This window comes from Panthera leo, chromosome A2 (assembly GCF_018350215.1).
Source record: "Panthera leo isolate Ple1 chromosome A2, P.leo_Ple1_pat1.1, whole genome shotgun sequence".
NCBI lineage: Eukaryota > Metazoa > Chordata > Mammalia > Carnivora > Felidae > Panthera > Panthera leo.
Window position 1 is genome coordinate 26,034,215 of NC_056680.1, and position 117,334 is coordinate 26,151,548.

General features: G+C 42.2%; 4 protein-coding genes across 17 annotated transcripts; 3 read left to right on the forward strand and 1 right to left on the reverse strand.

Moving 5' to 3' along the window:
- Positions 1 to 7,055: 7,055 nt before the first annotated feature.
- On the forward strand, positions 7,056 to 15,431 carry RPP14 (ribonuclease P/MRP subunit p14). Of its 7 annotated transcripts, none has more exons than XM_042929796.1 (6): positions 7,056 to 7,183; positions 10,580 to 10,677; positions 10,770 to 10,854; positions 14,181 to 14,257; positions 14,812 to 14,890; positions 15,347 to 15,431. In XM_042929796.1, exons 2-6 carry the CDS (start codon positions 10,580 to 10,582, stop codon positions 15,401 to 15,403), a joined length of 396 nt encoding a protein of 131 aa, XP_042785730.1. In that variant the 5' UTR covers positions 7,056 to 7,183; the 3' UTR covers positions 15,404 to 15,431. The 7 variants fall into 7 exon arrangements, with proteins under 7 accessions (XP_042785730.1, XP_042785733.1, XP_042785732.1 ...); XM_042929799.1 differs by lacking the exon at positions 7,056 to 7,183 and adding an exon at positions 7,191 to 7,339; XM_042929798.1 differs by lacking the exon at positions 7,056 to 7,183 and adding an exon at positions 7,347 to 7,491.
- Positions 15,432 to 15,522: 91 nt separating this feature from the next.
- Positions 15,523 to 17,036, forward strand: HTD2 (hydroxyacyl-thioester dehydratase type 2). Its single transcript, XM_042929793.1, has one exon. The coding sequence runs from the start codon at positions 15,524 to 15,526 to the stop codon at positions 16,028 to 16,030; it is 507 nt and encodes a 168-aa protein (XP_042785727.1). The 5' UTR covers position 15,523; the 3' UTR covers positions 16,031 to 17,036.
- A 5,936-nt stretch (positions 17,037 to 22,972) lies between these two features.
- PXK (PX domain containing serine/threonine kinase like) lies at positions 22,973 to 98,491 on the forward strand. 8 transcript variants are annotated; one of them, XM_042929808.1, is made up of 19 exons: positions 25,182 to 25,385; positions 49,819 to 49,869; positions 51,768 to 51,815; positions 60,178 to 60,364; positions 67,558 to 67,635; positions 68,167 to 68,240; positions 68,801 to 68,875; positions 71,837 to 71,941; positions 72,498 to 72,599; positions 74,062 to 74,223; positions 74,659 to 74,776; positions 76,035 to 76,113; positions 78,747 to 78,795; positions 84,054 to 84,131; positions 84,665 to 84,751; positions 85,202 to 85,271; positions 87,921 to 87,983; positions 96,424 to 96,460; positions 97,715 to 98,491. In XM_042929808.1, the coding sequence occupies exons 1-19, from the start codon at positions 25,284 to 25,286 to the stop codon at positions 97,893 to 97,895; spliced, it is 1,746 nt and encodes a 581-aa protein (XP_042785742.1). In that variant the 5' UTR covers positions 25,182 to 25,283; the 3' UTR covers positions 97,896 to 98,491. The 8 variants fall into 8 exon arrangements, with proteins under 8 accessions (XP_042785741.1, XP_042785742.1, XP_042785743.1 ...); XM_042929809.1 differs by having other exon boundaries at positions 87,924 to 87,983; XM_042929807.1 differs by lacking the exons at positions 25,182 to 25,385; positions 96,424 to 96,460 and adding an exon at positions 22,973 to 22,990.
- Positions 98,492 to 99,462: 971 nt separating this feature from the next.
- On the reverse strand, positions 99,463 to 105,472 carry PDHB (pyruvate dehydrogenase E1 subunit beta). Its single transcript, XM_042929810.1, has 10 exons — positions 105,364 to 105,472; positions 105,231 to 105,284; positions 103,676 to 103,783; positions 103,276 to 103,338; positions 103,137 to 103,172; positions 102,709 to 102,994; positions 101,780 to 101,890; positions 101,349 to 101,440; positions 100,306 to 100,447; positions 99,463 to 100,005 (listed from the first exon to the last, which is right to left on the reverse strand). Exons 1-10 carry the CDS (start codon positions 105,403 to 105,405, stop codon positions 99,860 to 99,862), a joined length of 1,080 nt encoding a protein of 359 aa, XP_042785744.1. The 5' UTR covers positions 105,406 to 105,472; the 3' UTR covers positions 99,463 to 99,859.
- Between the last annotated feature and the right edge of the window lie 11,862 nt (positions 105,473 to 117,334).

Consider the following 117,334-nt stretch of genomic DNA (forward strand, 5'->3'; position numbering starts at 1 on the left):
GCCCCAGGCCTGGAGTAAAGTACTGCAGATGGGAAACGCTATTGGTGCAGGAATTGTTATGCCCTGGGTGGATGGCAGCTAAGGATCACATCCAGAATTGCTTCAGTGGGGTCATCCGGGCAGAGACGTGTACTGTCCATCCCACCAAGAGGATGGTGGGCAGGGTCTGCAGCGGGATGCAGCTCCCACCTCCCTCTCTGTCACTGGGAAGCATCCACTGGGAGTGCTGAGCGGAGCATATGAAAGAGTCATTTGGACAAACCTAAAAAGTGGGTTTTCACGGTTCTCCTCTGGGCCTGCAGTTCTGGCCCCACCATGTTAGGAGGCCTCAAAAGCAGAAAAGCACAGCTCCCCTTTGCACCCGACGTTTTGCCTTTGCGATTATGAAGAACTTGCTGGTTGCCCCCCAAGCCACAGCCCACTGGGCATTGTGGTGGGTGCCTTTAATGAGAGTTTTGGAAAGAAGAAAAGGGTTACTCATCACAGCCTTGCCTGAAAGACTGCCAGAAGCTTCTGAAATGACGACGGAAAGCCCCAGGAATCACAAGCAGGCTCTACATCCCACTGTCTGGCGTGGGTCCCTCGGGGCTGGATCCTGCTGGGCAGGCATCGAGGAAGCTGAGGGAGAGGCCATGGTTAGGACTCAATTTTCCATCAGTCTGGCTTCTTGTACAGCACAGAGGCAGCGTCAGGAGAGACTGATGCAAGAAACACATCAGTTTGATGGTGCTGCCCATCGTCTGCCTTCCATATGAACCCCAGTGAGTATTCCCCATCCCAGAGAACCTTATCTGTTGCGTTGTCCAAAGGAAGTTCCCAGAAAGTACAGGGAGATTATAAGGTAGGTCAGGCCAGCTGGAAGACTGCACCAGGTGCTCTCCCAAGTATTTTCCATGAATCACTTTATCAAGCTTTCACACACCCCTAAAAGGTACTTATAACTTGTGCCCATTGTATAGCCAGGAAACTGAGGCACTAAGAGGTGAAGAATCTTGCCCGAGGCCACACAGATAACAAGTATAGAGAAGCCTCTTGGTTTATGATTGAAGGTGACTATGCTTTCACTGGTTCAGGCAGGATCTCTGGCCCAACTTCCAGTAGAGCCTGGGGCCCTGTTGGCTCACCTGAACTAAGACAGTGTGTGACAGCTTCAGCCACAGATCACTGAGGCCACACCTGGGGCTCCTGCTGAGGAAGATGACCCAGTTGTTCACTCAGCAAATAGTTAAGTATATCCCATTGCCCAGCCTCCTGCCAGGCAGCAAACAAGCTTACTTACATTGCGGCATCAAAGGGTGCCTCAAGGGACAGCCTGCTCATCTCCTCCCTGTCTCTTTTAGAACCAGGACTGGTGTCATGCCCTCCCTGGAAGGACTCACTCCCTCTTGCTGACCCCCCCTTCCCTCTGCCATACTGGAAATGTTCATCAGTGTTGTTTGCCCAAAGCAGTTTTCTGGACGGGAGAAGTCCCCTCTGATTGTTTGTTGTCCCTTGGGGTCAGGCTTGGAAAGCAGGTGATTGATGTAGCTCTGCTCCTAGCTGCCACTCCAGAGGCAGCCCGGAGGCTCTGCCTGGGACCAGTTCAGGCTCCCTTTGAAAGGTAAGGTCAACTCCCTGGACTTCATACCAGCCAGGGCTTTTGCACTCTCTTCAGAGAATTTTTAGGTTTTAATTAAACATAAATACTGACTTAAGGTTCCTCATTTAACTTTCCAAGCCCTGGATATTGATCTCTGGACAATTCATCGGTTGATTAATTAACATTGTTCTGAGATGATGGATATAAATTTTAACATCCACATATACCAGCTTTCCGCTTTGGGGACTTCCTGTCTTAGATCGAGAAATGTTTTATTAAAAGTGGCAATTCACTGGGTCTATTCCAAAAATGTTTGCTGAAATACTCTTCGGCCAGGTTTGGTAGTTTTGTTTTGTTTTGTTTTTTTAACTCTTTGTCTCTGTCTCTCCTCCTATCCTCCCCCACCTCCCACCCCCATGTGTTTCATCACTTTATTTGTCTCATATCTGTCTGTCTGTCTCTTTCACACATGCAGGCAGGCACAAAGAGATACACTCTCCCCTGACAGTTGGGAGCCTGACTCTTCTGATCTCTCATCTTGTATATCTTCCAGCATCACTCCTTTAACCATACAGACTGGGCTTTCTCACCAGTGGCTTCTCTCCTCACTCCCATCCACCCCAAAGTTGGATGATGTTCATACAAACCCTCCATCCTGGAAAGAAGGCGAAAAAGTAGAGAGGAGGTGGGAGTGGTCACAGATGGGGCAGCAGAGATGTCCTCAAATTACCTGCTGAGGTCAGAGCCAGAGGGTGATGGTGCAGGGCTGCTGTTCTGTACCCCCAGCTCCCCTGGGGCTCTGGGGCCCAGCGTTGCTGCTCTCTGGACTGGAGGTCACCAGGATGTGGGCCTGGGGTTGCCTATGATGGAATCAGGGTCTTGTGTGACCGTCGTTAGCCCAGTCAGGGAGAGGATATCAGATGACTCCTTTCAGCAGCAGGAAGGCTCCCCTCCCTTGGCTCCTGGAGGAACCTTTCCTTCATTGCTTGTTGGATATTTGGTCTCTATACCCTCCAGGCAATGACTAGGAACTTTAGGGCACACCTAGGGTATTTCCACCCTCCAGCAGGGGATGGGAGAAGAAAGAAGGATTCTTAGTGGCAGAAAGTGGCAGCTATAGATGTAAGTATAGGTCTACAATCCCTTACCAAACCTCAAAGAGCCAGATGTGATTCCAAATTGAGAAATTTTCCCATTTTAGAAAGGTATTATGGTGTGTATACCACAGATTATGTAATATCCCCAGTGGGGTCTGGGACTGCTTTACAGGATCAAATGCATTGACATTTCTGCTGTGCAGTGTATGAATATCCGCACTAAATGGGACAAAAGCTATAAAAAACTTCACCTCTGTTCAGATTAAGCGTTGGGTGCCACATGAAGAAAGATTTGGTTTCCATGCTTTTCTTGGATTTCAGAATTGTGGATAAGGAATGGTAGGTCTCCATTCCCTGCTTCCTCTCTCCTGCCTTGGGGTAGAGGTTGGAGGGGTAGGAACTGGGGGATAAGAAGGGGCATCTTGAGGAAGAGTCTGTTCTTCCAAGGTGGGAAGAGAGGCATAAACACAGGTGTGGTCCATGGCTCCCTCTTGTGACTATAAGGGGCAGTCCTGACTTTCATTTGACAATTAGAAAATTATTTAATTTTATAAGCAATTATAAAATTGTTTGACAATTGTTAAATTATAAGAATAATGACCTGTCACTTTAAAACAAGTTTAAAAATGAGTGTTTAAAAAATATTCTTATACACACATATGTATAACCAGAAAAGACCCTACAGCTGGTTTATTGATGGTTTGTTTGGCTTTTACATAAATGGGTCCTGTTGGACATTACGGTTGCCACCCCGCACCCCCTGCTTGCTCTTTTCACTTACCTCTATGTTTTGGGACTCCTGTAGGTCAGAACCCACAGATCCCCCTGGTTCCTGGAATGGGGATGCAGAGCCCTCTAAGGAAAGGGGGGTACAGAGAGGGTGTACTTTGTAGGAACACAATGAATCTCTCAGAGAGGATCTCTGAATTTTAAGAAAGCCTCTTGGGCCCCTCCAGAAACAGGCTGCTTAATTACAAGGTGGTTGTCCTCTCCCCACATTCTCTCTTCCTAAGGTCCTAGAGCCTTTTATTAGGGATTTCTAAGGTCACTTGTAAGGAAAGCTTCCTCTATCATTTAAATACATTTCAGAAATTCTGGGTGAGACAAAGTTAAATAATCTGGCCCTTGCTCCAGCCCCAACACAAGTAGGAGACTGACTGGGAAGGAGCAAAAACATCCTCAGAGAGCAGCCAAGATTAGGGCCGAGGCGGGGACCGTCCTGCCACTCCCCTGGATGATGGGGGTGGTTTGGACTTAACAGTCTGGGCAGGAGCTTCTGGCCTTTTGTACCCTTGACTGGTGAGCTGCCCCCAGAGTCCCTGCCTGCAGCGTGTGCTGCCGATGTCCTTCCCAGATCCCCTGTACTGACTGCTGCCCCCACCCCCCACCTGCTGGGAGTACTGGCTGCTGAGGAAACACACCTGCCCTTCTCCCAGAGAAGCGCCCTCAGATGGCAGGAGGCTCCTTCGAGGTTGTGCCCCATCCTCTTCCTCTCACCTCCTGGGGTTGCCAGACAAAATACAGGATACCCAGCTAAATTTAATTTCAGGCAAACAACGAATACTTTCTTAGCACAAGGATATCCTACTCATTGTTTATCTGAAACTCAAATTTAACTGGGCAACTATTTTTCTTTGCTAAATCTGGCAACCCTACAGCTGGCAGTCAGTGACCGGGGAGGAGTGTGATGAAGCCTTGGCCGCCTTGCCTCCAAGGCTGGAAGCTTGCTGGTGTCACTTGTGCTCCAGGGCTCCGTGTGGGATCAGCCTGAGGTTGGGCTGCATCTGAACCCATGGCTTTGTTTAGCTTCTTCCCCGGCCCCATCCTGCTTTCCTCCCCCACTCGCAGGTTTCCCATGAGAGCTGCCCCCAATAAATTACTTCCACAAAGATTCCTATCTCATGCTCGGCCTCTGGGGACTCAAAAACATGCCCGCTTTTCATATTTCCTGTTTGGAGATGATGCTCAGGGTTGCCTCAAAGAGCAACATCTAGCCGTGTCATCCCATGGGTTCTGGGGCTTCTCATCACCGTAGGCAAATGGCTTATTCTACTTTTTTTTTTTTTTTTAATCTGTGAAGGCAATAATAATAGTGACATTGCAGGGTAGATAGGATAATGTAAGCAAGCAATCTGGTACTTGGCAGGTCTCCCTAAATGGAAACAACAGCTGTCATTCCATAGCCTTTAGCTTCTAGTCATTTTCACTTCCTTTGTCCTACATTTTCCTTTCCTTTCTTTCTTTTTCTTTTTTTAATTTATTTTTGAGAGAGAGTGTGAGTGGGGGAGGAACAGAGAGAGAGGGAGAGAGAGACTCCCAAGCAGATTTTGCGCAGATCCCAATGCGGGTTTGAACTCACAAAACTGTGAAATGACCTGAGTGAAACCGAGTCAGACGCTTAATGGACTGAGCCACCCAGGCACCCCACTTTGTCCTACCTTCTTCATCTGCTGACATGAGTGGATATGATTCCCATGAGGCTGATGGAGATTTGTGGCTATGATCCTACTTGGGCCTCTCTCTTGACTTCTCTTCCTAAAGTTATGAAAGTTTTAGTAAAAGCCACTCTTGGCAGCAGTTTACAAGGCAGGAAGGGGAGCAGAAGAACACAGCAGAAGAGGGGAAGTATGGACTCAGCTCTTTCTCAGCTGCCATCACTTCCAGGAACATAAAATACTCTCAGATCCCCAACAACTTTGCTCTGACGTGTCAGAAACAGAGTGTCCAGAATGGCCATCTTGAGCCAACTGACGCCACCAGTGCAATGCTAGGCAACTTTTATAAAGACCGAGACAGGCTTGTGTGTTATGATTAGGAGTGATGTTCAGATATATTGTTACAAAGGGAAAGCCCCCCTACTGTATCTCTGGAAGGACACTTCAGAAACTCATACCAGGGGCACCTGGGTGGCTCGGTCGGTTAAGGCCAACTCTTGATTTCAGTTCAGGTCATGATCTTGTGGTTCATGAGTTCGAGCCCCGAATCAGGATCTGCACTGACAGTACAGACCCTGCTTGGGATTCTCTCTGCCCCCCCCCCCCAATCTTGTGCACGGGCACTCTCTCTCTCTCTCTCAAAATAAATAAACTTTATAAGAGAAAGAAAAAGAAAGAAAGAAAGAAAGAAAGAAAGAAAGAAAGAAAGAGAAAAAGAAAGAAAGAAAGAAAGAAAGAAAGAAAGAAAGGAAAGAAAGAAAGAAAGAAAGAAAGAGAAAAAGAAAAAGAAAACACCACTGGCTGTGGGGTCTGTGTTGATTTCCTCTATCTCTCCCCCCATCTGGAACAAGTTCTATCTCCTCTGAGGGGAGAAGGAAGGGAAGCAGAAGCTGCAGGACTGCAGAACATGACAATAGCCAAAGACTGAAGTTTCGGGAAATAGCAGACAGTGGAATTTTTAGAAAAGACATTAAGAGAGAAGGTCTCAACTGACTCAGGCTCAGTTTTGGCTGTGCAGGGCAACCCTTTGCCCCCAAAGGAAGTAGAATTAGCACACCCATCTATGAATTACTGCATTCACTAAACATACATTGAGTGTCAGGCAGGGGAATGCTGTGGTGAGCCAACACAAACAATACCATCCCCATCCTCATGGGGCTCATACTCAAGTTATGGCAGCCCCAGCCCCTCTCCCCCACGCACTCCTGACTCATAACACACAACTGGTGGTGGCACGGTGCAGTATGGAGAGCACCATCTGGAGTCAGACCGTCTGCTCACTAGTTATAAACATGTGATCTTGGGCAAGTAACAGCCTCTTTTGCCGCAGTCTCTACCCCTTTAAAATGGGGATGATCATAATAATAGCTACTTTGGGATTGTGTGAGAGTTCCCCGAAATAACATCTGAAAAGTTTTTTTTCATAGCACCTGGCCCAAAGAAAATACTTGATAATTATCATCTATTATTATTATTATTAATTATTAAATATAAACACTATTTGTTTTACGGGTACGGGGCCAAAAGTACTTGCTGGGCTCAGCAAGTACTTATTGAATAAATGCACAGATGAAACCTGGCTTAAATTTGAAGACAGGACCATCTGGACCAACTCAGATAGATACACTACTGTATGCTGGGAGCCACAAGGGACATTGAGAGCGTCCTTGGAGTGCTTGACAGATGCTCAGCAGAAGAGCTGCTATATATAAAGTTGAATGAATGAACGCATGCATAAATGAATGACTATGAAGCGAGCTCCCGGACCGAATAAACACATCCGGAGTCCCAACCCCATTCAGACATTCGCTCATAGAGCATTCTCTGGAGTGAGCACCAGGGGGCACTGAGCTCGGCCAGTCTCAGCTACCGATCACGATTTATCCCTAGGTTCTTAGGAGAACTCCGCGCGGTGACGTCATATCCGCGCCTAGACGTCACGCTTCCGGAGGGCGAAACAGGAGCCAAACGTAAACATCCCCGGAGTTTCCCGGGCCCAGGGTGTGGCCTCTGCGGGGGAGCTCCGAGCTTTGGCAGAGTCTTGCAAGGAACGGGATTCAGGAAGGCGCCAGGTTAGTCCGACCGAGAGCAGAAAAGTGGAAGACCATAGCAGAGCGGTTGTTCGCCGGGATCGGACTCAGTCGGCCACGCTGTTGACGCTAGGACGTGTGCGCCAGGCGCGCGTGCGCAAGACGGGAGTTGCGGCGGGCGGCGCATGGCACTCTGAAGTACCTATCTGCTGGGGTTTGGGACACTGTGCGGCTGGGGAGGTTCCGCCGCGCACCTCCCTGGGGGTTTGTGCTGCGGGGTCTCGGTAGGGGATGGTGGCTGCGAGGAGCGAGCGGGACCATGTGTGCAGAGCGCATGCGCCCGGCGCCAGGTGGGCGTTAAATAAGTGGCGGATGGTGGTCGAAGAAAGTTGAAAACAACCGAAGTGCCCAACAGTGCATGATTGAGCTTTTTTTTTTTTTCTTTAATGACTGATTTGGCCCCAGCCTTAAGTATTTAATGTGTACTGTGTGTGATGCAGTTTTTGATTCTTGAGAAACAGTATTGAACAAGATATTCCTGTTTCTTGCAGAGTGTACGTTATGTTGGGGTGGAGGAGGGAAGTACAAGCAGAGAATAAATGAGTTACGTAGTTGTGTTAGAGGCGTAGTAAGTTCTATGAGAAAAAACTAGAGCAGGAGCCTGGAGGGGTTGCCGTATTAGATAACCACCAGACCAAAGCGAGGGGGGAGAGTTGATCAAAGCCATGAAGGAAGCAAGGGAGCGAGCCACCTGGCTACCTGGAAAAAGAGTATTCCCAGCCTGCGTTAAAGCTAGGAGCCAGGCGCAGAGGCGGGAGAGAAATGGTGTATGAGAAAGAGCTAGGAGGCCTCTGGTGGAAGGGGTTGAGTAGGGGAGTATGGTAGGACATGAGATCAGAGCGGTTGGAGGAGGCAGGAGTACAAATCAGGTAAGGCCTTGCAGGACCGGTAGGTCCTTTAGCTTTACTCTGAGTAAAATGGGAACCGTTGCAAGGTTTTGAGCAGAGAAATGGCCGCGGCTTGAATAGCTTTTAATTGACTCATCCTGGCTCTGTAGAAACTAGATTGGGAGGTGCTGGGGCGAAGCAGGTGGAAGTAGGGACATCTGTTACTAGTAGGTCATTTGATGAGCATCCTTGCAGCCATTACAAAGTCTGGCTTCAAAGATTATGATAGCAATGGCTGTGGAAGTGCTTTCATGGTGCTGAGCCTGATGGATATGCCAGGCTGTATGAAGGGCTACCTGACATCCTCTCCTTTAATATCAGGATAATCTGCAGAAGGCAATACTGTCACTGACCCTGAAGCTCAGGCTATGTGGAGGTGACTGCTCAGTAAACACTTGTTCCTTAAGTCTTTTTTGGTAAAATATATATCACATAAAATTTATCACTTTTAAGTGTATGTTAACATTGCTGTGCAACCATTATCACGGTCCATTTCCAGAATACTCCTTAAGTCTTCATTGTTCTTGACAGCCTGAGCCCCAGGCCCCAATCTCATTCCCCTACCTCAGGCAGCCAACTCTATCAAGGCTGATAGTAACTCTTAAAAAACACCTATCATGTGTGAGACAACGAATGAAGTGATTCTTCCTGTTCTTCTAGTCAGGGAAGATTCTAATGATTGGGAAAGAATCATCAGGTAGTTATTTCTGCAGTGTTGAAACAGAAGATAGCCTTGAACATATAGGCCTAAGACATCACCATTCAGTAAGTGTTTATTGAATACATACTCGGCGCCAGACACAGTAACTATTAAGTGGGTGGTTGGATATAGCTCCTTGACCTTGACTTGTCATTTTCTCTGGGGATATCATCTAGGAGTAGTAGGAACTAAGCCTGATGCATAGGTTTTTGTAAATGCTGGTTTAGAGCTTTATGACCTTTGCTAAATCCCTTTCCTTGGTTGGACCTCAGTTTCCTGGTTCCTTTAGTGGAGAACCAGATATTAAACAGTATTAAGAGGTTGCATAACAAGGGAATCTAACTTAGAACAGGGTGTCAAGGAAGGCCTCCTTGAGGTGAAACTCCGAGAAGAGGAGGTAACCTGTAAGCTAAAATTCAAAGAATGAGTAGGGGCTATGCAGAGGGAGAGTGAGGTGGGAGTGGAGCCAAGGACAGGGATTCTCCACAGGGGGATCAGCATGTTCTGTGTTCTTGAAAGATCCAAATCTGTTAGGAATGACATCGAGGTCCATTCCAGGAGTTCCTCTTAAACCCCTTGCTGTTTAAGCTTGGTCTTTTGTGGGTTTGCGAAATAGCCCTGTGCAGACATGGCTTCCAGACAGACAACAGGCAAACCCAGCATGTGATGGGACAGCAGAACTACCACCCCTCATTCTCCTGCTCATGTACTGTGTGGACTGAGAGTAAACAAGAAGAGGGCCTTCAGATCCTAGATTTTATTCCTGTATGCAATTTTTTTTTTTTTTTAAGAGATATACTAGGGGTGCCTGGAAGGCCCAGTTGGTTAAGCGCCTGACTTCAACTTGGGTCATGATTGCACAGCTCATGAGTTAGAGCTCCGTGTCAGGCTTTATGTTGATAGCTCAGAGCCTAAAGCCTGCTTTGGATTCTGTCTCTCTGCCCCTCCCTTGCTTGCTCTTTCTCTCTCTCTGTCTCTCAAAAATAAAAGAGAGACATCCTACTAGAGTGGTCTTGAGAGGACTCAGGAGCCATTGGAATCTGTGTGCCCTTGGGCAAGTGTTCCCTCTCTTTGCTAAGCCTCAATGTCCTCTTCCCAAAAATGGGAGTGATAATAGCTTTTACCCCGTGGGATCATTTTGAAGACTTATGACCTAAAGTATGTGAAGCGTTTAGCATAGAGCTAGGTACTAAGTGATGATAAACGTTCATTGGGATTATGTCATTAGAATTTAAGAGTACAATGGTCTGGCATATATAAAATCTGGAAACTTTGTGTCTGTCTGGGTAACTTTGGTTTGACCAGAATTAGATTAGTTACTCTACTAGGAGTTCTTTTATCTTATTTTTTTTTTTTTAAGTTTATTTATTTATTTTCGAGAGAGAGAGAGAGAGAGCGAGCAAGTGTGAGCACAAGCAGGGGAGGGGCAGATAGAGAGGGAGACATACAGTCCGAAGCAGGCTCCAGGCTCTGAGCTGTCAGCACAGAGCCCGACATGGGACTCAAACTTGTGAACTCTGAGATCATGCCCTGAGCTAAGTCAGATGCTGAACTGACTGAGCCACTGAGGCACCCCACTATACTAGGAGTTCTTTTAAAAATCAAATGAGTCAGATACCTGGCTGGCTCAGTTGGTAAAGTATGTGACTCTTGATCTTGGGATTGTGAGTTCAAACCCCACATTGGGTGTAGAGCTTACTTAAAAAAATAAAGATGGGTCAGATTGTCATTAAAAAAGTGAAAAATAGCTTGTACCTTGCTAACTTCTAGCTCTCTTGACTTGATTTCTAGATGTGGTCAGTGTTGGAAAAGATGCCAGCTCCAGCCACTACATATGAAAGAATAGTTTACAAAAATCCCTCTGAGCACCACTATATGAAAGTGTGTCTGTAAGTTCAGTTTCCTAAGTTCTACTTTTGATTACTTTTTTATGAGTCTGAATAGTATGAAATACATTTTTTCCTTTTTAATGTTATTACAGAGAATTTCAAGACCATGGGGTTGGACTGAATGTTGCACAGTTCAAACAGCTGCTTATTTCAGCCTTGAAGGACCTGTTTGGGGAGGTATGAATCACTTAGTAGATTGAACACTCCTTAGATCTTTGTAAGAGATACTAAAATGGTGCTTTTCCAAATACTTTTTTAGAACTGTAACCATATTTGAAATTGCAGAAGTGGACTTTCAGAAATATACTTTGGGTAGGTTTGTTCTAATATGCCTTCTGTTTGATGAGGAACTTGTTAGGACAAATGTTTGTTTTAGGCCAATACTACTCATGGTATGGTCCAGATCTGCAACCTGCAGATAGTTTTTTTGCCCATTGTGAAGATTTGTGGCTCGCAGCAGAATCAGCACACCACTTCCTTTACTGAGAAAGTCTCCTTATGTGAAAAATTGAGCTGAAACCATCAGAGGAGCATGTGATTCTTAATCGTGGGGTTGTGAATTCGAGCTCCACATTGGTGTAGAGATTACTAAAAAAAAATAAAAGAACAGCTGAACTAAACAATGTGCTTAGCAATCTTGTTGATTTACATTGTGATACAGCCTCTTATTTTATCACAGACCAGCACATTGAGTAGTCCTCTTTTAGCATTCTCTTGAAAATAGTAGAATTTTGAGAGAGAACAAAGGCAAATGACTCAGAAAATTACTTTCTGATTCATATGTTTTATCAAACCCATCTGGTAAGCATCTCATTAAAATTAAAAACATATACTCCACAAAAGACTCAGTTAAGGGATGAAAAGACATATTACAGACTGGGGGAACTATTTGCAACCTGCATATCTAGAATATGAAAAGAACTCTCAAAACTCAATAGTGAGAAACCAAACATTGCAATTAGAAAATGAGCAGGGGCACTTGGGTGGCTCAGTTGGTTAAGGGTCCGACTTGATTTTGGCTCAGATTGTGATCTCATGGTTTGTGGGTTCGAGCTCTGTGTCGGGTTCCATGCTGACAGTGTGGCGCCTGCTTGGGATTCTTTCTCCCTCTCTCTCTGCCCCTCCCCCCCGGTCAGGCACATGCTCGCTTGCTCTCAAAATAAATAACAAAAAGAAAATGAGCAAAAGACATGAATAGACATTTCACTAAAAAAGATGTACCATTGGCAAAGAAGCACATGAATGAAAAGTTCAGCATTGTTCGCCATTAGGGAAATGCAAATTAAAAACAGGGGCACCTGGGTGGCTCAGTCGATTGAGCATCCGACTCTTGATTTTGTCTCAGGTCATGATGCCAGGGTCGTGGGATCTAGCCTCTGTCAGGCCCTGCACTGAGTATAGAGCCTACTTAGGATTCTCTTTCTTTTTCCCTCTGCCCCTCTCCCCTGCTTGCTCTCTCTCTCTCTCAAATTAAAAAAATATTTTAAAAAATATACGATGAGTGGGGTGCCTGGGTGGCTCAGTCGGTTGAGCACCCGACTTCGGCTCAGGTCATGATCTCACAGTCTGTGAGTTCGAGCCCTGCGTCAGGCTCTGTGCTGACAGCTCAGAGCCTGGAGCCTGCTTTGGATTCTGTGTCTCCCTCTCTGCCTCTCCCCCATTCATGCTCTGTCTCTCTCTCTGTCAAAAATAAATAAACATTAAAAAAATTTTTAAAAAAATACACGATGAAATATCACTACACACCTGGCAGAACAACTGAAATTTTATAGATAGTGATAACATTAAATGCTGGCAAGGATGCAGAGAAACTGGATCACTCATGCATTGCTAGCGGGAATGTAAAACGGCACGGCCACTTTGGAACACCATTTGTAAAAGAAAAAATTAAACATGCAGCTACTGTACTACCCAGCAGTTACACACCTGGGCATTTGTCCCAGAGAAGTAAAAACTTACTAGTGTTTGCACAGAACTCGTATGTGAGTGCTTATAGCAGCTTTGTTTGTAAGAGCCCAAAAGCAGAAGTTAGCCAGATGTCCTTCAGTGGGTGAGTAGTTAAATGTTCATACCATGGAATATACTCGATAATAAAAAGAAACACACTATAGATATATGCAGTAGTGTAACTGAATCTCCAGAGAATTATGTTAAGTGAAAAGCTAGTTCCAAAAAGTAACAGTCAGGTGATCCCATGTATGTAATGCTCCTGAAATAACAGTTATATAATCTGGAGAAAGATTAGTGGTTAGGGGTTGGGGGGAGGAGTGGCTGTGACTAAAAAGAGGTAGAAGGAGCAAGCCCTGTGGTGATGGTATAATTCTTTATCTTGATTGTGCTGGTGGTTGCATGAAACTACTTATGTGGTAAAATTGCGTAGAAGTACACACATAAACACGCACACACACAAATACACAAAAATGAGTGCGTATGTCACTGGTAAAATCTGAATAAACTGGTCGATACTAGATTTTTGGTTTTGATATTGTACTACTGGGGGAGGCTTTGAAGGGTGCGTAGAACCTTCCTGTAAATTTCTTTGCAACCTCCTGTGACTTTAATTTTTCAAAATAAAAAGTTCAAGGAAAAACTATTCCTTCTATATGGCAGATATAATACCTGGTTCCTGAGGATGTAGCCATGAACAGACAGGGCATCTGCCTCATCGATGAATAGTCTTGATTATTTTAGTAGAAAACTCTGTTGAACAGTTACTGGCAAGAATGATGAATATTATGCGAGGAAGTATGTGGTTCCTATATGTGAAAGAGCATACCAAGCAATGGAGCTTAAGCTTGAGAATCAGGGATGAGACCTTTTATTTTTATTTTTTTATTTTTTATTTTTTTTAAATTTTTTTTTAACGTTTATTTATTTTTGAGACAGAGAGAGACAGCGCGTGAACAGGGGAGGGGCAGAGAGAGAGGGAGACAGAGAATCCGAAACAGGCTCCAGGCTCTGAGCTGTCAGCACAGAGCCCGACGCGGGGCTCGAACTCACAGACAGTGAGATCATGACCTGAGCCGAAGTCAGACACTTAACCGACCGAGCCACCCAGGCGCCCCGAGACCTTTTATTAAGTAGGCTTCGTGCCCAATGTGGGGCTTGAACTCATGACCCTGAAATTGAAAGTCTCATGCTCCACCAACTGACCCAGCTCCCAGGGATAGGACAGTTTAAACAAAGACTTGAAAGGTGAAGAGTCACTAGCAGTATGAAGAGGTACAAGAAGAACATTCCAGACAGGGAATTGTAAAGAAGCAGGACCGGTACTACACCACTACTAAATACTGTTTTTTTGGAGGAGAAAAGCAGTTGACAGGATTAGTTATTAGACTTTAAGAATGGTGATGACAGGGGCACCTGGCTGGCTCAGTTGGAGGAGCATGCGACTCCTGATCTCAGGGTTATGAGTTCAGACCCCACACTGGGCATAGAGATTACTTAAAAGAATAAAGATTAATGATGACAGTAGTCTCCTAATAGTATTATTCCATACCTAGGTTGATGCAGCCTTACCCTTGGACATCCTGACCTACGAAGAAAAGACCTTGTCAGCCATCTTGAGGATATGTAGCAGGTACAACAGATGGTGGCATATTTGTGGTATAACAGAGCAGAGAGATGAGTGGAGAAATATAGCAAAAATGCTCTCCTCTCAGTATGAGAAGAGTTTTGTCATTGTGAACCCTGAGCAGCTTTTAGAAGTTTAAACTGGGAAGGATATGAACATTCATCCACCGAGCTTACACTATACAGAGGAAAACTCATGATTTGCTTACAATTGTAGTGTTTCCCAATTGATGGTCATGGTTGCAAACTCAGAGATGTGTATTTTAGAAACATTCCCGGGGCTCCTGGCTGGCTCAGTCTGAGGAGCATGCGACTCTTGATCTAGGGGTCATAAGTTCGAGCCCCACATTGGGTGTAAAGATTACTTAAATAAAAATTTTTTAAAAAATTCCTAATTGAGGTTCATTGTATTCTCTGCCTATAACATATTGTGCTTTTACTTTTGAAGTTTTCTCATTTAAATTAGGTTTTCTGGACCTAATTTAACTGCCTGGACCGTCATGAAGGTACTAGGGAGATGTCACCGCGACAAATCTTTATGCATTCTTGATCTTTCCACAGTGGTCTTGTAAAATTGTGGAGCTCTTTGACTCTGTTGGGATCCTATAAAGGCAAGAAATGTGCTTTCAGAGTGATTCAGGTAAAGCCCATTCCTTCACATATTCCAAACCAGGTTGAGTAGGGATGAAACTGCTTTTTAATACATGTTCCATTTTTGTGCCTGCATAAATCTAGTATGGCTGACACTATTCAGCTGGGAGTGGTGGGGAGGGATAAGGACTTTGTTGCTTCTGGAAGTGTGAGACAGAGCACTTAGATTTTAGATTTTATGGGAGATGTTTGGGGATGAAACTTAGAGCTCTTGTGGAAAAGTCTTAACTTTTCATTTATTGCTTAATGCCTAGTGCCTTAAATATTGGAACACTGTTTCTGAACTTACTATCACTTATTTATCTAAGGCCACCTCTAAGGATGCTCTTTAGAATGCTGCTGCATCAGCTTTGCTTACCCCATGAAATTAGGCATGTTTCCACATGCCCCGTGTTTCATTGCAGTCTTTTCCCAATATTTCCTTAACTTTTTCTTTCTCTTACAGGTTTCTCCATTTCTTCTTGCCTTATCTGGTAACAGTAGGGAGCTAGTGTTGGATTGAATAGTCTTCAATGTCAGAAACATTCCTCTGCTCTCAAAAGGTACTTTTTGATGCCAGAATCACATCTGAAGACTGAAGCAGTCGAAAAGCTCCGATTGCTGGACTTTGACAGTGCTGAAGATGTTCCCAGTAACTTGCAGCTATCGTCTTCGGTGGGGTGGGCTTCAGAGGAGAATCTGCCTGAGCCGGCAAGTGCCAAGTAGGTGGCACATTGAGCAGATGCATGTCCGAGTTGGAGACCATGCTGAACTCACCAGGGCCTTCACACAGAGGGACGTGGCCGCCTTCTCAGAATTAACGGGGGATGTCAATCCTTTGCATTTAAATGAAGAGTTTGCAAAACACACCAAGTTTGGAAAGACAATTGTACATGGAGTTTTGATCAATGGGCTTATTTCAGCTCTCCTGGGAACTAAAATGCCAGGGCCAGGCTGTGTTTTACTTTCACAGGAAATTAGCTTTCCAGCCCCTTTATATGTTGGAGAAGTTGTTTTAGCTTCCGCAGAAGTGAGAAAGCTAAAGCGGTTCATTGCTGTTATTGCAGTGTCGTGTTTTGTAATAGAAAGTAAAAAGACTGTTATGGAAGGCTTGGTTAAAGTTATGGTCCCAGAAACTCCCAAATCCTGAAACGTGTGTAAAGATGCATGTTCAGGTGCTAGTGGTACTGTTCGTGAGGAGCCTCTGAGGAAAATAGGTTTTGCTGCTCTTCACTGAAGGATGGCTTATAGACCCAGAAGCCTGAGTTGGGGAAGGGGAGCAGGGAGAGGGGTGTGCAAAAGTCCTCTGTCCAATCCAGTTTTATGCTTCACGCAGACTTGAGTATATTCATCATCTGTCTAGGTTTTTAAAATTGAAAAATTATTGGGAAGGTTATTTAGCTGAAGGTTCTACTTTTAGGATTTCACATCTAGTTAGATATACATTTGGATAACACAAACCTGCCTGTGTCTGTGGAGAGTAAATTCCTCACTTAATTTATAACTAGCATTTAATTATTGAGGACAACAACAGAAGTCAGGTCATCTTTGAACACCTACCTTCTACCAGTCAGCATTCTTAGATCCTGTTGAGTAGTTTCCAGGTCAGAGTTTATTGTATTTGTTCCCGTTTATACCACGATGGCACCTTGTTCCATCATCAGTGGCATTTGTCTTCCAGATGGTTTTCCTGTTATTGGAGAACGGCTTATGCACACACTTGGACTCATTTATGTAAACTCTGTCAATCTCATGTATAAAACGAGGATAAGGACACCTACCACACAGGATTGTTGGAGATGATAGATGCAAATCTCTAAGTACCAGGTCTAGCCTGTAAAGTAGCCACTGTTGTCATCCATTTTCCCCTGTCACTGAGGTTACAGATTCTCCTCAGTTTAAAGCAAACTGGCCCACAACTAAACAGATGACAAGCTAATTTTTCAGGATGTCAATCAGTTTAAACCTGGACTAGTTTGAATGCAAAATTTGTTTTGATAATCCAGATTATTTTCTCCCTCCCTTGAAAATACTGTGGATTCTCCCCTTTATAAATAATACATGCTTATTGTAAACATATTGTAAGAAATAAAATGTATAAGGAACACTGGAGGCCAAATTCTTAAAAGAGTTGAGGGGTAGTGAAAATTAAACAGTATCAAAAAAAAAAAATTGAGGGGTACTAAAGAGGAAATGCGCTTAATGTGTTAGTACTGAGTGATCATCCCCAATGCAGCCGACATAACATAATCTGTAGTACAGCATCCATTTCTGCTCTGTAGCTTTATAGAGCGGTTCTACAGCTAGATGCTTTGATCAGGAAGATGAGATCAAGTGTAATTGGAGGGATCAACTCACTTTTCCTGGCAAAAGGTTTTCTCCTGGTGGATCAGTAACTAGATTTTGTTTTTACATCAAAGGTAGAAGTTAAGCAGATTACTGGAAAAAGTCATTCTGGGCACTAGAGGGCAGTGATGTGTATAAATAATATTTTTAAACTGTTAGGTGTTGTACCGTACACTAGTTGGTGATGGGTGAGATGAAAATACTAAAATCAATGTGAGAAGCAATGATGCCATTCCCATGGGCTTCAGAATAGACAACATGTGCAGGCTCAGGTGCACCTGAAGAAGACTCATTTATAAGGTGAAAGACTACACAAGCTGAAGTTTTGATACAGCATTGAAAAACAAAATGGAAATTCTGAAAGCTAGAACAATCCTGAAATTTGTATGGAACCACAAAAGACCCGGAATGTTGAAAGCCAAAGTAATGTTGAAAAAGAAAACCAAAGTGGGAGGCATCATGATTTCAGACATTAGCCTCTACTACAAAGCTGTAATCATCAAGACAGTATGGTATTGGCACAAAAACAGACACACAGACCAATGGAATAGAATAGAGGACCCAGAATTGGACCCACAAATATATGGCCAACTAGTCTTTGGCAAAGCAAGAAAGAGTATCCAAGGGAAAAAAGACTGTCTCTTTAGCAAATGGTGCTGGGAGAGCTGGACAGCAACATGCAGAATAATGAAACTAGACCACTTTCTTACACCATACACAAAAATAAACTCAAAATGGATGAAAGACCTAAATGTGAGACAGGAAACCATCAAAATCCTAGAGGAGAAACAGGCAAACTCTTTGACTCTAGCTGCAGTAATTTCTTGCTCGACATATCCAAAAGCAAGGGAATTAAAAGCAAAAACAAACTATTGGGCCCTCATTAAGATAAAAAGCTTCTGCACTGCGAAGGAAACAATCAACTAAAAGGCAACCAACAGAATGGGAAAAGACATTTGCAAATGGCATATTGGATAAAGGGTTAGTATCCAAAATATATAAAGAACTTCCCAAACTCAACACCCAAAAAACAAATAATCCAGTTAAGAAATGGGCAGAAGACATGAATAGACACTTTTCTAAAGAAGACATCCAGATGGCCAACAGACACATGAAAAGATGCTCAACATCACTCATCACAGGGAAATACAAATCAAAACTACATGGAGATACCACCTCACACCAGTCACAGTGGCTAAAATGAACAACTCAGGAAACCACAGATGCTGCTGAGGATGTGGAGAAATGGGAACCCTCCTGCACTGTTGGTGGGAATGCAGACTGGTACAGCCCTCTGGAAAACAGTGTGAAGGTTCCTCAAAAAATTAAAAATAGAACTGCCCTACGACTCCACAATAACACTACCAGGAATTTATCCAGAGAGTACAAGAGTGCTGATTCATAGGAGCACATGTACCCCAATGTTTATAGCAGTGCTTTCAACAATAGCCAAATTATGGAAAGAGCCTAAATGTCCATCAACTGATGAATGGTTAAAGATGTGGTTTATATATACAATGGAATACTATTTGGCAATGAGAAAGAATAAAATCGTGCCATTTGCAGCAATGTGGATGGAACTGGAGGGTATTATGCTAAGTGTGATAGCTAAGTGTAATAAAAAGAGAAAGACATATCAAATGTTTTCACTCATATGTGGAATTTGAGAAACTTAACAGAAGACCATGGAGGAAGGGAAGGGGGGAAAATAGTTACAGAGGAGGAGGGAGGCAAACCACAAGAGACTTAAATACAGAGAACAGAGTTGATGGGGGAGGGCGGGGGAGAGAGGAAAATGGGTGGTGGGCATTGAGGAGGGCACTTGTTGGAATGAGCACCCGGTGTTGTATGTAAGGGATGAATCACGGGAATCTACCCCCAAAACCAAGAGCACAGTGTATATACTGTATGTTAGCTAACTTTACAATAAATTATATTAAAAACAACATTATCAATACAAAAAAACATATATATATATCATATATATATATATATATATATATGATATATATATGATATATATATATATATATGAACTTGAACAAAATACAGACTCAAAGCCAAGACTGCATCTTCCTGTAGAACTCACTCTCTGGGACTAGCAGCAGTCTTGAAGTATAGGTCCAGAAATGGAGCGTGATGTGATCATTAATACTAGTAACTACCATTTTTTCACTATTTTATTTTTTTACCTTTTTACTGTTTTTCACCAATTTTCTTTTTTCTTTTTTTTAATTTAAGATTTTATTTTATTTTTTTAAGTTTACTTATTTTGAGAGAGACAACACAAGTGGGGGAGGGACAGAGAAAGACAGGGAGAGAGAGAATCCCAAGCAGGCTTAATGCTATCAGCCGACGCAGAGCTCGAACTCAGGAAACCGCGAAATCATGACCTGAGCCCAAACCAAGTTGAACTGAGCCACCAAGGTGCCCCTTAGATTTTATTTTTAAGTGATCTCTACACCCAATGTGGGGCTCAGATTTATAGTCCTGAGAATAAAGAGTTGCATGCTCTGTCGACTGAGCCAGCCAGGCACCCCAAGGAGCCAATTTTCTACATTAACTCTAATCCTTGAAAACTTTGTGAATTAAAGTTAATGTCCCATTTTAAAGGCAAGGAAACAAGACTGATGCTCTGTGACTTGCCCAAGGCTGTACAGCTAGCATGCAGTGGAGCTGGGATGCAAATAGGAACCTGCCTGGCTCCAAAGCATTTCTTTCTTCCATCTCCCTGTGGGTCTTATAATCCCATTACTGGGGCACTGTCAGTTTCTATAATAGTATCTTGTTATGTGGCATAAAGTGTTTGGAACCACCATTGTTTAGAATTCTTTTTATATTCAAAATGTGCTAGATCTCATTCCCTGCTATAGTTGTAGCATTATTCTAAACACTGTTACTTGGTGGCTTCCACCCATAACCATCACCTACCGTTTTTCTCAGTTGACACTCAGTGATTGTCTTTAGAGCAGAATTACTGAAATCATTATTCTAAAGGTGAAAAGTTAAGTGTAGGCCAAGTATGGTGGGGGAAGGGGAATGTACCAGATCTGACTGGTAACTGATTTATACTGTGTAATTCAAAAGTACCTTCTCAATATGAGCACTTTGCCTTTCTTTCTTTTCTTTTTCTCTTTTTTCTTTTCCTTCCTTCCTTCCTTCCTTCCTTCCTTCCTTCCTTCCTTCCTTCCTTCCTTCCTTCCTTTGTGCTTGCTGGGTCCCATAGTCTTCTTTGATCTCCGTAAATCAATAAAAAGTTGGAATTGAGAAGGAGGTGAGAAGGGACTACTACTCTGTAAGTGATGACTTACTGTTTTTACTCAGAGATTTTCTCAAACCACTCATGGTTTGTAAAAGCTAGCTATAAGAGAAACTGGCTGGTTGTCTTTTTCATGTTGAGCCCTGGAGGAGATGCCAGAAAGAATGAGTCTTCTAATAAAAGCATGGGTTACCCTCATATTAGGAAATTCTCTCTTGGATAATTGAGAGGTGGCCTTGCTTGTACTAGGTCACAAGTGGAAGGAAGTACAAAAGTACTAAGATAGGCCAAATTGTACTAGCACTTTCCACATAGGGGCATTGTAAGACTGCAATTTATGTAATGTTTGATTGCTACAGAAAGATATACCCATCTTAAGCAATTTCAGCCTAATGTACTGGAAAATTGCTTAACAGATTTTTATATTCTATTAGAAACATTTCCATATTGGTGAGATGCCACTCATTTCTTTTTCTGAGCAGCAAATCTTGAGTAGCAACGGGAAGAAAGCCTCACCACAGCCACCATTCATCTTGTAGACCTGACCTGTGTATTCATCTAGAAGAAGAAATTGCTAAATGCACACTGGTACCTCTTAGGTAACCACAGGTTTTCATTTTGTGCTGAATTATTAGTCATTTTTCTTTTATGTTCTTAGAGTATGATTCACAGACCCAATTTACTCCCAAAGAAAATTGCTATTAAATTGTATCTACTAAGTTTTTATATTAAAACTTACTCTACCAAGGGTTGACTGTCACTCTGAGCAGCTGTAGCACTCTGAATGCCTCATGTGTTGGCATAATTTATTAACCAGCTCTATCTGAGCAGAATGGGAGTGCTGTGAAATTACTCTTGGGCTGCACTCCCGTATCTCCAGGGTCCCAGATGTTTCACTTTCTTTGTTCTTGGCTTGCCTTCATTTGGATTACAAACACAGCAGACACAAGAATTCTCAACATCTTCAGAGAAATTTTGGGTTGGGGCAAAATCAACTAGAAGAAACCATTTAAGTTCAAAATCATAAGAAAACCCAAAACTAATGTTGACACTATGTAAATAGAACAGGATTAATAGGAGGCACCACAAACAGGCAATTTCTAGGCCACAATCAATTTCCAGGGTGGCTTTTAGCTGTAACAGTTCATATGACCTTCTAAACCCTGGGCAAAATTCCTCCATGATGTGATGGAAAATATCAACACGTAAGGGAAAGAAAAATGATCCTATGTGAGTTTGATCAAATTTTGTTGTTTTTTATACAGGTCATCAATATTCAAAGAAATGCAATAATTTTGAGTTGGGAGGCAATGCTGCTTAAGAAGCACTGAGTTTTTCATAAGCTTCTATGATTTGATTGTAGAGCAGTTGCCAGGTCTAGAAGCATCCTCAGTAAAGCATCCTCATTATCTTCTGGCCAAACGTCAAGTTGCCAAACAACCTGTAGGCCATCTAAACATCTGGCAACATACAGAAATATAAATCTTTTTCTTTCCCTGCTAGCCTGAGTAGTTGTGCATGGGGCAAAAACCAAGGTACCACAGAAGTCACTAGCTTTACCTGGCCCGAGACCAGAAGCAAAGCTGATTTGATTTAGATCAGCCCTGGCCTGGGAAAGGTTTCCCTACATTCAGCCTGAGCCACTCCAAAAGCTGTCACAGGGTTTGGGGCCTGGTTTCCAGACAATAGGGACCTACTTATGTCTAGGATCCTCAGGGGATCACTGACAAGGTACTGATATGGGCAGATGAAAATGAAATTATAAAGCTCACCCTAGTATTTATTCTGAGGGGCTTACTTCAGGCAAGAATTTCCAGAGAAAGGGAAAGTCTGACTGAGAGTCTCTGGCTTCATTCCATCAAATATCTGATTTCTTGTTTCAGTTTCCTTTTCCTAGTGAGGAAAACTTAGACAAAGTTGTTATTTTACAACCTCTGCAATTCAGCTGAATATTATTTTTTTCATGATCATACAAGTAAAATACCTTCATTAGAGACATTTTGATGTTAGTTATATATATAGAGAGAGAGAGATATACAAGTTATATATATAATATATAGAGAGATATATACAAGTAAAATACCTTCATTAGAGACATTTTGAAAAAAAACAGAAAAGCATAAAATGGAAGGCATCATGATCCCACTTCCCTAGAGCCCTCAGTTCACATTTTATTCACTTGTTATTTTTCTATATAAGCATTTTTTAAAATTGGGATCATACAAAAAATACATATTTTTTTCACTTACTATCGCATCAAGATCACTTCCCAACATCATTAAAAGCTTTTGATAATCTGATTTTTAATCATTGCAAAATATTCTATTTATGATTGTACCATGATTTGTCCAATTCCTTATTGTTAGGTATTTATCCTTTCTTGATATTTATTTTCACTGATCTCTTGATTATTTCCTTAGGATACCCTCTTAAAGGTGTAATTACTGAGTGAGAACATTTTCAAAGCCCTGATATGTATTGTCAAATTCTAGCCCCTTCTGCCAGGTAAGGTACCTATTACATGGTAAGTACTCCATAAATTATTGTTGAATGGATAAATGCCTTTCAGAAAGGTCGGACCGATTTATACTCCCACCAGCATTATTTGAGAAGAGTCTTGTCTTAGTTGGTCCACATCATGACAGGAATAATGATTAAAGCAGAATTTTGGTTTCTGTGATTCTGGCAATGAAATAATCCATTTACCTTAAAAAAAAAAAAGTGGAACTAAAAAGTTGACTCATCCCTAAATCATATCTGGTTGCCTTTTAATAGACTGCTGCTTTTAAACACGCTGAGACAAAAATGGAATGCAGGAAGAATTCTGATTATATTAGGACCGAATCATGAAGTTCTTTTTTTCCTTTTCACATGTTCAGTCTGTCGTGGCTACTTGCCCAACAATCTCTATAAGCTCAAGATTTGGAGAGGGTATTCTTTAGATACTGTGGAGGCCTTTGCTGTCATGTCCCATTGTGGTGGTGGTATGGTGGTGGTGGGGTTACCAAGAACTTTTAAGTTCTTGTCTGAAATACAGAAATGTAGGGGAGGCAAATTTAAGAGTTAGAAACTCCCCATTCTGTGAACTGTAGGGGAAGGAAGTTAACTAATATCGTTGAGCAAAATGTGCCAAGCCCCATCCTGTCTTACTGCATTCCACATCCCAACCTTTCCATACAGGTATTATTATCTCCATTTTGCAGATAGGGAGCTGAGGCTCAGAGAGGTTGGGTAACTTATTCAAGGTCACACAGCTGGTGAATACCAGAGCCCTGGAGATCCTGGTCATCTGGTTCCATGTCTGTTTCCACTGTCTGGGGATGCAGCCCTGGGAAAGAGCAGTGTGGGTGGGATTTCCGGGTGGGGGAAGTGGGGGGAGGGAGGGGGAGTGCCAGAATTGTGGTCTAGGGTTCAGAAAGACTGTGGAGACTAATTTGGAGCTGAGAAGTTGATCTCAAAGTTCTCTGGCTCTGGGTTTGAGGTTCTTGGAGCCAGTACAGTGGCACTGAAAACCCCAAGTCTACAGAATCTTGGTTGAGGGTTCTCAGGGTTGAAGGCTGCTACAAAGCCAAAATGCAGCCAAGTAAATTTGAAGAGCTAATAGGCATTATTAAGTGATTCATGAATCATGCAGCATCTCATCTAGTAAGTAGAAAGAGGCTCTCAGGAATTGTACAAAATGGATGGTTTTTATAGGAAGGATGGTGGGGCAGGAAGGTTATTAGCAAATGAAAGGATTATTTCAGTAAGGTGACTTTCCCTTAGAGGAAGAGCAGGGGGTCTTATGCAAATTACCTTATCTTCCTTTGGGGGGATGGATTAGGTCTGTGTGACAGATTACTTCACTGGTGCTGGCCAGAAAATTCCTGACTGACCGGGTTAAAACTACATTTCTGGGGGAGGTTGAAACTGCAGTTAGGTTGGGGGGTTAGCCCTGGGTTTGGGGATGTGGTTTAGCATAAGTGACTCCATTAGGGGCCTATGGTTTTCTTTTTGATAAGGCTTTGTGGCTGGGGACAAAGGTGGAGGTTGGAGTCCCGGACAGAGGCCCAGTTTTTAGGATCCCCAGTTCAAAGAGCTCAGGTCTGAGGGTCCTGGAGTCCAAAGGCTCCAACTGTGGGGTCCAATTCTGAGGACCCAGCTCTTAGGTTCTTGGGTCTGAAAAGCTAGGATAGGTTCAGTGAAACCTGGATTTTCTGGGTTTCTGGATCTGCAGGGCTCCGACTGAGGGGCTCACCCTGAAGGCCCCTTTTCTGGATCCTAGGATCCTTGAGCCCGGGAGGCCTGGGTGGGAGAGGTACAGCTCTAAAGATCTCAAGTCTGGCATTCCCAGCTTCTGAGGCCCTAAAGTGAGAAGCCCAACACTGCCAGGCATGGTTTGGCAATCTTTGGCCTGAGGGTTCCTGGATCGCAGGGCTCAGGACGCGGTGTCTTCGGATCTGAGGATCTCCGGAGGTGATGGCTTAGGGGTGGAATGTCCCGGGTCTGAGGCCGGTGCTAAGGATACTGGGTCCGCGAGCGGATGCGCAGAGCTTGAAAAACAGGGGTCGAAGGCAGAGGTGACTGTGGTAGGTTGGCGCTAGGACCCCGCGGGAGGCGGTGGCGAGAAGGGCGGCCGGTGTTGACAGCGGCGGCGGGGAGGCCGGCGCTAGGACCCCGCGGGCGCGGCGGGTGGCGGCGGCGCGTGGGGCGGCGCGTGTTGACAGCGGCGGCGGCGGCGGAGCCGGGCGGGCGGCGGGAGTCGGCGCCTCTGGTTCCTGCCCCTGGTGTCGAGGTGGTGGCGGACGAGCGTCCCGGGATGGCCTTCATGGAGAAGCCGCCGGCCGGCAAGGTGCTGCTGGACGACACGGTGCCGCTGACAGCAGCCATCGAGGCGAGCCAGAGCCTGCAGTCCCACACGGTGCGCGGCCCGCCGGTTGGGCGGGCGGCGCGGGGCGGCCCCGGGCCGCGAGAGGGTTTCGGGCGCGGGCCGGACAGGGTCTCCCGGGCGGGGACCGGGGCCAGGGGTTGGCGGCCCAGGCCAGGAGGGCAGTGGCGTGGCGGCGGTTCTGGGTCAGGGGCCCCGGGGCCCAGGTGAACTCTGAGGTCTGCTGGGGTCTCGGGTGGGAGATCGGAGCCCCCTGGGCCAAGCTGGACGAGGGGCTCGGCGGTGCCGCTCCGAGTTGTAGATGTTGGATTACCGGGCCCACCTTGGACTGGCGGAGTAAAGGGGTCACTCGGGACCCTCTTCCACTTCTGCCCGCCGCCAGCCTTCTCCTTGGGGCCGCTGAGTTTCTCTGGCTTCAGCTGGGGATCTGAGTGGTGAGGATGAGGATGTATGTGCCTGACCAAATGGAAGTATGACTTTAGAGCCTACTTGTTGGGGTGGCAGAATATAAGTGGTTGGCGTCTGCAGCCCCAGTTTCTAGGCAGCTACTTGGCCTAAGCACCGGGAAATGGTGAGGGAGGCAGTCTGGGGTCCTGCTGAGGCAGGTGTACGAGTGTGCTGCTTCTCTCCTGTAACCTGCTCTTTAGTGGGCAGTGGTAGCATTCGTTTTAGTTTAAAATCCACTGGAGTGGCATAAAGGAGTAATAGGTCCTCATAGTAAACACTATTTCTGTTACATATACTGTCTTTTATAGGTCTTTAAAACCAGGGTTGTTTTCATTCGCCTGTACCTTTTTTTTGAAAAGCATACTGCATTATAATTTACAAGCAATAAACCTAGGAACCAGCAAGAAAACGAGCTGCTAGCCAGTGGAACTTTGGGGAATAATGGGGAGAGAGAGATTCCTTAAATTGTAATGTTTTGTCAGGTCACCAAATCAGATTCTGGCTCAGAGGCTTGTTTGTTTACCATTGCAGTGTGTTTGGGGTTCATCATCTGGAGGCTAAAGCCCCACAATAGCCTTCTGTTTCTCTTTTTGTTCAAGCTGTTCTGGTGACTTCAAAGAGATCTTTTATTCTGTTGTATTAAAGTGGGACTTTTTGAACCTCAGTTTCCTCTTCCGACAGCCATGCTTTGTAGGGTTTGGATTGTTCAAAGTGTTTATTTCCAGTTAGTGAAATGGTTGTATTTTTTAAAAGTGCGTTTTATTTTGTTGTGCATATCTTTAATCCTGTTTTACAGACTTGTGAGAAGGCACTGTATATGGCAGAATTTGTACCCTCTGTAATCTATGCTGAAGGGAGTATAGGTTAAGGGTCGAAATTTAGGGCAAGTAGTCAAGAATAAATTATGCTATTAAATTAGGTTTTTCACTTGACTCTTGGCAAGTAAATCTTATAAACTTTCAGGGAGTAGGGTTAGTGTTTTATGTTTATTTTGTGCTGAAAGTAAAGAGATGCTTATATAAATGCTCACAGATCACTTCTTCCAGGAAGCATTCCATGAAGGCCACTGCCCCAAGCCCTGTGCTCCCCTCCACCTTACCCTAGATCAGTTTATTCTGTAATTACTTTTTTAGTTTTCCTCTTCTCCAGGTTATGAGAGGAGGGATACTTGCTTATTTTTGGGTCCCAGTCCCCGGTATCTGATAGGATTTCGTATGTGTTTGTTGAATGAATAAATAAATGAATTGCAACATTACTTTGCCTCTTTTTTGTTTGTGTAAAATGGTAGTGGTGAAAATTGGAACAACATGGCATCTAAGGTGCTAAGTTAAGGGGTCAGTGCTTCAGCAAGGTGAAAGATGTAATAGGATTCCATTTTTATTGCAGAACTTTTCTTTAAGAAATAAAATAATTTAGAGAATGGGAGTTCCTATAATGATGACTGAACACAAAAGACAATGACTCACAGGAGACCCATAGAGGCAGATGTGGTGGAGTAAAAAAAACTGTTAACATTGTCTTGCGTAATTTTTGACTGTTCTGTGTTCTTGTCCTTTTAGCTGTAGAATTGCAGACTGAGAAATGTTGCATCAGCCCTGAACTTTATTGAGAAAATCATATGCTGATGCAGATTTTCTGGATTATTAGCTCATTATGAGTAAGACCCTTTAAAGCAGGAACTGTTGGAAATTATGTTGGAAAGTAGTTGTTAATGGTGGTATATGAGAGAAAAGAGCATTGTTTTCTATTGGGAAAGTTGAAGGTGGCTTTCCTGCTTGTTAGCTGAAGGGAGATGGTGTCCCAGAAGCCAGAGGGCTATCCTCTCTTTGAAATGCTGAATATCTAGGAAGTAGCTCCTTGGCTGTAGGATAGAAACACACAGAGAGTATATAGTAGATGGCCTTTGAGTTGGAAGAGGCAAGACCTTAATATGGTTTTGGGCAGATACTAGTTGGTCTGTGACACTGGTTGGGCAAGTCAGAAAAGTAAACTTTTTGATGTTTAGTTTATTGTTCTAAAGGGGGTAATAAATGCCTGTTCTGCCTGCCTTCCAAGGTTATTACAAAGATCAAATGAAATAGTCTTTATGAAGTATTTGTGCATTTCTTTTCTTCTGTCTACTCCTTGGCAAAATAATATCCAAAGGATTAAACACATTAAAATGTTATTATTGTAAATCAGCTAATTTCTGTCCATAGTTCCTTTCATTTATCAAGGTTGTTTAACTTTGGGAAACAGAATTTATAGCAGAAAATTTTAGGTTGCGTATGATTTAAAATTTATGGACTTGGGAGGGGAAAATTCTGTGGATTAGAAAATAGAGATGCCAGGATGAAAGGAACACAAGGTCACCACCAGAAAGTCATATTGGGATGAGAAATTGGCAGAAAGGGCACCACAGACTGGTAGATGATTCTGTTCCTGACTGTGGTTTGAATGATTTTATCTTCACTTTTATGGAGCACAATGAATTTGGCTTCAGGAAATAGACCAGGCCTCTGCTGCAAGGAAATGAAACTTACATAAAATCAGAAGGGATTGTACTTAGGGAGGATGCTTTCCGCCTGGGATGGGAGGAAAGGGAAGGATTTTCCAAACAAAAGGAATTTGAATAAAAAGCCACACAGGTGAATTATGGGAAAGTTTGCAGGGACTAAGAGAAGACAAGGGAAATGTAGAAGTTCTTGGCTATGGGAAAGGGAAAACTTTTAAAATAAATGGACTGAAAAACTGCTTACCTAGCTGAAATAGAAACCAGAGGAACCCGACAGTTTTGGAGAGGGTTGTTATCAAATATGCTGGTCAATATGCTGTAGTGTGATAGTGCGTCATCTCAGTTTTCTCCTTTTAAAATACTCTCTGTGAGGTTCATCTGAATCAGGGCCCATTTCCTCCGCAGTTGGTGCACTTTGTTCTTCAGAAACAAAAGATAATTTTAGTGATATTTGAGGCATAACAACATTTTAAAAAACCTGTGGGAAAGATAATATTACATGTTGAGCTCTTTACTGAGAATCTTTACTCTCCTTGACCCTTTGACTTTTGGAAACTATTCCTGAAGAGTTTATTTATTCAACAGTACTCATTAATACAACAAAAATGTGCTGAGTGCCTACTGCGTGCCAGGCACATGCTGGAGATCTGGTGTTCAGCTAGACAGCTCCTCCTTTCACGGAGCTTTTGTTCTATAGGATTCTGAGGTCTTCCGTTTTCCAAGGTATAGACAAGTCAGAGTCTTTACCTGTCATAACACAGATGGTTTTGAAGTTCCTTTTGTGACTTGCATTACTGAGCCTCAGCTTTTTAAGCAGTGACCTATTTTATAGTCTTTTAAACTCTATTCATACATCATCAGAATACCTATTCAAATGCGATGTCAAATTAGCAGACCTCATTGCTTTCTGAGCTTGACATTTTAAGGCAATCCAGTGCTCAGTATCAGGATCTATCTGGGCTTCGTTTTGGAATACTATTTGGATGTTTCTTTACAATTCCAAGTTATACTGAATACTTAAAAAAAAATTCCTTGAAGATACTCGCAGAGGTAAATGCAGACTACATGGTAGTTAACTTGCAGCACTTTTTCATATTATAATAAGATAATAAGAGTTATTTTCTTGGAATCTAATCACTTGTCTTCTACTTGGTTATATATTTTTCACCACTTGTCTTTGAAACTTGTGATAGATGCAGTTGCAGAAGTCTGAGTTGGAACCTTTTAGATAATGGTAATTAGTTAATTTAGAGATTGTAAGTAAACTGTTCCTATTGAAGAAGTCAATTTTTTGCAGCGTGATTTAGGGGTTGGTAATACTTAATCCCCATTTATCATCTCTTTTGAGAATTATCCCCCTAGCAAGATTTCTTGTAGTAGGAATACAAATAAGAAGCCAGCTATAGTTATTTGGAAGAAACATAGGATTCTGGAGCTGAAATTTATTTTATGAGAAAAGAGCTTATGTGTTTTGTTCCCTAGGGGATTATTGTAACTATCCACCCCTGTGTACACAGCTTCCATATGAATTGTGATCTTAAGATTGTTCAAAATAAAGAGGCCTCTGGGTAGCTCAGTCGGTTAAGCGTCCAACTTCGGCTCAGGTCATGATCCTGTGGTTTTGGGTTCTAGCCCCATGTTGGGTTCTGTGCTGACCAGCTCAGAGCCAGGAGCCTGCTTCTGATTCTGTGTCTCCCTCTCTCTCTGCCCCTCCCCACTCAGGCTCTGTCTCTCTCTCTTTCTCAAAGATAAATAATAAAAACATTTAAAAAAGAGTTCAAAATATAGATTTTTTTGTTTTCTTTTTTCTAAGTTTATTTTTACTTATTTTGAGAAAGATACAGAGAGCAAGCAGGGGAGGGGCAGAGAGAGAAGGAGACAATTCCAAGCAGGCTCCATGCTGTCAGCGCAGAGCCTGATGCAGGGCTCAAACTCATGAAACCATGAGATCATGGCTTAAGCCAAGACCAAGATTTTGACGCTCAACCGACTAAGCCACCCAGGTGCTCCAAAATATAGATTGTTGATTGATGATCTAAATGGGTTCATTTGGGCCAACTAAAACAAACCTGTTTTCTACTGCAAGCAGGTAGTGGTTTCTTTTCAAGCTCCTAGAGGTTTCTAAGCAGCTTCCCATGAAATGAGACTCCTTTATGTTCTAGCTTGGCATCCTGGAGACAGGAGAGCTGGGGTCGAGCATGGTTTTAGAACTCAGAAGTGCTTGAGTGTGTGGGAGTGCTGTAGAAGGGAGGGTAATAGATTTTTTCCATTGCTTTTTCACCTTAACTGGAAGTCATCCTTGTCAGTGACTTCTCTCACGAGTAATATGCACATAGTAAGGGAAATTAAGGTATGGCTGTCTTTAGAGGAGAAGACAGGGCCCTTCATTTTCAGCTTGAAACTTTTGACTAAGGACTAAGGGGCAAGCATTTGGGGGTAAACACTTGGACTACTAGAGGGGAAGAGTTTGTGCAGATTGACCATTTAGTCTCCAGCTGATCTTGCTAACTACCAAATTTGGGGTGAGCCTGGTCATTTCCCACTGAAGAGTAAGCTATCAAGTGTTTCCTCTTCCTAAAAGAGTACAGAGTAAGGGGAACTGCATTGCTACTGCTACCGTTGTCTTCAAATAATGAGTAGTTATTTTTTCGTGGCTAAGAGGGTGCTTCTATTAACATAGTGTTAGTTTGAGGAATCCATTGCAACAGGAGTGTTCCAGAAAAAATTTTTTTTTCTTTTTAAGTAGGCTTCATACTCAGCATGGGGCCCAATGCAGGGCCTAAACTCACGACCCTGAGATCAAGACCTGAGCTGAGGTCAAGAGTTGGACAGTTAACCAACTGACCCACCCAGGTGCCCCAATTTTTTTAAAATTTTATTTATTTTGAGGGAGGGGGGTGCAGAGAGAGAAAGAGAGAATGAATCCCAAGCAGGCTCTGTGCTGTAAGCTCAGAGCCCAACGTGGAGCTTGAATCCATGAGCCATGAGATCATGACCTGAGCCAAAACCATGAGTCAGATGCTTAACCGATTGAGCCACTCAGGCAGCCCCCCATTTTCTTTTTTTTTTTAGTAACTGCTTTATATAATTCACATACCATACAATTTACCCACTGAATATACAATTCAATATAAGTATATTCACAGAGTTGTATATCTCCATAATTAATTTTAGAACATTTTCATTACCCCAAAAGGAAGCCCCAAACCGTTCAGCAGTCACCCTGGGAAGTCTTAGTAACATTGCAGGATGCTAAACTGAGGACATATTCTTAGTACAAGGTCTTTACCTCTTTGGGTTTAACTCCTTTCACGATGTTATCAGAGGGACAAATTCTCCATAAATGTGCATATACATGCTTAGATAACCTCCCAGAACCTCACTGAAGCCTGAAGCCTGCTCTTAGGCATTGAATCTTAGGGTAAGAATTCCTAAGCTGCAAACTTGGAGAATTAGCATACATCTAAACATTGCACCTTGCTTTAAGGAACCCTGGGTTTAGAACAATAGATCAATTATGTCCTGCTGGTGTGACAGAAATTGCTCTGGGTTGCACCTTGCCTCGTGCATTTAGTTGTAGGTGCCCAGATGACTTATTGGAGTAGCGCAAGGGAAGGGCAAAGGGCTCTGTGCTGGAAAGCAGGGCGTTTGTGCCCTGGCCAGCTCTCTGTTTATGACATCTAAACAAAGCTGCTTTCTTTTGTGTGGCTCATCAGAAACTGGTCATTTCTCCTCAGTTCAGTTGAGGCTGGTTTAGGGTGGGAAGAGGGAATGAATAGAGTGTTGGTATGGGGTAATCCTGGATCTAAAACATCAGAACCACCTGTAGAGGTGAAAAGGGAAAGCAGCCTCATTCATCAGGTCTTCCTTTGAGCCTGCCCCTCCCCCAGGTGACAGGTGACTGGTGCACTTTAGTCCCGCAGAGGGAAATGGAGCCTGAAGCGGGCCTGCTCACACCAGACCTCTAGTCAGGCCAAGGGTCTGGCAGGCATGACAGTACCCACTGTCCCACCAGAGCACAGGGAATAGCTGGGTGACACCTTGCCATGTTTGAGGCATCCCTGCATGCGACCATGTAGGTCACCACATCTGCTAGCAGCCTTCTGCTTGTTAATTTGTGGTACTTCGTGAGCTCCGGCCCTCCAATGGGCACTGTGGTCAGCACTCGGATGCAGTGGTGAGCAGGCCTTACTTAGGAGCTCCTAGGCCTCTGAGCATCTGTGCGAGGAGTACACACCTGTGCCCCTTCCCACTCCTTAGATGGTAAGGGTCAGACGGCAGCTTGTTCTGCGTCTGTCCATGTCTTTCTCTTTGAGGTTTTTTTTTTTTTTCCTTCCCTCTAAATCCAGCCTTTCGTGTCTATGTATCATTATTTTGATTCTATTTCAAACAAGCACATTCCCTAGCATATAGATAGTAAGCATTCAATAAATATTTGTTGAATAAATGAATTTGTTGTATGATTGCAGTTATCTGGGCTGTAGCTTCCTTCCTCTGAAATGCCCATTCAGCTTTATTGGTCCCCAAAGTGCCAGCATTTTACATACCTGTTATTTCTTACTACTTTGTTTTCTGTTTATATCATCTCCCTCCCACACATGTGGAAGTGTAAGGCAGGAGCAAAGAGACAAAACCTGAACGACCTCGGACAGATTGCTTTATCTCCTCAGCCTGTTTCTTTGTAAAGTGGGGATAGGAAGAGTATGTCAGTGCTGCTGTGAGGATTCACTGAGCTCACACATGGAACATTCCGAGCAGAACTCAGCACTGAAGTATCAGCTGTTTTGATGTAGTGTATTACCTCTGTATTTGCCAGAGCACTAGTAACTTTTTAGGTACCAGTACTTGTTAGGCGCTCAAGTATGTTGAATGGAAAAAGGCGAACTCTTCATTTGAAAGTTTTTCTCACTGTTCACCGGGACTACTTTGCTAACAAATTGCAAGAGAGACCAGTGGCATGTCAAAGAGCAACTCCCCTGCCTCCTTTTTCTTTTTCATTCTGAAGGGACACGTTTTGATAGCCAGGCTGGGGTGGGGGGGATGCTGCATGGGGTCCCCTGAGGGCGGCTGCCTGGCAGCAGAGCTGGCTGCTGATGTTCAGAGCTGGAAGAGGCAAACGGGCAGGCCACGGGGCCTGGCCACTGAACTGGCAGATGTGTTCCCGGAGGCCAGGCCTGAAGGGAAGGGGACCCCGGGCAAATGCCCATTTCAGCTCTTCACTTCCCAGCTTTTGTTCATCACCAGCATTGGCACACACACATTTGACCTTTGGCAGCGGGGTGACAAAATAAAATAGAAAGCCCTCTGCTTTGTTCTTTCCCCTGCCACTTACTCTGCCAAGTGACCATGCCAGCTGACATTTGTGAGGGGGTGGGGGACAGCTGACATCTTCAGAATGCTGCTTCCTGAGAAATGCAGTTATATTCTGTAGAGCCCTGCCAACTTCCTTTCCCCTAAGTGCCACGCACCAGCAGTCAGGCTGTGGGCACATACATCAGGTCTGGGTGCATTTCACTCTCTGAAGCACGCAGTTTCTTTGTTGGAAAGCCACTAAGGTGTTGGGGATGCCAGCAAGCACCCACGAGGAGTCTTCTGCGAGCCGGGCACTGGGTCGTGTATTAAGATAAAAAGATGAATGAAGCACGGAGCTTACTCCTGCTAGAAGGGGACATAAGGTACTGAAAGTGCCAGTGTGCCCGGGAGCAGTGAGGGTGCGGTGTGAGGGTGCGGTGTGAGTGCCTCCATCCACTTGGGTCCCCCTGGGAGTTTGGGCTTCACAGCGTTCCAGAGAATGGCTTCTAAATCTGCACTCCCCAGGCATTTGAACTTGCAGACTCCTTTCACAGTAATCCTGAATTGTAAAAAACAAAAAACAAAAAAACAAACCTCTGGATGTGATTTTGAATTAAAAATATATTTTATTCAGATCGTTACATTATTAAAAATTAACATAATTTTGTGATCTGAATTACACTGTTTTTTTTTTGAAACAGCAGCGGTGAGAATGGTGATAAGGTGAATATAGATTAAGGCACTGATAATGAGCATCTTCAGACAATTTGCAGAATCACCAATTTTATGATGATTCTCACTTCTCATATTTCTCACTAACTTCTCACTTAACTCATATTTTACCATTGGCATTCCTAAAGCCTGCCTTTAGTCATGGTCCATTAATAGGTGTAAATGAAACCAAGTATGACTCAGAGCAAAATCAATTAAAAAGCTATGTAGTGGCCCAAACCATGCTAAACGAAAGAAACCATGAACACACTCATCTCTATGACTGCCCCCATGCTTTCTGCGTGTACACTTGGAAGCTCTTAGTCTGTTCGGGGTTAAAGGGAGAAAATATTTAAATAAATTGTTTTGTTGATGTATTTTTTAAAAAGTGTAACTAGACACAGAAGCCTTTAACACGTAAATCCTTCCAGAGACCCTAGTTGTTCATCCTGTTCTAAACTGTTACTAATCCACCAGAAAGATCTTAGTGTAAAAACTAAAGCAGGGGCACTTGGGTGGCTCAGTCAGTTAAGCGGCAGACTCTTGATTTCAGCTCAGGTCATGATCTCAACTGTTCGTGAGTTCAAGCCCTGCATTGGGCTGCTCCAAGCTCAGATCCTGCTTTGGATTCTCTGTCTCCCTCTCTTGGCCCTTCTCCCGCTCTTGCTCGCTCTCTCTCAAAAAATGAATAAATGTGAAGAAAAAAAAAACACAGAAAACCCGAAAAACCTGAAGCATGACTAGCTGTGTTCTCTGAGGCCAGGTTGTATTTGCAGACTTCAGGAGTTCATTCAGCAGATACTGCTGTAAGTATGGCCCTTGTTGCTGGCACCAGTCTAGGCACTGGGGGTGCAGGTTGAAAGACAGACGGGTTCCCTGCCTTTGTTCATTCCCAAAGGGTCTATTATGGTGGATTCTGGTGTGGGGTAAAAGATGGGAAAGGGAGACTGGCACCCGTTGTGGGGCTCCTTGGAGGTTAGGCTAAGGGGTCCGAACAGCAGTGAAAGACTTGAGCAGGTCTGTAGCATGTGGAAGAGGTATTTTAGGAAGCCTAGTTTGCTGGCAGTCAGTAGGAGTCTATGAGAAGAGTGAAGGAAGGGGAGAGGAGAGTCCAGGGAGGTAATGAAGCAGTGGGGTTAAAAAGGCCACATGAGATCAGTGGCAGGAGGGAGAGAAGGACTGGAGAGAGGGAGGAACACAACAGAGAGGTCTACTAGGTAGAGGCCATGAGGGAAACAAAGGCACCAGAAATGATTAGAGAAATAGTCCACGGTAAGTGAGCAGTAGCTAGTCTTACCAGGAAGATCATGAGTCTGAGTTTGGTTCTAGAAAGTTTGAGTAGTACTGAAAAGGCAGCTGTACTTGCCATGTTAACAACCAGCATTGTTTAAGTACTTACTAGGTGCACAACCCTGTGGTCAGCTCTTTATGTTAACTTATCTCATTTCCTAAGTTGGACCAATGCTGCACCCAGGCAACCACTGTAACATATTCATCACGTATTGCCTTGATGCCTCTTTGCAGTCAGTATCCTTCCTCTGATCCCTGGCAGCTACTGATCTGCTTTTCGTTATTGCCGTTTCACCTTTTCTAGAATGTTATATGTAAATACATATTATAGGGTGTAATGTTTTGTGTCTGGCTTCTTTCACTTAGCATAAAGTTCTGAGATTCTCTCATGATGTTGCATGTTTCTCCTTACTGCTCAGTAGTTGTTATGCATTCATTAGCTGGTTGACATTTGGGTCATTTCTACTTTGGGGCTATTGTGAATAGTGATCTTATGATCATTGGGTACAAGTCTGTGTGGACATATTTTCATTTCTCCTGGGCCAGTATCCAGGAATGGAGTTGCTTAGTCTTACGATAAGTGTATATTTAACTTAATAAGGAATTGCCAAACTCTTCTAGATTCTTATTTGATTCTCATAACAATTCTCTATTATCCCCATTTTTTAGTTGGGAGAAAATGAATGCATAGAGGGTCAGTAACTTCCTCCAGGCCATAGGGCTGGGGGTGGCAGAATGGTTTATAGGCCAGTGGACTTTGAGCCATCCCCAACCTGATCTGTTATTAGGACCTTCAGGGCAGTGGACCTGTTTGATGGCTCCACTAAGCCCAGGCCTAGGTGAGGAGGAGTTAGGGGTCCTCCCTTGAGCCACAGAACCAGACACTGATTTGGATTACCATTTTCTCAGTTCTCCCATCCTGGTTACCGAGGCGTGGAGTTAGTTCATTACATGCGGTGGAGGTTTTAAGGCAGAACTGTCCAATGGAAATGTAATGCAAACCACATGTGTAATTTTAAGTTTTCTAGTAGCCACATTAGAAAAGCAAAAAGGAACAGGTGAAATTAATTTATGTAATCTGTTCCTAACCCAATGTATCCAGAGTAATACTATTTCAATAGATAATCAATATAAAAACTAATAATATGTTTTATGTTTTTTATGTCATACAAAGTTTTTGAAACCTGGTGTGCATTTTACAATTACAACATACCTCAATTTGGACTAGCTACATTTCAGGTCATCAATAGCTACCTATAGCTTGTGGCTACTATATTGAACAGCCCAGATACAGACATTAAAAACAACATCCAGATGTATGGTTACTAATATGGAAAGAGATTCATTTTATGTTAAATGGAGAAAAAAGCAAGTCATATATGTTTCGTATGCTTATATTTTCACAAGTCTCTAATGTTTATATCTGCAAATAGTTTACACTGTCCAGTAGCCATAGGTAGCCACTTAGACTACTTAAATTTAATAAAATTAAATAAAATTAAAAATGCAGTCCCTTAGCCACATGTGCACAGCAGCCACTGTATTGGATGTCACAGACTTAGGTCAGTACTGTCTCCAAACTGCTGAATCAAGTAAGAAAAGCTGAGCTAGAGCATAGAACCTGCTAGCCCTGTGACCAGTAGGGCTTTGTGACCATTGAGGCCCAGAGCCTTCATAGTTTTTAATAGTAAAGCACAGGAAAGAAGTGCAGCTGTTGTTAGAGTTTAGTAGGAGCATAGTGCGGAAACATAAACAGCCCTTGTCAAAGACTCTGTTCCATTTTGGTACAACAGAAATTAACCACCACTCACATTGCTGGGGACTCACTCCATAAACCTGACATCCACATTAGGTATGTTCATATAAAAATGTTCCTCTCTGCTTCTTCAGAACCTGCCTGATGTTCACGGTGGGGCTTATGTAGCATCGGGAAGATAAAATAATTTTTTCATATTTGTACACAGCTTCTGTGCGGTGCCCAGATTACGTTCAGCTCAGATTTACATAGACTGCAGTTTGTGAACGTGCAGGAGGAGGTGGGTTGCTTAGCGCAGAGGTAGTAAAGTCAGGAGACTAGGCCAGGAGGTATTTTGAGAGCTCTGCAGCTATTTCAACTGCTATTACCCAGGCCTGAATTCCCGTACTTAATCTGCCCGTCTTTCCAGGCTTCTTCCTCACTTGAGGGACTGGTTCTGCCTGTTTAGCTGATCTCTATCCATCAAAATGAGGGGTGTATGATGTGTAAGCATCCTGCCTAAGGCCATAGAAGGAGGTAGGAACTGCTGTGTCCCTAGGTCAGACAGGCCTAGGGTGGAGTCCAGTCTCGTGACTTCCTAGCTGAGTGCCCTTGTTTAAGGCATCTGTCCCTCTCAGAGAGGTGAGGTTCTTGTGAAAGAGAGGTAGCTGCAGGTACCTCCAGGCAATCCTGAGAGATGGGATAAGCTGAGGGACAGAAGAATAAGTGTCCCCTAAACATAGCGGTTACTACCTTCAGCTCTGAAGAGATCGATGGTGGCATAGTGTGTATAGTCACCTACGTGGTTATGATTGGAACTAGCATCTCAGGAGAATACGATGATGTTTTCAGGCAAGGTAGAATAAATTTATGTTCAGTCAACCCTCCCTCATCCTTGGTGGTAGTGATCAGTTCTACTCTGTGGAAACCAGTAGGGACTTTCCTGCCTTGATTCCCCGTAGTTTCAAGCTCCTCTCCCACCAAATATTTTACCACTCCCGATTCTAGTGGAATAATTAACTTATTTGACTTTCATCTTCTGTTTTTCCACTCTCTCCAGTACAGTAAAGATGCTGGTGAGGCATGAAATGACTGAAAGTTCCCTTGCCAAAGGAAAAAAAGATGATAGCTTGCATTTATCATTGATAACATACTGTGCCCTTATCCGAGCTCAGACAATTTCAATCCTTACCACTCAGGCTTCTTTATTTGAAAGTAGCATGTTTTAAATTACATGTGTAGCAAACCAAGGAACTTTTAGAAAAATTATTTTTCCTGATTAGGAAAGTAATATATGTGCTCATTGAGGATAACCTGAAAAATATGAAAAAAATAGCTAAGAAAATTTAAACCACACATAATTTCACTCCAGAGACAACTACTGTTAACATTTGTTATAGTTCTGTCTTCCTATCAATGTTATCACAGTTTTCTATCCTTTTTAAATATTTAACATTATAATGTACACCTTGCCCTGTGTAATGAAAATTTATTTTAATATACTCTTTTAAAGGCTTGCATATTCTTCCACTATATAGTTAAGCCATAAATAGCTTATCCATTGTCTTATTGCTAATATCTAGGCTCTTTAAGGGGAAGGCTTTTTACTTAGCCCCTTTAAAAGTGGGCAAATGGGCACCTGGGTGGCTCAGTCAGTTGAGCGTCTGACTTTTGATTTTGGCTCAGGTCATGATCTTAAAGTTTGTGGGATCGAACCCTGTGTCAGGCTCTGCGATGACAGCATGGAACCTGCTTCGGATTCTCTCTCTCCCTCTCTCTCTCTGCCCCTCCCCCACTTTCTCTCTCTGTCTTTCTCTCTCTGTCTCACAAATAAATTAATAAACATTAAAAAAAAAAAAAAAAGGCCTAGAAGGGGTGCCTGGCTGGCTCTGTCAGTGGCTCATGTGACTCTTGATCATGGGATTCTGGGTTCAAGCCCCACATTGGGTATAGAGATTACTTAAAATCTTAAAAATAAATAAATCTAAAAAAATAATAAAAGTGGGCATAGAAGGTGGGACGAGAGAGGCTAGAGTAATGGCATTCATTGTCAGAGATCAGAGACTGATAACATTATTTCCTATGTTCAAAGAGAAGGGTTCCTTTATGCTGTTCCCTTGGTGCCCTTCACAGAGCTTTGGCCATCTCCTGTGCTTACTGAGTTGGGCCATGGTGTAGTCAGCTGCACACACCTTATTATGCTTGCTATTTCTTAGCAGAAAAGAAAACTAAGTTATAAAGCCGGCATCTGCTGGATGCTGTACGTGTGCAACCTCATCTAATATTTACTGCCATCCTGTTGGAAGGGTACGATTTTGTAGATAATAAACTGAGGCCCAGAGATGCAGCAAAGTTAGGTCACAAAACTAGTAAGGGCCAGTTGGGCTTTGAATTGGGTCTCTGTGACTGGGAAGCCAAGCCCTTTCCCCTGGGAGATGGTTGTGGCATGGGGAAAGATGGGGGAGGAGCGCACAGTGTGGCTAGTCATCAGTCGCATCAACCTCGAGAAGGACTCCAGCAGCCTGACTTTGGGGCAGTAGCACATGGAGGCAGGCAGGGAAGGGGCCCCAGAAGGAGGAACACTTCACTCCCAGCAAGTACTCGGGTCGTTACCAGCTTAGGGCGTGAAGGTTGAGGAGGGGGCCTCCCTCGGATACCAGAGCCCACATTAAAATCATTATTTCCAACCAGATCAGAGTTTGCGTGTTTTCTGTCTTTTCTAGCCAGTGAAATATGTGGTGATTCGTTCTCTGAGGTTATGTTCACTGCTTCTGTTTCTACACTTTTAGGGCGTCGGCCCAAGAAATGTGAGGATTACTGAAGGTCATATTTCATTTTTAATTACTACTTAATTGAGCCCTGGATTTTTGAGTTTTTTTCCCCTTTGCTTTGACTTAAGATGGAATTCATGGGTTCCCATTTTAGCAAATTATGTAAATTTGCTTTGGTGCCATTTAAGGGTCATTGTACTATAGAATGGTATAGGAGCTGCTGTTTAAAATGTATCCATTCTGTAGTCATGTCTGAGGCCAAAAGGATTTTTGAGTGCTTCTTTGCAGTGTTTCTCCTTGCTGGAACATCAGCTGTCTTTGAAGTTGGGTGTGGCGAGCAGCTCCCCTGGCTGGGCAGGAGACTGTCCCGCAGAGGAGACCATGGACTTCAAAAGGCCTGGAGAAGGGAGAAGCATATGCTAAATAAGGCGGTGGCTCTCACTGCAGGCATCAAAGCAAGTTTATGATGTGTTCCTTGTCCCTTCTGTGAACACAGAATAGAAACCGGAGAACTTGTTTTGCATAAAGGTAAAGCGCACAGTTCTACGATTCAGTTAGATTTATTTATTTATTTATTTATTTATTTATTTACTTACTTACTTACTTAGAGAGTGTGCGCTCACACGCGCAAGTTGGGGAGGGGCAGAGAGAGAGAGAGTCCCAGGTAGGCTGTGCACTCTCAGCGCAGAGCCCAACATGGGGCTCCATCTCACAAACTGAGATCGTGACTTGAGCTGAAATCAAGAGTCGGATGTCTGACTGACCCACCCTGGTGCCCCGATTCAGTTAGATTTTAAATGAAGTTTATTTCACTTGGTTGAAAAGGAGATACAGTTGGCTTCACTCACCTGCACAAATTTAGGTTAAGATAGTGGAGATTCATCAAATGCCTTTAAAAACCCTAATGCTTTCATTTGTTTTGGGGCAGGTTTTGCACATTATATAATAAAACAAAGGTACATTTCAGCACTGGAAATCTACAAATGAAACAATAAATAATACTTAGCAGAGTAAGGAGTAATCATTAATTCTAAGTGAAATATTAAGAATTGTAAGCAGCCAGGCAGGTAGCTGGTGAGCTGAGCAGAAGTCCTGCAACTGAGAATTTCCCCAGAAACCTCGCTGTCCCTTCAGGGTGATGTTGCCCTCTGCCCATGAGCTGCAGCTGTTGTGCTGTGTGATACCATGGGGTTGAATATTGAGTCCACTGAAGGGATAATAAATCAGGGCTTGGGAGATCCACAGAGACTTTCTTTTTTAAAAATATTTTTCTTTTTTATTATTTAAGGATAGTTGACATACAATGGTATATTAGTTGCAAGGGTACAACATAGTGATCCAACTTGTCTATATGTTACTTAGTGCTTATCATGGAAAGCATAGTCATCATACGATGTTATTATACTGTTATTGACTATAGTCCCTATACTGTACTTTTCATCTTTGTGACTTATAACTGGAAGTTTGTATGTCTTAATCCCCTTCACCTATTTGCCCATACCCGCAGCCACATGGAGATTTTCTTGAGCATGCTCTTTGACTTTTCCTCGATGTACATGCACGTGAAAAAGAGCAACATGCTTCTTCCTTCCCAAAGGAGCAATCAGTTAACAAATGCCCACCAACTGGTATTTGCTGCACTTCTTATTGGCCTGACCTTGTGGTGGGTGCTGTTTGCAATACAAAGAAATGTGTGATCCTAGCCCTTGAAGAATTTAATTCAGTTGGAGAGATCCTCCCCCCCACCCCCACCTACCCGCCTTCCCCAGACACAGGTAGATATAGGACAAAAATAGCAGTAATGTGATTAAACAGCCAGCCTTCCCAGGTGTTGACCTGAGAAGAGGGGAGTAGATAAGGAGTGTTTAGGGTACCCAGAGTCTGACTGAGTAGAGGAAGGTTTGAGTAGATGGAACAGGTTAGGACACTGTGGTTAGGTGATAGAACATGGAAGCTAGGCTAAGAAGTTGGGTTTTATTCTGTGGCCAGTGGAGCTTGAAAGGTTCCCGAGCAGGGAAAGGACAGTGTTGGATGTTTAGCGAGCTCACATGTGCTCAGCATTCTTTGCGGGCCTTCCTTTGAAGGGAAAGTGCCAGGAGGAAGCGGATTTGGGGATGAATACAGAGGAGTGATATGGCTAGTGGGTAGTGGAGACCTGACCTCCTATCCCAGATCTATAACTTTCTAGTCAAGGCATTTATCCCTTCAGAGACTCATTGCCCCCAGCTGCAAAGTGAGGGTAATGGTTCTTCCTTACTTGCTTCAAAGGGCCATCGCCAGATGGTTCGATGGTTCTACCACTACAGGGCCCAGTGTGGGGACCCCCGCAGGGCTCAAGTTAGGTACATACTGTACCCTTGAAGAGGCGAGGAGGGTGGGGATAGAGGAGGCTGTGAGGTTTGGTGGGTGCTTGGTTCATTAGTTTCCTTCCTCTCTTGAGAGGGTTTTTATTTTTGCAGTGTGAAGCTGCTTCCTATTTAAGAAGTTTTAGAACCATGGTTCTCACCCCTGGCTGCACATTACAATCACCCGGGAACTTTTAGGCCCTACTAATGCCTGTGCTTCCTCTCAGAGAAGCTAAATTAGAGTCTCTGGGAGGTAGGGCTGAACCATGGGTATGGTTTTTTGTTTGTTTGTTTAAGTTCTCTAGGTGATTTGGGGTGCCTGGGTATCTTGGTTGAGTGTCCAACTCTTGATTGCAGCTCAGGTCATGATCCCAAGGAGCCTGCTTGAGATTTTCTCTCTTTCTCTCTCTCTTTCCCTCCCTCCCTCTTTTCCTCCCTCCCTCTTTTCCTCCCTCCCTCTCTCCCTCTCCCCTAATGCTGTGCTCTCTCTCTCTAAAAAAAAAAAAAAAAATGTGTAAGTTCTCCAGGTGATTTTAGAATGCAGTAAGCAGGGTTGGGACCCTCTGTTTTAGATATAGTGATGTGGGGACACTGACATGTAAAATACCTCCAAACAGCTGCCTTTGTCTCTCTGTACTTTGAGTCTCTGAGTAAACCTGTTTATCTATGCCAAAAGGGAAAGGAGAAGAATTAACTGGGTTAATCTGGTTTGAAGGTTTGCTGAAGTTTTGGTTTTAGCTCCTTTAACACATTTTTTTTTTTTTTTCAAAATGAACTGTGTTTATAGTCTCAGTAAGGTCATTTGGGGCCAGACAGATTCAAAATAAGTTTTCCTCCTCAGTGTTTCCTAAAATGTCATCCAGCCAAGGCATCTTTGGATATCAGCTATTGTGCAGGGAAATCTTCAATACTTTTTTGGGAACTCAGAAAACAAAATGCCAGTGGGGATGCTTGCTTGGAAAATGGCCTATGTAGGAAGCGTTAATCAACAGTTGTGGAACCAACAGCCCCAACCCTGCCCCTGCCCCCCTCAGGATAGGAGTCAACAGATCGACATTACTAGAAATGAACCACCTGAGTTCCACAAATTAGTGAGGACCCCCATCTTTCAGGGCTACAGGAAAAACTCAGCCCCCCCCCGCCAGGTCATTGAGCACTGCTGGCCGTGCCTGGCAGGTTGGAAGGTCTTGGGAATCAGGTATTTGGGTCACACTCCCAGTCAGCTGCTTCCTAGTTGTGCGACCTTGGACAGCTCACTTAATTTGCTGAGCTGGACTGAGATCTCCCCTCTAGGCAGCTGTGAGGATGGAATGAGAAGTATGGAATAAGGGGCTTAGCAAGGTTCCTAGAACCAGATCGGTCCTCATTTTGTTACATCTCTCTTCTCTAACCTCAACTAAGTCAGAAATTACGTGGTCCTGATGCCTTTCCAGTTTGAAGAACTTCACACCAGACCACACTGACCAGCGCAATGCTCACACGCCAGGGCTTGACAAGGTAGCCACCCTGCCCCGCCAAGATAAAGGGTGTGGTATTGTGAGGAGGGGCAAGAAGAGGGCCCTTTGGGGGAAGTGGCAGCAGATGGCAGGGTTTGGTGGCAGGCCGAGATCTGTGTGACTCAGGGCCGCACCCCGCAGCTCCTAGCTCTCCCTTTGTTGCCTGATGGGCCTTGGCGGTTTATTGTCTCTTTTATACATGCTGCAGTTTCCGTTCCACATTGGAGACGGTGGTAAAGATGGGAATGATTCACTGGAAGATTCTGGGCTGCTGACTCCAGCTCGGGAGGAGGAGGCCTGACTTCAAATGTTGGGTTTCTATTAGTCTCCAGGGCACTCTCCTCTCTGCTTTAATAAGAGCTACAGCTTGGTTGCAAGCAGTGGACAGCTGTGCTGTGTTCAGTTTACAAATTGGAGATTTGAGGTGAAAGTACTTCCTTTTGGTCAAGTGGATGGTGGTATCAGGCAAGCTAAAAAAATTCAAATGTTTTGTAGTTAGGGACCACCTTGTTTCACTGAAGTGGAATAAAAATATTTCTGAGCAGAGGCACCTGGCTGGCTCAGTCAGTAGAGCAACTCTTGATCTTGGGGTTGTGAGATCGAGCCCCAGACGGGGGGTACAATTTACTTTAAAAAAATATGGATATATATATATACATATACACACACACACATATATATATACGTATATATATATACATATATATATGTATACATATATATACATACATATATATGTATACATATATATACATACATATATACATATATATATACATATATACACATATATATATTCTGAGCAAAATCACCTTATATTGCCCACTGTCTTTCTTTAAAAAAAATTTTTTTTTTAACGTTTTATTTATTTTTGAGACAGGGAGAGACAGAGCATGAACAGGGGAGGGTCAGAGAGAGGGAGACACAGAATCTGAAACAGGCTCCGGGCTCTGAGCTGTCAGCACAGAGCCCGACGTGGGGCTCGAACCCATGGACCGCGAGATCATGACCTGAGCCAAAGTCGGCTACTTAACCGACTGAGCCATCCAGGTACCCCACCCACTGTCTTTCTGTATCTATTACCACATGGCAGGTGGGACCTGGGGGCTACAGTGGAACCTGAATGTGCCTTAATGTGTTTTTACACAATGGGTGTGCTTTGAGGCTGCCAGCAACTAAGCAAACTCTAGGTGGACATGTGTGTATTACAAATGGTGTTGTATGTGAAGTACCAGCGGGCCAGGGGCTATGGCCAAGGGCAGATGATGGCAGAAGTAACCCTAGCACCATCCTCCATCCCAGGCCTTCAGGGACTGGCATTACTGGTTTATCAATACACCTGAATCCAGGCTTCTCAATCTTGGCACTATTGACATTTGGGGCCAGGTAGTCCTTGGGTGGGAGTGGGTGTGGGGGTGGGAGTAGGCTGTCCTGTACGTTGTAGGTGTTTAGTAGCATCTCTGACCTCTATCTACTAGATGCTAGTAGCACTCCCCCATCCCCTGCGACAACTAAAGATGTCCCTAGACATTGCTAAATGTCATTTGAGTCAGAAGAATCACCTTCTTTGGAGATCACGGACCTAAATATAAAGAATGTCTTGGCAGGAACATTAATGAGGATATCATTTTGGCTACCACAGTCTGACACCATGACCCAGGCATTATCTTTTAGTTACTGCTTCCCTTCTGCCAAATGCTTTTCCAATCATTATTATGTGCCATTTTGTAAACAAGTTTTTTTTAAAGACAATATAGTAATCTTAATCACAATAATAGACAAATTTATAGAGTATCAGTAAAGAGGCTTCAGGAATACCTTAGCGAGGATACTATTAGCCTGAGCTCACATTCTCTTTCTCAAAAATAAATAAATAAACTTAAGAAAAAAAAAAAAAAGGCACATGGAAGACTAGAACACATAATTGTTACTGTCAATTTGAGGGAGAGGGAAGAGGAATAAAGGGCAGGGAACATATATAAAGGAGTACAATAGGAAGATGTTTGCCAGTTGAATGGTATATAACCTATTCTGGCACAAATATATGTTCAGGAAATTCTGAATTTTATTTGTTCTATTCTATTCTATTCTATTCTATTCTATTCTATTCTATTCTATTCTATTCTACTCTACTTTTTAAGTAACTCTACCCTCAGTGTAGGTCTCAAGCTCCTGACCCCAAAATCAAGTATTTTGAGGCACGTATTTAGAGACAAGATACACTTGTCACATATTTAGAGACAAGTTTAAAAAAAAATCTAAATTGTGTTTCTTCAGAAGGAAGGAATGGAGGGGCGCGAGGCTGGCTTGGTTGTTGGAGCATGTGACCCTCCAACACATGTTGGAGCATGTGATCTTGGGTTTGTGAGTTTGATCTATCTCCATGTTGGGTGTGGAGATTGCTGACAAACGGGATCTTAGAAGAAGAAGAAAGCAAGAAATGGGGTCAAACTGTACATTTCTTTTTTTTTTTTTTAACATTTATTTATTATTTTTTTAATGTTCATTTATTTTTGAGATAGAGAGCACAAGCTGGGGAGGGGCAGAGAGAGAGAGGGTGACAAAGGATCTGAAGCTGGCTATGTGCTGTCAGCAGAGAGCCCAATGGGGGGCTCGAACTCATAAACTGAGATCATGAGCTGAGCTGAAGTCAGACACTTAACCAGCTGAGCCATCCAGACACCCCAGAACTGTATGTTCCTTGTTCAGACTTACACCCCAGCATGGAAGAAGCACAGGCACTGGAACACTGTGGGTGCTTAGTTGATGTTTGCAACTGGCAGCAACATCTTTGTAAAGCGCAGGTCTGAACCTCAAACTCAAAGAATATAAAGCAAGACATCGGTGTTTACTTAGCACCTACCAAGTGCCCAACATTGAACTGGAATTTTTAAAATTACTATTATTCCTCTGGTAAATCATAGTGAAATAATAAATGTTAGAAGTATTTTTGAGAATTAACATTTTCCCTCAATTTTAGACCTGAAAAGAGCTTGCCTATGATGTAGTTGTTTGGAAGTATTCAGTTATATGTGCTAATTTCAGCTTTACTCTAAGAATGTTAAAAGCTCAGAAAATTTGCCAGTAAGACAATTCTGGAAAAAATGAAAATTTCCAAGCTAAAGGATTGATCCCCAAAATGTAAGAATGTCATATGGTTTCAGCATTTTCTCTTTATGTATTCAGAAATAATTGCATTAGCATGTTGCTTAAGAGATTTGTCACACCACACAAATAACTCTTAAAACATTTATTTTATATCCCCACATGAAACCAGCTAAACATAGATTCCAGATACACAGTTGATTCACTCATAATTGAGTGGATATTGTTGAATTACCATCTTTTATATATTCCTGAGAAGACAGGAATTTCTGCTATGTGAACTTCATCAACCTTTGCTAAATAAACAGAATGGAAATGAATGATAGTGTAATATGATCTGTCTTAAAATCCACTTACCAGGTTAACAATGCTTACTTGGCTTTGTTTTCTAAATAACCTATTTAAATGAAAATTAATTTGGTAGAAAGGATTTACCGAATACTGTGTTGATAAGCATTTGTTGAGTAGTGACTACAAGTAAATCATACCATCCAAGGATATTAAAATGATTCTGAATACTTGAGGAAAAAATGTTAACATTCTTTATATGATTTAATCTATACCTTCATCATGATTCCCTGTGTATATAAGCAGAAGGCTGGACTAGGTCTGTGTTTCCTGCTTACTTATTAGTAAGAATTACTGGGGAGGCTGTAAAAACATCTAATTCCTAGGTTTCTAGCCTAGAGATTCTGATTTAGTATGTCTGATGCAAAGCCTGGGAATGTGTATTTTTAATACCCTCTCTTCTCCCTGCTCCGGAGCAGGGAGATAGATGTTAATAACCAGGCCGGTCTGGGGGGTCACTGGACCTGGAATGCCATCACTGCATCTCTATTCCACCTTTCACCTGTTTTCTTAATCATGGCCTTCTCTAGCTGATGAAGCATATAAAATGGAAACTCTGAACACTGAAACTCATGGATCTTAGTCTTCTTTTTTCTTTTTTTAAATTTATTTTGAGAGAGAAAGAGCACACATGGGAGGGGCAGAGAGAGATGGAGAGAGAGAATCCTAGCAGGCTCCACTCTAACATGGCTCCAGTGTGGGGCAGGAACCTATGAACTTTGAGATCATGACTTGAGCCCTGAGCTGAAATCAAGAGTCAGATGCTTAACCAACTGAGCCACCCAGGTGCCCCTGGATCTTAGTCTTCCGATTGCTACCACAGCTAGTTTTGAATGCCTAAGGTTAAACTTTTTATTTTAGATAATTGTGGATTTACAAGCAGTTGTAAGAAATAATGCAGAGAGATCCCATGTATCCATTACCCAATTTGTTTCAATGGTAATGTGTTATAAAACTGTAGTACAGTATGGCAATCAGTACATTAACATTGATACAGTCAAGATATCGATTTAAATATCTCTCATATCTTAGTGTGTTCAGGCTACTATAACAAAACACTATGAACTGTGCGGCTTATACACTACAGAAATTTATTTCTCACAGTTCTGGATGTTGGAAGTCTGATATCAGCGTGGTTGCCTTCTGGTGAGGGTCCTCTTCCTGGTTCGTAGCTGACACCTTCTCAAAGTATCCTCATGATGGAAGGAGCAAAGAATCCTTCTGGAGCCTCCTTGATATGGCACTAATCCCATTCATGAGGGCATCACTCTCACAACCTAAGAACTTTCCTCAGGTCCTGTCTCTTAATACCATCATTTTGGGGGGACACAATCATTCAAACCATAGCACCTCACTTTCTATAGCCACACCTGCTTCCCTCCTCCACACACCCTACTACCCCAGCCTTAACTCTTAGCAGCCACTAATCTGTTCCCCATTTCTATAATTTTGTCATTTCATGAATGTTATATAAATGGAGTCATGTAGTTTATAATCTTTGGGGATTGGCTTTTTCACTCAGCATAACTCTGGCAGTTCATCCAAGTTGTATGAACCACACCTTTTTGTTTCTAAGTGGTTTTCCATGATATAGATGTAACAAAGTTTAACCATTCCCGCTTAAGGACATTTGACTTTTTTTTTCTAATTTTGGACTGTTACTAATAAAGCTGCTCTGACCCTTCGTGTACAATCTTTGTATGAACACAAATGTTCATTTCTCTCAGATAAATGCCCTGGAGTACAATTGCTTGGTCATATGATATTTGCACGTTTAATCTTTCAAGAAACTGCTAAACTGTGTTCCAGAGTGACTGTGCCATTTTACATTCCCACTGGCAATGCATGTGTGGTCCACTTTCTCTGGATCCTAGTCAGCATTTGGTATTATTTTTTGTGTGTTTGAGTCATTTTGGTTGGTGTATGGTAATATCTCATTCTGGTCTTAATATGCATCTACTTGGTGACTAGTGATATTGAATATCTTTTCATGTACTTATTTGCCATCTATATATCCTCTTGAAAAGAATGTGTATTCTGCTGTTGTTGGATGGAGTGTCCAACAATGCTAATTAAATCTGCTGGTTTGATGTATTGTTGTGGTGTTGTTGAGTTCTATATTGTTCCTGGTTTTCTAATTGTTCTATCAATTGCTGAGAGAGGGGTATTGAAGTTTCCAACTATAATCATGGATTTGTCTATTTCTTCTTTCAGTTCCATCAGTTTGTACTAATTCTGGCGTTGGGTACATACACATTTAAGATTTCTATGTCTTGCTGGTGGATAACTGTTTTATCTTGATGTAATATCCTTCTCTGTCTCTAGTAATTTTCTTTGTTCTGAAGTGTACTTTATCTGATATTTCCACTTATATTTTTGATCCTCTGATTTGGGTATTTTATAACTGAGGCTCTTTCCCCCCTCTTTTTTAGGAATATATCATTCGGGTGCAAAGAGGAATTTCTGTAGAAAACAGCTGGCAGGTAAGCTTTTTTTTTTTTTTTGTCTTTAGAAAAATGTTTATATGTTTAAAAGTCTGACTCGGGGCATCTAAAAATCTGGAAAAACCAAAACATGGTTAAGTATGAATCCTGTTCTTTTAGATATAAACCTTCAGCTTTAAGATAGGTATTATAATATAAAAGGCTTTTCTGTTTCCAGTTGTTTGGTTTAATTTGTGTATGATGTTACCACAGAGAGTATCTATGAATTTGTTCCCCAGTTTGGCCCAGAGTAGGATAGATAGATAGTAGGCAGATTCCTGGTTTTGTTCTTAGTAATTCACACCTCCTCCCCTGCAGCCATGGTGTGGGTGGGGAAGGTTAGAGTTAAGTCCATCAGGTAGAAAGGCTAGATAGCACCTTGGATATTGTACAGCTTGGACACTGCATTTCATGGACTCCCAAGTCCGCTCATGGGCAAATGCTAGTGCCAGTTCCCTCACTGTGTGTAGGTGAGGGTTACCTTACAGCCCCAGGGTCTGCTCTCCTCAGGGGTGGCCTCAGAAAGAAAAGAAAAAACTTCCTACCTAGATCCGGGTGTCCTTTCTATGTCAGTTGACTTTCAGAGGGTGGCTGACTTCTGTATAGGGGCCATTTCTGTGCAGCCTAGTAGGTAATTATAATGACCCTCCTCCTCTCTCATCTACAAAAAAAATCTTACCTTGTGAGTCAGGCTTGAACTTTCTCTCACCCTAAGCAGTCTTGGACCACAGTGGCCCACACTTGATCTTTCCCCTTTGCCTGAAATTTCAAATGCTTTTTGTTTCAATAATTACACTATTTAACATCTAGTGAGCATTTCTTCTAGGCACTGGTTCAAGCACATTGATTCACCTAACCTTTAAAAACAGTTCTATACGATTGTATTACCCCATTTTACATTCAAGAGGTAAGTAACTAGTCCAAGGTCACACTCTGATCAGTGACAGAACAGGGTTGGGATTTGCATATTCTCTGTGATTAACCACTGTGCTACCTTTTGCTCCTTTGTATTTATCAGGGATGGCCTTGTATTTAACTCTCTGATGTATATTCAACAAGCAGGGCAACAGCATTGTCCTACCAGAAGAATGAATCCTTGAGGCAGTTTTCTAGATGCAATGCATTAGAATCCTTGGGATACTTAACAAAAATGTAGACTCTTGGGCCCCACCCTGGACCTACTGCAAGAGATTCTCTGAGGGTGGAGTCCTAGATGATCAGCAGGTAATTCTGCTCACTAATATTTGAGAATCATCAATAAAAGTTGAAGTCAAACCATTCAAAAGCAAAATAATTTCCTTGCCCAGAGCCTGAAGAACTAGTGGAATTTGATTCTGGCCCAATCAATGGCATCAAGCAGAACTAAGAAAGAATGTATAGACAATGGAAGGTGGACGTCTGCTGGGAGGGAAATGCGGAGAATCTGGGAGAGGTATGGCCTCTCTGCCTGCAGATGCAGTCCTGTCTCTAGAATGGTGGGATCTTAACTGGGGGAAGTTTTATCCAGGGCAAGGATGAAATGGCCTCAAAGCTATCCATTTCCTTTTACTTTGATTTCATGTTCAGTAAAACTTTTTTTGGGTAAATCATTAATTCATCTTTCCAGATGCCTGGTTAATGAGAAGGATATTGAAAGGACTATTCACTCTGAAAACAAAATCATTCTCTCTTACCTGTTGGCATCTTGTGTGTTTGGCTGGCATTAACCAGTTTTGTATGACCCGGCCAACTCTGGGTCTGTTTTCTGGGCCTGTCTAGTTAAGCAAGTTAAGTACCAGGTATGAGCCCTCCTACGCTTAGTGCAAATGCCTGAGCTCTAGAATGTCAGTAAATATTAAATAAGGAAATGAAAAGAGATGGTCTTTGCCAAATGAAAACACCACTGTCTTGTCTTACAGATTGTGAGGAGATACAGTGACTTTGATTTGCTGAACAACAGCTTGCAGGTAAATATTTGAAAACACTAATGACACACGTTCATTGCTTGGGCTGTCTTAGAAATTAGTTGGAAATGACAATATCAGGAACAAGAAATCAGCAAATTTCCCTGGCAGAGGAGATAGACTTATACTTTAAACAGATGATGTGTGGCTCTAAAAATAAACTTTGGTAACATGTGATTTATGATAGTCACCTTGCAAGTGAGTACCTTTATGCAAGACTGCATCCTTACCACAGCCATGGATGCTGTGTATCATCTCCTTTGCACAGATTGGGAATGACTAACTAAATTGCTGGACTTGTTCACTTAGAGCTGGGACTGTCTCAGACTCTCTCCACTGAACTAGGCTGCATAGTCAGTTGCAGATCAATACTCAGCAGTAAATAGAGACTCAGTCTTTTTCAATGTAATTTTTTCTCTCTCTTTTTTTTAAATGTTTATTTTGAGAGATAAAGAGCATGAGCAGGGTAGGTGCAGAGAGAGAGAGAGAGAGAGAGAGAGAAAATCCCAAGCAGGCTCTGTGCTGTCAGAGCAGAGCTGAACTTGGGACCCCATCCCATGAACTACGAGATCATGACCTGAGCTGAAACCAAGAGTCACATGCTTAACCAACTGACTGAGCCACCCAGGTTCCCCGTAACTTTTTTCTCTTAAATACATATTTCTAAATCCCTCTGGTTTAAATGTTCCCACTTTGGTGGCCATAATGGACAGAGAAATGAGCTGCAGAGCCTTTTTCTGGAAACAGATGTGCTTGAAGGGTCCTAGAGGGGCTTAAGCACCGTAGTGAGTAGTGGCAATAGCACTCGTGTCTCCATTCAGCAGATTGGTCTTCAAGTGCCGTGGGTTACTGCAGACCATTGGGCTTGTGTCATATCTCAGATTTGATTGGTAATATAAATCTGAGCCAGAGCACGTGGCTTGTGACCAGCTCAGCTGGGAGGTGAAGCACTACTCCCTTCATTGGTGAACGAGCCATCACATATTATTCTGAGTGACCTCTGATCCTGCCCACAAAAGTCAGTCAGACTGCAGGCTGGCAGGGAGCAAAATGCTTCCTTTCCTTCAAAAGGAAAGTAGCAAATGTAGTATCCAAACTTTACCATTATTTACAGCCCTGCTGAAAACATGAATGCTTAACTTTCTCTCTGGTAGAATTGGCCTGAGTTGTCTACAGACCTTTATGTAATTGGCAGATGGTTATGCATTTGCCAAATGTTGTCTTTTTAAATTTTAATTATAGTATGACCAATTTAAATCTCCAGATAAAATATTGGAAGAGATCAGATTCTACTCATTGATGGGTTTAATTGGTTTATGGATTTTTATAGCATAGCCTTTCCACTTAGACAAAAGTTGGGTCTGTGGTGGCACTGTAGATGAGGCACCGAAATGCAGTGTATTCCAACAGTGGATTTTCTCCACAAGTCTCTCTAGACATTTCCATGCAACATTTCCACCCTGGCATGAGCTTCTGGGAGCCAACTTTGGGCCTACTGTGTGTTTTCACCACAATGCACAAGTGAACCTTTGCCCAGTGATCTTCGTACAGTGTCATTCAGCCAGGAGTAAGTCTTATGGGAGGAAGGTTTCTGAACTTGAAATTGCCTAGGCCCAGCCCCCAAAAATGGGGATGGGAGGAAAGGGTTTTATCACATATTTGTTCTTGCTTAGGGGATGTAAGGTTGAATCTCTATGACTATTCAATGATGGCCTTTTTAATATAATAGAATTTTATTTTTGCTTCAGTGTAATTTTCCCTTTTAAAATAGGCACTTTCAGTGTGCATTTTATTTCAAATGCAAATATCCACATGTATTGATGTTGGCTTATGCTGGGCAGGATATGGCCAGACATCATTTCAGTGGGAGGTTTTTCTAGATCCAAGTAAACAAACAGAAGAAAGTACACACAGCTTTTTGGCAAGAAAATAATTTCAAAACAACCTTCATAAAACAGACCAAAAAGACTCTCAAAACCACAGAATAAAACTGTGACTGTGATTTTTAGTGTCTGATTACCCTTCTGACGGATAAATGAGTTCCTGCTGAAGAAAGAGAAATATAATACACATATGTGGAGTTGTCTGACTCCAATAGGAAAAATGCCAAAATGAAAAAAAAAACAGGATGTAAAATTATACATGCAATATAATATAATTACATGAAATGTTTAGAAAAAAAAGATTGGAGGGAAATATGCCAAACTATTAACAATGGTGATCCCCAGGTGGCAGGATTATGGCTTATGTTTTTTTTCTGGCTCTTTATACTGTTTTGTACTTTCCAAGTTCTTTATAAACAAGCTCATATAAGCTATATAAGCAAAACATTTAAAAAAAGCTTCATTTCCCCAACTTTTTATAGTGAGCATATTTTGTAGTAATAGTGAAGAAGAATCACTACCTTATTTTTTTTTAATGTTTATTTATTTTTGAAAGAGAGAGAGAGGGAGGTGCCTGGGTGGCTCAGTCGGTTAAACATCTAACTTCAGCTCAGGTCATGATCTCACAGTTGGTGGGTTCAAGCCCCACATCAGGTTCTGCGCTGACAGCTCTGAGCCTGGAGCCTGTTTCAGATTCTGTGTCTCCCTCTCTCTTTGCCCCTCCTCCACTCGTGCTCTCTGTCTCAAAAATAAATAAACATTAAAAATTTTTTTTTTTAAAAAAGAGCACACAAGTGCACAGGGGAGGGGCAGAGAGAGAGAGGGAGAGAGAGAATCCCAGGCAGGCTCTGCACTGTCAGCACAGAGCCCAACACGGGGCCACAACTCATGAACTGTGAGATCATGACCTGAGTCGAAATCAAGAGCTGGATGCTTAACTGACTGAGCTACTCAGGTGCCCCTCACTAGCTTCTTTTAAAGGCAACATCAAATTAGTAACCATCTAGGGAAACCACACACAACAACATAAAGGAAAGGAGCAGGAATTGAAATGATGGGAACTGAGCCCAGATTGGGAAGGAGTCCAGACTCTGCCCCTTATGGCAGGGAGACCTTGGGTCAGTTATTTCCCCTCTCCATCCTCACTGTCCCCATTTGAAACAAGGGGTTGAACCAGATGACTTCTCAGGTCTGTGGTAGCATAAATGTTTTGTGATTTGAATTTTACTTCCCACTGCTGACATAGGAGAGGGAGAGACTCTACTGTGTTCCCCGGTGGAGGGGGTTAGGGGGGAGTGTTGGGACAAGTTAAGAGTCTGTCAAGAGCTCAGAACTCCCTAGAACACTCACTGGAATATGATTGAAGGCAATTTGCAGACCACTGAGATCTGATATTGAAAGTGAAAAATTGACAGATTCAAAGTTTGAAGGTCACTCCTCCAGACAAAAGCTAGTTTTGTTAAAATTGCCACATAGTTTGTCATATAATTTGGAGGTTTCTACTTATGGGCCAGATTATGGGCTCTAGACTTCACTTTGGTGATCATTCCCCCTTTGCCTTGTCACTCTGCAGGTGTTATGGATGGAACTTTGGGGACTTCTCCACTGGCTTTCTTTCCTTCTTTTTATTCTAAATTTATTTATTTATTTTGAAAGAGATAGAGCACAAGCAGGGGAGGGACACAGAGAGAGAGAGAGGATCCCAAGCAGACTCCGTGCTGCTAGCACAGAGCCCAACAGAGGGCCCGAACCCACAAACTATGAGATCATGACCTGAGCCGAAATCAAGAGTTGGATGCTCAACTGACTGAGCCACCCAGGCACCCCTCTACTGGCTTTCTTGTTCTCTTCCCCATATACAAGAAACTCAAGAATGAAATGCATAGGGCACGTTAAAGAGGAAAGCTATCGAAAATGGGATGGTGAGGTGTCATGGCTTGAAGCTATCAATGTTGGAGGCGTGTAGGAAATCACTAGATTAGTGACTCAGTTGCTCTCTGTGCTAGTATTCTCTTTCCCTCCCTTTTTAATTTTTACATTTTAGAGAGAGAGAGCATATGCAGGCAGAGGGGCTGAGGGGGGGTGGAAAGAGGGAGAATCCTAAGGAGGCTCTGTGCCCAGCACGGAGCCCGATGCAGGGCTCAATCCCATGACCCTGGGATTATGACCTGAGCTGAAATCAAGAGTCAGATGCTCAACCAACTGAGCTACCTAGGCACCTCTCTTTCCCTCCCTTCTAATGAGTCATTGGACTTCTAAATTTTATATTCTGTAATTGTCAAGCATTTTAGAAATCCTGGGAGAAAGCTGAAAGACAAAGTAAGTGTCTCTTGAATGCTAATCTTTTTTGAAAGGCAAGATTTTAAAATAACACACACATTGCATACTTCTAATGCTTGTAGAAATAGTTATTGTGAGATGTTAAGGAAGAGTAGGAAAAAACCTCTAGTCTATCCAACAGACTGGCATAGCAGGGATACTGTAATTCCAACTGTTGGCAAAGAACACTTTGTTTCACCTGATGATTTGGAAGGGCTGATAGGATGTCTGGGGCAGATCAATACATTTTCTTTCCTAAAATGAAATTAAGCTTGAACAAATAGATTGGTGGAAGCTTGAAGGCCAAAAAGTTCAAAACAAATACTTTATCAAACTCATTTTCAAAACAAATACTTTATCAAACTCAAACAATAGCCCTGTTGGTGTTTGAATCTGATGATGTCAGATGTGACTCTTTCTGTCATGAGTCATGTGGGATTCAGCTGGATAGATGTTGGGCAGGTAGTGCAAGGGAAGGGGCAGATATTGGTTTATGGTAATTTTTAAGAACCCTTGCTGTATATATGGTCAGCTTTATAAGCAAGAGTTTTTCTTTTTTTTTTAATTGAAAAAAAAAATAGTAAATGAGAAATGTAAACATTTCATAGTATAGAAAACATTGATTGACCAACCCAATCTGAGTTAGCTGTTCTCAAGGTGGTAGTGGCAGTCCTTTTAGACATTTTTTTGGTGCATGCATAATCCATATCCCTGGACTTACACATGCACACACACACACGCACGCACACATACACACGCTGTTGAGATTATATTCTGCAACTTAATAAAAGTTTTTAAAAGAAAAAGTTATGTTTTTAGTAGTACCTTTGATTATATTACTCAATGCTCTAGAACAAAAATAATAATAACAGTAATAATAAGGTGGTTCACTTGGATGTGTACTAGCTGAGTGATGTGCTTTCTTCTTAAGTATGCTTTAATAAAGAAACTGCTATTAGGTAAAGCTGAATTGTATGAATGAGGAAAATAACCTGAAATTTATGTGTCTTAGCTGGCAGCTAATTATGCCATGATAGAAAATTCATTCTAAGTATGCTCTGACACATTTTCATAATTATGTTGGAGAAATAGGCAATTTATGATTGTCAGCCAACCTTTTCATCTTGTCCAATATCAAGTTCAAGGTCTTCGGTGTTGTTTGAAAAATACACAGGCTAAGTTAGGTTTGCCCACATGGGTGGTTTACATTGCATCCTTGTCTGAATTCAAGATGCTCTTCTCTTTAGACATTCCCCTCAATCAATATGCATGTCACTTGGGCTGCTCTAATCTAAGCACAAGTGTAGAATACCACTGTTCTTTGAAAGTGATTTTGCTCATTAAATTAAGATACCAATCTGATGCTTTGTTAAGTTTCAAAAATAGACTTAATGGGGCACCTGGGTGGCTCAGTTGGTTAAGTGCCCAACTTCAGCTCAGGTCATGATCTCACGGCTTATGAGTTCAAACTTCACATCAGGCTCTGTGCTGACAGCTCAGAGCCTGATGCCTGCTTCAGATTCTGTCTCCTTGCACCACCCCCACCCCCATCCCTGACCCCAACCCCACTTGTGCTCTGTCTCTCTCTCTCTCAAAAATAAATAAACATTAAAAAATAAAATAAAAAATAGACTTGTAAAGTTTTAAGGGATCTGGAAAATGATAGATTGAGCACCTGTATTTACTTTTCCTTCCTTCTGAAGCCACTCTAAAACAGCAGTAAGTTGATCTTACACACACACACACACACACACACACACACACACACACAGAGTCAAGGACAAATAGAATAGGAAAGGATAAAGCTACAACAAAACATTTGAAGCTGAAAATCCAGTGGATGAGAGCTAATTAAGTAGATATGGGAAGGCAGAATTCTGAGCTGGGAGGCAGATGGATAACCTCATTGTGTCTCAGTTTATACCGCAGAACCTCCAAAAGGTTTAGCACAAGGTGCTGCCTCCCGTGGGGGGCAAGGTCAAGCTGAAATCAGAAGTTGAGAGTATGTTTAAGAAACAGATCCCCAGATCTTTCCCCATCTAGCAACTTACACCTGCTGCCCTTCTCCCTCCAGCAGAAGATTGGAAGTTTATTATCTGGAAAGGGTAGAACATTGGACTGGGGGATGCAGGCACAGTAAAAATAATTACACAGTACATGTCAGCACTGCCTCTCACCCCCAACTTTGCCCCCTTCCAAAAACCTTCTTCCTTTTAGCTCACAGAACATTGCTGGTCAGACCTAGACCCTCCAGGCAGGGGATTGGAAGATTTGGGAGGAGGGGGATCTGCCCAACCTAAGAGGAAAGAGTTAAAGGTATGGAGATCACAGGTTCTCCCAATGAAACAGCTGAATGAGGTCACGTGCTAAAATAAAGCCCACAGCAGTTAAGTCCCAGCCACTCACTGAGCCCTTCTAGTCAGCTTTTGTTGCTGTGCTCTTCAGTATGAGCAGGCATCCCAGGATTGCCAGGTTCCTAAGGAACACTTTTAACTTGAAAGATAACAATGAAAACAAACAGGAAAAAAAGAAAAAAAAACTTTTGGAAGCAGAATATATACAGCAAGAGGAACATTACAGCTACTTCAGAAAAAAAAATTATTTTTTATAATCTCAGAGAGATAAGAAATTGCATTATATTCAGGATACTGTTAAAAAAAAGAGTACTTAAAAAAAGATAGTAGAAATGAAAACTCTTTAGAAGAGCCGCAAGATACAGGAAATATCCCCAAAAATTTGTTCAGTAGGGAAAAAAAAGGTTGTTTAACAAAAGTGGAAAATAGGAGTGAAGAGATAAGAATAGAGGACCAGTCCAGAGTGTCTAACACTGGACTAAGAGTTCCAGAAAAAGAAAGCAAAGGGCATGGAGGGGAAGAAATAATGACCTAATACAAGAAAATACCAAAGATATTCATAAGGATATGCGTTTCCAGATAGAAAGGGCTACATACTCAGCACAGAGGCTAGAAATAGACCTGCAGAGAGGCACGTGCATGTCACAAACTGAAGTCAAAGAGAAAAGCCTAAAAGCTTCCAGGGAAACAAAACAAAACAAAACAAAACAAAACAAAACAAAAAAAAATGGCAGCAAGAATCTACTGTTAACAGCAGCACTGGAAGCTAGAAGACAATGAAGTAGTTCTTAGAAATCCTGAAGAACAAATATTTCCAACTTAGAATTCCACAATAAGATTCTCTGTCATTCAAGTGTGAGGGTAGTATAAAGACATTTATACATGCAACTTTTCCAAAAAAATTGACCTCTGCAGCACCATTTTTAGGAAGCTGACGGAGAGTATCTCCACCAAAAATCAGGGATTCTCTACAAAAAAAGAAGGTATGGATATAGTAATGGGGTTCACGGGAGAAAGGCAAAAGCATCCCTAGCATGATGTCCCAGGATGCAAGTTCTGCAGCAGAAGTGGGGACCACCAGTCCTGCCTGGAGCAGGGACTCTTCAAAAAGATGAATTGATGCATTTTTGTATCTGAGTATGTTGAGAAGATGCTTAGATGGAGAGTTTGGAGTTGAATAGAAAACTAAAACAAACAAACAAACAGAAATGACCAGTTGATAAAAAGGAATAGTAAGCATGGCTCTCTGGCTCAGAGGTGAATATCACTTAACCTAAAGTAAGCAGGGATATTGCACTAAGTAAAAATTATAACTATATTGGAGGGATTAGGAATAGGTTGTGCATGGGATGAGATTAGGATTGTGAAAGAGAACTTAATCCATAATAGGAAATTAATAGATAATGCCTAAAAATGAAAATTCCTAGTGAACGTTCCCCTATACCAAAAAGATCGGCTCAGAGAATTGGACGCGGCTGTCTCAGGGAACGGGGAATGGCTAGGTCACCTGTTGGCAGAGGTATTTGTCAGGGGAGAGTGTCATGGGACTGCTAACAATAAAAAAAAACTATTTGACTCTTAAAATTACATTCATGTATACGTTTGGTAAAAAGAAAAACACTTTTTTTTAAGTTTTAAAGTTTCTATGCTTAATACAGCATTTTATCAATTCTCAGTTGCAGTTTTTCACATTTTATCATCCCTCTGAAATTAGGATACATCTTAATGAAATATGGCGGCTCAGGATTCTGATATTGCATCTTCTTTGGGGATGGCATGAGTATAATACTTTTTCTCTTTTAATTAAAGATTGCAGGCCTAAGTCTACCTCTTCCTCCCAAAAAATTGATTGGTAACATGGATCGTGAATTCATAGCTGAGAGGCAGAAAGGTCTTCAGAACTATCTCAACGTTATCACCACAAATCATGTCTTGTCTAATTGTGAGCTGGTTAAGAAGTTTTTAGATCCAAACAACTATTCTGCAAACTACACTGGTAAGCAAAGGGGTCTCTGAGCTATGGTTGCATGACTAAAGAGGCACTGTTCTTTGCTGGAGAAGACATGTGGGAGAAACTCTCCTGCCAAACGGGGACACGTGTACATTTGTTATAGGGCATTATTCCTTTACTAATACTTGCCTGATTGTAATTTACTGTAAGAGTATAAGAAGAAAATAATTACTTCTAAAATGTGTGTAATGTGTGCACAGAAGAATATGAAAGAGAAGTTATTGTGTGTGTGTACTTGGAGTCTTTTATTATCTTCCCTGGCAGAACAGAAAGTAAATAATCCACAATAACCTAATTTGATTTTTAATTTGGCTCTCCTTTCGTACTTACAGTATATAGCATGTCTACTTTCCTGGGAATTACTTTTTTTTTTTTTAAGTTTATTTATTTTATTTTGAGAGAGAGTGTGCTCAAGTAAGGGAGGGGCAGAAAGAGGGAGGCAGAGGATCCCAAGCAGGTTCTGCACCATCAGCACAGAGCCCGATGAGCGGCTCGAATCCATGAACCGTGAGATCATGACCTGAGCTGAAGTTGGATGCTTAACTGACTGAGCCAGTCAGTCAGGCACCCTATCTGGGAATTACTTTAAACTGAGTGGTTCAGAAGGGTCCTCTCTGTGTCTTCCCAGTTGTTCCCAGAGACCCACTCAGTGCAAAGCCTAAGGAGCTCTTCCAAATTTTCCCCAAATCAACCAGGGGACTGAGGTGGAAAGGGTTCCAGTTATACACAAAGCTAGCGTCAATAACCTAAGCCTGTTGTCAGCAGAAGGAGTGATTAAATATTCAATATGCCTTGGGGTGGCCTTGAAGAGACCCATGGAAACTGTTGTAGAACCGAGCCAGAAACTAGAATTTGACTGAGCTGTTAAAGCTGACCCATGCTTAGAGTCTCAATGGAACTCTGCGTATTTTTAATAAGCTGATTTCCTTGCTAAGAGAATAGATTGTTCACACATTACATTTCATGTCCTCAAGACACTGCTTTTGAAGTAATTAGAAGGAGGCACTTTTATTCCTGTTTCAGAGAGAGGGAAATAGAGGGCTGCCTGTCAGGTACCAAACTTTTCTGCATAATGAACTCAATCCAGGGAGCTTTAAAAAAATCCCGATGCCTAGGCTGCCCTCATGCCAATTAAATCAAAATCTCTACAGATGGGGGTGGGGGCTCCTGGTTTGGAAAGCTCCCCAAGAAATTCCAATATGCAGCTGAGTTTAAAAACCACAGCCCTTGGGCCTTGCTACTCACAGTGTGGTCCTCTGACCCACAGCACTGGCATCACTGGGAGCTTGTCAGAAATGCTGAATTCAGGCCCCATGCCAAACCTACATACAGATCAGGATCTGATTTTAACAAGGTCCCCAGGTTATTTGCATGCACATTAAAGTCTGAGAAGCCTCTGATGTACCTCCTTTCTTCTCATGGAAGTACCTGCAGAGGTAAAAATGCCTTTCTAGAATGTAGCCAATAAAGGAAAGTTTAGTTCAAACTCACATTTACTCTAAGTTACAAAATTGAACATTAAGTTATTACAAGGCTTTTATTCTTCCCCCAGTTGTTTTTTGGTTCAGACAGGAGAAAAGACATCACAGGATGGGGCTCCCAGGACAGCTTAGATTCTTTCAGTGTGGCATCTCTCATGGCTTTCAGTCACCATGCTTCACCTCGATCATTCCCAAAATTGTCAGATGGCAAACCTGGATTGACTGCTATCAAATCAGCCTTCACCTAGCCCCATTCATTGGTTTGTCTACTTAGTTCCTGAGAGTGTCTGCTAATGTGCTCCTGAGGGCAGGCATCAAGTTGCAGTGCCTACAGGATGATGCCGTTCATCCCATAGGCTCTCACTGTCTGCTCTGCCTGTGCTGTGTGCTGGGTGCAGGTCCGGGTGTCGGGGGTGCAGGTGCAAGGAAGATGCGCTCCCTACGAGCAGGGAGCTTGTACCAGGAGTACATTGAATTACCTGGGGTCAGAGCTAGAAAAGATTTGGAGCAGGCATGTCAAGACCAACCCTTTCATTTCATAGATGAGAGATCACCTGAGAGGAAAGGCCTTACCTAGGGCTGCACATTCGTATGACTGTACAAGCATACAACGTCTGTTTTCCAGTTAAGATGCTGCTTTGCCCCTGGAAGATGATCTGATCCCTGTATTTCCTACTACTGTACCCCTCACATGCTACTGTTTTTCTTGATCTTTCTCCTTTCCCCCTGTATGGCAGAACAGTCAGGAGTCCAAAGCAAATGTGGGCAGAGGTATAATAAGGTTGCTAGAGACTCCCACTGGAACCCAAGTGCTCAAGAAGGCGGCACAGTCCTGGAATGAAACACTAGGGGATGGAGGCTGTTTGCAGAGCATATGCTGATTTATTGCCCCTTTTGAATGAAACTGTCAGAACTTGTCTTGTCTCTAGGCTGACTCACTAGCAGCCTGGAAAGGGAAGCCCAGGCAGCCTCCTGTACCAGCTTGACAGCCAGTCCCTGGAAAGCCAGGTGGACTGGTCCAGGCTTCCTGAAACTCAAAGCATGGCCTGTGGTTCCTGAGGGCACTCTGCATACCTCCACCATGTGGCACCTCTCGAAGCAGGGCCACTTCCCCCTTTCATTTGGGTAATGTCTCCACCTCTTATCTTTTTCCAAATGGTCTGTGGTCACCACCCCTTTCCACTTCAGCAGGATGTGCATGCTGCATTCATGTGGCCAAAGTCACCAACACCACTCTTGCTGTCTCTTGCTCTGAGGTTGAAGATGCCTTGTTGGAGTGGGGACTCTGATGCCACCACAGTGTCCAGGTGGTGGGTAACTAGGAGCTTCAGGACACCAGCGGCTGCTCCTCTCTCTCTGGGTCTCCAGCCTGGGATTGCTGATCTTTTCCTTCTTTTCCTGGTGTTCTCCAGATGACCAAGGAAATACAGGTCCTTAGTGCTCTTGTGGGGGAGTTATGAGATGTCCATTTGTATTTTGTTTCAGTTTTTTTTTTTAAGTTTATTTAATTTTTGACAGAGAAAGTATGAGTAGGGGAGGGGCAGAGAGTGAGGGAAAGAAAATCCCAAGCAGGTTCCACACTGTCAGTGCAGCGCCTGATGCAGGGCTCGAACCCATGAACTGTGAGACCATGACCTGAGCCAAAATTGGACACTTAACCATCTGAGCCACCAAGGTGCCCCTGTTGACTTTTTATTTAAATTCCAAAGGTGTCCATTTGTGTTACTACCAAGTCTAATTGAGGGCCAGCCAATGTATAGGGAAAACAGGTGTTTCCCAGTCACTAGGGGCTTGTATTGGAAAACGCACACACACATGCCCCACTCCACACAAACCTCACCTTATTCATCTAACAAGATGCTTTTCTTTCTTTCTTTCTTTCTTTCTTTCTTTCTTTCTTTCTTTCTTTCTTTCTTTCTTTCTTTCTTTCTTTCTTTTGCTTCTATCATTTAAAAACCTGTCTGAGTGGCTCAGTCAGTTAAGCATCTAACTTCAGCTCAGGTCATGATTGCGAGTTTGAGCCCTGTGTAGGGTGCCTGGTACCTGCTTTGAATTCTGTGTCTCTCTCTCTGCCCCTTCCTTGCTCGTGCTTTGTCTCTGTCTCTCTCTCAAAAATAAATAAACATTAAAAAACATTTTTTAAAGCCTCAGTGCAGTGTAGCCATCTTCCTGCTTCAGACCTCAAACCTCCTCAGAATAGGGGATTTTTAATGTCCATTTTTAATGTCCATGCAAAAGTCACTTGTACCAGAGATGAGGAGCTTGGATCCCTGTGACAGCTTTGTAGCATTTCCCCTCTGTGAACCTCAGGTCCTGATCTATAAAACAAGAAGAGGGGAAAGGGGAGTGGACAGGAAGTGGACAGGCCCTCTTCTACCCAAGAACCCTATGAGTAGGTCAGGCAGTAGTGCGCTCAAGTGGGGGTGTGGATTGTGTTCAGAACGAGAGCAGGATGCTTTGGGAAGTTGTAGGCCGCAGTCCGCTGTGCAGACCTCCACACATCTACTCCTGCTGTAGACCTCCTCTACTACTCCTGCTGTAGTAGATGGGGGATCTGGAGCCCAGCTGCTGGGCTGGAGGAGGCTGTTCCCTGTAATCATCATGGAGCTGGGATCTAGGAGCTCAGAGATTGCACATACTGGGGGCAACTGGTATATTCTGAGCTGAGAAGTCAGAGGTCTGTGGGAAGCACAGGGTGGGCCTGAAGGCATTGCTGTGCATTTCCTGCCTGGGGCTGGTTTATCAGCATTTCCTGAGCATGCAGTTTTTCCCCAGGTGTCAGTCAGTGTTCAAGAAATGAGAGCAGATGCCTTTCGTTTCGTGGATTTTGTGTTCTAATGGGAGAGAGCATCCACATCCATTGAACACATATTGAACCCTTAGTTCTTGCTTTATCAAATATTTATTGCCTACTCTGTGTCAGGTGCTACAAATACAGCATTGAGGAAAATATAGTCCCCTACCTGCACCCCAAGGCACTTCTGCAGGGAGACTGACAGGTGAAGGCTATGGCAGAGTAGACATGGAGCAGCATCTTGAGGGTAGGGGTAGAGGGGCAGATGATCCAGATCTGAAGGTGGAGGAAGGCTTCCAGAAAAGTTGATACCTACGTGGAGATCTAAGGATAAGTAGAAGTTTGCCAGGCCAGAGGCAAGGGCCAGTGCTCCAGGAGAGAAAAAAATATTTCCATGTAGCTGTGGGCTTTTGCCCAGACTAAGACATAGCCTTCCAGCTGGAGTTCACAGTCTAATGGAAGAGAGTAGCCATACCTCAGGACAGTCCATGGTGAATCCCATAGGAGAAGGACACTTGTAGCTCTGGGAATGTACAGAGGATGGAGGGCCCAGGGAGACCTGGCTAGGGGAGCAGCAGATTTGGGTTGACCCTTGAAGGACAGGAATGGAAAATGCAGAGGGGTGGGGTCAGGCCAGTCTTCTGGGGGTCAAGGCAGGCAAATCTACGTACCACATGTTGTGGAGGGGTAAAGACAGAAAGATAAGTTAAAGCCAGAGCTGAGTTAACACTAGATTTAGAAGCTTGGCCTTGGGGCGCCTGGGTGGCTCAGTCGGTTGAGCATCCGACTTCGGCTCAGGTCATGATCTCACAGTCTGTGAGTTCGAGCCCCGCATCGGGCTCTGTGCTGATGGCTCAGAGCCTGGAGCCTGTTTCCGATTCTGTGTCTCCCTCTCTCTCTGCCCCTTCCCTGCTCATGTTCTGTCTCTGTCTCAAAAATAAATAAAAACATTAAGAAAAAAAATTAGTTTAAAAAAAGAAGCTTGGCCTTGATTTTGTTAGGAAATGGTGTGCTAGTAAATGTTTCTAAGCAGAGGAGTAGATGCTTACAATTGAAGTGCGTTGCCTGAATCTGGGGAGGGAGGGGATTCATACTGAAAGTGTAGGTATGTGATTTGCTTCACAATAAGTCATAGTTCAAGGGAAAGAAAATGTCCTTTCTGCAATTTCCTGATTCTCTAAGGTAAAAAAAAAAAAAATCAGTTTTCCAGTCCTCAATTTATCAGTAACAAATTCAGCACGTTCTGTTTGTTGACAGCTATTTCCCCCATTCCTAGAACAACATGTGGTATGTAGTAGCATACGATAAATGTTGAATAAGGATTTTGCGGGAAATTATGAGTCACTGTTGGTTGTGAATGAACTGTCCTTTACAGCTCTTAGAATCACATTGTACTGCATTTAGAAAATTATTTTTCATGATCCTTCTCAAAGTTGATAATGATTTTCACTGAAAACAATGTGTTTTTAAGTTATGTTGAAGTTGTTTTAACGATTGTTTACATTCAAGTTGTTTTGGAAATGCTGAAACATTTTTATCAACATTAATTATAGAGGAGGTACAGAGGTCCCAGTGTTGATTATGAAAATTTTATATGCTTCTGCCATACTCGGTCCCTCCAGATGGTTTGTCACTTTGGGGTAGTTAGAACAAATGTAGGTGGAGTCAGTTTTGTATTTGATCATGTCTTGTTTTCTTCTGTGTGGATAGCATCAACACTTTATGTATCGAGTCACTAAACGAGTCGATTGTTTTCTTCCCCGAAACTCTTAACTCATAATGTGCCGTAAAATATATGACATTGTTTGCCAAGTGCTTGGCATGGTAATTCCAGACTAGGTCATTCTGACATATGGAGAGCATTTTTGCCGAATCTCTCATTCCTCACCAGTGTGCCTGGAATGTCATTCATGCTAGGTGGAGGTGAAATTCCACAGTGAACTTGCAGTGTTGCTGTTTGCTTTCAGGGATCTAGAGTGGCTTCATTTTCTCATTGCATTGAGGGAAAATAGCAAATTACAGATGTTGCTTTTTGCAGGAAATGTAAAAAGGCACAGTTGTTCTGATAATTTCTTAATACAGTGAACGTTAAAGAACTTCCTCTTCTCATTGTCTTCTTAAAAGGGGGAAACGTTCTTACGATACGTGAACACAAAAGAAGGATGGATTATTTTTCCAGTAAACAGGGGTATGGTAACTTCCCACAATAGAACTGTGTTGTTGCTGTACATAGATGTTTTTCTAAAACACTGGCTTTTATTTCCAATATATATTTAAGGCTAATCGCTTCTTTGTTGGTGAAAGCTGTAATTCCATGAGGAATGAAGACAGGATAAATATCACTTGGAGCAACATAAAGACTGTTCTGAGCTGACCTCAGATCACATTTTGAATTTTGTGCTTGGGTTGTGGCCTGGTGCATATAATGAAGTCCTGGCTTATGCCAACTAGTTTAGGTATTTTAGATCTTTCAGTTTAAAAAATATCTACGTATTTTTTTATATCATTAATAATTACTCTTTTTAATAAACTTTTTACTTTGGAATAATTTTAGACTTATAGAGTATAGAGAGTTTCCATATACCACCCCTCACCGAATTTTCCCTAATGTTAGCATCTTACATGACCATGGCACAGTTATCAAAACTAAGAAATCAACATTGGTGCATTACTATTAACTACAGATTCTATGCAGATTTCACTAGTGTTTCCACTAATGTCCTTTTTCTGTTCCAGGATCCAATCTAGAATCCTACATTGCAGTTATATCTGCAGATTTTTTTTTAATTAAGTTTTTTAAGAAGGTCATAGACCATAAGGATTTCATTTGCTAGAATAAGATCTTAAGCATATGGTACTTTCATAATAGGTTTGCCTGATGAGTTTCTAAAATGTCTTTGCAGAGATTGCCTTACAGCAAGTTTCCATGTTCTTCCGATCAGAACCAAAGTGGGAGGTGGTAGAGCCATTGAAAGACATAGGTGAGAAACTGGCATATGTCTAGTCTGTTAATACAGGTCACAGAACTGGACTCTTTGTCACACTTTCCTATCTGTATCCTGAGAAAGCTCTTAAATGCAGGTGATTTCTTTTTCTTTTTGCTTTCTGACTGCCTGGAGGTGCAGTCCATAATTTTTATACTTCATGAATCTTGGGCAAAGCACTACCTGAGGGTTTGGAGGGTAGTACTGTGTACTTTTAGGGCCCTCATTCATTTGCCATCACTCTTTCTCACTAAACTTTAACTTAAGTTTTCCTATTCCCGTGAATAGAATAGTTTCTTTGCCGTTGTTTTTGGTGTTTTTTTTGGTGGGGTTTCTGGACTTTTTGTTTTGTTTTACTTTTCTTAAGTACAGTCTTTCCCATGTCAACATTACCAAATGGTCATTTTGCTGGTGCCTGTGTTACTGTGGATAGTATTACCAAACTTAAGTTTTATTATTCTTTAGTTGATGATATTTCTGTTGGTGTAAAAATGATATGCTATAAATACATCTCTGCTTTTATGGCAGGTTGGAGAATAAGGAAGAAATATTTCTTGATGAAGATTAAAAATCAGCCAAAGGAACGGCTAGTGTTAAGCTGGGTAAGCTGGTTTTTTGCTTCAGTCTCATTTCAGGGACTTTAGCTGGGTTTATGAAAGCAGATATTGGAAAAGAGAATTAAGAAACTGTACTGTGCTCCTGAATGATGTATAAGGCCTCTTCAGTCCCACAACAAAAGAGTCATTTTGAGTCACTTTGCTTATTCATTTGGTTATATGGATGTGATATTATCTGATCAACTAGTAAACATCTGGAAAGAAACAGGAACAGCTTAAAATACTTCTGGAGCCTCTTTAGGATTGGCAATTTTGCAGTTTGTTTTAAGGAAGACATACTTGAACATTACTTTATGTTATATCTCTCACTTTGGGAGTTCTAGTGATTTGGTTAATGGAATTTGGTAAGAGTGTAGTTAAATCCTGGTACATATATGTTTATATTCTACCGCTCCAGAAAAGCCTTGAGGCAACAAAACTTAGTGTGGTTTTCATCTTTGGTTTACAGTCATATATTTGGGCAAATGAAAAAAGGGAAAGAGTAACAAGGAATTTTTCTTTTGATTACTAAGGCAACACCCTAATATTTCCCCCCATGTTTTCAGGCTGACCTTGGTCCCGACAAGTATCTGTCAGATAAAGATTTTCAGTGTCTAATCAAACTTCTACCTTCCTGTTTGGTGAGTACAAGCCCTTCTATTATTCTACGTACTGATGACAGATTCACAGTGTTTTCTTGTAGGTGACCATGGACAGACGAGCTGGAAATACTCTGTAGGCTCAACGGAATGGAGAGGTAGAGTGGATTTTAGTTCAGACTGAAATTGTTCAGGGCTACTCCCATAGTTCAGAGGCCATTTAAATGGCATTCGTGACATCTACACAAACCATGAAACATGATAATTTAAATGGTTATGTGTGTTTTAAACAAATGTCAGAGTAGGAAAGCACCCACTTTGTTCTTGATGAGGATGTTTATATCCATGGAATTGAAAGATCTGTTTCTAGCCTGAGAAAACAGAACTAATATAGATTTAGATAGGCTGGGTATGGGGAAGCACAAGAGCTCTTTTGCTGTCTGAGTCACTATTCTCACAGGCCAAATAGTTGGCCTTTAGGAGTGCCTGGTATTGTTTATGCTAATGTACATTTTGATCCAAGGCCTTTAGTGGAAAAAAACACATCAATATGTTTCAGAATATATGCAGAATGTCTTCAGGAAAAGACTAATCTGGCCAGAAAATTGAGTTAGTATTGATGTTCTTTATCTGTGGTCTGCATGAGGATGTAGGACCCTAGACTGAGCCATTCATGAGCACAATTATGCTGACCTGTCTAGTTGGGTTGGCAAGTTCGTTTTTGAAGATAGAAGGTCTTGTCAAGCTAGCAAAACCAAGCATTTAATGAAGTGTGATATGTAGCCAAGAAAAATGCTGTGGTCTTTGAGTGCGATTAGTTGTGTGACACAGGCTCTCAGCATTCAATTCCATTTTTTTTTTTTTTTTAATTTTGGTTTTCAACATTTATTTATTTATTTATTTATTTATTTATTTATTTATTTAATTATTTAGGGAACAAGTACACGAACAGGGGAGGGGCAGAGGGAGAGATGGAGTCACAGAATCCGAAGCAGGCTCTAGGCTCTGAGCTGTCAGCACAGAGCCTCAGGCAGGGCTTGAACCCATGAACTGTGAGATCACGACGACTTGAGCCGAAGTTGGACACTTAACCAACTGAGCCACCCAGACGCCCCTCCAAACTTCTTTTAATGGTTGTGGTTTTTTAAAAGGAGGTAGTACAGATAAGTGGTGCATGTTAAAATTGTGGAAAGTGAGAAAACATGGAAAAGCAAAAATAAAATAAAACTCACTTGTAATCCCAACCAACCAGAAGCATGAACCAAAATGTGTAGTTGTTGCTTTTCTAGAGCTTTATATGGTTATTTTTGAAAAATTAAATACATATTATTTTAAAACCTGATTTTTTGGTTAATGGTATACCGTGCGCATCTTTTATGTTGAATACATGTAGTATAACATCATTATTCTGGCTCCATAGAATTGTCGTTGGCTTTACTTCAGTTTATTCAGCTAATCTTATACTAGACATTTGGACCACTTCCAGTTTTTTGTTCTTATTTAAAAAAAAAAAGCCACAGTGAACAATTCAGGCTAAACATTTGTACCCATCCTTAATTATTTTCATAAGATGATAAGAATTAATAAAGGAGATATTTTGAGACTGTATAAATATCCTGTTGTTACCAAATCCACTAGTTTTAGCCTCATTGAGATTTTCCAACTTCATCATTCTTCTTAGGTTTATGAGTTGGCACTCTAAGGAAGAGCTTCCTATTCTCCCCTCTGTTTATATCGTATGGACTCAAAGATTTTTATTTTATTCATTGGGTTCCTTTTTGGAGTGATGAAAATGTTCTAAAATTAGGTTGTGTGGTAGTTTGTACAGCTCTGAATATACTGAAAATCATTGACTTGTGCACTGTAAATAGATGAATTTTAATGGTATGTGCGGTATATTTCAATAAAGCTGTTAGAATGTCAACATCAATCATTTTGATGTGATGATCAGGAGAAACTTCATGATCAGTTACTGTATTTTTTGGACACACCCTTCCATCCCCACCCCACTCAACCCCTGCCTCCCGATTCCTTGCACAGCTCAGCTCCTAAGGGTTTAAATTTTAATGTTATTCCTTTGAGCTAATGGTTATTGTAATATCTGTCTGAAGCCACTTTGTTCATGTAACCAAAATTCCAGGTCATACGAGGACTTTCCTTTCAGTCATTAAATAATTTGTCTCACTCTTCACCCCACTTGGTTGACTCAGTGTCCCCATCTCAGGAATACCCTGTGAATCGTCATATTGCACACTCCAGTAGAAGGATCGGAAGATTCTTGCAAGCTGCTTTTGATAAGGGCTTAAGATGCCAAAGGATGCTGCTTTTGCTTGTTTTCTGGCTTTTACATTCCCTGGCGTGGTACCGAACAGCAGTGTGAAATGTTAGGCAAAGCTGTGAATAAAGACACATTTACCCTGGTCCTCACTTGGCTGTTCTAGGATTTGGCTATAGTCTTTACCAGTTTACAGCAGCAGAATATTAAAACCACTGTCCCCCAAACTCAGACTTTCTCTTTCTTCCACCCTTTTGCCTGGGTTCTGAGAATGTGCATACCCAGGCAGATACCTTCACATGTAGAGCTCACCGTGCCGGTTAGCTACCTCCCTTTGTTTATGTTCCTTCTCTCATCTAAAGAACCAGGTGCACCCGGGTGGCTCAGTCGCTTAAGCGTCTGACTCTTGATTTCGGCTTGGGGTGAGATCGAGCCCTGCATGGGACTCCGTGCTGACAGCGGGGAGCCTGCTTGGGATTTTCACTCTCCCCCTCTCTCTGCCCCTCTCCCCTCACGCTCCGTCTCTCTCCAAATAAATAAACATTTTAAAAAATAAAGAACGAGGTGCTAGTTGATCATCTTGTAAGAAAATGCCATGTGTTCAGGGACATCCCCACATTTATGTGCAACTACACAGCTGAAATGGTATTTGTCTCTATGTAACCAGATTCTTATCTCAAAGGACCTAGACACTGATGTGAATAATCGTGAATTTCTTGTTTTGGCAGCACCCTTACATCTATCGGGTCACCTTTGCCACAGCTAATGAATCCTCAGCATTGCTTATTAGGATGTTTAATGAAAAAGGAACTTTGAAGGACCTGATCTACAAGGTACTTGTGCAAGTTCATGATCATAAGGACGTTCTCAAGTCCCTTCAGAACCTGTTGTTGATACTTGAGCTTTAAGTTTCCAGAAGTTAGGCCCTGGGGGCTTTATTTTAATTTTGATTTTATTTGGAATCTATTTTGACTTTAGCAATAAAACTTCCCAGTCTGGTAGAGCATTCCTTTCCCCACATGGAAGAAGGTTGGACACACAATGCTTAGGTCCATTACATTGTAGGCTGCTTTCTTAGGTCAGTTTTGAAGTTTGTGTCTTTCACTTAAGAAAGCAATACTGCAGTATCTCAGGAAAGTTGGAAAATAGGACTTTGGGGTCTGCCAAGGTCAAGACCTGTTTGATCTTCACTGGACTAGAGAAGGGATGGAACCCAGGTCAGCTTCTTTCTATCAACTGTACAGACCCTTGTATTTTAAAAAACCACCTCCTGTGAGTTGATCTCATCAGGCACCACCAGCTGCTCAGACTCCTCCCTGTTCCAGGAGGCTGTGTGCAGAATGTAAACCCTCTGCTGCTTTCTTATGTGCTCTTTGTTCTTTTCCAAAGGCAAAACCAAAAGACCCATTCCTAAAGAAGTACTGCAACCCTAAGAAGATCCAGGGCCTTGAACTCCAGCAAATAAAAACATATGGGCGGCAAATATTAGAGGTAAGAGGTATTTAATATTTGTTTAAGCTGCATTGGAATTTCATCCAGTTTACTGTATTCTTTTGGGAAAGTTCTTAGGCAACATCCAAAATAGTTTAAGTTGATCACTTATAAACTGATGGCATTGTCCCATTTTATCCCAAAAAGCAAATATTTGAGACCTAAGACAGCAGTTTAGATCTACAAAATTACCAAAGCTTAGCTATTGGAATTTAGTGTCTGATTTTTAAGAACTTTACTGTGCAGATACCAACTTTTGTGTTATGTTTGGTTGATCTTTATCTTTGTGCCAATATTGTTGGTTTTGTTTTGTCAATATGTAACCGTATGGCTCCCTTGCATAAGTGTAACTAGCATGAAAAGGCTTTCCCGTTTTCTTTCTACATCAGTATTCTCCAGGCTCCTTGGATTGTGAGACCCTATTAGTGAAAATAATTTAAACATAACCCCACCCCACCCCCCGCCGATGTTACATATATTTAACTATTATATGCGTACCCTACTACTAATATATGTTGTACATTATAAGTTAGGAAAGAAGGAGATTAAAAACAAAACAAGAAGAAGGAGAAGTTAAAGTGGCACCTGAGTGGCTCAGTGGTCCGACTCTTGATTTTGGCTCAGGTCATGATCTCACAGTTTGTGGGTTTGAACCCTGTGTCAGGCTCCATGGTGACAGTACAGAGCCTGCTTGGGATTCTTTCTCTCTCCCTCTCTCTGCCCCAACCCTGCTGACATGCGTGCGTGCTCCAAAGAAAGGAAGGAAGGAAGGAAGGGAGGAAGGAAGGAAGGAAGAAAAAGAAAGAGAAAAGGGAGAAGTTGTATCATTTTCTTCTAGTCCTTAGTAGATTGCCCTGGGCACCCCCTTTGGCTAGCACTGCTCTAGTTCACAAGGTCTTTGTGGGGGTTTATCTAGGGATCTGGATTACTGGATGAGCCACTGTTTATTAAATGGCAGGAAAAGTTTGCTTCTTTCTGTGGAAGCCGGTCATATGTTTCTGTTAATAAACAGCCCAGTATATTCTGAGAAGAGATTGGTCTAGAGATGTCTTCAGCTCAGACTCTTTTCCTGAATAACTTTGGCCGATGCCCTGACATGATAGCTTTACTCATCTGTGCAGGAGGATCAAGACTGTGGCCTGAAAAGAGCTGGCCCGTTGAGATCAGAAAGTGCTTAAAGTAGAGCTTTTTGGCACCAAAGGTGTTAACCCCAAGTATATGCAGACTGCTCCTCTGTTGTTTGGAAATGAGGGAGCTTATTGTTGTGTCTCATAGCTGGAAAGCATTCAGCATCATCGCCTTCTCCAAAGAAATGGATGGAAGTGGCATTTTTCTTTAGGAATCTCCTCAGTGACCTCTTTGGTTTTGCTTCACAATGTATTGACTTAAAATACAAATTTAACCTGTCTCATAGCTGAATGAATTGGGGGAGAAAATGTAACCTATACATATTTTTTAATAGGTACTGAAGTTTCTACATGACAAGGGATTCCCTTATGGGCATCTGCATGCCTCCAATGTGATGCTAGATGGTGACACTTGTCGGCTGCTAGACCTTGAGAATTCTTTATTGGGCCTTCCTTCCTTCTACCGATCCTATTTCTCACAGTTCAGGAAAATCAATGTAAGTTGCTAAAAGTAACAAAACAGCAAGTTCATTTTTTGGTCTAAATTGCCCCCATGCAGGACCCATGATCTGCGCATGTAAGAAATATGCACTAAGCAGTGAGAGGTACAGGCAGGGTAGGCCATGCCTCTTAGCCCTCTTCCTCCTACAGCGCATCACTGTACCTCCAAGAGCCTTGTTGAAATGGTAGATGGGACACGGAGAGATGTAGAATCACTGACTGGAAAACAGTGGAGAGTAGGACCAAGATCTTGAGTCAAAGTAATGCCTTGTGAGCTTTTGCAAAAGGCTTTGGAGTTGTGTTTTCACTACCAGTTGTGGGTGGAGTTGCCCCTGGGCCATGTTTCTCAGTGGAAGTGTAGGAAAGGAGCATTGGAATTCACAAACCCAAACTGAAGGATCACCACGCTGCTGCTGTCTTGTCTTCCACAGACATTGGAAAGTGTGGACGTCCACTGCTTTGGCCACTTACTGTATGAAATGACTTATGGACGACCGCCAGACTCAGTGCCTGTAGACTCCTTCCCTCCTGCACCGTCTATGGCTGTGGGTTAGTATGGGGTTTGAAGGAGTCTTCTGGGCCCTGGTAGTCTGCAGAGTTACTCACCCCCTTTCCAGAGTCCAGGAAGGACCCAGAGGAAGTTGGCATGCTCCACAGTCAATCAAATCCAATTTAAAATTCAACAAAGTCTGAGCAATTTATTTACATGCACTTCACTAAAAATTCATATGGCTTGTCCATTTGTCAGGCTATCTGAAACCTCAGGAGATGTTTTGTAACTGTTTTTAGAATTTTGAAAGTAGGTTGTAAAAAGAAGTATGGCTGGACTGAGTCTGATAAAAAAGCAGAAACCAGGAGCAGGCAAATTGAAGGCAGCCTTTCGACTCGGGCAGGTGTTGGGAGCCAGACTGAGGCCGAAGTGGGACCTGCAGGGAACAAGAGAACCAGGGGCTGGACCTCTTATAAATAAAAGCCTGGCAGGACGAGCGTGAGGAGGGGTAGGCAGGTAGACAGATGCCTGGAAAATTGGATCCAGGAGTTCTTCCAGCATTACTGAGGGGACCGAGGAGAGTCCGAGGCCAGGTGGGAGACACCTTTGGTAGAGGGATGTAGGAACTGATGCACACTCATCCAGGGACCCTTTCATGCCCTCCACAGCCAGCTCAGAACTCACTGCTAGAGCACTGAGAAGGGAGGGCAGGGTAGCTCCTGGACCCCCAAGTCTTCAAGATCTGCAAGCTAAGCCTCCACCAAGTGTTAGTTCTGTGTCAAATGAGGTGGCTCAAAAGAACAGGCCCTGAGACGACTTTGTGTTGAGTTTGAACAGCTGAAACTCAACAGTGACCTGTGAGTAGAAAAGTCTGGCTGCTTTTGTTTATATATCATCCAAGGTGTTGGATGATGAGGTATCAACAGTTGGCATTTTGTGTGCTGGTTTTGATTAAAGGCACACAAGCAGCAAAATGTCTTTCAAGTTCAGAATTTTCTGTGTGGTGTTTACTTCTCTTTTAAGAGAGCAAACACTTTTATGAATGATATCTTGAGTCCTTCCTCCAATTATCTTTGAGATATATTTAGCTTTCTGTCAGCATGTGGTTTCTGAACCATTTATTTTGAGTCATCGGTAACATCCATGGTGCCAACATCCCCCTCCCCCGTGTATGCCATCTGTCTGTGCGTGAAGAGTTTTGACACCATCCTGATCAGCCTGCAGACAGTTGTTGCGAAGTGGTGTCAAACTTTTCATCACCAAGTGGATTTGCCAGCATGTTCTGTGGAACTAAAATGTGTATCTGTTCATTTCAAGTGGCCGTGTTGGAGTCTACGCTGTCTTGTGAAGCCTGTAAAAATGGCATGCCTACCGTCTCCCGGCTCTTACAGATGCCGTAAGTCAATCATATGCCTTGGTTGTAATCTTCATAACTGTGTCGAACGCCAGCCTACTAACCCAGGTGCTTGGTACCATAGTAAATACCCAATCGTGGTCCTTGCAGAGTTAGAGTGACCTGCTTGCTGTTGGTCACTTGCAGCATGATATCATGACCTTTCCTCGTGACCTCTCTGCTACCGTAGTCTGATGGCTCTGATTTCATGTCCACACTCTCACACGTGTCTCTCCCTGTCGGTGTTAGCATCGTGTGTGTGTACACATGGCATCCCCCCACCTAGGAAATCCTGACAGAGGGCTTGCTCGAGCGCTGTCCTTTATGGCCCTGTTTCAGCACACCAGTTGGCCCTCAGCTGTGACTGGTTCACAAGTCATAGGCCTCAGTGGATCCAACTCTAAGAGGAGGGTAGCACATTTCTTGCCTCCCATGCACTTGTTTGTTCCTTTGCTCCCTGAGTAACATTTATTAAACATCTGACATGTACCAGACCTTGTGCTAGGGGCTTAGAGCTCAGAAGGCATTCTCCCTTAAACTGGGTTATGAATAGTTAAGCAAGATAATTGAAATAGTACTTTGGGGCCTTGCCTCTCAGTATATTTTCTATCCCTTCTTAGAGAGGCAGCAGGTGGTTAAGTAGAATGTGTCTGAGGCTTAGACATAACCTCTAAGGGTTATGGGGGTGGACCTAGCTTCACCACTTCTACCTGGGTGACCTTTGGCAGGTTTCCTGCCTAGAAGCTGAGTTTCCTTATCTGTAAAATGAGGATGATAATAGGACCCACCTCAGAAGGTTATTGGGAGGATTTAATGAGATGATTCCTAATAAAGTGCCAGGTACTTAATAAGTGCTTTTTATTTTATTTTATTTTTAAAGGAGTTCTCTTTCTTTTTCTTTTTTTTTTTTTAAAGTTGATTTATTTATTTTGAGAGTGAAAGAGAGAGAACATGTGAGTAGGAGAGGGGCAGAGAAAGAGAGAGAGAATCCCAAGCAAGTTCAACCTTGTCAGCTTGACTCCCGGAGCCCGACTTGGGGCTTGAACCCATGAACTGTGAGGTCATGTCCTGAGCTGAAATCAAGAGTCGGACGTTTAACTGACTGAGCCCCCCAGGCACCCCAATAAGTGCTTTTCAAATGTTCATTATGATTAATACTGGTTCAGCTTATCTTTTGTGAACATGACATGCCATGCAGTGTGCCCAGTGCTTTGTCTGTACCAGCTTGCTGTAGAACACATGTACTCAGGAAACAATAATGTAGGGAACAGGGCAGGACTTAGCTGGAAGTGCATACAGCCAGAACTCAGAGGAGGTTGTGGTAAGTTCAGGTTCCTCGTGTTTAGAGAGGGTCTGCTATAGCCCAGGTGCCGTCCTAGGCCCCAAGGAAGCTGGTGCTGAGGCAAGCAGCCCAAGCCCTTGCCCTGAGGATGTGACATATTAAAGTTCTGCTGACACTGGCATGTCCCTCTCCCAAGCATCCTCCTTTAACAGCAATGTGAATACAGAAGAATAGATCCAGTTAGGGAAATAAAATAATTTTCACACAAACTGGTAGAGGAAAATGCATTTGTGGTTAGGGAACAGCCCGTATCCATGTTGATTTACTTGGATTTGCATTTGCAGCCCCCCCTTCCGCCCCCCGAAGCTCTTCCATTCTCCACCCCGTCTTCCAGTGCTAAAGTGAATCCAAATTGTTTTTTCCTCACTTAAGTCTTTCTACCGTGTGGCCTTCAGCCTTGCGAAGAATACTTGAATATATGAAGACGCGTGAGCTATGTTCAGTTAAAACATGTTTTCTGGAAGTAAATGGACCTGTGGCCTGGACAGGAGAGTTATGTCTCCACCTCCAGAGCCACCCCAGGAGCACTGTGGGGAAAAGTTAACGGTGTCATTTCTACTTGTGACATACTTCCTGTTTTTTAGAAAAGGGGAGACTCCTCAAGGAAAGAATCACGTACAGCCATTTGGGCACTATCCAAGCAGCCATTTAAATTCTCCCAACTGTTTTAGTCAAAGCAGTTCAGAATTCCTCATGCTGTTGTTTTTAGTAACACAATATTTTAAAAAGACTTATTTATTTTATTTTTAGGGAGAGAGTAAACAGGGGAAAGAAGGAAAGGGGGAGAGAGAAAGAGTTTTATCCTCCTCTAGTTTTTAAAAAAAGGCGGGGGCGGGTGTGGGAAATTGGTTCTTCTGTTTAGCAATATCTACTGTGTACATTATTTGCAATATAATAAATATAGTAATATAATGAAATAATAATATAAGGATTTGCAAAACTGATTTTTTTAAAGCATTATTGCTTTGCTGTATAGCAGGAGACGTCTTCTGTCCCACAGGTGGGGAAATAACCTTCAGTACAGGGCTGACCCAGTCTCTTCCTGGTATAGCCCCTCTAATATTAGGGAATAGGGGCAGCGGGGGTGGGGGAGGAGGTTCTGAGGTTTTTCCGAGGTCAGCCTGGGTGGCCTGTAAACTCCTTTGAGTTTGTTGATAAGCATGAACAAACTGGTAGATTGGGCCAGGGCCGAGAGATGTGGTGGGAACCTCATGGGCTAAAGATGTCTCATTCCATTTTGATCTGAGAGGACACCTGGCTTATGAAAACTTTTTTTTATTTCTTTTCTTTACAGGTTATTCAGTGATGTTTTACTAACCACTTCTGAAAAGCCACAGTTTAAGGTAAAGCAAATCGTATCATTTTTTTGGTTTGTGACATATATGAGTTGATTTTGAAACTTCGTGCTTTTAAAAAAAATTACTGAGGTAGAACATGATGATTCGATATTTGTGTACATTATGAAATGATCACCAACCCTAGTTAACATCTATCGCTATACATAGTTTTCTTGTGGTGAGAACTTTTAAGATTTAGTCTCAGTAACTCTCAACTATACAATACATTAATAATACTCACCATGCTATACATTATATCCCATGACTTACTCATTCTGGAACTGGAAATTTGTACCTTTTGGCCCCTTCACCCATTTCATCTGCCCCCTTCCCCCTCCCCAGCCCTGGCAAGTCTGTTCTTTGTCAACAATCTGTCCTCTATGAGTTTGGGTTTGGTTTTTGTTTTGTTTTTAGATTCCACATATAGGTGAGATCATATGGTATTTGTCTTTCTCTGACTTATTTCACTTAGCATAATACCACAAAGCTCCATTCATGTTGTTGTAGATAGAAGGATTTCTTTCTTCTTTTTTATGGTTGAGTAATATTCCATTGTATATACCCCCATTTTCTTTATCCATGCACCCGTTGATGGACGCTTAGATGTTGGCTATTGTAAATAATGCTGCAGTGAACATGGGAGTGTATATCTTTTCAATTTAGTGTTTTCATTTCCTTCAGATATATACCCAGGAGGGGAATTGCTGGATCATATGGTAGTTCTATTTTTAATTTTTTGACAAACCTCCATACTATTTTGCCTAGTGGCTGTACCAATTTACATCTCCACCAGTAATGTACAAGGTTTCTCTTTTCTGCACATCCTGATCAAAAGTTGTTATTTCTCAGGGCGCCTGGGCGACTCAGTCAGTTGAGCGTCCGACTTTGGCTCAGGTCATGATCTGGTGGTTCACGAGTTTGAACCCTGCGTCAGTTCTGTGCTGACAGCGCAGAGCCTGGAGCCTGCTTCAGATTCTGTGTCTCCCTCTCTCTCTGCCTCTCCCCTGCTTGTACTCTGTCTCTCTCTCAAAAATAAATCAACATTAAAATTTTTTTAAAAGTTTTTTCTCATCTTTTTGATAATAGCCATTGTAACAGATGTGAGGTGATACCTCTTGTGGTTTTGGTTTGCATTTGCAGGATGATTAGTGATGTTGAGCACCTTTTCATTACCTGTTGGCCATTTGTGTGTCAAGTTAGTGCTTTTTTAAAGCGAACAAAAGAAGGTACAATATTTTTTTATTGGCATATAGTTAACATACCATATCCTCTTAGTTTGCATACATCAAAGTGATTTGATATTTTTAATTTTTTTTTCCTTTTTTCTTTAAAGAGAGTGCAAGCAGGGGAGAGGGACAGAGGGAGAATCTTTTTTTTTTAATGTTTATTTTGAGAGAGGGAGAGAGAGAGTGTACATGTGCACAAGCCAGGGGAGGACAGAGGGAGAGGGAGAGACAGAATCCTGAGCAAAATCCATGGTCAGCATGGTACCCAATGCAGAGCTTGATGTCACAACTGTGAGATCATGACCTGAGCCAAAAGAGTCAAGCTTAACTGACTGAGCCACCTAGGCGCCCGATATTTTTATACGTTATGAAATGATCCCCACGATAAGTCTAGTTGCCATCTTTTACCACACAAAGGTATTAAAATATTATTGACTGTATTCCCTATGCTGTATATTATATACCCATGACTTACTTATTTTACCTAAGCTTACTTAGTTTAGGTACAGTATTTATAATAGTGAATATTTGAAAACAATCATAATGTTTTACAATTAGGGAATAATTTAATAATTATGGTACATCTGTTTAATAAAATGTTTTTTATCTAATAAAAGTAAATTTTATTTATTTATTTACTGTTTATTTATTTTTGAGAGAGAGTATGAGCAGGGGAGGGGCAGAGAGAGAGGGAAACACAGTATCTGAAGCAGGCTCCAGGTTCTGAGCTGTCAGCACAGAACCCAGTGTGGGAGCCTGAACCCATGAGCTGTGAGATCATGACCTGAGCCAAAGCCAGTCGCTTAACTGACTGAGCCATCTAGGTACTCCCAAAAGTCAAACTTATAAAGACATGTAGTAGCACGGAAAATGATTATTTGGGCTTAGGGGGAAAAAGCAGGATATAAATACAATGTGTGAATATCTGTGTCAAAAAAAAAAAAAAAAAAAAAAAAGGAATACTTGTGTCTAGAGAAAGGCAGGAAGGAAATATCCTGGGAAGTAGCAGTGTTGTGTAGTATCATGGAGAGAAAAAGCTCAGGTTGATGCCTTACTGTGCTTTTTTCATACCAGCCATTAATCTGAGGCTGGTTTTCTCAGACATGACATTTGACATTTTGGGCCAGATAGTTGTTTGCTGTGGGGGGCTGTCCTGTGCATTGTCAGAGGTTAAGCAACATCGCTGGCCTGTACCCACTAGATGTGAGCAGTACTTCCACCCCACACATTGTGACAATAAAAAAGGTCTCCAAAAATTGTCCAGTGTCCCCTGGAGAGAGGAGGGGGCAAGACTACCCCCATTTGAGATCCAGTCATCTATGGGCCTAATCTTTGAGTTGATGTTTACTCAGTGTGTACAGTTGATGAGTAACACCTGTTTATTGTCCTTGGTCAACTGAGATGATCTATGTGAGCGCCTGGTTCAGGGCCTGGCTCTCCTCAGTGCTCATGGTTGAGTTTGCTTTGGGCAGTAGAATGAAGGCTGATTCTTTCTCCTCTCCATATTCTAAAAGAAAATGTAATACTATTATTAAATTCAATTTAGGAAAAACAATGGGATCAGAAGATTGTACAGGAGAGGAAGAAGCTTTCCTCTGTCCTGTTTTTTGCCAGTCCAAGGAGTTCCAACAAAAACAGCTTATTTGGATCTGAAGTAGGAAAGAAAAACTCTTAAGTTCTCTTCTTCACTGACACTCCTCAGGAAATATATTCAGCCTTGTAAATAAACATGTCCTTCCAAGCCCTGAAAGTCCAGCCCAGGATTATTATTAGACCTTGTTCTTTCTCTGAATCAGAGCATCTGTGCAGCAATGACAACGTGATTTTAAAAACCAAGGTTAATTTCTTGTATGTGCACTTTTTTTCTGGAAAGAGACACAAGAAACTGGTGACATTGGTTGCCTCCATAAAGGAGAACTAGGTGGCAGACTTCTTACTGTGTATGTACCCTTTCATATCTTTGAATTTTGAACCCTATTACCTACTCAAACATTTTTTAAAAGAATAATAGAGACAAAAAAGTTCAATGTGATCCAGGTGTCTTGTTTCTCAGGCCTGAGCTCCTTGTGGCTTGAGAAACTAATAAATTAAGAGATGACAGGCTCAGAAGCATACCAGGTACCAGGCTATAGTTAAGAGTATCTTCTGGCAGGAAAAAGCTTACTCTTGGGAAATTTAGAAAGTAAATCTTTCACAGAGAAAATTCCTCTGAAGTTACAAAATATTAAAATATTATAATTACTTGAATTTGTGTGTGTGTGTTCATTCCAATAAGCTGTATATATTTTTTATTTTTTATTATAAGTGTACAGTTGAGTAGTGTTAACTGTGTTTACATCTGTTGTGTAACATATCCCTGGAATGTTTTTATCTTGCTAACTGAAACCCAAGACCCATCAAACAACTCCCCGTTAACCCATCCCCAGCCCTTGGCAAATGCAATTCTACTTTTGGCTTCTAGGACTTTGACTATTTCAGATAACTCATATGAAATGGAAGCACACAGTATTTGTTCTTTTGTGACTGGCTTATTTCAGTCATGTCCTTTAGGTTCATCAATGTTGTAGCATGTGACAGGATTTCCTTCTTTTTAAAGGCTGAATACTATTCCACTGTGTGTCTTAACCACATTTTGTTTAGCCATTCCTCTGTTGGTGGACATTTAGGCATTTTTTACCTCTTGGCTATTGTGGATAATGCTGCAATGCACTTGGGTGTGCAAGTATCTCTTTTAAGATCCTGCTTTCAATTCTTTTGGATATATATACCGAGAAGTGGCATTGCTGGATCGTATGGTAATTCCGTTTTTAGTTTTTTGGAAACCTCCATGCTGTCTTCCACAGCAGCTGCACCATTTTACATTCCTACCATCAGTGTGGTGGGACTCCGATTTTTCCACATCCTTGCCAACACTCGTTATTTTCTGTTGGTTTTGGTGGTGACCATCCTATGTGTATGAGGTGAGATCTCATCATGGTTTTCTTTTGCAGCCCTCTAATGATGAGAGGTGTTGATTCATCTTTTCGTATACTTGTTGGCCATTTGTAAACCTTTGGAGAAATGTCTCTTCAGGCCCTTGACCCATTTTTTTCCCCTTAGATTTTCTGATTTTTTTTTTTTCAGCTTTATTCTAGTATAATCTATTTTTTTGTGACAAATCCATTTTTTAGTTGGGTTGCTTTTGTTGTTGTTGTTGAGTTTTAAGAGTTCTTTATATATTTTGGCTCTTAATCCCTTATGAAATATAGGATTTCCAGTGATTTTCTCCCATTCCATAGGTTCCTTTTTACTCTGTTGATTGCTTCCTTTGATGTGCAGAAGTTTCTAAAAAGTTCCATCTGTCTGTCTCTGCTTTTCTTGCCTTTGCTCTTGGTGTCTCGTCCAAAATCACTGTCAAATCCAGTGTCATGAAGCTTTTGTTTTGTTCTAGGACTTTTATACTTTTAGGTCGTTCGTCCAATTTTGAGTTAATTTTTGCATATAGTATAAGGTAGGGGTCCAGGTTCATTCTTTTACATGTAGATATTCAATTTTCCCAGCAGCATTTATTGAAGATACTGTCTTTTCTCTACTATGCCCCTTCTGGCACCCTAGTCAAAGATCATTTGACTGTACACATGAGGGTTTATTTCTAGGCTATTCTGTCTCTTTGGTTTGTGTATCTGTCTTTAAGCCTGTATAACATTATTTTGATTTGTGTAGTTTTGTATTATATTTTGAAATCAAGAAATGTGGTGCCTCCAATTTTGGTCTTTTTTTTTCAAGATGGTTTTGGCAATTTGGAGTCCATTGAGTATTACTTGAATTACTTGAAACATGTTTATTTATGCATTTTATATATTGCTTAAAAATGGTAATGAGATAAGCATGATGGGGATGCCAGAGGTGTTCAGGATAGTATTCAAGTGGGTATTTTGTAACTGATTTTATTCCAGATGCCCTCCTTCATGATAACCAACTGCTCCTTTATCAAAACCAGGACTTGAGAACATCTCTGGCCATTTAACTCAGTGGATTATGTACTTTTTCTTCCTTCAGATTCCCACAAAGTTAAAAGAGGCATTGAGAATTGCCAAAGAATGTATAGAAAAAAGACTAATTGAAGAACAGAAGCAGGTAAATTGCTAGTAGTTCCTTATTGTTTTTTCATCTTTCAGTTTTCACATCCTGTGCCATAGTATTCACAGTGACTTACTTTTGACTGGCTGTTCAATCCATAAACATTTCTTGCATCCTCACTCTGAACTGGACTCCATGCTCAATGCTGTGAGAGAGCCAGATGCTTCACAGTCCTTCCCTCAAGGTGCTCAGCTTATGGGGAAAACAAACATGCCTATAAAGGGTGGTCAGCATTTCTGATTGGGGCAGGCAGTATGGTGGTGGGGCACATGTGGTCCTTACTCTAAAAGTGCTAGGAGCCACACTTGTCTTCTATAGAAGAGGGAAAGGCAGGAAGGAACGGGGAAAAATGGAAAAGGTCTTCATCTTCTGGCATACTCTTTTCCCAAACATCCAGACCCGAGCTTGGAGGCAGACAGGCTGAGCAAGGAAGGAATTTTCATCCAAATAATTTGATTTGGCAAAACATGTTAGAGATTTTCATTAACATAGGATATACTTACTTTGTGGTGAATTGTGGTCTCTTAAAGATTCACCAGCATCGAAGACTGACAAGAGCTCAGTCTCACCATGGATCTGAAGAAGAGAGGAAAAAGAGAAAGATCTTAGCTCGAAAGGTAAGCCTGATGTCTCTGAATTCGCTCTGTGAATTCTTGACTACATGTGAAGAAAGTTCTTAGGTTAATAGTGCATGTTTAAAGACAAGATTTTGTGCTATGTCTCCTTGAAAGCTAAAACTAGTTCCAGATGACTGGTTTGCAGCTTTTAAAAAAGAGCCATATAATATCAGCAGAGAAATGGACCATATAGTTTCCTGGCTTGCTGGGCTGATTACAGCCTAATGTAATTGAGGAGAATGACTGGCTTGAGAAAGTACACTCAGCATTCTTGGTTTTGTTCCCCCTTTGTTTGTGGCTTGTGGCTTCTTAACTGTATTAAGTTATGAGGTCAAATATGACCTTGTATGTAGCTAGTTTAACTTTGTGCCTGGAAAATATTTGTATTCTAACTCTCAGCTTCAGTGTGTTTATGCTTTACTTTTCCCCATCTCTCTTTTATTTTTAAAGAAGTCAAAACGGTCTGCTGTTGAAAACAGTGAAGAGTATTCAGCAAAATATAGCAACTCCAATAATTCAGGTAACTGGTTAAAGATTATCGTGGGGCCCTAGGACCCAAAGGTCAGGACTTGGAGTCGTTTTTGGTTTCTGGTGGCCAGAGACTGGGCAGTGTAGGGAACAGAAGAACCTTGCCCCTAGTGAAGGATTGTGACAACATGCATGGGCTCACAGGACTCAAGTGCTGGAAGAATCCTCTGAGGTTATGGGGTAACACAGCCTCCTCATGGATAGTGAGACTTGATCAACCAAAGATGAGCATTAGCCATGGTTGAAAAACCAATTCAACTTACAACACAAGGCCTCCTGTTTGTCAGTAGAACCTACATGAACAGAAACAACCCTGAGTCCTGCCCTGTACTTCGGTCCCCACATGGTGGGAGGATGTGCCCTCATATGTGGGTTAAGGAATGGACTCAACAGTGTGTGGGGATGGCAAGAAGCATCCTTCCAGAAGGACTGTGGTGGTACAGAGAGGACTATCCTGGACTGGCAGTCCTAGCTGTCACTCCTGGTGACCCCTTGCCCAGCCCTGCTGGCCTTGGGCCTTAATGTCTCCATCTTTGGAAATCAGAGCCAGATTAAATGATCCCTTGGAGACTGCCAGTTCTTCCACCTTATGCACTTTTTGAATCTTTTTTTTTTTCCCCTTCCACCTTATGCATGTATCCGAGGTAGAGTTCCACATAGAGAAGGAAAGGCTTCATCTAACCCGAAGCAGCTTTGGCTTAGCCCGGAGGGCCAAGGAAAGGGGAGGTTTTGTTAGGTTCAGGGATAGCTGCATATACTTTCAGGCAGGAGAAGGGCCAAGCAGAGAGAGAGAGAAGCTGAAGTTGTATGAGAGAATGGTAGGGGGCTGGAAGGCCAAGAGGTTAGCTGCAGGACCCCAACTGTCAGTCTCACCAGGGAGGAAGCCCATCCATCTCTTCTGGGATGTAGGAGCCAGGAGGGCTGGGTGAAGAGGCAGAGACATTTAAAAGTAGAAGGAAGGGAGGACATCGAGGGTGTTCCCAACTCATGCCTTCTCAGGTCTCTGCACAGTCAGTGAGGAGATGGCTGCCAGGGAGCACAGGACCTGAAGGCCAGACCAGCCGAAGCCAGAGATCACAGGCAGTGTGGGAGGGGCTGGAAGTTGGGAGAGTTGGGCTGGAAGTCACCCACTCCAGGAAGAGGGGAGAATGTGCTGATACCACTGCCTGCAGCGTTCAGCCGCCACAGAAGGGAAGAGAGGCGGGAAGCCCCAGTGAGGATGAAGGCCTGCTTCTCAGATACAGCAGCTGCTGTGGCTGGCGGGTAATTCCAGAGCTGGAGGTCTCTTTTCTCCATGGTTGATGCAACGGACATGGGCCAGTCTTTGTCATCATTAGGCTGAAACTCATGTCTCCAACCAGCATGTCTGACAGACATTCTGTCCGGCAACTAATTTTTTCCAAGCAGAGAAAGCCTGGCTCAGGGTCCTCCACCTTCCCGAGGCCCGGCATGCCTGCAAGGTTCTGGGCCAGATGCAGCCAGATGAGATTCCAAGGACTCCAAGACCCCACCGCACCCTCAAGGTGTTCAGGAAAGCCAAGTAGCAGTTGGCAGAAATGTAAACATTATCTCCAGACCCCACTGGAATCACAGATTTGGTCTTTTCCCCTTTAAAATCTATGCTGGCACAACAAAGCAGTGGGAAGACAGGATGGGTTGGGTTTTGCCTCCTTTTTCAGTAAAACGCCTCTCATATTTAAACAGGGTGGTGAGAGCATATTGCGAATAGTGAAAAGCCACTCGGCTTGAGGGAGGTGCGGTTTAATTCAGACATTTTTCCTCATGCCCAGCGTCCATGCCATGTCCAACCTGTCCTGTGGGCAGTGGGTGAGGTGATGGTTGGAGGCTTCTCAGGGACATGATCACAGCCACCCCTGGAGCCTTGGTTAACCCTTCCATAGGACCTCTGTGTCAGGGGACAGCCTTCATGTTGCCACAGAAGGGCTTATGTAGGAGCCTCTATCTGCTTATTGGGCCACTTCTATGTCAGGCCAGGAGGATATTCTCTGGAGACTTCTGAGCAATGGGGAGATGCTGAGAACTTGAGAATATGGGGAATATGCATATTGTTTTAATGTAAATAATGGTATTTGCTGGATTTCAGCTAAGAAGAGGCCTGGGAGACCCACACACTGAATAGGCTGACCCTACCTAATTGATGAAATGGAACTTCTACAGAGAACATTGCTAGGTGGATGCTGTGGGGAACTCTCACTTCCTTTGGAGAGGCCTCCACTGGACTGCTCTGTCCCTCTCTGTTTCTCTCTGTCCCCTGTATTGCTTGTGGCCATTGTCATTTGGCGTTCATTATCCAGGGACAGAAGCTGGGTCAGGAAAAGATACTACAGCCAACTGCACAAGTCGTTGACAGCTCAAAGTTGTTTTCAACCAGGCAGAGTGTGGGGAGCAGTGGGTGGCAAAGAGCCTTCAGTGGCCTGGGGAGGAAGCATGCCCTACACTGCAGTGATAGCCTGTGGTCACTGACTCCAGCCTCTGAATTCCCTGTCCCCCCTCATCTTTTACCATAAGGCCCACCCACTAAGCCACGTGCAGATTCTCAGGCAATGGTGGGTCCCAGCTCAGGCCAGATTCTAGGTGTCCGTCTTTGTCCCCATGAGGGTTTCTCTGTGTTTTCTCTTAGCAGGATCTGGGGCCAGCTCACCTCTCACATCCCCGTCATCACCGACTCCACCCTCTACAGCAGGTGAGTGATGGAGGCAAAGTAACCCTCTGCCATCCTCTGACCCAGCAGGAGGAGGAATGGGGCCCTTTCTCTTCCTGCCTGGGCCCAAGTGTGTCAGGGGTCAGACAGTACCTGCCTCCTCCAGAGAAAGCAGTGGGACTGCAAATTGGAAGAGCTGAGGGTCTAGATTTCCAAATTCAGACTTCACAGGGAGTGGAATAGTTGATTTCAGAGGCAGTAGCCACCCTCTGCTTCTAGCCAGCTCTCTTGCTGAAAAGCCTCACGCAGGGCTCCTCAGATCAGAGCTCGCCTCGGTACATGCTGAGCTGAACAAAACAGTTGCTCTGCTGCCCAGGCGCCTTGTTCTGCCAGAGCTGTCTCCTCAGGGAGCCCAGCCACAATGTCTGTGTGGTCACAGAGCAGAACTGGTGAGATGCCCAGGTGTGGTAGTGACCTAAGCTCCGAACTTCTGATTTCCCGATAACTGTTGGTGCTCTGTTCTGCTCTGTAACACGTTTAGTCCTGGGAATATTTTTGTGGCCTTTGTTTTGCCTTTGTGAATTAAATCAGATTACGATGAGTTTTGTTTGAAAAATGTAGAAAGAATTTATCTTGGGGAATATTTATAAAAATAATCTCCAATTTCGTGGAATAGTCTCATGATGCTCTTTCCCTCTTTCCTATTTGAACTAATATCTCTTCCCTGACCATTTTGCTAGCCTCATAAAAACACATTGGGATACCAGTCGTATTTCTTTTCACTTCTTAAAGGAACCAGATGTTTTCGATGTCAGAGGAGCTGGTTCTGCCATTCAGAGCTTGTCAGCTGTGCATGGAAGAGTTGCTGCAGCTGTCTGAAGGGAGGGTCATTGCCTGGGCTTGATTTATGAGCTGACAGTTCCATGTTCATCAAGGATTAAGGCGGTACCCAGGAGCTATCAAGAGCATTACCCATCTGCTCTCAAATACTTCTAATTGACCTTCTTAGGAAAATGACAAGCAAGCATAAACAGAATAGTTTACAAACTTCTGCTATAAGAGTGTACAAACTTCTTACTCAGCTTACTTCTGGCTGGTGGGTCTCTCCTCTTGCTGACCGAGGATGGTTACTGGTGGTTTGCTGGGGAATGCTCTGGGCCAGGACCCGTTTTGAGGAGCCAAGTACCTGGCTCGTGGGAATGATCATTCTTTTCCCTGGCTGACTTTGTCAGCAGATTTTACAAGAAAGCCCCCAAATATTGATCAAGGGAGAGTCTCGTCTTTTCCGTCTTGTGTAGGGGTGAGTTGTATAGGCTGGTCAGAAATTTCTGGAGCTCCGCTGCCCAGATCATGTTGAACCATTTTCTGGAAGAAAGGATATTAATTTCATACCCCTTAGACATTTGAAGGAAATTGGAGAGAATGAATAGTGAGAACCCATAAACCCTTTAACATATAAGGTGTCTCTTTAATCATATTGAACATCTACTGTATGCATTAGGTATAGTCCTGGGAAGTTAACTGCCAGTTCTCATTTTTAAATGCCTCAGGGAATTCTCCATCTATATGGATTTTTTTTCATGAATCCTCTGATTTACCTGTGTTTTGAATGGGAGCTATCTCATACTGTAGCAGGTTTGCATGAGACGAGGGAATTTTCAGAAGGAGAGAAGAAAAAGGGGGAATTTTTGGTAATGAGAGTCAATGTTGGAAAAACTTTGAGGTGAGTGGGAGTGGTAGGGGGCGTTACTGTGAATTTTGATCATACCTATTCTGAAAGGGAGTTGTGAGGATTGAGAGGGAAAACATATGTGAGGCCCCAAGCACAAAGCCTGGCACAAGTGATAAGTTCCCAGCAAATACTGGCTCCTTCTTTCCTTTATCTCCTTTAACGTTTTGTTGATGAAATTAGCAACTCAGTCCTAAAGACTGTACTCTGACCTCTGCTGGGCACTTATTGTAATGCATCTCTTAAAAATGAGAACTAGCCTTTGCCTGTCAACCCAGCATTTCTGGCCTTGAACAATGAATTTATTCATTCAGTTATTCACGATGCATTTAGTGAGAGGCTGAAATGTGCTGGGCACTGTGGTTGGCCCTGGCTTACAGGGACGAATAGACAGGGACCTAGCTCATGTGGAGTCGCATTTCTAGAGCCTCTCAAGAGCTCCAAAATGATAGACATAATTAAGCAAATGCTTTCCTTGAGGTCCAACCATGGTAATTTTCTTTTTTTTTCTCCCAATATTTACCCTCCTTCAACAGAGAATCTCCCCCCCGAAAATCTAGTCCTCCAGCAAGCAGCGTCCCAAGCTTCTGTGCTGTGCGAGGCATGAGGGAGCCACAAACACGTAGTAGCTTCATGCAGCTGTGCCCATAGCTGATGCTCCGTAAATCCTTGTTGCTGGATTTGCTTGGGCTTGCTCTGCCTTCAGGGCCTCTGCTGGGAGAGAGCAGACTCCCAGCCTAGGGGTGGCATCTTCTGGCTGGTCAGCCCCCTGCTTAGACTGGCCCCTCCTTCCAGGACAGGAGGCCAGGCTTCTCCAGTGGGCTCATCTTTCTCGTTGCCTCTCTGCACTATCTTGTTGCTGGAATCACATTTGCTCTAATTTATGGCTTTACTTCTAGGCTAAGGTAATGGTTAAAAAAAAATGGCATGCTTACCTGGGAACCAAGTCAAGAATAGGTCTTCTAGCTTTATGATCAAATGCAATTTTCTCAAGAAAGGAAGGAAAAATCTTCACTTTCAAGGGCTAGTATTAAAAAAAGTATTCTTGCTCAAGGTAGCATCTCAAAAACACAATCTGGGAGCCCCTTGGGAAGGAACTACACCTCAGGCCGGGGAACCTAAACTCAAGGGCGAACACTTGCTAGTTCTGGGACCTTGAACCAGACTGTTGGCCTCCCTGCACTTCAGGTGTTCCCATGTGTCAGTGAGGATAATGACAGTGCCTGCCTATGGGAGTTATTACAAAGTTCCAGAGCATTTCCTGGGTGTGGGGTTAGAACAGCACTGGGTGTATAGTAAGCCCTCGGTACACCGTTCCTTACTGGGACGCCTTGGATGAGTCATTTTCCATGTCTAGGTATTGTTTACCTCATCTGTCAAAGGCAAAAAATGTGGGAATTAAGAGGAGACCATCTCACAGTCCCTTCTAATCAAGCATAGTGTAAATCTACTGGGGGCCCTGTGTGCTCAACAATAGGTCAGTGTAGGCAAGTTCAGTTTGACCGCATTGCCTTCCTTCCTGAAAGTATCAGTTTTAAGCACATACATGACAGCTTAGGGTATTCTTAAGCCCTGTTACTTTTAGTAGGGAGCAGAAGTGACAGATGTTTCTAAGTGAAGGAGTGTCACCCTCATGAGCTCTTTCCAACAATTGCGTAAGTATGGGGCCTCTCCCATTTCTTACTGCACCTGCCTGCTATGGAGCCTCTTGAGGGATAAATATGTCCCTGAGTTTGGTGGTGATTCCATTGGGAGGGGTGGGATTCTCTAAAACTCTTGTGTTGGATCCTTATATTTTCGGTGAGAACATTCCTTTCTTTTCTGCTAAAGGTTATGCTCCCTACCTCTGGACAGTCACTCTTTCAAGAGCTTTAAAATTCTTTATCCTGACTTTTTTCATGGTAAATATCACCAACTCGTGTTTACACTCTGTATTCATAGAAATGAGTGGTTTAGAAGATCCAAATCTCCATACACACCGGGTTTGGGAAGGCTAAGTAAAGCAGGAGACCCTACATTATTGTTGTTTTTAATAATTGTATCTAACATATTGTAGGCACTTATTTTGTGCTAGGCACTGTTCTAAGTGATTTACAGTCATTGGTTTAATCCTTATGAATACCTTCCTATCCAATGAGAGTAGTTTCTACTGTAGCTCCATTTTAAAGACACAGAAGCAGAGGCTCTAGTGAGGTGACAGACTTTGACCAAGGTCACACAAGCGGGGGGTGCTAGAGCCAGGATCCAAACTTGCTTCTGTCTTTGCTCTTTTACCCCTACCAATTTTCATCAGGTGCCTGTTCCCTTGGGTGCACTGCAGGGTGCTGTTAAATATTGACCAGTGGCAGGAAAAGAACCCTGAAAGTGGAGTCGGAAAACCCTGGCTGTGGGTCTGCCACTTCCCAGCTGTGACCTTGGACAAGTAATTTCCATTCTTTGAAGCTGTCTTTTAAAGGAATTCCTAATCTGTATTAGGTAACGTGCAAAAACAAAGCTTTATAAGCAGTAAAGTACTACCAAGCATAAGCTATAAATGCCCTGCAAGAGAATTCTAGCCCTTCATGCTTGCAGCTTATAATTTAATGTAATAATTTTGAAGAGAGAGTTGGCAATTTATAGAAAACTCAGTGTGTAAGAAAGAGTGGGGAAAGAGAAGTTTCATATCTGGAGATCTGGAGAAGGGAAAACAGAGCCTTATGGGCACAAAGTGACCAGAAGCTTAAATAATAGGAAGGATGGTTAAGAATAAATGAGGCACACACACAAAAAATGTATTTATTGAGAATGTTGGAGTTTCCAGAATTTGTCTAGCCAGGTTAAAGTCTGAAACCCGATCTAGGCTCAGAATCCATGTCTCTGGCCATAAGAATTGCCCCCTTTTCTTTTCTTTTCTTCCTTTTTTTTTTAAAAATTTTTTAAATGTTTATTTATTTTTGAGACAGAGGGAGACAGAGCGCGAGTGAGGGAGGGGCAGAGAGAGAGGGAGACACAGAATCTGAAACAGGCTCCAGGCTCCGAGCTGTCGGCACAGAGCCCGATGCAGGGCTCAAACCCACAAGCCGTGAGATGATGACCTGAGCCGAAGTCAGACGCTTAACCGACTGAGCCACCCAGGTGCCCCACGAATTGCCCCCCTTTTCTAAAGACCTACACATACACAAAGCAGTTCCCATCTTTGGGATGAACAGCTCTGCCTGCAGCGCTTCTCTGAAGAGTGTGTTGGCTCTGCTCTCCCGCCCTCTTAGTCTCCCTCCCCCACTTCCCAGCCCAAGCGTGTAAGCTCCTCCCTTGAGCCGTGGGCTGTTTCGGGTGGAAGTGGCACAGGGCAGTATCCCCGGCATCCTCCCAGAGCTGTCCCACGTGAGTGGTCAGTCTGCCCAGCCCCTCATGGGCCTCATTTCTCAGCCCCTCCACAGACAAAGGGATTTTCCTCTGGACAGTAGGGCACATTGGTTCATCAGGAACTCTGGGATTCCCTGTCAGGAAGGCATTATCCTTCACATTTTGCCAGGAATCCAGTCAGTCAAAAGGAAGACAAGAACGTTTGCCTTGCTTTTTTTCTTTTTAATGGTTTCATGGCCTAAAGTAAGCAAATGCCACTCACTGACCAGTTCAGCCTGTAGAGCCCAGCTGCCTTCGGGGAGGGGCCTCTCATCCCTGGCCTGGAGTTCGCCTTAGACCTGCCCTGTGCTCCTGCTCTTCCCAACTTTAAAAAGACAGGTCTCCATTTTAGACTATGGAAGGCTTGATTGGAAAAAAGTGATAGACTTCTTGGTAGACTGTCCTTATTTAGCAATAGAACTAATTGCATTTCCAGTACCCATTCCACTTTTCAGGCGGGGTAGAACCTTCACAGGTCTTCTGAAGTGAGTGTTGTAAACAAAAACAGCACCTAAGTGGCTCAGAAAAACAGAACAAAGAGTATGAAGAGGAAAATGACTCCCTGGTTGCTCTATTAGCATGTTTGCCATGTTCTAAAAAAGTCCAGTGCGTTTTGCAGTTAAATATAGCCTAGTTTGGCAGTGAGAATAATAAGCATGTGATTCAAACTAATATTTTACTGTCTCTTACTATTTGATTAAATGACACTAAAAGCTGAATAATGACTTGTGTCCCTCTCTCTCTCTCTCTGTCTCTGTCTCTGTCTCTGTCTTTGCTGTTTTCAGTAGAGCATGCACCATTTTGAACGTGAATTTTCGGTAAAGTAAGCTATACTGATTTCTCTAACTTTAAAGATGCTCTGTTTCTGGATATGAAATGGGACCCAGTGCATCTAGATCACTGAAGTGATGAACAAATGGGAAAGCAGATTTGAGATGATTTCCTTCTCTGAACACTTAAATGAAATGCAGCATCTTTAAAAAGCACCCAAGTGACTTCATTATTCATTTCATTTTCACCCTGACCTTCAAAATCTTCATTTCCCCTCTGATGGTAGTTTTAAAACACAGCCCTAAAACCTAAAAATCAACTGCATGGCGTTTTGGCATATTTTAATTTCACAAAGCAAGGTCCCAAAGTCCTTGTGCAGCAAAAATATCGGTTCCTTATCACTCTGATGAAGGGAAAGAGTGTTAGCCGGTTGAGTTCTTGGTTACAGGAAGACAACTCACTGGCTTTTATAACTGGCAGTAGGGAAAAGTTCTTTTTTAAGCATCCCTAATAATTCTTGAGTTGAGACACGAGTGCAGCCTCCTCATCTATCTGAGGCAGAAGACAAAGGCAGTTGCCAAGAGCTGGGGGCTGCCTGCTTCCAGGGGGTCACTGCTGTCTGTTCTCTCTCGAGGGTAGCCAGCAGCTGTGGTGTTGGTCTGGTGGCCATGTGGCCTCCCCACTTCTATTCGTGGATCACAAAGGACTTCAGACCTACCAAGACCTGTAGACTGCCCACTGCTAAAACTGACCCCAAAGAAAGGGGATCCCCAGATGTCCTTCCCACGAGGCTGGTGAGGATGTTTCTGGCAAGACATTCTTCCCTGGGTCTAACATATGCTCTTCCTGCAACGGTCCATGGCCTGTTCCAGGGCCTCTGCTGGATTGCTGGGTTCCCATTAGTTTGGTGGATAGGATTCTGGGGAGGATAGAGTAGTTGATTTTTGGTCTTTTTGCCCAAGAGTAGGTAAGGTAGGAGAGAACTGGGTATAATTATAGATCAGCTGTTTTGGAGCATCCCTCATTCTGGGTTTTTGCAGGCCAGTATTTTTCAACGCTTGGTGAATTCAGTTAGCAAGCAATCCAACATGGAATCTGCCTGGTCTTGTCTATGGCCTGGGGATAAGGGCTATCAGATAACCCGTGGTGGGGAGAGCTTGTTCACATCTGAGGAGTCAGTGGCATTCAGGCATTAGGCAGTTGTTCCCAGGTTTGCCACAGGCCAAATAGCCAACTCTGAATTTGGCCCTTATTAATACTGCTAATTGTTAGAATGTATTATAGCTTAAGCCCCAACAAACCTTTAAAGGAAGCTTGTGAACTATAGAGAAGGCAAAAAGAAAAAGCCAAAAACCATGGTAGGGCTTACAGTCAGAGACTGAGTCCCTGGTCTGTGTTCCTGCTTCCTCCAGCGTTGGCCTTCTGACTCCCAGACCTCCTCCCCACTTCCAGAGTGTTCTGAGCTGGCAAGTTGAGGTCTGGCGTTGCCCTGATAGTACATGTCAAGATCTGCCCTGGTTGTTGCAGGCCCAGTGAGGAAAAGTGGGTCTCGTGGGACATTAGGCCCTTTGGGATTGGTCCGGCTCTCCATGACCCTGCTCTTTACCATTGGATGAGTAGGTCATTTGCTTTACAAGCATGGGTTACTCTGTGGCACTTGGGACTATGTATTTATTTATGCTGCCTACATATTCTGAGAGATTCATTTAAAGTCCTAACAATGTCAGCCTTTACTTGGAAAATGAAGATCCATGTACTGAACATCACCTGCAACTCCCAAACTCTGGGATAGTGAATTTGCACTTTTAATTTTGAGTGCCTGGTGATGAAGCCAAAGTCAAGGGTTGGCTCCTTGTGAAGACCAGGCAGATTTGTTCTGTGCCAAGAGGCAACCCATATCCAAGTCCAGCTGCTGAGGCCTGCCTCTAGCCTCCCAGAATCCTGGGCTAGAGGGGTAACTGGTCTCTGGATGGCTAGCTCTATGCCTTTAGCAGAAAGAACTCAAGTGCTGTCGCAGCCCAGAGCCTGCCTTCTTTCTTGTAACCTGCAGTGACTCTTCTCCAGGGTTAAAGCACAAAGCTGGCAGGCGGAAACCCTGGAGCTCCTTGACATCAGGCCCTGAATGTCAAGTCCAGATTCTGCCGCCCTTTGCCGGTCATTGGGTAGTGCTGAGGGTTACTGTTGCCCGCTGACTCCTCCAGGCTCTCTCGGTGCTGCATTTGAGTTCCAAGAGCCTTCAGAGACCATTTCCTCTCCTCCTGGTATTTCATCAGCCACTATCCAAAAACCCCCTTCAGAGGAATGCTTCTGTCACACACCGTCGCTGCTCTTCTCACCTCAGCAATCATTTGTGCGTTTAAAGTCCTTTTTATCTTTGTAGCCCGGTAACATAGAGCTGGGAACATTTGTCCACAATCCACCCTGGCAGAGCACATAATAGAACTTCATTCATTAGTTGTTACTGTATGGAACCAAGGAGAATTACATTTTGTTCATTTGTCTGTATTTAATATTTATTTGTATTGCTGTACTTTCATGATTTGAGAATTCTAAGATTGCAGAGCATGAATGTGTGTATCTGTGTGATTCTTTTAATTTCAGCTGCCTTAGGTTTGGGTAAAAGATGTAAGGAAGGTAAGTGGTTTTCTATGAAATACTTTGTTATGTGTCACATTTGGTAAAAAGGATGCTCTTACCCAAGTATTTTATTGGTGATCCTGAAACACTCACCCATATAAATTCAAGTGGCAATTGGTATATTTATTTACCATCACAGCTCAGTAGCAGCTTAGGGGGGAAAACTACCTACCAGAATGTCTGGCTGGTGTAGCCCTAGGAGGGGCTGAGGGTAAGGCCAGAAAAAGATAGTGGAGTTACCGAGAGCTGCAAGGGTCACAGGAAATGGGCAACCAACTCTGTGGCACAAGCAAGTGCTTTAAGGAAGGTCTTTGGCTGTACTCCGTTTTTATTTTGTCCTAGGAGAATAATTCATTCATTGATTCAAAACTATAAAATTAAACTGCCAAATGTTCACATGCTTGGAAGCTAAGGGGAAGTTTCAGATACGCTTCCAGTTTCCTTCTCCTTGCCCACTAGGGTAGAGTCTTTCCTGCTGCTTCAGCAAAGATGTAGGGTTAGTGCAGCTCCATCCTGGCCCTGGGTTAGGCCACAGTGGAAGGAAGGGGGCTGAGGAAGATTGCCTCCCTGAGAATACCATTGCCAGGGAGAGAGCCCGCTGCCCCCTGCTTCACTGTTAACGGTTACTCGCATTTTATATTTCTTTAATGCAGCCTAATAGGAAATGACTATTGGAGACAGATGGCCCTGGGGAGCCCATAACTCAGCCCCTCCTTGCCGAGAATCCAGTTTGTCATTTTACATTAAATCACATCCTTCAAATATTGTGTGTGCTGGCGCAGCTAAAGAAATGTTCATCCTTTATTAGTCACTGTTACTCAGGTAGCCCAACTCTGTGCATACAAATGTCTATCTTTACTTGCTAGCTCAGAGGTGGTGCTGCCCAGGACCTGGCTAAAGTAGCTAATGGAGCTTTTCTCTTGGGACCATTGCTAGAATTTGGAAATGGAGTTAGGGCTCATCTACCCAGAGAAAATGTCACTCTGCAGAGTTTCGTGCAATCTGTGATATTTGTTCAGTCTTTTCCCACATGACTATTACTGGGAGAAACGGCAACCTTTAATTACTTCCCTTTTGATGCTTGTAGCTTCCTTGTTTGGTATTTGAAAAAAAACATACAGCACTGGGTAATCTTGGTCTCTCTGAGGGAGAAACATTTGCAGTCTCCTCAAAGCTCGTTGCACCCAGGACCGAGCAGGAGCCTGTGTGCTGGGTGTTTGGAGATGATACTGACTGCGCGTTCTTTCCTCCGTAGGGATGTCCACATTACCTCCACCGCCTCCGCCTCCGCCACCAGCAGCTCCCTTGCTTCCTGCGAGCACAGAGGCGCCTACACAGCTCCCGCCCCAGGCTGTGAATGGCGTGAGCCGAGGGGCCTTACTCAGCTCCATCCAGAATTTCCAAAAGGGAACTTTGAGGAAAGCCGAAACCTGTGATCACAGTGCTCCTAAGATCGGCTGAAGATTCGTGTTTACACTTGGAGGGAAAAGTTCTTTGTTTTTTCCTCCCACCTCCAGCCCCTAAAGCACTCTCTTTCCGGATGAACAATTGCTGAGCCAGTAAAGCCACATACTGTTTTGCAGATGCTCATCTAAGAGGCTTCTCAAGAGGGAAATATCCAAGTAGAATAAAGTCAGGCTGGCGTTTCTGCCTTAAGAAATAATTCGCTCCTTTATTACCACTTTAAAGGAGTCTTGTTCATCCTCTAATGGGCATCTTTTGGGGGCAGCAGCATATTGGAGTCAACATTTGCACCAACTTAAGGAAATGGACAGAAAAACAATGACAATATTCACTGCCAGCAGTGAATGACCTTTGTGTTGCAATCCCTCCCATCCCATCAGACACTCCCAGAAATGTTCCCCTCATAGTTCATTTTTCTATATAAAGCATTTTCTGGTTATTTCTTAGATTAAGTCCCATTCTTGCTACTTTATTTCCTTAGACATTAACACCGTAGTCCACAGCATAGTTACGTCATGGAGTCAGAGGAGCAACTGAGTTCATTTTCCACTCAAATAGACGGGGCCAAGTCAAGTCCATAACATTCTCTAGGTTCTAACAGGAATACTGCTGTGGTTACAGAACTCAGGGCTGCTAAGGCAACCACTCTTGACTCACGGTTCCTTTGAGTTTGAGTGTATTGAGACAGATGTTAACATCAGGAAAAGCTCTTGCCAATTAGAGGACCTTCTTAATCCTCAGCAATAAAGTTAAGTTTGTGGTTTGGGGGGAGGGGGTTACTATTACAACAAAAGTAAATTTGGCATCCATAGAAATCAGTTCTGATTTTTGAAAGATTTGTCCAAATATATCATTTTTTTAATGTTACTCATTAGATCCTTTATCCTACAATTTGCTTAAACCCTTAAATAAATTGCACTTTAAAGGATTATAAGTAATCCATTTAAAAATTCAAATACACACATCAGTGTTGGTTACTATGCAGAGAGAATGTCATTGTGTATAGTTTCATTTAATCTGTGACAAATGTTCAGCTGTATTTTTTATTAAAATAAACTATGTCAAGAAAATGTGTTGTCTATAGCTTGGCTAGATATTGTACGTGGGAATTTTTTGTGGGAGCTTTTAGAAACATAGATCCACACAGTATTTCTAGTTTCCTTCCCACCTATCCTATGTCTCTTTTGTGTGCTATTTTCCCTCTTAATTACTAAAAGCTAACAATCCTGTCTTGCTATCTAAATTAGACACCACTTCAGTGTTTCTAGAACTAACTTAAACCTGTCTTTTCTGTCTCAACTTCTAAAGAGGACAGCAGATGGCAAATGTCTGGTTTTTGGCCATGGGAAGAATACCTGACAGGAATTTTGGTTTAATTTTGATGGGAACCCTAATAGAATCGGACATTTGAAGAGTCTGTGGACAAGTCCCTGTTGCAAGTGTGATGGCAATTTAGGTGATTAGAATCGCTAATTTTGTTCCAGAATTTTAAGACTCTTCCTGTCCCACATTTATTACTTCAAGAATATAAAAATATAATTAGTCATAGGAATTCCTTTATTCCTTATCAAAACAACCTAACGGCAAATGTACATAATATGCCTTTATTTTTACATACAAGTTGTCATTTTTGGATACATCTTTCAGCAGAACTCTGCCACATTCATACGTTGTCTTTGTGAGAGGGTGAAATTTTACATCAGCCTTATTCAAAGACCATGGTAATTGTAACACAAAAAAAAACCACCCTGGAGTCTAGGGTGGGAGAGAAGAGTTGTTCCACATACAAGCACATTTAAACTTATTCCAAGTACAAAAACATCTGTGTTGTTGCTTTAGACATAACTTTATGAATCATAAGGTCTTACAGTATAATCCAGGTGAAGTATCAGGACGTACTTTAGTAAATCCCAATGACTTGAAATTCAAGTCCAAACTAGATATTTAATGTTTTCTTTATTGCAAATATGATGTCTTTAACCTGAGGTACCGAGTTGTCTTCTAGAATCTTTGCATAAGGCATAGGGACATCAGCACCAGTGACGCGAACTGCAGGAGCATCCAGGAAATTGAATGCAGGGCCTAGGAGAGAAGGACGCTCAACTGAGAGAAGCAAGAAAAGCCACTGAGGACCAACACCTTCGCACAGGAAGTGTGGCTCTCCAAAGAAGAGAAAATCTAAAGGAATACTAATTACGGGGATTGTTTCTGGCTTTGTTTTTTTAAACATTCACCCAAAGGAAAAATGCCAAGGTGACAAGGTGAAAGTTGAGGCATTTGGTCACCCTTAGCCTCTGATCTCTATCCAGTATCCAGGTATACACTTGACTATTCTAGTCAATAGGTGGACCATTCTAGAACCAGTTTCTCTGAAGTAAGTACCTTCCATGATCCTGGCACAAATTTCAGCTCCTACTCCAAACTGTGGCCAGCCTCCTTCCACAGTTATCAGATGATTGGTCTTCATGACACTGGCTTCTATTGTTTCAATGTCCATTGGTCTGATGGTTCGCATATTTATCACCTAAACAAAGATACGCCTTATGGAGCCACTGTGCCACAGATAGTCTCACTCCCATAATGGCACTCCCTGTTTGGTTTCCTGTTAATCTCGGGGTCTAGGAAAATCTAATCTGCCTACTCAAGAACAAAATGGTAAAAAATAAATTGTAATTAAAACGAAAGTCTTTCTCTCTACCACAAGGAGCCCTGTTAAGAATTCACTTACCCTCAGGGTGCCTGGGTTAAACCTCCGACTCTTGATTTCAGTTCAGGTCATGATCTCACGGTTTGTGAGTTCGAGCCCCGCATCAGGCCACCGCTGACCACGCAGAGCCTGTTTGGGATTCTCTCTCTTTCTCCCTCTCTGCCCCTACCCCTCTCTCTCCCTCTCTCACAAAATAAACTTAAAAAAAAAATTCACTTATCCTCCTGGACTTTAACTTCCTTCTCATCAAAACAACTAATAACAACTGACTGCTCACCATGTGCCAGGCGCCACACTAAGTGTGATTCTCACAACCACCCTGATGGGACAGTAAATGTGCTCTCCTCAGTTTACCGCTGACAGGGCTGAGATTCAGAGTATGTATCTTGTTCAAGTAGAACTAGCAAGTGGTAGGTCCTGGATGTGAAAGGGTAAGACACCGATTTCTAAGTTTCCCCTTCTCCCAACCTCCAGCTCCAACGCTGGCTCCCCACTTGAGAAAGCAGGTACTCTTCTAAAAGATCCAACCTATGTGGTAAAAAGCTAGGTATCTGAAAAGCAAGCGGGTTCCCAGCTTCATGCAGAGGCAGAAGTGAGTGACAAACCAAGAGTTTTACACTTAGGGGAGTTGGAATTCTGTAGTAGGCTAACTATTTCTGGATCTTAAAACTAAAAGGAAACTTTCTGATTCTTTAAGAATAAATGAATGTCCATATACCTCACATTCAATTCCTTCTTTGGATAGCACCGTTGCAGCTTCTAAGCAGTGGCCCACGGGTCTTGAATGGGAAACTACAGTTATGTGTGTCCCTGAAACAGAGCAGTCACAGATCAGAGGCCGGGTTGGCACGAAAGCTGCCGTACTGCTCTGCGGCCACGGCAGCTCTTGTTCACGTGTAAAATCTTCAGCTCCGCTCCATTCCAGTGGGATGAGGAATGTGGCAGCCTCCCTAAAGATGAAATACAAATCTACTGGGCTGAGATTTAGGAAAGCACAAGCGTATGAGCAACTCATGACACATTCTTAACTTGAACTCATCCTGTAGTTTCCTGATCAAAGTAAAAAGCAATAACTTAAGACCGAATCTGACCAACATAAGTAGAGTGGCTGAATTACAAATAATGTTTAAATGTACTAAGTTCTCTTACCTTGCCTTTCTATTTTGGCCTTTCCAATGGGAATCAGAAAATCTTTTGATTGAGCTTCTGAGGGAAATTCAAAAGGAACTCCATACATCAGTTCGTTCTCTAGCACCACCACTGCAAAATACAAAAATAAAAAAAGAGAGAGAGAAAGTAAGCACAAGAAGGGAGAGACAGAGGAAATGGGAGAGAAAAAAAAAATTTTTTTAAGTTTATTTTGAGAGAGAGAGCATGTATCAGTAGGGTAGGGGCAGAGAGAGGAGGAGAGAGAATCCCAAGCAGGCTCCACACTATCAGTGCAAAGCCCAATGCGGGGCTCGATCCCGTGAACCATGAGATCATGACCTGAGCCAAAACCAAGAGCTGGACGCTTAACTGACTGAGCCACCCAGGTGCCCCAAGGAAGGAGAGAATCTTAAGCGGCTCCACACTCAGCACAGAGCCTGACTCAGGGCTCAATCTCATGACTGTGCGATCATGACCTGAGCTGAAATCAAGAGCTGGAAACTCAACCACTCAATTCACCGAGCATCCAGGCACCATGCAAAATACAGATATTTAACAAAAGTAACTACGTGACTAAATGTATTTTCAACACTAACAATCATTATGTGAAAAGTTTCACTGTGCTGATTAGGAGACCTCATATCTGTCATGTCCAGTAGCCCTGAATGGTTTAGGTACTGGCATTTACAGTCTGGCCAATCCTAATTTTACCTGTTGCAATTAAACCAGTGTTGTAGGTACCTAACAGGCTCCCTTACAGCAGGAAAACAAAAATAAAACAACTTTTAAATTGTGTTTATTGTCTCTGTAAATCATTAACATTTTATATGATCTAAGCCTAACTAGAAGCCTATAAGGGTTCCTTCCAGGCAAAGATTTCAATTTAGTTCTTTAATGATCAAAAGAGACCCAAGGGTCACTCTACTAACCTGGGTTGTTATCCCGAATGGCTGATTTAATAAGTCCTTTTGCATCCTCTGAATTCCAGGGGCTGACCACCTTTAAGCCTGGGCAGTGCCCATACCAGGCAGCAAAGCACTGTGAGTGCTGGGCAGCCACGCCTGCTGAGGCGCCATTGGGCCCCCTGAAGACTATGGGCACAGACTGAAAGCCCCCTGACATGTAGTAGGTCTTGGCAGCTGAGTTTATAACCTGGTCAATGGCTTGCATTGAGAAATTGAAGGTCATAAATTCACAAATGGGCCTCAACCCAGCCTGTCAAATCAAAAACAAAGATCTTAAAAAAATGAGAAACAGCAGTAAAGAGTGGCAATCACTCCAAAATTCAAACAATGTTTTCAAAAGGTCACGTGAAAAGAAATTTCTTTGGATGAGATTCATAAAGAGGATCACATACCATGGCCGCACCCACGGCAATTCCAGCAAAGCCCATCTATAAGTAAAACACAAACACAAGTGAAAATCCATAAAAATTAGAACAGTGTACGCGTGAACAGACACGCCCTGAAAGGTCTGCTTCCTGATGGAAGCCTTACCTCAGATATGGGAGTGTCTATGATCCTCTTATCTCCGTATTTCTTCCACAGGCCTCGACTAACCTAAAATTACACATTGATTTCATTACTTTTTTTTTTTTTTTTTTTTTTTTAATTTTTTAACGTTTATTTATTTTTGAGACAGAGAGAGACAGAGCATGAATGGGGGAGGGTCAGAGAGAGAGGGAGACACAGAATCGGAAGCAGGCTCCAGGCTCTGAGCTGTCAGCACAGAGCCCGACGCGGGGCTCGAACTCACGGACTGTGAGATCATGACCTGAGCCGAAGTCGGACGCTTAACCGACCAAGCCACCCAGGTGCCCCTGATTTCATTACTTTTAAGTGTATCTGGGGGCAAATGGCTACCTTAATTCATATTGATTTCAGGTATCTTGATTACCTTATATGCCCCATCATACTGGGCAACTTCTTCCCCAAGCAGAAACACCTTCTCATCTCTTTCCAGCTCCTCATCCATACCTTGGTTTATAGCTTCACGAACTGTCACCTGTCACAGGGATGGGAAAAACAGTTAATAAACTATAGGATCATTCTGGATACGACTCAGATTCTCTTATAATTATGTAGGCTGCATACAGCAGAGAATATAAAAACTATCACTAGAACAGGCTTCTCTTTAAAAGTTCAAAAAATTCTTGGGGTGTGTGGGTGGCTCAGTCAGTGAAGTATCCAGCTCCAGCTCAGGTCACGATCTTGTGGTTTGTGAGTTCGAGTCCCACGTCAGGCTCTCTGCTGAGAGGTCAGAGCGTGGAGCCTGCTTCGGATCTGTGTCTCCCTTTCTCTCTTTCTGCCCATCCCCGCCCCCCTCTCTCAAAAATAAACATGAAAAAAATTTTTTAAATAAAAGTTAAAAAAATTCTAAAAATCTGTTTACTGGCCAGACCAGCTCATGGGTAGTTTCCTAAGTAGAAAATACACTGGGTTGTTTTATTTCCACATTTGGTATAGTGTAGGGCAGAGAACTATTAAGAAAGACTAAATAAAACTATGTTTTGAGCACTTACTAGGTGCCAGGCACTACCTTCAAAATCTACAAGTTATTTTACTAAACAGCTTGGTAGAATCCTCTAGTAAAAAAAAAAAGGGGGGGGGGGTGGTGGGGAATTCCTCAAAGAGGAATGATCCAACAATTCCACTTCTAAATATGCTCAAAAGAAAAAAAAAAAAGCAGGGACTCAGATACTCGCACACCAATGTTCTTAGCAGCATCATTCACAAATCCATATTTCACAATCACATGTGAAAACACCCACATGTCCATCAAAAGATGCATGGATAAATAAGAGGTGGTATATGCATAAGATGGAATATTATTCAGCCTTAAAAAAGAAATGAAATTCTGACACATGCTACAACATGGATGAACCTTGAAAACATCATGCTAAGTGAAATAAGCCAGTCGTAAAAGGACAACCATTGTATGATTCTCCTTACAGGAGGTACCAAAAATAGATAAATTCACAGACACAGAAAGTGCAATAGAGGTTACCAGGAGCTAGGGGGAAATGAGAAGTTAGTGTTTAAGGGGTAAAGAGTGTCAGTTGGTGAGGATGATAAAGTTCTAAACACGGATGGTGGTGATGGTCTCACAACATAGTAAATGAACTTAGTGCCGCTGAACATACACTTTAAGATGGTAAATTTGGTTACGTATATTTTATTACAATAAAAAATTTTAAAGGGGGATGAGGGAAGAAGCGTCTAGTTTACTCAGGTCGCCCACAGATTCCAATGAGCCTGGAGGGGGTGACATGCCGGTGGGCTTGGCGATGGGTCACAAAACAGGAACCACGAGTCCCACGCAGGACGTGGGAACCCGCAGACCACAGGGCCCGCTGCCGCCCCCCTCTCTGTACAGCGCAGGCGCGTCCCCGGTCTCCTCCCCGGGACTGAGGGACCCCCTCCCTCCCCCGGCTAGCGTCCAGGCGACTTACCTGCAGCGCCGCCGGCGCCGTTCGGTGGAAGCGCCTCCTCAGCAGCCCGGAGACCTGGAGGGGAGAGAGAGCACGCTGAGAGGGGGCGCAAGGTGGGCAGGAATCGCGCGGAGGCACCCGTGCCGCTGCCTACCTGTTCAAGGGGTCTCCGCACCAGCCCAGACACAGCCGCCATCTTGACCGTGTCCTCTAGCCGCCGCCAAATGACAACACAGCGCGGCCGCGGTCCTGTCAGGCCCCGCCTCCCCCGCCAGCTCTAGCCAATGGCAGGGAGCCGCGCCTGCGTGCCACGCCCATCCCCCCTGGGGTGAGGGGCCGAAGGGCGGGACCAAAGTGGCGCGTGGGGTGGTTCTACAGCTCTTTCTGGGGCCTGACTCCAATCGACTTCGTCCGGAGTGGCGGCTGCTGGCATGCTGGCCGCACGTCGGGGACACGTCCCTAAGTGGTGCTCCTTGAAGCACGGGACCGAAAGTCAGACTCTGAGGAACATAATTGAAGGCTGGAGGAACCTTAAGAGTTAGGTCAGCCTTTGAGGCACTGAAAACCTTAGGGCACCAAGTAACGCTTGCGCACAGTCTAGTGTAGGAACTTTTTCCCTTGTGAATGAGCTCGGTCTTCCCTGGACTGCGCTGTCCCGTAGAACGCGAACGAGAGCTTTCATAGGTGCGTTAAGCGGCCTCTCGTGTGTCAGTCATTATGGTAAGAATTGTACAGCTCATTTAATTTTCACAGGAACCCTCTCAGGTAATTACTGTTACCATCCCTTTTTGTCCTCAAGTCACTTTGGGTTGTCAGTCATCAGAAAGTCCTAAAAGTCCTTTATCCAACCCTTTCAGTCTCTGTGGGCTTGACCAACCTTTTTTTTTTTTTTTTTTTTTGTCATTTCAAGCGAGATTTATTAAAAAGGGCCCCCTCCCACCTTTTTAGGTGTAACTTAAACAGTAAAATGCACATATCCACCACCTCAGAAAGTTCCCTCATGTTTCTCCCAATCATTCCCCATACATCACTCCATAGGCAATCACAGTTTCGATTTCCATCATGATAATTTGCCCTTTTTAGAATTTGAAAAAAAAAGGGAACTATACAAAGTGTACTGTTGTGTCTGACTTCTTTAGCTCAGAAAATGTTTTTGAGATTCATCCATGTTAAGTGCATCGATAGTTTATTCCCTTTTTTTTTTTTTAAGTAATCTTTACATCCAACAGTGGGGCTCAAATTCATAACCTCAAAATCAAGAGTCACGTGTGCTTCTGACGGAGCCAGCTAGGTGCCCCTCATCTTTTCTTTCTTACAGTTGTTTTTGAAAGACTAAGTCTCGCAAGAAAGAGTTTCCATGTACCCCTCACCTGTCTTTGCCTGATATCTTGTATAACCATAGTACATTGTCAGATTCCCCAAACAGACATTGGTACAATGCTGTTAACTCAGGTAGAGATTTTATTCAGCTTTCATCAGTTTTTATATGCGTTCTTGGGGAAAGCATAATAATCCTGTAGAACTGCATCACATGTACAGATTCATGTAACTGCCACCACTATCACAATACAGAATTATTCCATCACCACAAAGCAACTTCTTCATGTTACCTCATAGTCACACCTTCCTCCGCCCCTATCTACTGGCAACCAGTAATCTGTTCTCAGTGACTATAATTTGTTACTTCAAGAGTGTTTTGTACATTGAATTGTACAATATGTAACTCTTGGAGTTACTATTGTCACTCAGACTAATGCTCTTGAGATCCATTCAAATTGTTGCACGTGTCAACGTTTTGAACCCTTTTATTGCCCAGTAGTTGTATGTTTATCCATTCACCCTTTGAAGGACCTTTGGGTTGTATCCATTTTCAGCTATTACCAGTAAAGCTGCGATGAACATTGGCTCATAGGTTTTTGTGTGAACCTTAGTTTTCATTTCTTCAGGTAAATACTGAGAAGGATATCAAAATGTTTTTCCAAAGTGGCTATACCATTTTATGTTACCTCCAACAAGGTATGAGACATCCAGTTGCTCTGGATCCTTGCCCGTGTGTGATATTATCCATATTTTCTATTTTAGCCATTCTAATAGATGTGTAGCAATGTCCCTCATGACTTAAATTTGCATTTCTTTAATGGTTAATGATTATTGAACATCTTTTCACATGCTTACTTGCCATCCATCCTTGGTAAAATGTCTGTTCAAGTCTTTTGCTCGTATTCTAATTAGATTGTTTTTTATTGTGGTAAAATACGCATCACATAAAATTTACCATTTTAAGTATTTTTCAGTCGCTACCACCGTTAATCTCCAAAACTTTTTCATTTTCCCAAAAGGAAACTCTGTATTCATTAAAGAGTAACTCTCCATTCCCGTCTTCCCTTAGCTCCTGGCAACTACCATTCTATCCCTATAAATTGGACTACTCTACCTCATGTAAGTGAAATCAGACAGTGTGTGTGTGTGTGTGTGTGTGTGTGTGTGTGTGTGTGTGTGTGATTTCAGCTAGCATAATGTCTTCAAGGCTCATCCATACTGTAGCATGTATCAGAATTTCATTCCTTTCTAAGGCTAAGTAATATTCCATTATATGCATGTACCACATTTTGTTTATCCATTCTTGTGATGGACATTTGGGTTGTTTTCAACCTTTAGATTTGTGAATGATGCCGCTATGAACATTAGTGTACAAATACCTATTTGAGTCCCTGCTTTCAATTCTTTGGGGTATATACCTAGAAGTGGTGTTGCTGGATTATATGTTAATTCCATGATTAATTTTTTGAGGAATGGCGATTCTGTTTTCCATAGTAGATACACCAGTTTATATTCCCACCGGCAATGCACAAGGGTTCTCCATGTTCTCACCAACATTTATTGTTTTTTTTTTGCCTTATTGCTAATAGCCATCCTCATCTGTATGAAGTGGTATCTCATCATGATTTTTATTTTCATTTCCCTAATGATTAGTGATATTGATCATCTTTTCATGTGTTTATTGTCCATCTGTATGTCTTTCTTAGAGAAATGGCTATTCAAGTCCTTTGCCTATTTCTCAACTGAATTGTTGTTGTTGAGTTATAGGAGTTCCTTTTTTAAAAATTTATTTAAGTAATTTCTGCACCCAACGTGGGGTTCAAACTCATGACCCTAAGATCAAGAATCGCATGCTCTTCCAACTCAGCCAGCCAGGTGCCCCAGTCATAGGAGTTCTGTATATATCCTGGATATTAATCCCTTATCAGATATACGATTTGCAAATATTTTCTCCCATTCCTTGGGTTGCCTTCTCACTCTGTTGATAGTGTCCTTTGTTACATAAAAGTTTTTAATTTTGAAGTCCAATGTATCTATTTTTTCTCTTATTGCCTGTACTTTTGGTATTATATCCTATGTCAAAGATTCAAGATAGCCCAAGTAACACCAATTAATCACTGAAGTAGTAACTAGTAAAAACTTACTATGCACACACCAAAAAGACCATTTGTAAACCGGGAGCACTCAAACCAGAGCATGAAATGAGGCTCATGGGCATATTGTTATAAAGCAGTTTATATAGTGAGAAAGCAGTGAGTTTATTCTTTGCAGTGATTGGTTACAATTTTCAGTGGTTACTTCACGTTAACCTTAGGAAACAGTTCAGGTTTTGCTTTTCATTTTTATGGCCACAAGTAAGAAATGATCCAGATCAAGTTAGCCTTGCAAAGTAAGTTAAATTAAGCTTTGTGCAACTAAACTGGTTTTGTCTGTTAGGGGAATTTTTAAGGTTGGTCTCCGTTTGTTTCTGATTTAACATATCTAAGAAATCATTGTTAAATTTAATACCATGAAGCATTTCTCCTATATTTTCTTCTAAGAGTTTTACAGTATTAGCTCTTATGTTTAGGTCTTTGATAAATTTTGAGTTAATTTTTATATGTGGTGTAAAGTAGGGGTCCAGTTTCATTCTTTTCCATGTGGATATCCAAATGGTATTCCAATATCATTTGTTGAAAAGACTATCCTTTACTTGTTGACTGTCTTGGCACTCTTGTTGAAAATCATTTGATCATATATGGGAGAGTTCATTTTTGAGCTTTCTAGTCTATTTCTTGATCTCCATGTCTATATTTATGCCTGTATCACACTGTTTTTGATTAATGTAGTTTTGCAGTAAGTTTTGAAATCAGAAGTTGAGTCCTCACCTTTGTTATTCTTTCCTTTTCTTTGTAGGCTGCACGCCCAATGTGGAGCTTTAACTCACAACCCTGAGGTCAAGAGTTGGATGCTCTACTGACTGAGTCAAACAGCCACCCCTGTTATTCTTTTTCAAGGTTGCTTTTGCTATTTGGGATTCTTTGAGATTCCATGTGAATTTTAGGATGGGTTTTACTGATTCTGCAAACACTGTTGTTGGGATTTTGATGGGGCTGCTTTGGATCTGGAGGTTGCTCCAGGTGGTACTGACATCTTAACAGTATTAAGCCTTCTAGTTTATGAATACAGGATGTCTTTTTATTTATTTTTGTCTTTTTTTTCATTTATTTTCATTTATTTACATCTTTTCATTTATTATCTATAGCAATGTCTTATAGTTTTCAGTGTTTAAATCTTTAACCTCCTTGGTTAAGTTAATTCCTAATTATTCTTTTTGATGCTATTATGAATGGAATGGTTTTCTTAATTTCCTTTTCAGATTGTCCATTCTCAATGTATAGACATGCAACTGATTTTTGAGTGCTGATTTCATATCCTACAAATTTGCTGAATTTACTAGTTGTAATAGGTGTGTGTGTGTGTGTGTGTGTGCGCGTGTGTGTGTGATCTTTAGGATTTTCTATGTATAAGATAATGCCATCTGTAAAAACAAATAATTTTACATCTTCGTTTCCCAATTTGGACACCTTTTTTTTTCTTGCCTAATTGCTCTGGCTAGAGCTTCCAAAACTATGCTGAGTACAAGTGGTAAAAGCAGGCATCTTTGTCTTCTTCCTGAACTTAGAGGAAAAGTTTTCAGTTTTTCACCATTGAGCCAGCTGATGTTAATTGTAGGTTTTTCATATATAACCTTTATTATGTTGAGGTTGTTTCCTTCTATTCTAGTTTGTCAAATGTTTTTAACATGAAAGGGCATTGGATTTTGCCATATACTTTTTCTGTATCCATTGAATTGATCATGCAGTTTTCCCTTCATTCAGTTTATGTCGTGTATTTCATTGATTGATTTGTGCATGTTGAGATTGTTTTCTTACGTTGTGTTCAGAGCACTGTTTGTGGATTCTGTATGCAAGTCTTTTGTCAGTTATGTGATTTGCAAATATGTTTCTGTTTATGGTTGTCTTTTCATCCTGTGAAGATATTTCACAGAGCACAAGTTTTTAATTTTGACAAAGTCTAATCTTTCAATTTTTTCTTTTATGGATTATGCTTTTTGGTATCATATCTGAGAAATTTTCACCTAACACTGGCATACAAAGATTTTTTCCTTTTTAATAAAAGCGTTATGGTTTTATATTTTCCACTTAAGTCTATGATCCAATTGGAGTTAATTTTTGTGTAGGACATGAGTTTTAGGTTGAGGTTTTGGGCTTTGTCCTTAAGAATGTCCAATTATTCCAATACCTTTTGTTGAGAAGACTACTTTCTCCATTGAATTGTTTTTGTATGTTTGTCAAAAATCATTTGGCCAGGGTTGTGTAGATGTATTTCTGTACTCTATTCTGTTTCATTGATCTATATCTCTGTCCCTCCTCCTCCAATACCATTTTGTCTTGATAACTGTAGCTATATTGTAATTCTTAAGAGCAGGTAGTGGCATTCCTATAACATTATTCTTTTTCAAAATCATTTTCGTTATTTTAGTTCTTTTACCTTACTGCATACATTTTAGAATCAGTTTGTCTGCAGTTCACTCCTTTTTGTTGTTGTTCACCCATCTTATTGGCACCTGGACTGTTTCCAGTTTGAGGCTACTATGAATAAAGATGCTATGAATATACATATAAAAGTTATTATGTAGACCCATGTTTCTCTTTCTCTTGGAGTGAAATTCTGGGTCATAGGTCAGGTATATGTTTAACTTTACAAGAAATGCTGAACAATTCTCCAAAGTGGTGATACCGTTTTATTTTCCTTCTGCCAAGATGAGCAAGTTTCAGTTGCTCCAGATCTTTACCAACATTTGGTAATACCAGTTTTTAAAATTTTGCTATCCTGCTTGGTGTGTTTTTATATTTCATGTGGTTTTAATTTTTATTTCCTTGAATATCAATCACATTGAGCACTTTCCATGTGCTTATTGTCTGTCAACTTCTTTTGAGAAAGTGATCATGACAGAATTCAAACTTCTCATGTAAAGTCTCAGTAATGAAGCTTTCCTTCTGTTCCCTATAGGAAGAAGCAGAGAAGACATGCTTTTTCTCCAGGGACTGGTGACATAATAATTATTTTATCAACAACAATGTCTCCAGTTTCTATGGTATCTTACAAATACATTTTTATCTTCCTCACACATTACAAAAAAGTGGGAAGCCCTATACCAAAATATAATATACAAATGAATAGTGGATAAAGAAAGTTTTAAAAAAACCAGAAGTAGTGAAAAACTGGAAGCATTCATATATCCATCAGTTGGGAACTGGTTTAACAAAGCATATTACACCTCCATGGAATGTCATTCTTCTGTTAAAAGAATAAAAATATGAGAGTGAGGCAGATCTACATTTACAGATCCACACACATATACAATATGTACTTATTGGAAACAATCTCCAAGCAAGGGGAGATATGAACTAAAAAATGGAATCCCATTTGTGTAAATAACATGCAGAAATAAATATATATACTCATAAGGAAGTGTTTTGAGAGAATTCATAAGAAACTGTGAACAAAGACTAAATGGTGTAGGGGTAAGACTTGACTAATAGAGGTCAAGAAACATTTTACCTTTCTTTTTATACCTTTTATGTAGTATGATTTTTTATAATTAGCATATATTTCTTTAATTGATTGTTAATTAACATACACAACTTATAATATTACAAGCCAAATAATATACTGGGAAATCTTCACCACAAATATGGCAATATATTTATATAAATATTTAATACATTAAGAATTTCTAAAGAGTAATGAGAAAATTCTAAAATCCCAATGGAAAATGGACAAAGAGTGTGAATACACACTTCACAAAATAGTAGAAATGACTAGCAAACATGTACTATGTCTGACTTCATTCATATCCAAAGGAATAGAAATCAAAGCATCAATGTGACCTGTTTCTTGGCCCTTCAATTACTAACAGTTTAACAAAGTTCATTCAATACTGGTAAAGGTTTAGGGAAATGGACACTCATACATGGTATTAATTGTTCCATTGTTTCTGGAAAGCAGTTTGTTGGTAGATCTCAAGAACCTTTAAAAATAGGTTTAAACATATAAATAAATGTGTTTACACATTATATACATATTTCTTTGGTCTAGTTATCTACTTGTAGGGATTTATCCTCTTAAATCTTGGTTGTTACTGATTAACTTATGTGAAATATAATATATAATATATATAATATATAATATTATATATATTCCTACTATAATATATAGTAGGAAAAATTGTCAACTATTTAGATAAATTAGGATATGTCCAGATGTTGAAATATTACATAATAACAAATTATATATATTTTTTTAATTTTTTTTAACGTTTATTTATTTTTGAGACAAAGAGAGACAGAGCATGAACAGGGGAGGGTCAGAGAGAGGGAGACACAGAATTTGAAACAGGCTCCAGGCTCTGAGCTGTCAGCACAGAGCCTGACGCGGGGCTCGAACTCACGGACCACGAGATCATGACCTGAGCCGCTTAACCGACTGAGCCACCCAGGCGCCCATAACAAATTATATTTTTAAAGAATATCAAATAATATGCAAAAATGTTTATAAAATAATAGTAAGTGAAAAAGCAGATAAAAATAGTTTAAAATATAATCCTAATTTTATTTAAAACTATATATGCACAGAAAAATACTTAGAAAGGACAATGTAGTAGCCTAACATGAGGTTTAAAAATAAAAGAGGGACGCCTGGGTGGCTCAGTCAGTTGAGAGTCTGATTTCGGCTCAGGTCATGATCTCACTGTTCGTGGGTTCGAGCCCTGCATCGGGCTCTGTGCTGACAGCTCAGAGCCTGGAGCCTGTTTCAGATTCTGTGTCTCCCTCTCTCTCTCTGCCCCTCCCTCCTTCCTTCCCTCCCTCATTCATGCGCTCTTTCTGTTTCAAAAATAAATAAACATTAAAAAAATTAAAAAATAAAAGAAAGATTTATAATAAATCTCAATTGTGATTGAAATATTGCTTATGATTTCTACATGTTCCTTCCCCATGTATCCATATGCACTTATGTTTTATGTTTTATTTTGAATTTTAAAAATACTTTTGAGTAGGACATTTATTTCATTGTAGGAAAAATAATTCAAGTACTAAAAGGTATAAAGTAATTGCCCTTCCCTCATCCCACCTCACCCCACTTTGCCTCCTTTCCCTGCCTCAGCAGCCACTATGACTCATTTCTTCTCTGTATTTACAGAGGAGGACTGTTTGTGTATAAGCATGTATGTCTGTATCTGCCTTTCTTTACACAAAAGTTAGCTTTTTTAAAAAATATATTTTTAAGTGAGTATACAGTAAAATTGTGTGTGTGTGTGTGTGTGTGTGTGTGTGTGTGTGTCTGTCCAGCTCTGTGAGTTTTGAAGCTGACAACCACTATCAGGATACAGAACAATTCTATGACCTCAAAAAGTGCTTCCTACTGTCTTTATGAAGCCTACTCCCTCCTTCCATCCCTGATAACCACTAATCTTTGTTTCTATTGCCATACTATTGTCTTTTCCAGAATGTTATATAAATGAAATCATACAGTATATAACTTTTTGAGACTGCTTCTTTCACTCAACATAATATCTTTTAATTTTTTTTTTTTTAAAATTAATGTTTATTTGTGAGAGAGAGGGAGGGAGAGGCAGAGAAAGAGGGAGACACAGAATCTGAAGCAGGCTCCAGCTCCAAAATGTCAACACAGAGCCCCATGTGGGGCTCAAACTCACGAATCATGAGATCATGACCTGAGCCAAAGTCAGATGCTTAACTGACTGAGCCACCCAGGCACCCCTCAACATAATACCTTGGAGATTCATTCAAGTTGTCATGTGTATCAATAGTTCATTCTTTGTTCTTGCTGAATAGCACTCTATTGTATGCATGTACTACAGTTGGTTTCTCCATTCACTTGTTGAAGGACATTTGAAGTGTTCTCAGTTTTTGGCAATGATGAATAGAGATAATACAAAAAAATTTTTTACAGAGTTTTGTGTAAGCATATGTTTTTATTTGTCTCTGGTGTGGGATAGAGATTGCTGGGTCATATGGTGTGTGTATTTAACTGTTTTCTGGAGTGGCTATACCATTTTGTATTCTCACCAACAGTGTTTCAGCTGCTCCATATCCTCACCAATGCTTGGTATTATCATTTGTTTGTTCTTTTTGCTTTTCTTTCCTTTCTGTTAGGTGTGTAGTGATATCATCATGGTTTTAATTTTCATTTCCCTAGTGGCTAATGATGTTGAACATCTCTTCAAGTACTCATTGGCTGTTCCTATATCATCTTTGGTGAAATGTCTGTTTAAATCTTTTGCCCATTTTTTATTAGGTCATTTGAAATTTTCATACAGTTGAGTTATCTACATATTCTGGATACAAGTTCTATGTTGGATATTTAATTTTCAAATATTTTCTCACAGTCTGTGGCATATCTCTTCATTTTCTTAACAGTGTCTTTTGTAGAGAAAAAGGTTTAAATTTTGGTGAAATTCAGTTTACCACATTTTTCTTTTATGGATTATGTTTTGGTATCATATCTAAGAACTCTTTGCCTCACACCAGGTTGCAAAGGTCTTCCTTGATGTTTTTTTTCTAAAGTTTTGTAGTTTTACATTTAGATCTATGGTCCACTTTGAGTTAATTTTTGTATAAGGTGTGAGGTTTAGGTCCCAAGTTTTCTTTTTTTGCATATGGTGTCCATTAGTTTCAACATCATGTGATAAAAAGACCATCTCTTCTCCATTGAATTGCCTTTGCACCTTTGCACAGAAATCAATTGGCTGTTTTGAGTGGGTCTATAGTTGGACTCTCTATTCTGTTCCATTGATCTCTGTGTTTATCCCTTCAATATTATTCTGTCATAATTACTGTAGCTGTGTAATAGTTTTTAAAATCAGATAATGTAAGGGCACCTGGGTGGCTCAGTCAGTTAAGCATCCGATTGTTGATTTCATCTCAGGTCACAATGTCAAGGTTCTTGAGCTGGAGCCCCACTTTGGGCTCTGTGCTGACAGAATGGAGCCTGCTTGGGATTCTCTCTCTCCCTCTCTCTCTCTCTCTCTGCCCCTCCCTGCTTGTACTCTCTCTCTCAAAATAAATAAATAAACATTAAAAAATAAATAAAATAGTGTAAGTTTTCCAGCATTACTCTTCTTCTTCTTTTTTTGATGTTTATTTATTCTTGAGAGAGAGGGCAACAGAGCATGAGCAGGGGAGGGGCAGAGAGGGCGGGAGACACAGAATCCAAAGCAGGCTCCAGGCTCCGAGCTGCCAGCACAGAGCCTGAAGTGGGGCCCAAACCCATGAACCGCGAGATTGTGACCTGAGCCAAAGTAGAACACTTAACAGACTGAGCCACCCAGGCACCCCTTCTTTTTCTTTTTAAAGATTTTATTTTTAAGTAGTCTCTACACAACCAGTGCAGGCTGGAACTCATAACCCAAGATCGAGAGTTGTATGCTCCACTGACAAATGAGCCAGCCCTGTCTCTAGTCTTCTTTTTCAAAATTGTTTTACAATCAGCTCATCTGCGTCTCCAAAAAAATTCTTGACAGAATTTCTATTGGAATAGTGTTGAATCTATAGAACATTTTGGGAAGAACTGGTATCCTGACTATACTGAGTCTCCCAACCACATTCACAGGATGTCTCTCTGTTTACATCCATCTTCTTTTCTTCATTGACCTTTTGTATGTTTCGGCATTCACATCTTGCACATCTTTTATTAGAGTTATGTCTTAGTGTTTCTGTCCTTTTTAAGCTACTAAATGCTATTTTAATAATTTTCAGTTTCCAATCATTTACTGCTAGTATATTGAAATACAATGGATTTTCAGGTGTTGACATTATGTCTGCAACCTTGCTAAACTCATTTTTTATTTGTAGAAGTTTTTTTTGTAGGTTTCGTGGGATTGTCCACATAGACAATTTTTTATGTGGGTCTCCAATTATATAATCCAGGCAAAATAATATATAGATAAAGCAAATATGGCAAATGACAACAGCTGTGGAATCTTGAGTGTGGTGAGTATGTGGAAATTCATTGCGGTATTTCAACTTCTCTGTATGTTTGAAAGTTTTTCAGAAGTTTGTGGGGAGGGAAAGTGAGTGTCCCACATACCTGTCTGCCTTGTTACGTTCCCCTTCTGGAAGGTGTGCACTGTTATTAATGCCCTGCTCCTCTTTTATGGGTTTTAAAGGGGATTTTCTGGGTGTGTACGCATGCACGCATGCACGCACGCACAGGTACACACATCGGTCCATCGGGTTATTTCCGGTACCGCATTTATAGAATTTAGTTTCTGGAAGCTTTACAAGGGTAGCTGTTGTGGAAAAGCCTTCCAGGTGAATTCGCCCAGTCCCTTTCCCAGGTGTTGGTAGCTATTTTATTCCCGCGGTTCAGCCCTAGAGGGCGCCCGCTCCTCTTGACTGGCGGCAGCAAGCGGCAGAAGGCGCGGAAGCCACAGTGTCAGGGCGGCCACGTGACTCATGAAAAGTGGGGCCTCCAGAAGTATAAATACGTCTGTTCTCTGGCCTTAGCCACATTTTCTGTGGGTTGCAAAACTTAGACTAAGAGCCCACATTTTGGCTTCGCAGCAGGAAAGACTGAAAGAGTGAAAGGTTGCCCAGAAACCTTCACCCACACGCTGTACCATGAACTTTTGAAGGATGGATACAACGCCCCATTTCCAGGCACTGCATAGCATCCCAAACGTTTTGCTGCTGATTATGGGACTACATTAAAAAATGGTTTTTGGCTAAAGGAAAGCC

Bases quoted from the DNA above. Each gene is read 5' to 3' on its own strand.
- RPP14 (XM_042929794.1), top strand. From the start codon at position 8,764: ATGATTGGGAAAGAATCATCAGGTAGTTATTTCTGCAGTGTTGAAACA. The intron at 8,854-10,579 runs GTAAGTGTTTAT...CTTGATTTCTAG, and splicing joins GCCTAAGACATCACCATTCA to ATGTGGTCAGTGTTGGAAAA. The intron at 10,678-10,769 runs GTAAGTTCAGTT...ATGTTATTACAG, and splicing joins CACTATATGAAAGTGTGTCT to AGAATTTCAAGACCATGGGG.
- HTD2 (XM_042929793.1), top strand. From the start codon at position 15,524: ATGTTCCCAGTAACTTGCAGCTATCGTCTTCGGTGGGGTGGGCTTCAG.
- PDHB (XM_042929810.1), bottom strand. From the start codon at position 105,405: ATGGCGGCTGTGTCTGGGCTGGTGCGGAGACCCCTTGAACAG. The intron at 105,285-105,363 runs GTAGGCAGCGGC...TCTCCCCTCCAG, and splicing joins TGCGGAGACCCCTTGAACAG to GTCTCCGGGCTGCTGAGGAG. The intron at 101,891-102,708 runs GTTAGTAGAGTG...TGTATTTTGCAG, and splicing joins CATTCGGGATAACAACCCAG to TGGTGGTGCTAGAGAACGAA.
- PXK (XM_042929808.1), top strand. From the start codon at position 25,284: ATGGCCTTCATGGAGAAGCCGCCGGCCGGCAAGGTGCTGCTGGACGAC. The intron at 71,942-72,497 runs GTACTTGTGCAA...TCTTTTCCAAAG, and splicing joins TGAAGGACCTGATCTACAAG to GCAAAACCAAAAGACCCATT. The intron at 74,224-74,658 runs GTAAGTTGCTAA...TGTCTTCCACAG, and splicing joins CACAGTTCAGGAAAATCAAT to ACATTGGAAAGTGTGGACGT.